The sequence below is a fragment of the Lactuca saligna genome, chromosome 1, assembly GCF_052625555.1.
Source record: "Lactuca saligna cultivar CGN05327 chromosome 1, ASM5262555v1, whole genome shotgun sequence".
Lineage (NCBI taxonomy): Eukaryota > Viridiplantae > Streptophyta > Magnoliopsida > Asterales > Asteraceae > Lactuca > Lactuca saligna.
This window is the reverse complement of record NC_136417.1, coordinates 72601581-72745759: the sequence shown is the minus strand read 5'-3', so window position 1 is coordinate 72745759 and position 144179 is coordinate 72601581. Positions and strand designations below refer to the sequence as shown.

Below are 144179 nucleotides of genomic sequence, written 5' to 3'. Positions count from 1 at the left end.
ACCGGCACGTTGATTAGGTAATAGTAGCACTGAGTGCACCATGTGATTCGTATGGTTATTCACATCTTATTTGTGATCCTCGGTATCTCAGTCACAAATATAAGGGCATAATCGAGATTTAAACATGCCATTGAAAAGTTCAATGAATCTCAAAAGATCTAGGAGTTTCAATTCATTTAAAACTTAAACTTTCTTTTCATTTTTCATGGTGGAAATTGGTAAGTCATCAATTACATACCTTCAAATATTCTGCAACTAGATTACGACATCCCTCTTCAAGGTTGTAGAATATTGTGTTGGATCCTAACCTTAATAACTCATTTGGGTGTTTTATTAAGGACGCAATCAACTTAACTTGAATTTTCTCCCGTTTTGTAGATGTCTGAATCTTAAAATGGTCTTCCAAAATCATTTGGAACAGGCTTTCCAAATGAATATGATGTTCCAAGATACAATCAAGGAAATGAGAGTCATGCTTCACTTCCTCCACCTCCTCCAATTGTTCTCCCTGACCCACAAGTTCAAAGGCTTGAAAAGTTTAAGCTCACTCAAGCCCTTTTGGCAAGTAACACGAAGATGGGAAACCAGTGTGTGCACACGTCTTAGAGATGAAGTCACACATTGATAGGTTAAGGATGTTGGGTGTCGATATCTCAGAGATGTTGGTTGTTGATTGGGTTCTTCAGTCACTTCCTGATTCGTATAGTGAGTTTGTAAGAGAGTAATATACGATGGTTCACGACGTGACCCTCATTGATTTGACCTATTTGCTTATTGCTATTGAATCAACAATGATTTGGCTCAATGGTCAAGCAAACTTGATTGGTCGATCAAAATCCTATACTGTTGGGTTTTGAGCATTCTAACACTCCTATGGTGTACATGCAACCCTATAAACCTTGGATCTATGTTTTCTCTATAATACATGCAAATAAGAACTTTCCAAGGCTTTAATCCTAACTAGCATATTATGAAGCACTTGTACTACAAAGTACTAGTTAGATGACATACCTTTTGATGTAGCTTGATATCTTCAAGCTTTAAGAGCTTAGCCCCAATAGTGTGGAAGCCTCAAGTGGAATCACAAATCACCAAAACACCTTGGAAGACTTTAGAGAATATGGATACTTGGTTCTCTCTAGTGAAATTGGCTAGCCCTTCATAGTGTACCCACACTAGTGCCAATTTCACCAACCAAGGACGTCTTTATATAATGTGGAGGATTAGGGTTAAACCCTAATACCCATGACCTTTCATTTCCTAGGATCCATGGGTTAAACACTCCATGGACTATCCATGAAAGCTTAGCCCAACCTAAATGAACTTGGCCCATTCCATATATATAAGAGTCCATATTTAAATAGTTCCTTTTGATCACTTAATTAATTATAAATTAATTCTTGATCAATACTAATTAAATAATATGATTCCATAATAATATATTAGAAATTATAATATATTAATATTAATCATAAACATACTATTCTCAAAAGATTATCCATATAAATTGTGTCGGTGAAGTGCAACCCAAATAGACCATGCCGGGTCGGGTCAAGTACATACCAAATATAGTTATGGACTTAGACATTAATCCAACAGTCTCTCACTTGGATAAGTCTAAAACTATTATTGCGTATGACTTCAAACCTAACTGGCAATCGTAGCTCTTAAAGCTGCTGTCGAACTCTGATCTTGTCAACGAACTTCTCCATTAGATAAGGGATCATATATTCCTCCATTCTAGATATCATATGGACTGAGACATGGATTATTATCATTCTCTCTGTCCATTTGTTGTTTCCCGATTTCCAATTTATGACGACTGACTAATTGAACAAATCAAATCAGTCCTGGCCCGGCCGAGCACTTTCATTTGTCATCATCAAATCATTGAGGGGCCCACAGATATCGCTTTCATCCCGAAGGTAAAAGGAATGGATAAACTTCGACTCATATGGCTTGTTCTACTACTTGTTGAATCATACACAAAGGCACGTTTTATAGCACCGAGTTACCAAATGCGTTTTCGTGCAATGAATGTACAAGCAACTCATAGTAACAACTCATATCTCTAGGTTTGAAAAAATATAAGATATTATCGTCTCATGATCACTCGTGATTAAAATCCATGAAGTGATTCCAATGAGCGCGGGTTGAATCCAATACTCAGAACTTATGAGCACTCATGAGTGTTGTAGCCCTTTGTCCAAGACCTTAAACCTCTACAAGCCAACCCATGACAGTTTTAATTCATATCTACTTCCAACATATGACCAACTGTGGATGGTTTGAATAACTTAGTCATTCTGGAAGAATAACCTAGTTTATTCGGGAAGTCAAAACATGCAAAGTGAAACACAAGAATAATTGAATCCAATATGGTATCAAAACCTATGAACATAAATAAAACACCTTTTATTTATCACCATATGATTACACATTATTCATTGTATACTGTTTCAGCTATCAACTTTATTCTTGAATTTAAAACAATAGTTGTCCCATGCTCCAAGCATGTACACTAATTTTTTTTTTCTAAACACTAGTCATGCCACACACCAAGTATGCATACTATGTTTGTCTATGATCTTTACTTTGTGAACTAGATCAATTGAACATAACTTCAAGGATTCTCTTTTCACACTCCCAAATCCTTACTGCAAATGAAATAATTCCAAATTCATGCCATTTACTGAAATCTGTTAGATTCTAAACTTATATGCATTGATCCTCTTGTAACGATTATGCACAAATTCACAAAGACTTGGCAACAATCATTACAGAGTATTCCAAAGGAGATCAACTCCTTGGAAACATGCTTCTTGCATTAAGTTTCCTTAATCTTACATAGATTGAAATTTCTGACTTTGAAACATTTCCAGATTCCATTTTGACTATCACTTCTGAACAAGAGTTGCCTCCTTACAGATTATGTCAATATGGTCCTTCCAGAATTATCACTATACTTCCAACTGTCCTTGAGCAACCAATCTTTGGTAAACCTTAGATTGTCCTCGACAATTGTTTAATCCTTTTAGTTATATCCAGTTCTAAACCTTTTCCCTTCTTAATGTCCCAGGCATTTGGAAAATATTTAGAAATGATGAATATAGCACATGTAATCGATCCTATATCCGAAGCATATGGGACACGATTCATGATGTCTCACATAAAGACTAAACCAGTCTTTTGCTATAACATTTCCATTTCTATTTGCCAAGTTCTCATAATTCAGATTATGAAAAGGGATGTCGTAATCATAATCGAATTTTAGAACGCAAATAATGGACCCATATACAGAATTTCCTTATGTTGAACCATTCCAACATGAAATTCATATATATCCTTGACTAAATGATTAAAACCTCACGATCTAAGCTTATAGATTTGAGATGAAGTATAATTTCCTCTCCCTTAATTATAGCAAAACAACTTTTTCCCAATTGAAACCTTTTGTTTTCTATAATTAACATTGCTAACTTGCAATCTTTATCATAATTATCATGCTCCCACTAACATGATGATTATTAGCATAAAACTTATGCTCCCACTAGCTTTGACATGTACTCAGAAATCAGCTGAACTTCTAGAAATCAATACTTTATTGACTTTCTTACCAAAGTTCAGATTTCTGATACTGGATTGTTTTGATAGAACTTTATCAAAATCATGCACCTTCCCTTAGATAGCACACTTGTGTGTCTAAACAATTATGAAGAGGGATGCCGTAATCATAATGGTTAGACCTTTTTGCCACTTCTCACAAGTCCAGGTTAGTGTGTCGGTAAACCACACACGCTCCACTAACGACTTTGAGAATGCAAATATCACAATTGCTATCTAACTAAAATCTACTTAGTGAAAGTGTTTCCTCACCATCATTTTCATGAATCGGAGAGAAACCTTATGACACTTAGATTTAATGGTGTATGTGTTCTTATCCATGTGAATTGTCAAAACCATAGTCACAAGACAAGGATAATGACAAATCCAAACACATATGGACTGAACTCAATCTTAACTTCTTGCCACCTGGCAGCTCAAGGGTCTGCCATTGCTTCCAAGTTGTTGTGCAACAAATTGAGAACTCTAAGAACTCATATGCAAAGCCAAATTTAATTGGAATGGCATAGAATATGTCAACACGATAGGTTATAAACCTCAAGTCGTGTGGTAGTGAAGAACTTCAGGTTTTATTCTTGATTAGTTCTTGTGACTTTCAAGACCTTTAAGACTCCCACTGTCCTCTTGACCTATAAGACTCCCTTGTCAAATATCCAAGAGATAGTGTGGATTCTAATCAAGACAAACACTTCACACAATTGGCCTAAGTTGGTCTTTGTTTTATCCAAAACATCACAACTTACAAATTTCAAATGTACAAGAGTAGAAAACTTTTACTCTTACATTTGACAAGTGTTTTAAACCTTCTTTGAGACATATCACTCAAGTTACAATCTTGGAGTATGACTCTAAGAATTGTATTAGAAAGAAGTATGACTCATCTTCTTGATTTAACCATTTCAACAATTCAAGATCCCTCTTCTTAGTCACAAGAATGCACTAAGATTTCCTTAGAGAACTAACTTTGATATGGTTTCTTAATCATTAAGATGATCACAAAAACTGATACTAAAGTACTCTCCCATCTTTTCAGATTTGAGAAACTTTTATCCTTCTGCCTAATTTGATTCTTCTTATTCGCTCTGTCATACATTGGAACCTTTTTTTTCCAATGTCTCAGAATTACACTTAAGCTTGTAAGTATAATCATATTTATTGAGCTTTAGTAAACTATGACGAATAGTTTTATCAAACTTTTGTGGTGGACTTAATCAGTGCACAAGAATGTGTACTCGATCCCTTAGTCCTTTACATGACTCACACATCCATGTGAACAACTAATCAGTCTTAATCTTCCAAAACTTGAAAGTTCTCATTCAGCATGCTATACAACTTGCATGATTCCAAGTTCCGGTCCAATTGAGACTTGGGTGATGAGAAACTTTCCTTATTTGGTAAGTTTAGACATTACCACAAATGAAAGAATCAATTTCATATTTCCACTCTTGCTCTTAATAGAATCATATAAGCAACAATTTTTCCTCAAATGCCATTGTAAGGATATTTTAAAATAAATAAAATCAAAAACTTTCTTTTATTTTAAAACTTTGCGGAAAAACTCATCCTTCCAATCCATATGAAAACTTGTTGTTATCTATTCCTAAGCAATATCTCATAACTCCTAAGAAGTAGCTCAAGAATCCGATCTTCAAACTACGCGATAGAAATCCATCTACGCGATCAGATTCAGCATATTCTTTCTTTAAGTTTCTTCACTTTTCTTTGATTCTTAAAACATCACCACGTGACCCAGTCACATCATGTATCAAGAATCTCAGAATAGAAACTTAACAGAGTTAGATAGTGGACTTTACCTGAAGTAGAGTCAAACTTATTGACTTTAACATCCTTAGGTAAGTTTGGCAGCTTCACAACCAATGCCCGTTCCTTTGGCAATATAAACATATGGACCCTTTGATAATGGTACACGAGACTATCACAGACTTAGCTTTTCTCTTTACCATTTGGTCAACCGAGTTGACTATGGCCGATCCCTTTCCACTGGGAAGAGAGAGCTTTCCTGGATATGCAATGTCATCATTGTCAATGTCCATAAAGTTTTAGGAAGTTGATCTTAGCAAATAGATAAGATCATTAAGGGTCTTGTCATAGTTTGTTTCATAGGTGTTCCAAAAGAACTCACTATGTGACTTAGAAAGTAGTTGAACCACCAACTTTCTCAAGACTTTGACACGCAACTCTCCCGACTTGTCAATATGTGACTACATCTCCAAGATGTGATCACACCTAGACCTTGCCTTGCCAATAGGGCTCGAGTGACCTTAAACTTTTCAAGAACTTGTGGGTTAGGGAGAATAATTGGAGGAGGAAAAAGAAGCATGATATCCATGGGACATCATCTTCATTAGGAAAACTTGTTTCAAGAGATTTGGGAAGATCATAAATGTCTAAACCAGACATGTTATGGGAGATATTCAAGATAGTTGATCTAAAGTCCTTAATATGACACCCAATATGAAATATTAAGGCTAGGACCCAACAAACTATTTTATAACTTAGAAGAGGTATGCCGTAATCCAAGCAATAAAATACTTGAAGGTAAGTGAATGAAGATTCCCCAATTTCCACCAAGATAAACGAAATGTATTATTAGGTTTTAATTGGATTAGAAACTCCTAGATCTTTGAGATTCATTGAACTGTTCAATGGCATGTTTCAATCTCGAGTGTGCCCTTCAGGTTTTGTGACTGGGATGCCGAGGATCACAAAACAAGGTGTGAAGTAACCATGCAAATTACTTGGTACCCTTAAGTGTTTACCCCTTAATCGATGTTCCAGTTAACCACACACGCTCCATCGATACTATGATAAATATTAAGTCACCCTTTACCTACCTTGTTAAGCCCAAGTTAGTGTGCCGGTTAACCACACACGCTCCACTAACGACTTAGACAAAGTGTAAAGTGTAATTTCATGGATTAGCACCTTATTCACATTTTCCTAAGTAACTAAGATTGGGAATTATTAAGAGTTTAGTTACTTAGTATTTATCATTAATACTTTTAATGAAGAGAATTATAGTCCTGTCAAACCCGTTCGGCTAACGACCCTCCACCGGTCAAGAAAGCGGTGGGTGAGAATGGACACCCATTAAGTTGCCATTTTATAGGCAACAACCTAATACCCACTGTATAGACCGGCTTAATGAATGAGGCGTACTAGCGGTAAGACTGAATTTTACTCTTATACATACATATATATATATATATATATATATATATATATATATATATATATATATATATATTATGAACTTATAATATTATAAAGTATAAGGGTTGAATTTTAACTTTTAAAATTCTAAGGGCTAACTTGGAATTAAAGTATTCATAAGTGGAAACTTTTCAAATTCCAAAACTTGAGGGCAAGTTTTGAAACTATTCAAAACTAATTAATTCCATAACTTATGTGTTTAAAGTAGTTTTAATCCAAAAACTCTTCAAGTTCCATAACTTGAGGACAAGTTATGGAAGACTTTAAACTAATAAAAGAATTAACTTATCTTTATTTTATAACTTATGGAATTAATTAAGGTTACACTTTTTTTTTATTTATTATTTAATGAAGAGACTCTTGGTCCTCCATAACTTGAGGACAAATTATGGAGTCATAACTCCAATTAATTAGAACTAGACTCTTCATTTTGTAACCTTTGCCAACTTTTATGAGTTTTATGAAACTTAAATGTGACTTTTCATATAACTTGAGGACAAGTTACAAAAACACATTTTAGAATCAACTCTTAGATTAATTTGGATTGAAAACAACTATTTCACTCAACTTTTCTATTAATCTAAGTAACTCATAAGAACAAGATAATTCAAATCAAACTTTTTCAAGTAATTAGTCTAACCCTTAAACTAATACAAAACATGAATCTATTGACAATTATCTTTGAAATTGGATTAGCATGAACATTACCACATCAAAAACAAGTTTATAAGTTCAAAAACATCTTAGGGTAATGTTCCTAGTCCATTTCTAGCCAAAAAGTCGAATATATGCTGTCTGGGGGTCCAACTCGTTGAGTGCACTAACCAACTCGGCGAGTTGGATGCTTTTTGCCTTGGACTCGTCGAGTCCCTTCATGGACTCTGCGAGTCTGCTGGGCAGACAGCATCAAAACTCGATTTTTCAGCTCCATTTGCAAGTATAACAAGAAAACAAGCCTAGTCTTTGATACCACTGTTGGGTTTTGAGCATTCTAACACTCCTATGGTGTACATGCAACCCTATAAACCTTAGATCTATGTTTTCTCTATAATACATGCAAATAAGAACTTTCCAAGGCTTTAATCCTAACTAGCATATTATGAAGCACTTGTACTACAAAGTACTAGTTAGATGACATACCTTTTGATGTAGCTTGATGTCTTCAAGCTTTAAGAGCTTAGCCCCAATAGTGTGGAAGCCTCAAGTGGAATCACAAATCACCAAAACACCTTGGAAGACTTTAGAGAATATGGATACTTGGTTCTCTCTAGTGAAATTGGCTAGCCCTTCATAGTGTACCCACACTAGTGCCAATTTCACCAACCAAGGACATCTTTATATAGTGTGGAGGATTAGGGTTAAACCCTAATACCCATGACCTTTCATTTCCTAGGATCCATGGGTTAAACACTCCATGGACTATCCATGAAAGCTTATTCCAACCTAAATGAACTTGGCTCATTCCATATATATATATATATATATATATATATATATATATATATATATATATATATATATATATATATATATATATAAGAGTCCATATTTAATTAGTTCCTTTTGATCAGTTAATTAATTATAAATTAATTCTTGATCAATACTAATTAAATAATATGATTCCATAATAATATATTAATATTAATCATAAACATACTATTCTCAAAAGATTATCCATATAAATTGTGTCGGTGAAGTGCAACCCAAATGGACCATGCCGGGTCGGGTCAAGTACATACCAAATATAGTTATGGACTTAGACATTAATCGACCATATACTTCATTGGACACCGGCAACATTGAAAGTCCAGAAAGGACTGAGCATGAGATTTTCCCATGTAATGTGCCAAGGGAGTCCATTTGCTTTTATTGCCAAGAGAAGGGGGGCATTAGACATGAATTTGCCATGTTTACCGTAGAGATATAAGAGATGGGAGAGTCAAGATGTATGGCTCTGCTTCAGGTAAAATTGTAACTCCCGCAAATCCGGGCTAGTCAATTTAGAGGCAATAGGGGTCGAAAACGACTTTTCGACAAAATATTATTTAGAATAAATAATCTTAACCAAATTGTAGAATATATCACAAGGATTCCGTACATATAAAGAACGCCAAAATCCGAGTTATAACGAAGAAGTTATGGCCCGTCGAAGTTTCGCGACGGAACCGGCACAACACCGGGAAGCGTAAATACTGAATTTACGATGGAGGACTTTTTAGCCTTAGTGACCTAAATGAAATTCGTATAATATATCAAACTAAGAGCGTCGATAAAAAGAACGCCCAAATCTGACTTTGTATGAGGAAGTTATGATTTTTCTAAGATTCGGCTTAGCAGTGTACAGCCCGAAACTCGAATTTTAGTTCGAGCGGTTTTTGGCTTACGCAACCTAAATGATAGTTGAATATCTCATTAATAGGAACTCAACGGTAAAAACACAGACAAAAACGGAGTCCGTATGAAGGAGTTATGAATTCTTCGCGGTCATTTAACTGTCTAAACGCCTCCTACAGTTAAATTTGAGATCGGTCGAGAATTAGCCAACAGAGTCTAAACGAAAGTTGTAGATCTTGATTTTACCTACGCGTGGATATAAAGAACGTTGAAAATGGAGCTCGTATGTGAAAGTTATGATTTTTCTAAGTTTGAAGGCTGATACGCGATAGGGGTGACGTGGCACCACCAAAGGAGGACACGGGAACCACCAGAAGGGTGCCACATGCACTAACTCGGCGAGTCATGACTCAGAATCGGCGAGTCCATCATATTTTTCCACTATAAATAGAGGTTTCGGGTTCCATTCATTCTCACACCTTCAAACCCTTCTTTCTCTCTCTAAACTCTCTCTCTAAGCCTCCCTAACCCCCCAAAGCCTAGGGTAACTCCCTAGCACGTGGCGGAAACCCTGGAGCACCCGACGGCTCCGAGAAAAGAGACTTTCGGCTCGGGAAACTCTGCTCCAGCGAAGCCCGGTTTTGCGAAAAACCCGCTGTAAGTGAGCTACGCCTACGCTAGTTTTAATATAGCTTCTAATTAATTATAGTAACATTATTAGGACCTTAAAATAATTATTTGGGCTATTATTATGAATTATATTGAGTGTTATTTAATGCTTATATAATAATAATAATAATAGTTAGACTATTAATTCGTCGCGGATATTGGTAGACTAAACCCTAGTGGTGTTGATAATAGGTTTTATCGAAGGAAAGTTGTTTTAAGAGTATCGAAGCGTTGTCCGAGTGCTGAGTCGCCACCTATCAAGTGAGTGCATAGTCCCTTTCATGAACGTGATTTTAATACAAGTATTGATTGAAATATTAATTATATGTTTATGTGCGAGTTAATTGATGTTGCTTGAAATTCGTGTTAAAGAACATACCTGATTATATTTGATAATTTAGGATAAAGAGTAGACCTAAATTAAATATGAGGAATATTGGGTAGTATATTCTTACGAGTACAAGTGAGTTAAACTCAGAGAATAGAAGTTAGTATATGTCTCTTATCCAGGAGTATGGATTAGACATAGTCATTGTCCCTAGTCCGAGAATATGGATTAGGCATAATCATTCGTCATTAATCCGAGAGTATGGATTAGTCATTGTCCCTAGTCCGAGAGTATGGATTAGGCATAATCATTCATCATTAATCCGAGAGTATGGATTAGTCATTCGTCCCTAGTCCGAGAGTATGGATTTGGTAAATTCGTTCATTTCTGATCCGGGAGTATGGAGTAGGTAAAACGACTAATCTTAGGTCCGAGAGTATGGATAGCCTCATTGCTAGGATCGACGGGTTGGGATAAGAGTTGTTTATATATATATGGTGAAATTGTATATTTTGTGAGTTTTAAACTATATATATGGTATAACATTATGGGATTGAAATCCCTATGTACTCACTAGGTTTCCCAACCTGACCCACTCAGTTTATTTACATCACAGGTATTGATACGAAGTCACACTGAGAGATTAAAGAGATGTAGACCACTAGTTTAAGTAAATGTAAGTTCTGTTTATGCTTATGTTTTTGTATTGACGATGACATCCCAAACATTTTAACATAAATAAAATACGTTTCTTCGAAAATGTTTTGATAACGTCTTTATCGTATTTTTCTGGGAACAAATTCCGCAACATTTTTATGAAAAGAAGTACTCTGATTTTTATAAAGCGTAAACAAAACCAGTCTTTTCTGGCCGTGATTTTGGGGATGTCACAGTTGGTATCTGAGCATTAGTTTAAGCGAACTAGGAATATGGATTTATTTCTAGACTTAAACTTAGAATGCTAAGCGATGATTGTGAGGTGTGAGCACTAGATTATTTTAGGGATTGTGCCTAAAATGCTTTTATGTGCTAAATGCTTTGTGCCTGACATGCTATTATTTGTTCGGATCTATGGTCTGTTGCCGACCAGATCTGGAAACCTTATGTGTTTAGGATTCTAAGCATTTAACTACGATATTAGAACTAGCATATAAACGTTTCGGAGTGATAAGGATGATTTAAACGTCAATCCTAAATAAAGATCTAGATTCACCTTATTCGGTGTATAGATCAAGATGGCAAGGACCCGTAGCGGAAACGTGAACGCAAATGGGAACAGAAACCAACCGCCAGTGATTGAGAAGATAGCGGTTGTGGTAGCCGTTGTTGAGCCAATAATGATGGCCGGAGTGCAAGCGATGATCCAGGTGATGTTGGATCTCCAAATGGAGGAAACAAGGCGTTTACTTCAACAAGCTCGAGAGGAACTTACGATGCCTATTGAGTAGCCCGACTTGAATGACGGGCAGTCTGAGGAAGGGAACGACAGAAGGACCGTTAGTCAAGTTGATCCACCGGTGATTAGAAGGAACAATCAAGATGACGAAGTCGAGAGGAATGGATGCAAGTACAAGGATTTTCAGACCTGCAAGCCATCGACTTTCACTGGAAAGGAAGATCCGATCGGGGTCATGGATTGGATCTCGGAGATGGAGTTAGCTTTCATGACGTGTGGTTGCAGAGGCAAACTACAAACAACATTTCCGGTACGCCAGTTCAGAGGAGGCGCGGTTCGTTGGTGGAATACTCTGGGGAAGACTCTAAGCCCCAATGATCCCCTGCAACTGACATGGGCAGAGTTTTTGGTGCAGTTCAAACGTAAGTACTGCTCAGCACAAAATTTGCTTGAGCTAGAAAACCAATTAATTACCTTGAAGAAAGGAAGCATGTCTATTGGTGAATACACCAACAACTTCACAGAGAAGATGGAGTTCGCCTTGCATCTTGTTCCGGATGAGCTGACGAAAATCGACAAGTACGCAAAAGGACTTCCATGGGAGTACGCGGTGCCAGTGCGTCAAGCACTTACTCTGGAGGTAGCTATCTGGGCTGCTAAGTCTATTGAGGATATGATCAAGAGAAGAGCCGCCAGCGAGATGGAGGTTGGCGAGAAGAGAAAGTTTGAAGGATCTTCAAGGTCCAGTGAGAAGATAAAATTCTCGAAGTCTGAAGAAGGAACGCAATGGTGTGACAAGTGCAGAAAGAAGCACATCGGGAAATGCTCTAAAGATACGACATGCTTTCAATGCGAGAAGACTGGTCATTACGCCAGCAAATGCACAACCAAGAGAGAAGTCTACTTTAAGTGTGGTGAAGAAGGACACTTCAAGCAAGACTACCCAAAGAGAGAAGGGGTTATAAAGCCAAATGTGCCGCCAAAGCCAAAAGGCGAGAGCATTTCAAATGATCCTTGATGAACCAGATGACAATGCAAGGATTCAGGAGTGAAGGCTTGACATCCAAGGATCGAGTTATGGAGTAATTGTGTAGATAGTACCTCATGATGTAGCCCGTTAGAGGCATAGTCTAGGGTTAACTTGAACACCTATGTAATAGTTTCAAGGAATAATAAAAACCTTCATTTTGATATTTGATGTGTTAAGCTGTTATGTAATTTTCTTGTATGGTGACTTGGAAAAACTACGGGAAAATACTTGGGACGAGTATGAGTAGGTGTGGATGGTAGTAGAGGCCTATACTACTGGAAGCTCACACTTGGATCATGGAAAGTCACAAGGTTACCAAGAATCCAGTAATTGATTTCGTTTTATTCAAGTATGTCGTTACCATTGTTCACATTAGAACATGAAGGAAGGCTTAGTCTGTCTTAGAATTTAACTCTAAGAGACCTGAGTCTAAACGTGCATCACATGATGATAGGTCATAATTTGGAGTCTAACCTAAGGTAGAGAGCAGGTGCACGATCAAGTATTGCTTATAGTCAATAAGTCTAAGAGATAGACTTGAAGGAATAAAGAAGTTATAATTATTACCTACGATGAAGAGATGACGTATGGAGTCATTATACGAGCCTTGTTTCGTTGATGATTCCGGGACGTAATCATCCTAAGGGGGAGATAATTGTAACGCCCGCAAATCCGGGCTAGTCAATTTAAAGGCAATAGGGGTCGAAAACGACTTTTCGACAAAATATTATTTAGAATAAATAATATTAACCAAGTTGTAGAATATATCACAAGGTTTCCGTACATATAAAGAACGCCAAAATCCGAGTTATAACGAAGAAGTTATGCCGCGTCAAAGTTTCGCGACAGAACCGGCACGACACCGGGAAGCGTAAATAGTGAATTTACGATGGAGGACTTTTTAGCCTTAGTGATCTAAATGAAATTCGTATAATATGTTAAACTAAGAGCGTCGATAAAAAGAACGCCCAAATCTGACATCGTATGAGGAAGTTATGATTTTTCTAAGATTCGGCTTAGCAGTGTACAGCCCGAAACTCGAATTTTAGTTCGAGTGGTTTTTGGCTTATGCGACCTAAGTGAGAGTTGAATATCTCATTAATAGGAACTCAACGGTAAAAAGACAGACGAAAACGGAGTCCGTATGAAGGAGTTATGAATTCTTCGCGGTCATTTAACAGTCTAAACGCCTCCTACAGTTAAATTTGAGATCGGTCGAGAATTAGCCGACGGAGTCTAAACGAAAGTTGTATATCTTGATTTTACCTACGTGTGGATATAAAGAATGTCGAAAACAGAGCTTTTATGCGAAAGTTATGATTTTTCTAAGTTTGAAGGCTGATACGCGATAGGGGGTGACGTGGCACCACCAGAAGGGTGCCACATGCACCAACTCGGCGAGTCCATCAGATTTTTCCACTATAAATAGAGGTGTCGGGTTCCATTCATTCTCACACCTTCAAACCCTTCTTTCTCTCTCTAAACTCTCTCTCTCTCTAAGCCTCCCTAACCCCCCAAAGCCTAGGGTAACTCCCTAGCACGAGGAGGAAGCCCCGGAGCGCCCGACGCCTCCGAGAAAAGAGCCTTTCGGCTCGGGAAACACTGCTCGAGCGAAGCCTGGTTTTACGAAAAACCCGATGTAAGTGAGCTACGCCTACGCTAGTTTTAATATAGCTTCTAATTAATTATAGTAACATTATTAGGACCTTAAAATAATTATTTGCTCTATTTTTATGAGTTATATTGAGTGTTATTTAACGCTTATATAATAATAATAATAGTCAGACTATTAATTTGTCGCGGATATCGGTAGACTAAACCCTAGTGGTGTTGATAATAGGTTTTATCGAAGGAAAGTTGTTTTGAGAGTATCGAAGCGTTGTCCGAGTGCTGAGTCACCACCTATAAGTGAGTGTATAGTCCCTTTCATGAACATGATTTTAATACAAGTATTGATTGAAGTATTAATTATATGTTTATGTGCAAGTTAATTGATGTTGCTTGAAATTCGTGTTAAAGAACATACCTGATTATATTTGATAATTTAGGATAAAGAGTAGACCTAAATTAAATATGAGGAATATTGGGTAGTATATTCTTACGAGTACGAGTGAGTTAAACTCAGAGAATAGAAGTTAGTATATGTCACTTATCCGGGAGTATGGATTAGACATAGTCATTGTCCCTAGTCCGAGAATATGGATTAGGCATAATCATTCGTCATTAATCCGAGAGTATGGATTAGTCATTGTCCCTAGTCCGAGAGTATGGATTAGGCATAATCATTCATCATTAATCCGAGAGTATGGATTAGTCATTCGTCCCTAGTCCGAGAGTATGGATTTGGTAAATTCGTTCATTTCTGATCCGGGAGTATGGAGTAGGTAAAACGACTAATCTTAGGTCTGAGAGTATGGATGGCCTCATTGCAAGGATCGACGGGGTAGGATAAGAGTTGTTTATATATATATGGTGAAATTGTATATTTTGTGACTTTTAAACTATATATATGGTATAACATTGTGGGATTGAAATCCCTATGTACTCACCAGGTTTCCCAACCTAACCCACTCAGTTTATTTACATCACAGGTATTGATATGAAGTCACACTGAGAGATTAAAGAGATGCAGACCACTAGTGTAAATAAATGTAAGTTTTGTTTATGCTTATGTTTTTGTATTGACGATGACATCCTAAACATTTTAACATAAATAAAATACGTTTCTTCGAAAGTGTTTTGATAACGTCTTTATCGTATTTTTCTGGGAACAAATTCCGCAACATTTTTATGAAAAGAAGTACTCTGATTTTTATAAAGCATAAACAAAACCGGTCTTTTCTGGCCGTGATTTTGGGGATGGCACAAAAATCCATTAACTAACTCTTTTAAGTTCCTATTCTAGATTCTTAATACATGATGTGATAAGATTGCATTTTGATGTTTTGTAGGATCGAAGAAAAAGAGAGGAAGCTTAAGGGATAAGTGAGTTGAATCTAATTGTGAAGAAATGGATTTCGGTCGCATTGCTTGAAGATTGGATTCTTGAGCTACTACTTGGAGTTAGAATAGATTGTTAAGAAATATGTAATAACATAGTTTTTCGGTTGAATTGCATTGTAAGGACAAATTTTTCCGCAATAAAATGAATTTTGATTTTATCTTATTTATTTATCCTTGCAATGGCATGTATGAAAAATTGATGTTTGAAGGTTTCTATTATTAGCAATAATGGAATTGATTCTTAATTATGTTATTTGTGGAAATGTCGAGAATTTACCAAATATGGAGAGGTTCTCATCTGCCAAGTTTTAATTGGACAGAAACTTGGAGTCATACAACTTGGTTGTGTGATGAATGAGAAACTTCATATTTGAAAATTAGACTAATTCTTTGACAATGTGTCAAGTGATGGACTAGGATATCAAGTACACTAGGTTGTGCGTTGATTTAGTCCACCACAAGAGTGATAAAGATATTCATCATGATTTACTAAATTTCAATAAATATGATTATACTTATAAGAATAAGTGTAATTCTGAGTTAATTGAAAGAGATTCAATGAATAGCAGAACGAATAAAGAAGAATCAAGTAGGCAGAAAGATAAAAATTTCTCTATTCTAAGAAGAAAGGAGAGTCCCTTTTATTGTGTTTTATGATAAGTCTTAATGATTAAGAACCATATCTCAATTGATCCTCTAAGTGAGTCTTATTGCATTTGTATGTCTAAGAAGAGGAAACATGAATTGTGGAAATGCTTAAATCAATAAGTCGATCATATTTCATTCCAATATCAAGTCTTGGAGTTATACTCCAAGATTGTGAATTGAGTGATAAAGTCTTAAGTAGGTTTGTAACACTTATCAAATGTAGAATAAGAAAGTTTCTTATTCTTGTACATTTGAAATTGGTATGTTATGATGTCTTGGATAAGACAAAGACCAACTAGGACCAATTATGTGAAGTGTTTTGTCTTGATAAGAACTACACTAACTCTTGAATATTTGTTTGTCTAGGAAAGTTTCCTAACAAGAGAATCATATATGTCAAGAGGACAGTGGGAGTTTTAATGATCTTGAAAAAGTTTCAAGAACAAATCAAGAATAAACCTTATCATCACTAGCACACGACTTGAGGTTTACAACATATCGTGTTGACATTATTTTCTTTCTGTACCATTCCAATTGAGTTAATTATACATGTGAGTTCTATGAGTTCTCATTTGAATGCATAAAGAAAAAGCACCTTGGTCGATGGAAAGTACATTGATATGTAAGGATAAGTTACTAAACTACTTGGAAGACATGGTGGGAACTCGTGTGACCATAAGGCAAGAAATCAAAATCAAGAAAGTTCAGACCATATGAGTTTGGATTTGTCACAAACTTGGTTTTGGCAAATTCACATGGATAGGAACTCATACACCATAAAATCTAAGTGTCATAAGATTCCATCCTTCATGAAAATGAACATGAGGAAATGCTTTCACTAAGAGAGATTTTAAGAAGATAGCAATTGTGAAAATTGTACTCTCAAGTTTGATTATGGTTATGACATCCCTTTCCATAGTGCGAATTGTGAAAATTGGCAATTAGTCTAACATTGGGACTTAATGATATAAGTTCTAAGTTATTTAGACACGCATATGAGCTATCTAAGGCAAAGGTGTATAAGTTTAAGAAGCTTAGATAAAAGCTTATCGAAGCATCTGGTATTAGAAATATGAATTTCAGAAATTCAATAGGCATTGTTTTCTGGAAGTTCAACTGTTTTCAGAATACATGTCAAAGCTAGTGGGAGCATAAATGTTATGCTTATATGATCATCATGATAGTGGGAGCATAAGGGTTATTCATGTATGATTATTATGGAAAGTATTGCAAGTTAGCAATATTAATTATAGAAAAACAAAGATTCAATTTGCAAAGTTGCATGGGTTGAAAAGTTGTTTTGCTATAATTAAGGGAGATAATATTATACTTCGTTTCAAAATCTAAAGCTTAGATTGAGAAATTTTAACAAATATAGTCAAAGGATACGTAGTGTGTTCTCAAATTTCGATTATGATCATGGCATCCCTCTTCATAGTTCGAATTGTGAGAACGCTACACATAAAATATTATGGAAAAAGATTGATAAAGTATCATATCTTTATGTAAGACATTATGCATCGTGTCCCATACGCTTCGGGTATAGGATTGATTGCAAATGCTATAATATTTGACCATTCTAAAATTTTCCAAATTTCTAGTGCATTTAGAGGGAAAAACGACTAGAATCGGTTTTGGCTAAAATAATTAAACAACTATCAAAGGACGATCCAAAGTTCACTGAGGATTGGTCGCTTGTGAGTAGTTGGAAGTATGGTATTGGATGGACCATATCAACATTATTATGAATAGATAAGATTCTATTAAGAATGAGTTGTCATATGGAAAATATGGAGATGTTTCCATATTGGGAGTTAGATATTGAGAGTCTATGTCTAGATTAGAAAATTTTATGCAAGAAGGAAGTTCAAACTAATGTGCTTTGAATGTGACACTTCACGTCTATGGAATTGTATTGTAACAATTTCCGATAGAGTACTTTGTAATTTCATTGCCAAGTCTTGGTGACTTTTGTGCTATGACTTTGCTAAATGATCGTTGCATAATATGTTAGAATCTAGCATATTCTAGTAGTGGCAAGAACCTTGTGTTCTAACACTAATGATAAGGATTGGAATTGTAAAATGAGCATCATTGGAAAAGTTTTTCAATTGATCTATTTCACAAAGTAAGGACCATAGGAAACATAGTGTGCATGCTTTGTGCATGGGACAACTATTGTTGTAAATTGAATAATAAGTTGATTTTCTGAAACAGTTAAACAATAAATAATGAGTAATCAATATGGTGGTTAAATAGAAGTGTTTTATTTACTCTCACAAGTTTGGGGCCATATAGGATTAAGTATTATTATTGTGTTTAAATTTTGCATGTTTTGACTTCCAGAATAACTGTGTTATTCAAACCTCCACAGTCGGTCATACTTTGGATGTATGTATGAAGCAAGACTGTCGTGAAGAGTCTGTAGATTGTCTAGAGTGTTTAGACATAGCACAAGTTTGTTGCAGAGTTCATTAGTGCTTTGATAAGATTAGAGTATTGGATTAAACTCACGCTCACGAGAATCACTTCATGGATTTTATCATGAGTGATTGTGAGACGATAACATTATATATTTTTGAAACCAAGACGTGTGAGTTGTTTTTGTTGGTCGGTTACACATTGATAATAAGTAAACGCACCAGTAACTTGGAGTTATAAAACTTATTTTTGTGCGTGATTCGATTAGTAAATGCAAGCGAGCATTTGAGTTGAGGTTTATCCATTCCTTTTACCCTAAGTGGGATAAAAGCGATATTTGTGGGCCCCTCGATGATTTACTGATGACACCTAAGCGCTTGGCCAAGCCGAGACTAAGTTGATGTGTTTAATAATAGTCTGTTGTCAGTCGTCATAAATCGGAAGTCGGAAAACAGTATAGAGAGAATGATTGAAATTCATGTCATCTGTCTATACGATATCTTGAAAATGGAGGAATATATAATCCCTTATCTAAAGGACACGCGTATCTGATAAGATCAGAGTTGACAGCGGCTTATGAAAGATACGATTGCTGCTCAAGTTTTTAAGTCATACGGAAAATAGTTATTAGACTTATCCAAGTGGGAGACTATTGGACTAGTGTCTAAGTCCATAACTATTTTGGTATGTACTTGACCCGATTATGAGCATGGTCCCTTTTTGGTTGCCTTCACCATAGCAATATGTAGGATGAATTAAGGAGAGAAAGGTTTAATTATGATTTATTAATATATTATAAGAATAATATATTAAAGGAGAAATCATAATGTTTAATTAATATTAGTCAATAATTAATTAAGAATTAATTTTGTGTAAAAGAGATTAATTAAGCTTAAGGTACTTATTGAGTAATTATAAGATAAATACATAGATGGGCTTATGGACTCCATAGAAGTGGAGTGGACGAATTCTATAAGGAACCCCATTAGAAATCGTCCAAGGCTTCTAAAGAAGGAGTCCATGGGCTGCTTAGGGCTTAAGCATTCAAATTAGGGTTTCCTAGCTTGATAACCCTAATTGCCTAAGTATATAAGGAGCCCTTAGGCACCAAAAACATGGTGAACACTTGGATTAGGGTTTCCAGCCGTTTTTGGTGCCTCCCCTCTCTTCCTTCTTCATTCTTGTTACTTAGTGGTGTTTGTGACTCCATTAGAGGTGCAGCACTTGAGGCACTAAGCTTTATGAGGCTAAGGATTGATTGTTATTGCTATATAACAATCTAAAGTCAGATCTAAACCCTATTTTATGTTAATATGATTAATTGTATGCTAGATCTAGGGTTGGATATTCAATTGCATGTTCATTAGACAAACTAGATCCAAAAGCTATTAGGGTTTTCATGTACACCATAAGATTGATGTATTGCTCAAAACCCATCATTACTGCCCCGGGTGTCTTTTCCTTCAGCATAAAGCAGGACTGCCTCAACCCAACCATAATATATTGACATATATAACAAATATAACATAAACACCTATTCAACAAATACATGTAATATAATAAATCTACTAATCTATCAAATAACTAGCATAACATCATCCAATATACCAGGATACATAAACTAGTGGGCCAACATTGGTGCTTTTGACCCACAAGTATAGTGAGGATAACTCACCTCTCAGTCGAAACACATAGCTAAATAGGTCTCTGCTCCAAATATCCACTCCGCCCGTCACCTATTTATCCAACAGTGACCAATCTCAAATACAACTCAAAATACCCAACATACCCTTAGGTCAAACTTGGTCAAAGTAAAAAAGTCAAACTTGGTCAACAGAGCTGAGTACGCCCAATGTACTCAACTGGTGCGCACGGTGTACACGAGGCTTGACCAAAATGGGTTGCTCATATGCCCAACGTACCTGGGTTACACCCAGCGTATGCGATGGGGTCTTTTTCTTATTATTAGGAGCTTAATCCTTAATCCTTTTTTCCCATATTCCCGATCAAGTCATAAAATAATGTCCTTAACCATAAATTTCCAACTTTATAGCCTTGCATGGCTATTAAGTTCCCAAATACAAAAACTCTAACTACTTAACCCACTAAGACAACCTAAATAATGCATGAAAGGAAACTAACAATCAAGACTATATTTTTATGCTTCCTAATATCTCCATAATGGATAAACTTTCCAACTTTATCCATTAGAATGGTCCAAATGACCACGATCTAGTCTTTTAGGTTTCAAAGTGACCAAAAGTGGATGCTTCTTACTTAATCCATTAAATCAAAGTTTCCAACCTTTAGATCTGAATCAAAATGATGTTTACATGGATAAAGTTTCCCAATTTATCCATAACAAGGTCACAAACTTTAAAGATCTAAACTTTATGCACTAAAATGACCAAAAGCTCAAAACATCCAAAACTAGCAAGATCTAACAAATGCATCATCATGATTCAAGTTTTATACCTCTAGAAGAAACATCTAGGTGAACAAAGTTTAGATCTACAAGCTCTAATGCAACCAAAACTTCTCCAATGAGCTCCTTTTTCTCCAAGATGTGCCAAGAATACTCCAAAGCACTCAACATCACCTTCTTTTGCTCACTAGGATCAAACTAGGGTTAGGGTTTGAAAGGATGGTGTTACAGAGGTGGAGGCTGAGAATAGAATGGGTTTGGGGAAGTAAAGGAGCTTAAATAGGACTCAAACCACAAAAATATTTTTGGGAACTAAACGCTTACGCCCAGCATACTCTTGATATGCCCAACGTACTCAGGGATGCTCTGGTATGCCCAACGTACTTCCCCATATGCCCAGCGTACGCGGCTTAACCCAAAACCATCTTAACTTCAAACGATTATAACTTTTTTGTTCCAACTCCGTTTTTGACGATCTTCATATCCACGAAAAGGTATTAAAGAGCCCCAAGATATTATCTAGATATCTTGGACTAAACACTTCCCGAACAAAAATCCATATTTCATGTAAGTAGTCTGAAACATCACTTTTCCCGTTTTGCCCCTTTGACTCCAACACAAACCAAGGGCTTCGGTCGCATAACTAATATTGTCCACATCTAATAGGGTCTAAACCCTATTCTCTTGAAGCCCAAGGAGTTTACTTGATCTATTTATTGTCCATAGTCCCGAAATAAGAAACTTCTCGAAACATGATGTTACAACTCTTCCCCACTTAAACTGGATTTCGTCCTTGAAATCCCTCTCGGTTACGATTTCTTTTAACAACAACAACATATTACATAAACTCCCTCTAATCATTTTAAAATCAAGACATCTTATAAATAAAACTTGAGAGACCTGTCGGAAACCCCCAACTACCAACAAGCAACCTAATAACTTGAAAATTCTCAATCACAACAATTTTCTTTCTCTCCCTAACTGTAGACCCAACTTCTATACAAAACCACACAAACCGGGAACTCTCAGAACTACAAACACAAACCAACTTCGTCACTATACTCCCCAAAACCAGAAAACCATCAGTTTATACTTTAGAAACCTTACCCTAAGACTGATGGTCATCCATTCGTCGAACCTACCCTAGTCCCTTACTAGGGAAACCACCAAAATGAGCTGCAAGGATAGTCAAAACATACCAATAGTGAATTCCGCCCAATCCTAAATCTAAAAATTGTGCCCAAAACCTTACTCAAAGTCTTCTCGACAAGTCATCAACAACCCACTGGTCCCACGGGCATCATGATGGTACATCCAAGAACTTCACATTGTATCCAATTCCCTTATCAGCTCACATGTACCTCCACTTGAAAAATCGTTGGACACATTCACAACAAAGTTCATGACTCTAGACTCCATAACCGATACTATACCTTGGTAACCAAATTCCTAATAAACAATTTGCAAGCAAACGGGGTTCATAATGCAAACACTTCACAACGGAATTCTGACACACAACTATTACTCCCAAAAACCCTTAATTGCCCACATGATCTAAATCAGTTGGTTAGTGAGTCTCCCAACTCCTAACAATTCACTAACACCTAAAGTACCACACATGGAAAAATAAACATTCATGATCACTGGGACTATAGCCTATATATGGAATACCCCTACAAGTTCCTCAGTATAAGTATGGATTACCACCATACACACTAAAAAGAAAACTCATAACCAACCCTGGATCTACTGCGTTCCTTTTTTCTCACAACCTTGCCCAAAGGTGGAGTACTAGTAAATCTAATAAAATGAAGACCCTCACTCATAAACAGAAACATCGTCATGAATGATTGAAACAGAACCCATCAATACGTAACTAACTCGATAAAACTTTTAAAGTTAACTAGAAATATTGCTAAAACCATGGTCGGATCTATCTAATTATCAACTCTACCAGACTGACATGTCAAAATTAGATTTACGCATATCTAATGTACCGCCTAGAAAGTTGAACAACATTGTCCCAAATTCTAGTCTCCCAATAACCAAGGACATCTTCCAAACTTGAGCCGAACTTGGCGATAGGCTGATGAATCCATTGAACTTCAACTGATACAGTTTAAAAATTCCAAAGAATCTTCGCTTTGATGATGAATGAAATGACCAATTATCGAGACAAAATTAACACCTAATCCAAAGAACCAATACACTACTGAACCAAAACCCACTCGGAGCTGAACATACCCATCTCTCAAACTGATTTACTAATCGACAACTGCCCAATATAGACTATAAATAGCAATCCATCCAACAAGTTGACAAATACCTTAACAACTGATTCTCAACCTGAGTAACCCTAGCGTCTTTTAATCTATTCATTGACATCTCGAAAGGTTCCAATGGCTGTAACGAATTCCTATACCACAACTTCCTGCCACAAGACGACTCACACATTTCCTGAATACATACATTGATAGCGACCTGCTCTACACCCCTGACTTGACCAACTCTTGCAACAAGGTCTCGCATACCCGAACCACAAATCCATATGTGCCATTCATCTGACACCATAGACTCGAATAGATTAATGATCCTTCAGGAAGAATACCCAGTTCTCCCCCACTTAGGGATCGAATTACCACCCACTGGTATTCCAACCAAACCATATCTAAAACCATCTAAACAAGGTACAAACTATCCCTAACTCTTGGAATGTATAACACACACATGATGATATTCCAGATAAGTACCAAGAAAACCCTAAGAGATTTTGAATCTCAAATGAAGACCTTAGAAATTTCCAATCATAACCGCTTCTAACATTGAGAACCCTGTGTAGATGCACAACCAGTAATTCTAACAATCCATTCATAAAACCAACTCCTTATCCAGAACAAACTTAATACCACACTCCTCGTCTGCAAACCCCAACCGCCAAATCATCGCAAGAATCATTCACAAATACAAAAGGCATTCTCCTCAAAGTCGGGATACATCAAAGACAATAAAAGTTATCGCTCTCGATTCGCCTAAAATCATCAGCTAGCACCTGACCTGCCTATATCCTAAGAAACAGACCCTTGGTCTTATCTCAAGGCATCCATACCACAAAATCCTCCTGTGCATTCCCTTACCATCGTTCTGCCGCTCACTCAGGCTCTAGTTGCAATCCTCGAGCTGATGAAAACAATCGCTTCTTTCTTGAGTCCTGCAACTCAACTGGCACTACCATCGAGCAAGGCCCTCAATACCTCAAATCAAATAAGTCACCTAGATCTACACCACTCTAACCCAAACTGGCATGGCTACTAAGGCCCAAAAAACCACAAGACCCATTTTCAGTCTAAACAACCATAACTAATAGATCAACAGATACAGAAACACTTTCCATGGATCATGGTATCAAACTATGCTATCTTCCCCAACTACCTCCTTAGAATCCCCAGAATTTCCTCTATTCAAGTACAATCATGTGCTTCCAGTAGTATCGGCCCAATACTACCTTCCACACTTATCCATACTTTCCTCCAGAATCATCCTGAGTCCTCTAAGTCATCTACTCATAATATTCTCAACAAAACCCGCTAAACAGTGCACCATGCATACTACAACACTTCTGAGGCTAACCTAGGATCCCCACCTCATCCTGCTATCAGCTGTTGAAAACCCCCTATTAATGTCAGCTAACCATTTCATGAATACAATTACATGAAACTAAATTAAATAATCTTCTAAAATACCCAACCCTACAATGATTAGACTCAGATAAGAGTTGCACAATAGGGCCAAAACAATCATTCTAAAATCGTTTAACCTTTGCAGCATGTAACTTAACATATTCATTTAATAGTTAACCCAGATCAATATGAGCGCTACAAAGCACAAATCAAGCAACATTTGAGCAGTGAAACCGAATGGAACTAAGACACCAAAAAGAAATTAGGCAGATCCTTACACAAAATTCTTGAATACTAGGCTCAAGCATCTAGGATACACATACATCCTGTATCTAATCTCTCAAGAGTGGCTAAGCACTCCTCAACTGGACCGCTACACCCATACTCACTCATGAAACTTCCATCAACCGTGCAGCCACCCATGCATGTTAATTATATATAACAATGGATCTTATAGACAGTCGAATACTTGACTCTACCCTAAGCCCTTAATCAGAAAAGAACAAGAAATAAGGCAAAATCAAACATTCTATGCCTATAAAATCTTGGTTATGTACAATTATGATGCACACACTAAGCAACTACAGTAATGATTTCAATTTCATTTAATATACAAGAAATCATCCTATGCTATCAGTTATCATACATCAAGAAATTCTAGCATGCAATTCCTGAAGATCCCTAGACTACTACTAGCACGCAGTTATATCATAATCATCATAAGCTAATAACAATGTGGGTATCTTGGGGTACACTTTCTTGCTCCAGTTGATCATACACATCTCATCCTTCTTTGGTTACCTTCATAAACAATTTGGAAATCAATTTGAAAATAATTTTGAAAACCCTTACAGATCCTTAGCTTGAGACTGGATTCACATGAATGCTTATCCAATTCACTCAAACCAGGGCTCTTGTAACATCCCAAAAATCATGACCAAAAATTTCTTTTAAAAACATTACTAATCCATAGCATTAAGTCATTCAAACATACAAAAAGGGGTTATATGACAAATCAGAGCGTCTTTTCCAAAACACTTATTCATTTTATCAGAGTAAACATCGCAGGCTAAACATCTTGGTGTGTGCCATGCGATCATTTCGAGCTATTCATTCCGCTATCGGAAATACCTAAAACCAAAATTGAAAACCGTAAGCACGAAGCTTAGTGAGTTCCCCAATCTACCACATACCATACATATCTACTAAGCCATACATGCCATACATAATTCTGAGCACATAACCACATACTGGGCCCCTATCGAACCCCATCCGTCATCAGGCCCCGCTTGGCATCAGGTCCTACCTGGCATTGAGCCGCACCCGGTATACATATCTATTTCCTTTAGGCCCCGCCTGACTCTAGGCCTCGCCCGCCATACACATACATACAATTAAATAACATACTAAAACATACATAAATATTCCCTAACCATACCCTACTCTAAGGCCTTGCCTAACTTGGGCCCCGTACCTGATCTGCTACTGAATTAGTGAAGCCCCGTCCACACTCCTACTAGTAGTGAGATACGGGCCCTCGCCCACACTCACATCCTTCCTATCACGGGCCTTGCCCCTGCTCTGCTAATATCGAGATATGGAACCCCATCCATACTCAGTTGGTAATGAGATACGGGACCTTGCCGACACTCACCTCCTTACCAGGCACATACAAGTATCACTAAGACAACAAGTATAATCTAACGCACTACATAAGAATCTTCCTCGGGAATACCCCGATATCATACCCCCGGCCCGAAAGAATACTATCATCTAACGTACTTCGGGCTTACCCCAACATCGAACCCTCGATCCGGATCCTATCATACTAACACATGCAAGAATCAAAGAAGACCTCTAGCATCCTAACATTCCTCGGGCATCGCCCGACATCAGGTCGTAACCCGAAACATATATTAATAAGTGCCTAGGGCTAACCCCCGGGTCTTACTTCTATACATAAGCATTAACATGAACATGAACATAATGGGCCGGCATTGTGGCCATAGACCCATGCACACAGTGAAGAGACTCACCTTGAACTAGTGAAAATGTTGATAACCCTCTGGCTGCTATCCAACAACTCTCCGAACTGATGCTCCTCTAGCTCCCCGAGCTACCAATACCAAAAAATAGCAACACTTAGCCTAACTGTCCACAAGAAGCCAACTAAGTCAGCTTTGATCAAAATCCTGGTCAAAGTTAACCTTCGAGTTGATTCGACTCGTCGAGTTGTTCTGTCAACATGCCGAGTCCATGCTCATCAAGTCCTAAAACAACCCCGACACCACTCGTCGAGTCTAGCGAGAACTCGACGAGTTCTCCTTCATCTAACACTTCGGGACTATCTTTAACCAACTCGCCGAGTTCATCCTTGAACTCGTCGACTTCATCTTCATAACTAAGAAGATTGCCTTGGACACGCCGAGTTCCTCTTCGAACTCATCGAGTACTATAATCTTCAGGTCCATTACGGACCCAAACTAGTTGAATCCTTTACTAAATCCACTGACTAATCCGAATCACAAACAGAAGGGTTTGGGTTTTCGACCCAACTTGCCGAGTCCATGAACTGACTCACCGAGTCCACCTTGTGACATCTCTATTATGTCGATTACAGTCCATTCCAACACCTTCAACACATAGATCTGGACTTGTAATGCTTGCATTGCACGTAAAGTTGCTAACTTTACATGTATGCAAGGTGTTATGGAGTTAAAACACTTAATCCAAGCTAAAATGAAGGTCTAGGACATGAAATGGAGCCATAGTTGGATAGAGCTACCCACTCAGAGCTCCTCAAGCTCAGAAATGCCCAAATCTGAAGTCATTTTCATCCTCAAAGGCTCAATACTCCAATTGGCCTTGGAAATGGCCCAAAAGGGGGAAAATACAAGGTAGAAAGGGAATCTAGATGATTAAAAGCCAAGGTATAAGCTTTATACCTTCAAATGATCTGCAATGCTACCCCAACTCTGGATCTATAGCTTCTTCTTGCACCACCAAGGTCCTTCTTCCTTCTCGAAGCTTAAATTCACTCTCAAGGCAAGAACTAGCTCAACAATGGAGTTGGGTGGCTAGGGTTTGGAGTTCTAGACTAAAGAGGTTGCAAATGAAACCCTAGGGAGGAGAATAGGATGCTTAAATAGGGCACCAAGTCTCAGAATTAGGGTTTCCAAACCCAGACCAAACTTGCAGAGTCCACTTGCCGACTCGCCGAGTCGGTCACTTAATCTGCGACAAGGAACCGACTTCGACTCGTCGAGTTCCTCCTTAGACTCGACGAGTTGACCCCTTTGACTTAGGGTTTTTCTTTCCTTCCCGGGTCTTCTAGATTATAGGTGTTACAGCTCTGATACCAACTTGTAACATCCCAAAAATTAGTTAAATCTAAAAGTTTCAAAAACAACCCATTAGTCATAAACGGTTTACAAAAACCATTGTTTCAAAAGTATAGATCATATTTAGAGTATCCCAATTCCAATATCATATAAACCAGAAGATGTGCATGATCACACCTTAGCTTTCCCATGATCCTCTAAAGTACTTGAAACAATAAACTAAAGTCGTAAGCTAAAGCTTAGTGAATTCCCCCAAAGTACCACACATAACATAACAAACAACAACATATAAACATGAGCCTTCAGCCTGACTGGACTACCTCGTAGGGTCTACAACCTATCTGGACCACTCTATGGGCCTTCAGCCTGATTAGACCACCTCGTAAGACCTACAGCCTATTTATACCACCACGAGTGTCTTGGCCTTCAGCACAAAGCAGGACCGCCTCAACTCAACCACAATATGCCGATATATGTAACAGATAAACATAAACACCTATCCAGCAAATATAGGTAATCATACAGATCTACTAATCTATCCTCTAACTAGCATAATGTCATCCTATATACTGGGATACATAACCTAGTGGGCTAACATTGGTGCCTTCGACCCACAAGTACAGTGAGGAAAATTCACCTCTCAATCTGAACAAATAGCTTAATAGGTCTCTGCTCTGAATATTTATCAAATAGTTACCAATCTCAAATGAAACTAAAAATACCCAAAATACCCTTAGGTCAATCTTGGTCAAATTCTAGTCAATGTCAAAAAGTCAAACTTGGTCAACAGAGCTTAGTACACCCAACGTACTCAGCTGGTCCACACATCGTACACGAGCCTTGACTAAAATGGGCTAGGTTGACCTCGTACGCCCAGCGTAGCTGGATTACGTCTATCATACATAATGGGGGCCTTTTCTTCTTATTAAGAGCTTAATCCTTAAGCTCTTTTTCCCATATTCCAGATCTAGTCTTAAAATAACGTCCTTAACCATAAAGTTTCCAACTTTATGGCCTTGCATGGATATTAAGTTCCCAAACACAAAAACTCTAACTACTTACACCATTAAGACAACCTAGATCATGCATGGAAGGAAACTAACAATCAAGGCAACATTTTTATGCTTCCTAATAACTCCATAATGGATAAAGTTTCCAACTTTATCCATTAGAATGGTCCTAACTGATGGGTTTAAGCCAAAAGAACATCCTATGTGCTCATGAAAACTCTAATGCTTGGATCTAGGTTTCTCTAATTGTACATGCATTCATCCAAGACTTTCAAACCCTAGATCTAATGAGTATAATTCGAAATTAATATGACAAATCAGATCTAGATGATTACCTCTTTTTTCTTGCTTGAATCTTCTTGTATTTGAAACTTAGAGTCACAAGTATCACTCCTCTAATGGCTTGCAAAACACCAATACCAAACGAATGATCTTGGAGAGAGGCTGCAAGAGGCATAATTTCATCAATGATTTTTCAAGGGTTTCAAGTGGCCGAAAATTGTAAGCCATAGGGTCCTATTTATAATGCAGCAACTAGGGTTTCAGTCTAAACCCTAATGGACAGCTTAGGCCTTAAGCAATCCAAGGAAGCTTCTGTAATAGGGCCTTAGGGCCGAATTTATAGATGGACACATCCTAATTTCATCCATGCCTAGTCCAAGAGGCTCCTCAGCCCAATACCCAACTATCACACATTTCACAGTTTAAGTCCCTATTATCAAATTAATGTCTTTTAGCCACAGAATTAATTTCTTAATTAATTATTGTCTTATATTAATTTAATTATATGATTTTTCAATTAATATATTATTCATACAATATATTAATAAATCATAATAACCTCTTTCTTAATAAATCATTTTATTATGTTGCTTTAGTGAAGGAAACCCAAAAGGACCATGCACAACTGGGTCAAGTACCTGCCAAATATAGTTACGGGCTTAGACACTAATCCAACACTAACGACCAAGATCTACTCTTTTAAGCTTCAAAGGGACCAAAAGTGTGTCCTTCTTACTTAATCCATTAAGTCTAAATTTTCCAACCTTTAGATCTGAATCAAAATGATGTTTAGATGGATAAAGTTTCTAACTTTATCATAACAAGGTAACAAACTTTCAAGATCTAAACTTTATGCACTAAAGTGACCAAAAGCTCAAAACATCCAAAACTAGCTATATCTAAAAAATGCATCATCAAGATTAAAGCTTTATACCTCTAGAAGAAACATCAAGGTGAACAAAGTATGGATCTACAATCTCCAATCCAACAAACACTTCTCTAATGAGCTCCTTTTTCTCCAAGATGCACCAAGAACACTCTAAATCACTTAAGAACACCTTCTTTTGTTCATAATGCTCAAATTAGGGTTAGGGTTTCAACGGAGGGTGTTGGAGAGGTGGAGGATGAGAATGGAATGGATTTGAGGAAGTTAAGGAGCTTAAATAAGGCTCAAACCACAAAAATAGGGTTTGGGAAATAATCACGTACACCCAGCGCACACCTGGTTTGACCAGTGTACTTAGGGATGCCCTAGTATGCCTAACGTACTTCCCTGTACACACAGCATACATGAATTAACCCAAAACCGTCCTAACTTCAAACGGTTATAACTTCTTCGTTCCAACTCCATTTTCAACGATGTTTATATCCATGGAAAGGTATTGAAGAGCCCCACAATATTATCTACATATCTTGGACTAAAACAAACAAAAATCCATATTTCATGTAATGAGTCTGAAACATCACTTTTCCTACTTTGCCTCTTTGACTCCACCACAAACCAAGGGCTTGGATCGCATAACTAATATTATCAACATCCAGTAGGGTCTAAACCCTATTACCTTGAAGCCCAATGCCTTTACTTCATCCATTTATTGTCTAGAATCTTGAAATAAGAAACTTCTCAAAACATGATGTTACACTCATAGATCAAATATTTGGATATTTGTTTCCAATCTTAAGAGCTTATAAAGAACTAACATTCTTATCAAATTGGTACATTGTTGGTTTCTAAAAGGTTTAACCATATTCATCAAAACTCAAGCCTCCCAAGAGGACTCAAGGGCCAACAAAGGTTGTTATCATCTTCTTTCTTCTATTGTTGTGTTTTTATCTTTTCATTACTTGCAAGATTATCTTTGGTGGTTTGTAACATGTTTATTAAGTTTGAAATGTTAAGACTATTGTTTGTCATTTTCATGAGTTTTTTGAAACTGATTTTGAATTAAAACTCAACAATTGATATCAAGATCCACCTTGCAAGTTTGGTTAGATTTTATGATTTTTGGAAATCTTAGTTTTTGGAGAATATGGATAACTTGGTTTTGTATAAAAACATGTTCATACATATTTTCTTTGAAAACTTCTTAATTGTTAGTTTTATGTGACAAAAACTTACATGGATTTTTTGTCACTTAAAGTTGTCTTAGAAAAACAAAGGTTGTTTTATGTTTATATGTATTTTAAAGTGCATAAACAAGCCTTAGATCATTTGTGTTGTTTGTATGATTTGGTTAAAAATGGTTTATGATATTCTTTTATTCATAAAATATGTAATAAAAGTAGCTAGTTTTCATTCTTGTTATTTTTATGTAATAGATTAGTTTAGACTAGATTTATTTTATGAAATATATACCAAGATGAAGATGATGGCCATTTTTGAAGATATCAAGAGGAGGGCATGGTTTTGTAAATATTTTATATAAGTTGATAACTTTTATAAAGTTTTTATAAAATTGCAACAAACTTGGTTGTCATTGCAAGTGGGAGCTTGAAGATCACATGAAGAACAAGTTGTAATATTTTGTCCCTTTGTCCCTTAGGAAGGACTTAACACTTTTGTGTTGGCTCATGAAAGTGTTATCTAGATTAAAGCTTGTTTATACCAAATGCATGCTTATGTTGTTTATTTTTATGCAAATATTTTGTATGGCTGACAAATTATATTTTCACAAACTCAAACTATTTTTTGGACAAAATAAACATCACATGGAGTTTGTTTTTCAATTTGGAAAATGAGAACGTAAGATGATACAAGTTATAACTTTAAAATAAAAGTCGGTTTTATTAAATCGTTAATAAAGGCAAATTTTAAAATTGTAAAATTATAAGTCTAAAATGGTGATTTTATAACTTATTCAAACTCCAAAATATTAATAATAAAAGCAAGGTTTATTAAGTAATATAATAAGGTTCTACATGGATCAAACACAAACTTAATATTGGATATTATCGGTAAAATTGAACTGTGTCAAAATATAAAAACCGTATTTGAACCTTAAAAGTGATTTTTTGGAAAATTGATACCATGATTAATTGAAAGACCCTCACTTTCGTATTTCACAATTGTTACTCCAAAACATGCTACATGCATATTCATAAAAACAATATTTTATATTGATAAAGTGATTACAAACTACTGGATACAAACCGACTATTTCAAAGTGTTATATATTACATAACTTCCTAGGATTCTATACTTTTTAAACATATGGGAGTACAAAATACAATAGTTTCAACCTATTCAAAAATCTTCTATCAATACAATAGTTTCAAACTATTCAAAAATCTTCTACCGGTAAATAACTATATTGGATGCTTATCTCATGCAATTTGTTAAACATTGAGAGGGTAAGTGGTGACGCTTAGTGAGTTTAATAATAGATACAATATAACGTTATATGTCATATATATACTTCAATATGGCAGAAACAAATAGGAACAACGAACAATGAGACATAACGATCATTAATTTGATTCAAAGATATACAATCAGTGAGACATAACAATTTCCATACTTGATATACATCAATAAAGCTTTGGCCCAAATGGCACAGAAGACATACAACTTCGGACTAACATTTTGGTAGATTTCAGGCTTATAGCCCTATCTAACCTTCTGCCAATACCATAGAATAGAAATCATTCTCTTACAGAGAAATGTTCTACATGGCCAAAGGCTACATACCAGTACCAATGTGAATCTAAGTCCTTTCACTAATCACATGGTCAAAAGTATTTCTTTGCTATTAAAATAGTGAATAAAATAACATGGGAAAATAACCTGGAATAATAACACTGAAAAAGCACATATCACATATAACACATAACATACAATTGTTCCTATATATTAAACTCACCGTGAAATAACCGAGGGATAAAATAGTAAATTGGGCAGCACTTCGACTCTAAATATAACTTCCTTCGTTGAAAACCGGAAGATTTATTGAAAACCAGGCTTTGAGAAGGTAGAACTTCAAAACCAAAAAGATAAATTTTTTAGGTTTCTCGGGAACTTTGGGGCGTGTTTCAGGTGTTGGAAATGATTTCAGGGCTTCGGGGGATGTCAAAGTAGTGAAAATATTGAAAAAGGGGGAAAAAGTAGCAATTTTCCAAAATTACTCAGGAAGGCTCACAGCCTTCTATTTATAGGGGCGAAGTCCGAAGATCAGCGGCTGAGAGGACTCCACACGTCAGCAGATGCGAGGCTCAGATCCGGAGTGCAGGCAGCTGGCTCGGATGCGAAGTGGCACGCGTCGGATGCGAGGGCTCGCCACCAAAGCCCCACGCGTCATCGCCTTATTGGACCGCAGCTCGGACTCGGAAGGAACGCGACACGCATCGAACACAAGGCAGGTGACTCACCGAGATCAGATGATGTGGCCTATTCCGGATCTTATCCATGCGAAAATTCTCGGAAATTGAGCCCAAACTTCTAAATTCCATAACTTCTGCATACGGGCTCCGTTCTTGATGTTCTTTATATGCACGCGTAGGCGGGAATATACTCTAGAACTTTCGTTTAGACTCCGTCATCTAATTTTGACTTTTTTTAATATTATTATTTTTAACAGACCATGACAGGAAAATCCGTTAAAAATTCATAACTTCTTCATCCGACATCCGTTTTCGTCAGACTTTTTACAGTACTACTATTGACGAGATCTTCAATTCTCGTTTAGGTTGTTTCGGCTAAAAATCACTCGATCTAAAATTCGAGTTTTTAGCTGTTTACTGCTAAGCTGAAACTTAGAAAAATCATAACTTCCTCATACGAAGTCAGATTTTGGCGTTCTTTTTATGAAAATTCTCGGTTTAACAACTACTACGACTTTCATTTAGATCACTAATGCTAAAAAGTAGTTTATCAAAAACACACTTTTTACGCCATCCGGCGTCGTGCCGTTTTTGTCGCGGATCTTCGATTGGTCATAACTTCTTCGTTATAACTCGGATTTCGATGAGGTTTTCAACTAAATGTTTCTAACGAGATTATCTACAAATTTCAATAATAAAATTTTAATTACTTCATATTTTATATTTTCATTAAATTTCACCATTTGACATTTGATTGGAATCTCATAAGACTTCCAATAATTTCTAAATGATTCTAAGCATAGTTTTACTTCATTTCTAGTAAAAATCATCTGTTATAACTCAACATTCAAATTCACATAATATTTCGTAATATTATTCACTTTTATAATTTACAATACACGATAACTGAACGTGTATATTACATTAATTTAATGCATGCAATTATCATGATATCACATGATTTAAAATATAATAATAAAACATACAAATCCCATTTCAAAAGGCAAGTCTTTGTCATCTAAATTTAGAAACATTTGCACGCCATTTGTATAATGTTTGTGGGATTAAGGATACCTAACTATTTGTGTTATCTTTTGGTGGCCAAAGTATTTTGCAATTTCTATAACCAAGTTATAGGCCAATTATAAAAGTTTCTCTACTTGGATGAGTTGATTGGAAACCTCTTGTGATAAAGGTTACCTAAGCAAGAGTGTTCCAAGGCATGGATGAGACCAAACATGTCAAATTAACAAATGGATTATTAAGGGTCTCATATATCTAGGAATTACAAGTGGTGTAATTAATAAAAGTTGTTTACCTTGTTAAAATTGAGTAAGTGGGATAAAGGTCATCTAACCATTTATTTAAGTTGTAACTTTGATCATAGACTTTAAATAAATAATGTTTTTGGAAACAAAAGGGTATTATTTTTAAAGAATTATATACTAAATAGGACTTTGTTAAAATTTTATAGATGGCTCCACCAACTACTGTAACACACCACCACCCATTGAACAATCGGTCAATGCTTGACAAAGAACTAGGCCACTCCAACTTTTTGGATTAGCACATAAATTTAAGAATTGTTTTAAAGCAAGAAAAGAAAGAATATGTCCTTGAATCACAAGTCCCAAAAGAACCACCTTCTGTCCAAAATGCTACACATGATGCTTGCCTTAAGCATGTGGATGATTCACTTGATGTTTCATACCTTATGCTTGCCATAATGATTCCTGATCTTCAGCAGGATCTGGAACTCTCCACTACCTTTGACATGATTGAATATCTCAAGAAGATGTTTGGTCAGCAAGCTAGGACTGAAATATTTGAAACTGTTCGAGCCTTTCATGCCTGTAAGATCGAAGAAACCGTGACTTTGAGGACTCATGTTTTCAAGATAAAAAGCTATATGGATCAATTGGAGAGACTAGGCTCTACATATCCATTGGACTTGACCACAAACATAATTTTGAATTAATTACCCAAGTGTTATGATACTTTCATCATAAGCTACAACATGAATGTGTGGGTTAAACATGTCTCTGAGTTGCATGGGATGCTCAAAACTGCAGAGAAAAACATCCCAAGGAAAACCCCCCAAGTGCTCGTGATCTGGGAGAGACAAGACAAAAAGAAGAAATAAGGCAAGGACTCTAAAGGGAAGCCACAGGCTAGCAATGGCAAGGGGAAGAAATCTCCCCAAAACAAACCGTCCAAGAAGAAGGGAAAAGGTTGCTAAAGATGGCACATGCTTTGAGTGTGGTGTTGTGGGGCATTGGAAAATGAATTGTCCTAAGTACATTTCTAATTTAAAAACAAGAAGTTCAGGGAGGGTACTTTAGGTATATCTATTTGCATGATTGAAATGAGATTATTTACTTTTTCATCAAATACTTAGGTATTTGATACTTGTTATGGAAATCATATGTGTAATTTGTTGCAGGGGTTTTGAAAGAGTAAGGAGCTGAAGACAAATGAGATGGTTTTGCATGTTGGCAATGGAGAACGTGTTGTACTCTAAGAATTAGGATATTTTGATTTATGCTTACCAACTGGTCTGTACTTAACATTAAACTATGTGTGTTTGATTACTTTTATCACTAGAAACATTATTTCAGTTTCACCTTTAAGGAAATCTAGTTATGACTTCAAATTTGTGGATGATAATATTCATTCATTCTTGAATGGAATATTCTATTTTGAGGCTAGACCAGTAAATGGAATTTATGAATTGAACCTAGATGACACTTCAAACGATAAGTCCATTTATCACCAAAAGGATCAAACAAGGTTTGAACCAAACATATCTATGGCATTGTCATCTTGGACACATAATCTAGAAGTGTATAAGATGAAAAAGTCCCCTTTCTTTGGAACTAGTGAAAGGGCAAGTGTTTTATTAGTCATCATACACACCGATGTATGTAGTCCTTTCAAAACAATGTCAAGATATGGTAAAAGATATTATATCACCTTCACTGACGACTTTAGTCGACTTGGTTATGTGTATCTGATGAAACATAAAAATGAAGCATTTGAAAAGTTTAAATTGTTTCAAAGTGAATTTGAGAATCAACTCGATAAAACAATCAAAATCCTTCATTCCGATAGAGGTAGCGAGTACTTGAGCTAAGAGTTCCAAGATCATATTTGGAGTTGTGGGAATATCTCACAACTTACTCCACCCAGAACACCACAACATAATGGTGTGTCTAAGAGGAAAAATCGGACTTTACTTGATATAATATGATCCATGAGTAGCAGGAGTACTCTCCCTTTATCCTTTTGGAATTATGCCTTAGTCACCGCATACCGTATCTTGAATATGGAACCAACTAAGAAGGTAGACAAGATACCTTATGAGATGTGGTATAGAAAACCTCCATCCCTATCTTATATGAAAGTTTGGGGTTGTAAAGCCTATGTTAGAAAAGAGGATTCCAACAAACTCGATCCTAGGTCTACTAAGTGCATCTTTGTATGATATCCTAAAGATTGTTTAGGATATTTCTTTTACATCCCTGGTGAGAATAAGATTTTTATTTCACAAAAAGTTGAATTCATGGAAAGCAACTTGATAATGGATGAAGAAAATGAGAGGCACGTGGAACTTGAAGAAGATCAAGAACCACAACCCGATGCAACTCAAGTTGGCACTAGTACTAAACAAGAGGTTGTTGATGATGAAGAGATCATTACTCTTCAACCTATTGAAACACAAGGAGTTCGCACATCAGATAGAATTCATCAAGAACCCGAGAGATATGGATTTCTTATTGGCGAATGCTTCATGATGATGAATGCTGATGAGCCTGTCACCTACCGAAATGCAATGGCAGATCCTGAATTTGAAAAATGGATTGAAGCCATGAACGCAGAGATGCAATCCATGCGAGAAAACCATGTTTGGGATTTGGTTGAACTTCCTCCCCAATGTAAGATTGTAGGTAGTAAGTGGGTCTTCAAGAAGAATATTGAAATGGACATAAATTTACACACATTCAAAGCAAGAATTGTTGCTAAATGATTCACTTAAACCCAAAGAGTTGATTATGATGAAACCATTTAACCAGTTGCGATGATCAAATCTATTAGGATACTACTTGCCGTAGCTGCATATCATGACTATGAGATATGGCAAATGGATGTCAAAACTCTTTTCTAAATGGACACTTGGAAGAAGATGTATATATGTGTAACATCCCCCTCTGGCACGTATCACAATATTGTCCTCTTTGGTCCACTCGGAACGAGGACTTCCCAAGGGGTCACCTATCCCGGTATTACTTCCGCCCGAGAACGCTTAACTGCAGAGTTCTTATGGGATTTGTTGCCCTCACGGCTTTAAAAGATGTTGTGACAGGGAAAGTATCCACACCCCTTATAAGGAAATGTTACGTTCTCCTTCCCAGCCGATGTGAGATCAAGTGCAGCTAACCTGCCTGCCTTCACCCCCCCCCATTATAGGTTTCGATGTCCCCATCGAACACATCGACTGGTGCCCTGGCTCTAATGCCATTTGCAACATCCCCCTCTGACACGTATCAAAATATTGTCCGCTTTGGGCATTATGATATGTGCCAGAGGGGGATGTTGCAATATGGTTCAACTTGAAGGTTTTCTCAACCAAAAGCATCCTAATAAGGTGTGTCAACTCAAGATATGCATTTACAAGTTTAAGAAAGCACCTTGAAATTGAAATTGGTGACCTTCTTGGTCCTATATGCGGATGACATACTTATCATGGGAAATCACATTCCGTCTTTATGAGGTGTAAAAGCTTGGCTTGGAAAGTGCTTCTCAATAAAGGATCTTAGTGAGGCTCAATATATTCTTATAATAAAAATGTATAGAAATAGATCAAAATGATTAATAGGTTTAAGCCAAAGTACATATATTGATAAAGTCTTGAAACGGTTCAATATAGAAAACTCTAAGAGGGGATTTGTACCTATGGTGCATTGCACAATGCTAAGTTTATCCCAATGTCCTAGCACAAAGATTGAGCTGGACAAGATGAAAGATGTTCCATATGCTTTAGCAGTTGGATCCATCATGTATGCCATGAATTACACTAGACCTAATATTGCTTATGTTATGAGCATGACAAGAAATTACCAATAAAATTCAAGGGAGAGTCATTGGATAGTTGTAAAGAACATCATCAAGTACTTGCGTAGAACTAAGGATATGTTCCTCATCTATGGAGGCATGGAAGAGAGCATAAGTGTAAAGTGATACACTGATGCTTCCTTCACAACATATCGATATGATTGCAATTCGCAATCAGGATATGTTTTCATTATCAATGGGGGTGCAGTGTCTTGGAAAGCTCTAAGTAGAGTGTTGTGGCATAAACCACTACATTGTCAAAATACATCGTTACTTCAGAAGCTGTGCAAGAGGCTACTTGGATGAAGAAATTCATTGGAGATTTAGGTGTGTTTCCTTCATTTCAGGATCCCCTAGAAGTCTTATATGACAATAAGGGAGCTATTGATTTGGCAGAAGAACCCAGATCACACAAGAAGACCAAGCATATTAGCCGGATATTCAACTTTATTTGATATAAAGTTAAAGATGGTGAAATCAGTATTCAGAAATTTCATGCTAATCAAAATTTGGTGAACCCTTTCACGAAGCCCCTTCCTCAAGAAAATTTTAAAGTACATGCTCCAGGAAGTGAACTTTGTTGTTGTAGTGATTGGCTTTGATCTATGTACTAGTATTGAGTATTAGAACATTTTGTCGCATCATCTATTGTAATGACTATGATAAATATGGCATATGATATCTTCATTGAATATTTGTTGAGTTCTTTATTAACATGTTTAATCCTGGAGTAAATTTTATTCACTCTAAAATCCATAGTCGATTATTATTGTGGGAACAATTATGAAATAAGACTAATATGAATTGGAATGGTTGACAAAGTGGTGTAACCAGTTTCATAGGTACTTGATAGAGAACAAGTATTGGATTGACCCATTCAATATCACTTCATCGATCACTATCATAAATGATACTTGATAAAATGTAACATCTATATATCCTTAACACCTGGGATACATATATGGGTCTTAAGTGTGGGGAGTATTGTGCTTTGATATAATTAAATGATGTTCTTTTATCAGGCATTTATAAAATCTATTATTAGGTATGATATGAACCATGCAAGAGGCTTATGTAGTCAAGATAGGATTTGTTCTATTATTCATTGACAGTTGGGCATCCAAGGCATGATGTAAAGGTGAACACTTATATGAGATTGGATGTGATCCATATCTCAAGTTCAACATGACATCTGTAGCAAATGGATAACTAATAAACTGGCCTTATACACCAACTGTAGCCTCGGGCTTCTAGGAATCGATCATTGATAGAATGATACAAAGTCGTATGTTGATGGGGCAGTGAAATGTTCCTAGACGTTCACCACTGTCTATATCAATCTAATATGAGTCTTGCGTAACTGGGAGATTGAAAAATCTAATATGCTCAAGAGTCTTATTAGAATGATATTGCTAATTAACATATGATTCTAAGGGTCGCACTAACAAAAACTTGATACAGTTGATTATTTATTAGAAATTGATTTTAATAAATATTAATAAACTCTTATAAAAATTTGGAAAAATATTTATTTAATGGATATGTTTATTTTACAATAACAAGTAACATATTATTTCATAGGTTGTGAATTAATAAGTCATGCACAACCTTTTGGAGTTGTTGAATCCATTTGACTTTTACATAAATACAAAGTTTATTTTTTATAAACTTGGAGTTTATAAAAAATAAACAATTCTTGTCTTTTTCTTCTCTATGGATGAAGAATGCCTAAGGCATGTATGGATTGTCTTTTACATTGTTTAATCAAAAGAAATGGGCATGGGTTGTAAGCATGGGGGACAATATAGATAGTATAGTCATGGGGATTAATGGTTAAAGACTTGTGTGTAGTTTGTATGCTTTAAGGGATGAGAAAAAGGCGTTTATTTTGATTCATTCTCACTAGAAAAAGCTGTGAGCACCTCTTTCTTCTCTCCGTCTCTTATCTTGTTTTGAACAGTTGAATAATTTTTACTTGGTTTACACTCTCTTGAATCAAATACTTGGCTATTTGTTTCCAAGCTTAACACCCTATCAATAACTAGCATTCTCATCAAGTTGGTGCATTGTTGGTGTCTCAAAGGTTCAACCATCTTTACGAAAACTCAAACCTCCCAAGAGGACTAAAGGGACAACAAAGGTTTTTATCATCTTCTTTCTTCTATGGTTATGTTTTTATCTTTCCATTACTTGTAATATGATCCTTGGTGAGTTATAACATGCTTATTAAGTTTGAAATTTTAAGACTTTCGTTTGCCATTTTCATGAGTTTTGAAACTAATTTTGAAATAAAACCCAACACCGATTGCAAAGCAGGTTACGGTCAAATGTGCACTTGTTGTGGCCACTAAAAGACAATGAGAAGTGCATCAGTTGGATGTCAACAATGCATTCCTACATGGTGATCTACACAAAGAATTTTACGTGAATCTTCTCAAGGATTTATGAAAACTAAAAAAAAAAGATCACATTTACAAATTACAGAAGTTTATATATGGTTTAAAACAAGATTCTAGAAATTGGTATGAAAAAATCACTAAAGCTCTTATAGATGCGGATTTCAAACAATCAAAGGTAGCTCATTCTTTGTCCGTGCTCAAAACTAAGACCACATATGTGGTTGCCCTTATATATGTTGATGGTGTTTTGCTTATAGGATATGATACCAACAAAATACGAGAGGTCAAGAGTAACCTCCAAAAATATTTTAGCATCAAAGATTTGGGCCCACTCAAATATTTCATAGGAATTGAAGTAGCTAGGTGTTTGGAAGGTTTTGTAATTAGTCAAAGAAAATACACGTTAGATATCCTTGAAGATTGTCGACTTCAAGACTCTTGCCCTAGTGCATTCCCCATGGAACAAAATCTTCGTCTTGCGAAAGAGGAATCTACTCCTGAAGTTGATGATTTGAAGTATAGATGTCTTGTTGGACATCTTATCTATCTTACTATCACTAGGCATGACATATCTTTCAGTGTTAATCCGCTTAGCCAATCTCTCACTTGTCCACGTCATTCTCATATGGATGTAGGTTTCTATGTACTTCGCTATTTAAAAAGTACTCCAGGACAAGGTTTATTTTTTCCGGCTAAAGGTAACCTAAACCGGGGTATTTATTGTGATGCTAGTTGCTTAAGCTATCATTTCACTCCATGTTCATGTATGGGATATTTCATTAGCCTCGGAGGTTCTCCAATTTCTTGGAGAACAAATAAACAAAGTGTGGTCTCCAGGTCTTCCACGGAAGTGGAATATTGAGCCATGGCTAGTACTATTTGTGAAGTAATATGGCTTCGATGATTACTTCAAGATTTAGGTGTTGGTCAACAAGGTCCTACGACATTGATGTGTGATAACGAAGTTGCTCATCATATTGTTGTTAATCTTGTTTATTATGAACATATGAAACATATCAAAATGGATTGTTATTTCGTACGAGAAAGGGTTATGAGTGGTGAAATTCAAACTTTTTCAATTAAAATAGAACAACATCCTGTAAACTTATTTACTAAAGTGTTCGATGTAGAACAGTTCTAGTTTTTACGCAGCAAGTTGGGTGTTTATGATCTTCACAGTCCAATTGAGAGGGAGTATTAAGAAGCTTACATTACCTTTTTTTCTATTTTCATTGTGCTACAAGTATACCTTATTTATTAGTATTTAATTTTAATTAGGATTCATTATTTATTTCCTTTTTCTAGTCTACCTTTCTACTACATATATAGCCTTTTGTAGTTATTAGATTTTGAGAATAAGAAAAGTGAATTGTTTTAGTTTCTGTACTTCTAAATTTTACACAACTTAACACATAAAATCATAATTTAATAAAGTACATTCACGAGTTAAAACTTACATCTGGTGGTGTTTGGAGGTTGTATTAGATAACAGTTCGGACACTCTTCAGAATTCACATCTTAAAAAACCTAAATTCGCATTATTTAATGAAACACTAACATAATAACATACATTCAAAATATAATTCACATCATAACAACCATAAAACATAAACTAAGAATAGCATTTTTAAATTCTCATTAAAAGTTATAAAAAAACATGCATTTAATGCTTAAAACTTATAATAATTCATGCATTCATATCTTAAAACTTATAAAAAAATCATGCATTCAGAACTTAATACTTATAAAAATTCATGCATCCACAAATTAAAACTTATGTTTTCTCATTAAAGCAGCCAAATATTTATAAAATTTGTGTATTGATAACTTAGTAATTAAAAAAAACACTCATTCCTAGCTTAACATACTAATCCAGACATCCATTCACAGCTTAATAGACTAGTTCAGACACTCATCCATGTTATTCACAACTTAAAAACATACCTTATTTTCATTGAGACATTTCATAAAACACATTCAATGCATATTGTTTCCAGATTTGATATTGTTCCCTAACTTGAAACCCATGAGCACCGGTGGTAGGGCAGCAACAATGATGGTGTGGTGGAGTGACATCAGCGGTGGTAGCAGTGGTGTGACAGTGGCGGTGAACATTATGAAAGCATAGATCTAAATGACATCAGATGAAGAAAGAAGCAGATATGGAGGAGACTAAACATCTAGAGGAGAAAAGAGCTTCATGCTTCATTGTATATGTTGTTCTGGCAAAGAAAAATGGACAATTTGTCTCTTACTTCATCAAATCTGGAGATGAAGCAGATGTGGACTTCAGAGTAGATTGCGGCATTTTTTGGTGTTTCGATGAAGCACGATAGCTAATGGTAGGCGGTTACAAGATTGAAGATGGTGACAGGAGGCGACAACTCAACGGTGATGGCAGATCCGAAGGATGATGTTCTAGATCTAAATGTGGCGATGCCAAATATGAAGGTTAGTTGTCAGTGATGGTGATATCAACATTGGTAGTGGTGTGAGATTGGCGATAAACACTATCAAATCATAGATCTAAATGAGATTGGTTGAAGAGGAAGTAGATGTGGAGTGGTCGAACATCTAAAGGGGAAAAGAGCTTCATGATACGTAATATCCGTTGATTCGGCAAATCAAATTCAAGAAGTTGTCTCATACTCTATCAAATCTAGACATTGGAGATCTGGAGATGAAGTAGATGTGGACTTCCGAGTAGAGTGTGGCATGTTTTGGTGTTCCGAAAAAGCATAATACTTGATGGTAGGCGGTAATTAGTGGTGATGAGATCAAAAATGGTAATAGGAGGCGGTAAATCGATAGTGATGGCAGGTCTAAAGGGTGAGGTTCTAGATTTGAAGGTGGCGACTCCAGATCTAGAGATTGGCGACTAGTGATGGTAAGATCAACATCGGTGGCAAGAGGTAGCAGTGAGGGCGATGAGGGACATACCTACGGTCGTAATAAGTTTAGTTGGTAATAGGAGGTAGCGACATGGTAGATACGATAGGTAGTAGTGGTAGATAGTCATCAGAGTTAGGTGGTGGTGATGTTGTATAGTCGTCAGAGGTAGGTGGTGGTGGTTGTTGTAGAATAACGAAGTGTTTGAAAGTTGGGAGGATTTGAAAGCTCAGGAGAGAGACTAAGTGTATGAGGTTTAGTAAGAATGTTCAGATATGATGATGCATATATGTTGATCTTAAACCAGATGTTAAATGATAAGAAAAATGTAGGTTAACCAAAATATCCTTATTGAAAGTGGTTCATAAATGGTTCATAAACTTTAATGGTTATCATATATATATATATATATATATATATATATATATATATATATATATATATATATATATATATATATATATATATATATATTAAGAACCATAAAAGGTAAAAAAAAAAAAAAAAAAAAAAAAAAAAAAAAAAAAAAAACCCTTAGGAACCACTCATTTTTAACTTATCATTATGGTTTTTTTTTTGTATTTTATAATATTTTGATTTATTTTTAAGTTTTTATGAATGGTAAAAAACAATTAGGGCATAATGGACTTTTTTTTTTAAAAAAAAAACTTATTTTATATGTTAGATCTAATGATTTTCATTCTCTCATATTTGTCTAAGAACAAAAAATATCTTATACATTTAGAAATCAACTTCTCAAACTCTCCCAACCTCTCCCATCAAACTTGAAGAACACACAAATCTTACCACTAGTTGCCACCAACCACTACCTCCATACCGTCGCCGCATCCTACCGTCGGCGAACTACCACCATCAGGTCCACAAGCTCTCCTTAGTTCCATATCCATGATTTCAGCCTCATACCTATGATTTTTGACTGTAGATCTATGATTTTATCCTCCAGATTTATGACGAGCTGCAATAATTTACCATCATCTTCGGTAGATGTCACCGTGATTCCCCTCTCCCCTGTCTCTACCCTACCACCAACGAAAACACACATCTCACAAGATCTAGTGGTTTTTTCTCATCTTTTTACCATGTTTCTAGTCCAAATCGTGTCAGATCTAGAACCTTCACCTTCATATCTGCCATCATCGTCGCCTATGCCTTCAGATCTCCTAGTTTTCTTCTCTGTAACACTAGAAAACCCCACACTATGCTTCGCAGATGATACATCTATGATCTCCAACCAAATCTACAATATTCTCTTCTAGATTTACGAGCTTCGAAGAGATTGACGAGCCAGATCTGAAAGGGCCATCAACCACCACCACTGCAACTACCTCACCTCTCCGATGGAACATTGCCAACTCGAATTCATCTCTCTCTTTGATCTCCAGTGAAACACCACCAGATCTATGCATCGGGTATGTTGATTTTTGTTTTGATTGCATTCCTTCTATTAAGATGTGAATTTAATGTTTTAATCTCTTTTTTATTGTTTACTTTTATTAATATTAGTTTTAACTATTATTAAGTTGTGAATCCACTTATATTAATTTGTGAATCCACTACTGTTTATTTATGCATCCAGGTTTGTTTTCTTATTTGTTAATATTTGCATAATATTAAGTTGTGAATCCACTGTTATTAAGTTATAAATTTAAGTTTGTTTTCTTATTGTTATAATATTTGCATAAAATTGTTATTTATAGATTCTGTTTTAAGGTTTTTATGCTGTGAATTGAGTTTAGATTGTGTGTTATTATGTTAGAGTTTTCTCGAATAAAATGAATTTATATTTGTAAGTTGTAAATTGTGATGTTTTAATGTTTCAATTATTGTTTAGTTGTGGTTATCTATGTGTTAACTATTATTAATATGAATATAAGTTTTAAGTTGTAAATGCGTAAAATTTTATAAGTTTTAAGTTGTGTATGCATGATTTTATAAAAGAGATCTGACTATTATTTTGTAGGCACAAAGTTTTTGATGGTTAGTTATGTTCTTTTATGATTCATGTATATATTTTGCTTTCGATGTTTACTTTTGAAATATGAGAGGAAGGAAGCATGGTAATGGCACATATATGATTTATCTAATTTTGAATAAAGTATATAAATTTAAACTGTGAATATTGTGTAAATAAACTTTCAAAGAAGCACTAGCCTCCAGATCCGAATGTATAAATATAAGTTTTAAGATGAGAATATGACGGTAAATGTATAACTTTTGTGTATTAAACTGTGAATTTATTATATGTAACATCCGAAAAGTATTGATATGAATTTCATCTTTCAATCATAGAAAAATACAACCAATTTTTTCCAAATCAACCATAGTATAAATAATCTCAACATCATAGTGAAATCAAATAACATGCGGAATAAAATTGAGGGGATGTTGTGTGATCATACCGAGCCCTTCCCCTTGGACCTGGAAATACTTGAAAATGTTAAACCACAAAACCTTCAGCATAAAGCTTATTGAGTTCTCCAAAATACCGCATACCATACATATAAATGGGCTCATCCTTTACATTGGGCCCAACCCATAATATTGAGCCCAACCCTTCATACCACAAGCCCATCCCCACATATCAATGGGTCCAGGCCAACATACAAATAGGTCTACCCCAACATAAATATAGGCCCAACCCAACATGCATACAAACGGGTCCAGCCCAACACATAATGCAAGAGTCACATATACAACTAGCATCCTGGCACAATATAGTGAAAAGACCCACCTCAATTCGAAGACAGACAATTCTCACACTCGAGCGGCCGATACCGGAACTTCCCACACTAATCAATAAACAATAAGATCCTAGTTAGAAATTAAGGTAATTATTCCCACTCAAAATCCTTAGCTCATAATATCCTTCTCTCTTTGGGGTAAAATGAAACACCATGAATTCAGAAGGCCGGAAAAGAGAAGAAAACCTCAAATGAGGAAGTGATTCGTCGAGTAGATGGGTGAATCGACGAGTAAGAGCGTGATTTGGTCTTGGGTTTAGTGACCTACTCAACGAGTCAAAAGACTGAATCAGCGAGTTGGCCAGGTTTGGGGAAAAACCCTAAATGAGGGCCTTGCACCCTATTTAAGTAACATTATAGCCTTCATCAGCCCCTTGATACTCTATCAAGTCCAGAACAAAAACCCTAGAGTCTTCCTTGAGTTGTGAGTCATTTTGGGAGTTTTGGAGCATTCTTGAAGCTTGGAGGAACAAGAAGAAGGTTGGTGGTTCAAGGAGGAAGGAGTAGATCCAAAAGATTCACTCCACTTGCTGCTCATTTTGGTAATCAAGTTCCTTCCTTGACTTCTATCTTGTTAGATCTCTTTATGTCTCTTTTTATGAAGTTTATGGACCAAGGATGATCTCTTGTGGGATTTGGATGTCCCCAATCCAGATCCTTTCAGATCTAGGAGTGTCTTGAGTAGTAAAAGCATAAAGGTGGAAGCTTTATGCCATTAGAACTCCCCATGCAAAGTTAAACTGGTTATTATGGCCTTTTGAGCAAAAAGGGCCATGCAAGGGTGCAAAGGTAGCAGCTTTGTGTGATATCCCGACCCTAGGAGGCCAGATCTGGGTCTTGGATGCCTTGAGCATGACTAAAACCGTCGGAATAGTGTTGGACATAGAGAGACTCGGCGAGTTAGTGGTGGGACTCGGCGATTCAGGCCAGTTCTTGCCCCAAAACCCTTCTGTTAAGGGTATGAGTTGAGATTGGAAAGGGGCTCAGCCAGTCTGAGTCCATAATGGTCATGAAGTTCATCGTACTCGACGAGTTCAAGGAAGAACTCGGCGGGTCTAAGGTAATCTCATTAGTTATAAGGATGGACTCGACAAGTTGTTCATACAACTCGGCGAGTCACAGGCTAGAAACATTCATATGTGGATGATGAACTCGATGAGTTCAAGGATGAACTCGGCAAGTCAAATGAAGTTGGTCCCGATTGAGTGGTTGAAGGAGAACCCATCAAGTTATTGCTAGACTCGACGAGTGGATTCGGGGTTGTATGGGGTTGGAGGAGTATGGACTCGACGAGTTGGTAGACCAACTCAGCGATTCAGGTCAACGGGATGTTGACTTTGACCAAGTTTGATCAGGGTTGACTTTTGAATTATTGATCTAAATGTTATTTTGGGTATGGATAGTTCGGGAAGTCGAAGGGTCAACGGTTCAGAAGTTTCCGGTTAGCAGTCAGAGGTGTTCAGCGAGTTTTCGGTAGTGCGACGTGAGTATCCTCGCTGTTTGTATGGGTCTACGGCCACAATGCCGACCCATTTAGTTTATGTATGATAGGAAGACCCGGGGGTTAGCCCTAGGCATTACGCATGAAAGGCTAGGTGACGGCTCCTGGCACACAATATGTTATTACGTATGGTAGGAAGACCCAGGGGTTAGCCCTAGGCAACATGTATGAAAGACCAAGAGGTGGCTCCTAGCGCACTGTATGCTATTATGTACAAAAGACCAAGAGGTGGCACCTAGCGCAATGTATAATATTATGTACGAAAGACCAGGAGGTGGCTCCTGGCGCACTGTATGTTATTATGTATGAAAAACCGAGAGGTGGCTCCTGTCACACTATATGCTGAGTTGCCTAGTAGAGTAGTATGTATAGTTGTCTTGGTGATGCTTGCATGGAAGACCAGGGGGTGGCCCTTGGCACTTGTCTGTAAGACTGAGGGAGTGGCCCCAGGCTTGACCAGGAAGACCACGTGCGGCCCTTGGAATAACCACAAGACTATGTTTGGCACATAGCACCTTAGCAAGACTATGTTTGGCACATAGCACCTTACTTGATTATGGATATGTTGGTTATGTATGGCTCTTGGTTATGTATGGCATGTATGGACCAATTGGTATGTATGGTATGTGGTATTTGGGGAACTCACTAAGCTTCGTGCTTACAGTTTTCAGTTTTGGTTTCAGGTACCTTGTTTTCTAGGAAAGGAGTCGGCTCGATCGCAGCGCATCACACTATGTTTTCTGCACATGAGATCTTTGGGATTACACTCTGATATGGTTTTGTGATAATATGTTTTGATTATTGACACTTTGGTTTGACATGAGATATTAATATGAATGTTTTTATATTGTTGGTTTTATATAATAACTTAATTAAAATGAAATTTTTGGTCTTGAATTTTGGGATGTTACATAAAAGATAATTTTACCCTACCAAGTCCAGAACCCACTCCACTTAACCCTTAATCCAAATTGTCCAAATTTCCTATTTTTGGTTCAGTGCCATGCGTACCTATGCTCTACGCCCTACATATATCCTTATAAGGAAAAATGGGGCAATATCATGCTACGCCCCGCATAGCCAGGATTACAACCTTCGTAATACCCTATTATGCCAACTTTTTATTAAGCTCTTAATGCAGAAATACCAACCATCCAATTCTCAGATTTGGACCTAATAAACATCATAAGTGATAAAGTCTTCAACTTTATGCCTTTGCATGGATTAAAAGAGAACAATACTAAACCCTAAGTCCAAAACACACCACAATGCCCAAATACTCATGCATGGAAGGATGGGAGTGACCAAGCTCCCATTTTTATATTCTCCAAGCTCGGAAATGATAGAAAATGAAACTCATGAGGTCTAGAGTAGCCCATGCTCATAAAACACGTAACTAGCTAGATCTATCAAATGAATTATCAAGGTTCAAGCTTTATACCTTGTAGAGAATGTTGAAGAAGAGTAAAGTCTGGATCTACAAGCTTGCACTCCTAACCACACCTTCAATGACTTCCTTATTCAAAAAACACACAAGGAATCACACAAATGCTTTAAAATCCTCACAAAATAGCTAGGGTTTCGAGGTTACTGCAAATGAGGGTAGAGGTTGAGCACAGGAAGGCTCCCAAGGGATTAGAGCCTTTAAATAGGGCTCACGTCCCCTCAATTACGGTTTTGATCAGTATCGGCTATGTCATACATAGCTAAATCTACGTATGCATTGATCATTAAGAACGTGTTCCTCCATCAACCACTACACCATGCGTAGCTACAATACACCTTGTGTGGGGAAAAACTTCCCTCTTCCTACTCAACTTCAAACAACCATAACTTATTCGTTTCAACTCCAATTTCGCCGTTCTTTATATACATGAAAATGTATTCACAAACCCCACAATCCTATCTAGTTACCTTTAGCTTAACCCATGCCAATCTAAAACCATAATCCATGCAAGAAGCCTGACCTGTAACTTTTATTTTCTACCCTACGGTTCAAACACGCAAATCAAGGGCTTAGATTTCACAACCAATATTATCAACTTTCAATAAGGTCCAAACTTTAACTTCTCAAATCCCAAAGTCTCTACATGATCGAATTACGGCCTACAAACCCTAAATTAAGAACTGAAACAGGGTGTTACATTATATTTAGTTGTGAGTTTTTTGTACAAAATTGTGAATTGAATATATTAAGCTATGAAATGACCATATTAAGTTGTAAATTTTTTTTAATGAATTTTGAGTTAAAATATAAATGATTTATATATGAATTTTTGTAATAATTTTCTTGTGAATATATTTAGATTGTGTGTTGTATAAATATGTAAGAATGTATTAGTTTTTTGTTTTTTTTTTTTTTGTATTAAGCTAGGAACTAGTGAATTAATTGGTTTATTAAACTGTGGATATAGTATTTAAGTTGTCAATCAATGATTTTACATATAGATTTGATTTGGAAAGAACGATGATTGTCACAGGGTTATGGGTGCTAGTTGGTGGTGATAGAGTTGTGTTGGACTTCCTTGAATGTGTGAATTAGTGTATAATGTATTTTATTAACTTGTAAATTTACGTATTAAATTGAAAATGTATTGTATTACATTATGTATTTTATATAAATTTCTTAAAATATGAATGAATATATGCATAAAAATAGTAGAATGTGAATTAGTGAATCAATATGTTTATTAAACTGTGAATATGATATTTGGAACTGTGAATATATCTTATAAAGCATACATTCTTTTTAAAAAAGATATATAATTTAGAAAAGAAAACTGAATTTGTCAATGCATAATTCTATTATGTTTAATTAAATTTTGTATATTTAGCTGCAAAAATGAAAATGTATATGTTCAAAAGTGTTGCCAGACAAATGGAAGCTATAAAATTTGTTCTATTAAGCTATGAATACAAGAAAAAAATGTCACTAAGTTTGTTTTTAATTTGACGATGGTCTAACGACAAGTGTCAACTGTAAACTAGAAAAATAAAAAGTTTGTTTCATATAATATTAACTAGTTGTGAGACTTATGTACTACATAAGTTTATTAAAAAAATCAAAATAAATAAGATCTAAAAATTTAGAAAGTCTGAATTTATAAGCAAAGAAAGAAAAATATTTAAGTGCTAAAATTAAAGTGTTCATTTTTGTTTTGAATTTAAACAAATAATTTTAATAAATAAAAAATTAAAATAATTGGATTTAATTTAGAAATTTAAAAATTATAAGGAGAGTTGCATTAATAAACTTGATATACATTTATTATTATATTTATTACATCTAAATATTATATGGATTTTAATAAAATAGAAAAAACCACAAAATAACATTTGGATATAATTTAATCTAAAATTACCACAAAATATATATAACATCATGCATGAGAGAATAACAGGTTATATAAATGATTTTTATTTATTAGAATAAATGTTTGATTTGTCCAAAATGATTTTAATGAAAATAAAAATTAAAAATTGTTTGTAGAGTTATTAACTTTTTTTGTTTTCATTTAAACCATTTGATATATATATATATATATATATATATATATATATATATATATATATATATATATATATATATATATATATCATCCTATTTATTATATTTTTCTTTTCAAAAATTAAATAAATAAATTAAAATTATATATATATATATATATATATATATATATATATATATATATATATATATATATATAAAGAAAAAATTATATATATATATATATATATATATATATATATATATATATATATATATATATATATAATTTTAATTTATTTATTTAATTTTTGAAAAGAAAAATATAATAAATAGGATGAAAAGGGAAGATGGAAAGTAGGGTAGAGAAGTACCTACCAAATCCAGCACTAACTTCAATCACAACCACTCTTTCTCTCTCTCCCACCAACTCCTTATTTATTTCCCCACTCAATTCCCCATCATCAATCTCTCTTCTTTGTTCCTTCTTCTTCTTCTTCTTCTTCTTCCTCTTCTTTCCTCCTGCAATGGTGCGATCGCCTTGCTGTGAAAAGGATCACACCAACAAAGGCGCATGGACCAAAGAAGAAGACGAACGTCTCGTCTCCTACATCAACGCTCATGGCGAAGGCTCCTGGAGATCTCTCCCTAAATCCGCCGGTTTGAATCGCTGCGGCAAAAGTTGCAGGCTCCGATGGATTAATTACCTCCGACCTGATCTTAAACGCGGCAATTTCACCCCACAAGAAGATCAACTCATCGTTAGCCTTCATGCAGTTCTCGGCAATAAGTACGTCTTCTTCTTCTTCATTCTATTAATATTCTATTCTTTATTAGGGTCAAAAAAGAGGAATCTCGCTTCATTATCCTCGTTCGAAACCATGATACAAATGAACCCATTGATATTCTTCATTAAATACGTCTAATTACATTTACATATTTACGTTCTGTTACAGATGGTCAATGATTGCGTCAAGATTACCCGGAAGAACAGATAATGAAATCAAGAACTACTGGAACACCCACATCAAGAGGAAACTAGTTGTCAACAACCATCAAACCACCACCAATGTCGTAAAAACCATCGAGGAAGCACCTCCGACGCCACCGGAATATCCTACAAAGATTATCGATACATCAACTAGCGGCGGCGGCGGTGGTGGTGGTGGTGTGAGTAGTAGTAGTACAACTAGCGGGTTATCCAGTGAAGAATCCATACCAGTGACGAATATCACACCTCCTGAAATCAACCTTGAGCTCTCCATTGGTCTACCAATGGTTTCTGATCGGAAACCAGTGGTGGTGGTGCAACCACCGGTTTCTGCGTTTTCTTTGTATAAAGAAAGGATTGGTGATGGATGTGGAGGAACTGTGAGAAATAGTGATGAACAGTTGTATGTCAAAGAGCATAGTATTGGTTTTAGTTGGTTTTGGTAGGTTTCATTTTTTTTTTTCAGCAGATGTAGATGATAATCATATTAATTACTGTATGTAGCTAATTAGCTATAAACTTTTTTGCCGATTTTTTTTGGGCATAAACAATTTTGATCTAAAACCATATCGGAACATATCCGATATCACACAACAAACATATGCTACATAGTTATCCAATATTAGATGACTACTGTAACACATGTAACATATGGTATAGTAATTCGATTTTTCGAAATAATATTATTGTTATCCAATAGCATTAATAATGAACGGATTAACTTGTTAGGTGGTCCTGGTTAACTCGCAAGGTTGACACGTGGGCAGACCATGCATAAAGATTGGATTAAATGCGTGTGTACCATATTAAATTTGTTAGGTTCGACCTTGAGACCAATTAAAAGTCGACAAAACGTGTTAGGTTGGAATTTAAGAGCAACCGAAAGATTGATATAATAAAACTTGTTAGGCTAAAAAATTTAAAGACAAATTAAATGTGATTCTGATTGATTCATTGATGGGTGAACCTGACATACGTTTTGATCAGGGAAATCACTATTTTTACTTTTTACCTTTAAAAACATAATAAGAAGTTGGTATACACCAACCAATAATTAAATGACGTTACTTATTACTCGCAAAAAAAGTACCGAATTAAATTATATTGAACATAATCTTTTTAACGAAAGGAGGCCCAGAAAATTGTTGATTTTTCAAGAAATGATTACATTGCTTCAATGCTATGTTTTCCTATTTCGAATTTGCATCACATGAACATTGATTTATATGACTATGAAAGAACAGCCATGACATCAGAAGCACGAAGAGCAATATACTCAGAGCCATCTGTTCCTTTGAAGTCGTTCCCTGCGTATTTTGAGTAAAGAACAGTGTTTCCTGGAGACAATGGAAGCTCTTTTCTTTTTCCTTCTTCATCTAAAGGACCAGGTCCTACTGCAATCACCTGTAATCAAGTCCACGTTAAGCATCTTAAGACACAAAAGAAAAAAAAAATTAAGACGCAACGTGACAGGTGTCACTTACAGTGCCAATAGAGGGTTTTTCTTTGCTTGCTTGTGTAAGCAATAAGCCGCCAGCTGTCGTTTCCTCAGCTTCCTCAACCTTTTATACAAACATTAGACTTGATGAGAATGTAAAGCAAAAGTAGATTGCTATGTATAAATTACAAATTTGGTCCCTATGCTATGTCATTGTTTACAGTTTAGGTCCAGACAGGAAACTTTTCTCGCTTCTGGTCCTAATTGCAAGGTTTCATAATGATTTTGATCCATGAATTGCTATAATCCAACTATTCAACTGTTGAGTTTTTTATAATGACCATTTTGCCCTTGGCACAAACCCGAGAAACTATATACCAAATGGACCAAATTTGTAATTTGCTCCATTGAAAAAGATTCCTTTTTGGAAGCTTAATAAGGACCAAATTTGTAATTTACTCGAACTATTTGAAAACCATTTATCCCTACAATACTTTATCCAGAGACACGTGATTAGCCAGTTCTCATTCAACATATGGAAGTAGAAGATCAAATTAAGAGGATGATATATTAACATGGTCATATTTATGGATGCCTACCCAAAATACCCTTAAGAGTTTTATAACTAACCTTGATAAGAACTCTGTCATTAAGAGGTTTCAAATCCTTAACATCTTCTGTTTCAAGAATACCAACAATGTCATCTTCCTTCAGTATGAGATGGTTTGATCCATTAAACTCAACTTCAGTCCCTGCATACTTGGAGTATACAACTGGGGTACCAGTCTTCAAGATAATTATACAAATAGTTAGTTTAAATTATTTCAACACATACATTTAAATCTTAAGTGCTTTTAGCATTAAGAAAATAATTACTACCTTGACACCAATTTCCACCTTGTTTTGGCCAATTGTTCTGCCTTCTCCAACTGCAACAACTTCACCACCTTGAGGTTTTGTTTGTGCAGTTGATGGGAGTAATATACCACCTGCACTTTTCTGCTCAGCAGCCTTGATTTTTACCAATACTCTGTCACCCAATGGCTTCAATGAAGTGTACTGAGGATGAAATGAAAGATCACGTTTATCAGAAAGTGTTTTTGGAATGAATGGAATCTTAACACGAGAATTGCAAAACGAATTTTGATTCTGATTTTAACCACTTTCAAAACAAACATCCGAACACTACCTAATGGTGATAGCAAGTTTGCATTTGTAGACGCCAAGAAAAAGACTCACGAAACCAAGTTTGTTAATCAAACTCCATCAAAGAGAAACTAATAAGTCATTAAGGTGGTTTATCATTATCAAACTTACTACAATTCGAATATCAACTTCAACAAAAAGGAAAACTAAGGTATACTCGTAGTGAAAGTGATTGGTTGCCAAATGCCAATTAAGAGCAAGTATTTCATTTCCTTGAGCCTTTTGTAGGAATCAATACTAGTGGCTATTATACAAAGCAAAAAAGCAGATACTGTATAAAGAGTAGGTAGCAGAACTAAAAATTGGTGCAAGAATCGACCTTGGGAGCAACTGTAGTAGCAGATTTGACGACCAGACTACGGTTTGATCTGAGTGTCGAGCTTCTAAACGGAGAAGACACCACAATCGATGAAACTTTGGATGTTGAAGACTTCAGACCTTCAAACGACGGAAGAAAGCAGGTCGATGTCAACTGAGCAGCTGCCATTTCCTAAACCTAAAACAATCCACAATAAAATAAAACCAATTCACTAAACCATAGGCACAGATTCGTTTCGATTATGCAATTCGCAAGTTAATATTCAACGTTAAAACCGATATAAATTCAAGGCTACTGTTGATTTTGAAACTAAACAGCAATTAATTTACACCAATCAATTACAACAAATACAAGTTGTTAGAGAGACAATTCATACCTTGGGGAGAGATTAGGTGGTTGCTGTGATATTCCTAGTAGTGACTGAAAACGGAGAGGATAACAAAACCCTAGAGACGAAATGATGGGTTTTATATTTCCAAGAGACGTTTCCAGAAGGTTTGTTTATCTTCGTTTTGTTTCTTGGAACTACTCCAAACGACGTCGTTTCAGTGGTTTAGTTAATCTGTTAAACCAGAACCATCTAACAACATTGTTTTATGCCCATATTTTTCTAAGTTAAACACATTCACAAAATGACAAATTTTGTTTGCTTCTGTTACATTTTGTTACATGATTGGATAAATTTTTCAGGTTTATTTTGTAAGATTAAAATGATAAGAGCACTAACGTATTTTACACAAAGATGCAAGCCTCTTTCCTATCTTTTTTGGTGAGATAAGAAATCATTAATTTTGTTTCACTAACATCAGTCTCAATGAAAAAAATAAAACGCGATTGTTTTAAAACACAAGTTTAGTTACATTACCTTCAAAATTATTTTACAAAAACAAAGAAAATAGATGCTAACAATTTCAAATTGCTACTAATTTCCAATACTACCCCTCGTGGGACGACAAACATGATTCCTTTTACGAGCATGATCTTCACTATGATGTTGTGTTCGACAAGTGTAACCATACCAACAATCCTCCCTTTGCACCGCATCGGCGGGTAGAAGCTACAAAAACAAATTCCAATGTCAGGATTTCACTCAGACTGCATTTGTTACACAGGACATGACATAACATGACAAACTTTCTAGAGATTTCCTAATCATGAATACAAAAAGTCAATCACCCGTAATCACAAAATGATGTCTCCAAAAATTTGACTTTTGAAGTCATAAAATTTCTCCAATTAAGAAAAAAAAAGGTAGTTTGACTTTTGTGGTCAAAGATAATTTACAAGTGATTGAAATGTGGATATTCTTACATGTTTTGGTATGCTGACTCGATACCAGTACAAGAGGAATGAAACCAGCTTATCAAAGCAATCACTGCACGAAAAAAGAAATCAATCAATTTCAAAAATTATAATCATAACTTAAGTCAAAGATGTTAAGAAATATTTTAATCCAGGGATAAATGCAAGAAATAGCAATAAATTTTCATTTATTTGTATAGTATAGCATAATAGCATCCTACTTCTATTTCATTCTATTACAACAATTTATTTGTATATTGTAATAAAAGTATGTTGCTATTTCTTGCATTTAACCAATAAATCAATTATGCAAACTCATAAAACATACTTGCAAACATGTGTTCCAGCTGTAATCATCTCTGTGTGATTCAATGGCATCCTTGTACGATCTGCAGTGTTCATAAATTAAGATCTTAATAACCACATTTGACTTTTGTTTGTCAAACGTTTGACTTTTGATTGTCAAACGTGTTACTTTTATGGTCTTAGAATGACACTTGGTTGCACATTTATATTTGAAAAACCATTTTGTTGCATAGAAATGTGCAAAGTTGTTGCATTATTTTTTTGCATTTAACATTTTAACCATTTTCTAACTTTAATCATCATAAAGCAATAGCTTTACCTATTTCTCGATTATTCAACTTTGTAATCCATTCTGAGACAACATTCTGTAGAGTTTTCCCCATCTGTCTTATACATCTTTCAGTTATCTGAAAAATATGCTAATAAGTATCAATTATCAAATTCCATTAATGTTTATAAACATAGAATGTATCTCATTAAGGTTCTGTTTTACATGACTTAATCTGATAAACTATATATGAATATTTTTTATGTAGAACAAAAGAAAGTAGCTTCTTACATCTTGTTCATGTCTGTTCCTTTCATGTGCCAAAAAAGGAATTCTTGTTATAATCCTTTCTGCAATCTGTAGAATGTTTTTACAGGTTGAATCACAACAATTTTTTAATCTAAAACAAAAATATTATATAGAGAACTTTTAATCATGCTTTCAAAAAATATACACCATGAAAGCAACATTGATAAATAAAGAGAAACATAGGAATCTGGATAATAGAATAAGCAAAGGTAATGGAATGAGTCATTACATTCCATGGTTCATCTGTAGGAATGGAATGAAGTTTCATATGAAAATTTTGTATTATATGTAAATATATATTGTATATAGTTTTACTTTTAACTCTACTTTATACATTAGTTGATTATAACTAATGAAGTTTATATTTGCAAAAATAAAATATTAAAGATAACTAAAGCTCATTAGAAACAAACGATTATATCATTATAATAACAAAATATATTCTAGCTATTTTTTAAAAACATAACTTCGAATTAGTTAAAATACAATCTATGGTATTGACTTTACTACATTATACGTTATTTTATTATAGTTAATGAACTTTTTTATTTAAGAAGAAAATATTAAACATAATAAAAGCTCATTAAAAACACATACAAGATTATAAAAAATATATATATTTGAGCTATAGAATTGAAATTCAACTAAAATCATATCAAGTCTCAATCCCATTTGATTCCATCACACAAAGCAAACATCTTTTGTTTCATTCCAATGGAATTAACGATTCCATTCCATTCCTTCCCCAATTCCATCATTCCAAACACAACCAAAGTTTCATCTTCCAAAAAACCAAAAGAGAAAAATGAGAAAATATCAATAACTTACTGGTTTAAAAGTATCAAAAGCACACATATGAAACGAATCACTTCTTGTAACTTGTTGAGAATTCCAATAAGCACCACAAAATGCTCGATCACACCCTATGCCTTCAAACATAAGGAAAACATTAATCATTTTAACAACATAAACAATCATATGATTTAAATAATAAAGTAATAAACTCCAAGATGAAACTAAATCGAATTATTTTACAACACTCACAGTGTTGTGGTATATTAATATCTGTTCTTGAAGGCATCATTCCTCCACATGCATGACATTGAAGATGCACTGTGTTTTGATTACACCGAAATCCTGCATATTCTGTGCCTGAATAATATGTAAAAGAATCAGTTATGTATAAATGTAGAAGAAAGATTAGTGATTTGTGATTATTAGCACATGAAATTCAATAAAAAGAGATCCAATTTCAACTTCCAAGAATCGAATTGATAAGTTTTTAACTTCAGAACTTTTGTGGAAAGAAAGATCTTGACAGATTCTATAATCTATATTAATTTTGTTGTTTAAAAACTACTAAGGCCATGTTTCTTTTTTTACACCAGATAAACGACATTTTATATATTTACCACATTGAGCACATGCAAGATTTGTGACACTACTACTACTATCTTCTTCAGACACTGAATGTGACCTCTTTCTTCGAGGCTTCTTTCCATTGTTAATCACCTAATGATCATAAAGTTCAAGCATTATCATCAGAAGTAATAAAGATTCTTTACATAATTACAAAATCTCATGAAAACAAACATATGAAATACAACTATACGAGTGATTTGACTTACAAGAGGTGATTTTATTAGTGAATAGGTGTTTAAAACCGCAAGTTCTTCATCACTTCGCCTTAAAGAAGAATCACTATTGAGTATTTCCTACAAATAAGAAATGTATATGTGTAATATGAATAATTTTATTCATAGAATGATATTTAAATCTCAAATGATACCTCTTCAATGTTGTGGAGGAAGTGGTTTCTTCCTACAAATTGTACAACTGCTCTACAATGGGGACAAAGAACACTTGCATGTTTTGCTTGTGACCTTTTTAACCACTCTGAGAAGCATCCATTGCTTTAAATAACAAAACTAAAGAATTAACTGAAAGTTTATTTCTTTAAGAAAATGAAATTGTCAAAAAATTTACCAAAAGTTGTGGAGACAAGGGGCAACTGTGACAACATCATGCCAAATATTTAAACATATGCTGCATTTTGCATGGTCTGAATCTAAAGAAATCTAGCATAAACAAAACACATGTTTATCACTATATGATAATTGAACACTAAGTGTTGTATGAAGAAAGTGTTGTTTAAAAAATATTTGAGAACATAATGGGACACTGAATCAAATAAAATCTGAATCAAATCAGATTTTATACCTTTAACACCTTCTTGGAAGGATCATCCTTTGGCATTACTTTGAATCTGTAACTCAAATAGCCTTTCAACATCAAAAGAAATCAAAAGATTACAATTGGCACTTATCTTTTTTAAAAAAAATAAGTAAAAGGTTTCTCTTATTAGCATGATGTTATATAATATACCTTCTGAAACATGTCCAGGAATTATCTCACTTCCACAACGAATCGTAATTGTATCTTCAGTTGAAACATCAGTCCCATCAACATAAATCACATTTAAACTGCATAATTATATAGCATTTAATTTCAATATCATAGGACTTTGTTTTTGTTTATTCTTATACTGTGAAAAAATTTGGTTCAATGGTTAATGTTGCTTGTGAACATATAAAATGTAGTGATTAAGTACCTCTTATTTTGTAATGTTGCAGAAGAGAGATCTGAATTTCTTGTAATCTTACACCATTGTTGTTTTTCGAATGAAGAGATTTTAACCTCTGAATTTATCTCCACCTCATCTAACCTCAATTCAATATCTGAAAATTTGTTGTTTGATGGAACTGGGACATGATTGTAACAGTTTATCAGGACTTATATATTGCAGGTTACTCTTTGAAATAGTAGAAATTATGAATCAAGAACATTTTAACTTTTTACCATCATTTAAAAGATCCAATTTTGCAATAAGTTTTGTATAGTTGCTACACGAATATTTGGCAACAATCAGACTGAATAAATGTCAAGTTATGAGTTTTAAGAAAGCTAATAACTTGATTTGGTACTTATTAGTGTAAGTGAAAATTGTGATTTCTTGAGTTTTTCAAACCACAATATGGCTAAAAGCTAATATCATTCCATAAGGTTGTCTCCTTAATCATTAATGAGTAAAAGTTTGATTTCAAGAGACTCCACATCAGGTCATGTACAATTCACACTTTGTTCATCTGTTATTAAAAATTCCTTTTTACCAATATTTAGCATTTCATGTTTAAGTTACAAAGTAGTTAGGCAAAGTATTAATGAAATAACCCTAAATCAATCAAATATCAAAATTGCAGTGAAAACAAGAGATTGAGACAAGAAAACTGATTCTGGTAAATGTAAGATTACTTATCTATCATTGACTATTATTGATTATGCAATAATTTGATTATTGAACTCACGATAATCGCTTTAATCCTACACATTTAAACACCCCCTATATTAATCAATAAAGATAGGAATACCCATAAGGGTAAATTTGAAATGTTTATTCGACTGTCAGCAAGAAACCGCAGAAAGGTTCAAGATTTTAATAAAGGAGCCATGGAATCCTCAGTGGCAATCACATACGCAAATCGATAATGTGGTTTACGGATGATTCCTTTGAGAAATAATTTCTATGTGCAACTGTAAACGGGGCATGTAGCGATTGAGAAAAAGGAGAAATTTTGAATGTTAATTGAAGAGCAGAAAAAGAGGGAATACCAAGTTTGGACCAAATTTCATCGGATGGCTTTGAACCAGAACCCTCGCCTTGTTCCATTTCTCGCTTTTCTTTGCCTGCTTGCCGTTGCCTTCGCTCTCCAGGGTTTTAATTTCACAAGGCGTCTTCCTACGTGGTTGCTTCTAAAAGGAGAATAGAGAAGAGTGCTAAACACGAAGGATTTTAACGATTATTTTTATGACAAATTTGGATAAAAAATTGATGTTTTAGGCTTTTATCTATTTACGTAATAAAATATATTTTTTCCATTGCTCTACTTAGTAGTTCGTTTTGGGTTTTCGGAATGATTTATTGAATTATTTGTTTTTGTCACAAAAAATTAATCCAAAATATGGTAATGGGTTTTTACCCTTTTCGCTACAAACAAGCAACTGTCCACCCTAATTAGGGTTGTGTATTGGTCGGTTTGGTTCGATTTTGAATCCAAACTCAACCCAACCCATAAATGGTCGGTTTTTGGATTTCATAACCCAATCGATTTCTCGGGTTCTGAGTTCTATTTGGACGGTTTTTCGGTTTTTTGGATTCAATTTATACACTCACGGGTTTTGGGTTTAAACTCATGGGTTTTGGATTTTAACACATTTTCTACAAATAAAGCAACAAATCCAATACTTCAAAAAACATCAAATTTAAGTTAAATACATCAAAAAACATAAATCTTACAACAAATAATATATTACAAGTTACAACCAAAGCCTGGAATAGTTTAATTACAACCAAAACACAATCAAGTACAGGTGGTTTCTCGGGTTGGATGGGTCGGTTTCTTGGGGCGGTTTGTCGATTTTAAGTATGGATCGGTTTTACGAGTTCAATGGGTCAGTTTCTGGGTAAAAACCGAAACCGAACCTGACTTTTTGGTTTTTAAAAAAATCAAACCCTAACCGTCGGTTTTGCTTCGGTTTCGGTTTCTCGGTTTTTTGGTTTGGGTTTGCACATTTTGATGTTTTAGACTTTTATCTATTTACATAATAAAATATATTTTTTCCATTGCTTTACTTAGTAGTCTTTTCGTTTTGGGTTTCGGAATAATTTATTGACTTATTGGTTTTGGTCACCAGAAAAGTTAATCCAAAATTTTGTCACGGGTTTGTTTACCCGTTTTGCTACAAAAAAGCGGCATGTCCACCCTAATAATAGTTTATAAGAAAGAAAAAAAAAACATATTTTTTTTATGTTTTCCAGATTAAACCAAAAGTTTATTTTACCAATTAAAATCATTTTTTTTTCATTCTGCTCGATTAACAGGTTTGCAGGTTATTTTAATATAGTACTAGGTGTGAGCCCCATATATTACATGGGTGTATTTAAAACAATTAAATATGTATAAACATTTGGGAAAGTTAAATTTATAAGAAAATATTGAATTACTAAAAACTAAAGTGTTTTTTTTTTCTCTTTCAAATTTAAACAAATCATTTAGATAAAATAATCAAAGCAAATTAATGAGATTTTATTTTAAAATTTTGAAATTATAAGGAAAGTCAATTAATGAAATTGATATGCATTTATTATTAAATTTAAATACCATATGGAATTTAATAAAATAGGAAAACCACAAAATTACATATGGAATAAAAATTAATTCAAAATAACCACAAAATGACATGTGGCAAAATGAATGAAAGTGTGACAAGTGGTAAAAAAAACCTTCATTTATTAGAGAAAGATGCAAAAAAAATCAAAAAAATATACACGTTAGGATATAAGGTTATTCAAGATTAACAGGTGAATATCATGCTTTAGTATCAAAATGTCTCTCATTATATCATGAATATGGTGTTATAATGATATTGTTTTTGCTTTATAAAAAGAAAGTTACATGCAAATGTTGAGGTTAATTGGTGGATCCATGAGAAGACATGGTTTTTGTACTTTTAGATGCTTCCAAGAGGTTTGCTAATTGCTTAACCTTTTTTTCGTAGGATTTCTATTATAGATAACTAATTTATTCATGTGGTGTTTGATTGCATGATATCCAACCATAAACTTTAAAAATACCATAAAATTTCGAATGTAACCAGGATGTAGTATTATTGCATATATGATTGACTTTTTATTTCATATAAACAATGCACTGCATTACTATCAATTATGTTCAAGGAAGGTCAGGAAAATCCTTCACAATAATGCAAGGAAGCTTGAGTTTTTGGGATTGAGTTAAATTGTTAGATATGGAGTTATTGATAACCAGGGGTAAAACTTGATATTTGATTAAGTGTTGAGTTGCAGGAATCACACAAAGTGTAATTATTAATTTACGTGACACATAAAACCAAGTTAAGGCATCTTTTGATGTAAAACGTTAATGTAAATTGCTATATCAAGAATTAATTATAAAAAGATGTGTAATAGAATAATAATGTCATGTGTCCGATAGTATGATGATAATATAGGAAAACAATGTAATGTGTCAAGAACAAAGTCGGTTAATGAGTAAATGAGGATAAGGAGTATAATCATCATATACTTTCTTCAATCTTTGATACACACACTATAAAAGTAATCAGGGGTGATTTGGGAGATTCTTGAAAAAACTTGGAGCTTGAGGATCAAGGGAATCAGGGGCCATTTCTACCTGAATCAAAGGTACCATCTTGTTCTTGAAGCTCATTTGAGCTCTAATGATAAACATGATTGAGGTGATGAAACCTTAATGCTTGAATTAAAAGAAAGTCATTGTAGTAATGATGTAGTAGGCTCATTGATCATATTCCAATCACTTTATATTAAAGTTATATCTTAATTCACATATATTAAAAGGGGTGATTATGAACCCTAATTTGGTGAATTGTTAGATTAGTGAAATGTTATGATATCTTAGTAGATTAAGTTAAATGAATGAATTACACATGAAGCATAATTAATTTTGATGTGGGAAAGTTAACCATGAGATTAAGTCATATATATGACATATACATGCAGCTTTAATGCTCGAGTTGAATTAAAAAAAAAAAGGTGGAAATAAACCTATGTCTTAAAGAATTAAGACATATAGATGAACTTGAACATCGATAAGAATCAAGACATATAGATGAACTTGAACATCGATACTTGAGGTGATGAAATGATGATTTTAGTAGGACTTAATCTATGTATTAATGAATTAATACACATAGACAACTAAGTTCATGGATTATAATTAGTTGTACATAAGAGGGTGTATAAACTTGATGAAAACATTGAGTCAAGAGTGATAGACAAATGAGTTATATCTTGAGTTGTAGTACTTACGAATTATGTGTTTATTTGATAGTGTTTGGGGTTGTGAAACTGGAGACAGAGATTGGGCTTTAAAAGTTGAAGACTAGTACATGTAAATTATTACATAGTGAGTAATTATACATTTGTCCATCTTGATAGTTAGTAGTTAACCATCTATTCATGTGAATATGAATGTGGTGTGGGGAGAACATCAACAATTGGGGGGAGGGGGTGGATAATACCTAGTAGCCTTTATGGTTGTAACTCTATGGTCTAGGGACATGTTAATTTTAGGGATAACCTTTGTAGCTTTAATATCACGAGGAAGCATTATTTAGGTATGGTAGTAGCCTTTATGTTTATAATACTATCGTTGAAGAAAACTAACAGGTCATTGGTAGCCTTCGTGGTCATAATACCATATGAACTTAGAAGCATGTGTATATGTGTTATTTGAAAGGTACAATGTGAATAATTGTTATTAATGCTTTCATTATTACAAGGTTATAAAAAGCGTTCGACATTAGCTAGACGGGGATTAAACAGGGACCGTAAATTACTAATTTTTTGATTTTTAAAAAATTAAATATGACTAATATTATAGCAAAGTTTGTAAATACCACTAATATCATAACAAAATATGTTAATATAATTAATACGATACTAATCATTTCTCAAATATTTATATTGAGATGAAACTTATTCAAAGTGTTAAAATTTCATCGTTTGCTACTGTTTCGCTCATTTTGTACGCAGTGAATAATTGTTAGGCGTCTTCTAGTAAGTAGCGCATAGAGACTAATCAAAGATCAATTGAGATTTTTACAACATTGTTATTATGATTGTTATTGTGATATCATGATTTAAGGATAATGTTGCTCAATAAACTTTAGTGGTTTATCTGTTATTAATTAATGTGCATTTGAGGATCTACCGATCCCGACTGAGTTAAGGCCACAATAAAGAGAAAACTAACGTGGAGTAGTTTTATAGCTTTGCATTTTGGTTGTATAATATTTTAATACCGACTCGGTCTTTGGATGTTTTGTATTGTAAGTAATATTGTGATAACTAATTGTATTTTGCAAATTTCAATATGAATGTACACCTTGTTATTTTGTAAAAAGTGAAAAAGAAATGAGTGTACTTTGTGTTAAATTATCGCGGGTTACTTTAATTTAAGAGAAGTGATCTCCAATGCATATCAGTTATAAAATACCCTACACTATACAATATGAACAAATAAATGCATAACATTTAACACACCCACACTCGGAGCATAGGGTTTCCAAATGCTTAAAGTATCTCTAAAGTTCATATATAATTGTTGTAGGTAATCATTTTGTGAATATATCTACAAACTGATGTGAGGACAGACGTTTATCATATGAACTTGACCAGATAACATGTTAACATGTTTCCTGACAAAATTAAATCGATTTTCCACATGTTTAGTAGTGTTGTAGTAGGTTAGATGTTAAATACATGACACTTACATACAAGAAAAAAACAACAATATTGTTGGATAAGATATAACCTAACTCGAGGAGCTTTTGAAGCCAAGCAGCTTTGGCTACAACATTATCTACCCCGATACTCAACTTTGGTGCTAGACCGAGAAACAACATGTTGAAGTTTAGGTGAGCACGAGATGAGTTTGTCACCAAGCTAGAAACAACATCCAAACACAAACCTACGTATCCGAGGACAACCATCCCAATAAGAGACAAACGATCAGTATGAGATAGACGAATCAAAAGGTCATGCGTAATAGTTCCCTAAAGTAGCGGGGATACATCTGAGGGAAATGAAATACAATTCTCGTGGATCATGCATGTAGAGGAAAATTTGTTGAACCACATAAGCAATAATCAGGACAAGTGAAAGTGAGATATTATAGTGTGCCAACGAGACTCTGATAACGCGTCGGGTCTAAAATGGGGTTGCATTCATAAGGGAGCTTTGGATTAGAGTTTGTAGGTATCCTGCATGGGATGTACGTTTCCATGTTAGTACGAGCAAGAATCAAGCAAAGGAGGATTGGGAGAGGAACAAAGCAGATGGGGGCATGGTAGTAGCATTACAAAGAGAGAGATATCACAAGTCAGACATGATGAAAAAAACCCTTATGGTTAGGAAAGGAGGATCTAATCACAAACTTGGGAACATTTCACAATTCTGGAACTTCATATACTTTGTTTGAACATATATCCAAAATCACATAAGACGATTATTATTTTTCTACTTTTTTAAATGTCTAATCATGTTCTCATTCTTTCTTCTTGCATGTAGGTTTCTGGAGAAAATGAAAACAAGTGGTGATCTTAATATTGTTGGTGAATCTGGTGCTAAGATTCTATTATGTATATCTTGTTGCCGATTATATGGATGTCATCAACAAACACAACAATGACAAAAAAATAAATCTTCATTGTTCTATGCCATTATAACTATATTTCTAGAGTCTTTTACTATTTTACTAATTAGATTTCGTGAACATGTAACCTTTTAGATATGTTTAGGAGTTGAAGGCCTGTGGTTTTAAACTTTTTACATTCATGTAATGATACAACGTGAGGAAATGCGTTTTTTTAACCCTTAGGTCATTTGGGAAACCTTTAGGGAATGTAGGGTTTTTTTAGGGAAACATATTAACGAAAGGTAACCAGCAAATCTGAGCAAATGAAAAAAATAGTTGGTTTAATTGGTAAAAATAACTTTTGGTTTAGAACGAAAAAAAAAAAAAAAAGTATAAGTTTTAGGTCTTTTTAAAATTAACCATATCAATCAACATAGAACATGAATTTATCAAGCGTATGAAAATGTCGAGAATGCTATAGCATTTGGCTTATGAAATACTAGTTATTCCATGCACAAAAATTAAACAGGATGCACGAACAAATCCAACACCTAATCTCTCTCATCAAATGATGTATGTAGAATGAATTTGCACACAAAAAAAAATCTAATTGAAAACGAAAGACCGTCTTGTTAGAAATAGGGGATGAACAGATTGATTGGATTCTCAGAAAGTCACGATTCACTATCAAATTAAAGTATTTCGATGGTATAGATCGAACACTCAATTGGATAAAATTCAGAGATACGAAGTCAAAGAATGTATGTGAAATGTTCTTTTAAGAAAATGTACCATAAAATGACCAAAAAAAATGGCTATATGATTCCTGTATGAAAACTGTCACAGGATAGCTAAAAATTGTCATCAAAACTACTAAACCTGTCATAAAACGGATCTCTAGGAAAAGGGTCATTTTTCTAAAAAAATCGGATTTTCCCCGTTTGTTTAGGGGCTTTGCCCCTAATTAACAATGTACTTTGAATAATGAAAACTTGGATAAGTGTGCACTCCTACACCATCCTGCCTTGTTTAATATTCAACAAGATCACTTTTGTTTAACAAACTTAATCCTATTACACTTAAATAATATTGATGATATTAAATCACCAACACATCTTTAGAAAATGTGCTAAGAAATGATAAATGCGGGTGAAGTTTAAACTACATTGAAACATGGCAATCGAGATGTTTGATTGGTTTGGTACCCAATCTTTATTAAGAAGAAACAAAACACGCGATAATTTGACAACAAACCACAAACGATTGAGACACAAACTAGTAAAACAAAAGAAATGTTTATAAATAGTCCAACATAATTACCAGAACTTGCTTATTTGTAGCACATATAGGTGTGTTGAGTTTGTGTTTCTTGTGGTGGCATATGCGGACAAGATTAACTTAGTAGAAGTTGCTTCATTAAGTATGAATTCAGCGATGGTGGATGGAGGGGCAGCGGCACCACCGCCGCACTCGATGCTTCTTCTGGATCCGCATTCGTGTGCGGCGTAGGAGAATCTTCCAGTGGAAGCGGTGGAGCAAAGGCTGCCTCCGGACCAGCTGTGAGGGGCGGCAATGAGATTTGACTGACGGAAGCCGGTGGTGGATGGTGATGGAGTGGCGGCACTCGGAAGAAGTTTCACCTTGTATTGATCCTTGCTGATGTGCAGATTTAAACAAAGATGGAGGTAAGTGAGAATAGTGATTAGAGGTCAATATGTTGTTTATTTACTTTTAATAAGACTTGATAACTAGGGAATTTCCAAACATCCATTAATTGCAAGGTTATAGCTTCTTTTATTTTATTACATCCCCTTTTATTCATATGACGAAAGAAAAGTTTTGGTGTGAAAAAATATACCTCATGTGAGTCGCCAAGTATGTCGGACTTCCTTCTGGAAAAAGCTCTAAACCACACTTCGTCTTAAGATGGAAACAAATAAAAAGCAATACAATAATTATCATTCACATACATACATCCACTTGGACATGAACATTGTGTTATAGAAGTTCAGTTAAAAAAACACAGTAGCTGTTTGTAGATAGATAAGTCCGTCAATGAGTTGGGTCAAGATCTCAGCTTATGTATGTATATGATCCAACATATCTAGAAACTTGATCAATTCATAGCTGGATCCATCCATTAAAGAAATTAAAAACACAACTTAACTTATATATACTATATAAAAATAAACTCTAATTATTTGAATGACTCCTCATGACGCCATAATCAACATACTAGAAACACCTTTTTATAGGCCAATACATTCTCTATCTTTGAGGTGTATACAGGAACATCATAAACTTGAATTGAACTTTTTTTTTAAATGGCATCAAAATAGTGAGAATGCCCCCCCTATATGATTATGAGGAATCGTCTTTCAACCATGAAGTGATGAATTCAATGGAATCACCCATCCCAAATAGTTGTGGTAGATCAGTTATCATCTTATGTAATCTACGGTAGATGTCCTTAACAAACTCTGTCTCTTTCCTGAAATTTAGTTTTAATAAGTACAAAACAAAATATATAATACTAACAAACAGGATTTGGAGATTTAATTTATCCAAAGATCCCCGGTTGAAATTAAATTATCTTAGGTTAGTAATTTTCATTAAGTTTTTCACATCAAAACAATGTCATGTTAGCAACTTGTGTAAATCATAATCTTCATTTCTAATAAGAACATAGCTACTGTAATACAAAATTTCACCAAGAGGCCATCAAATTTCATTATATATATACAAGAGAAATTATTTTTCATTACAAAAGAGGCTATTATTTAAAGGTCAAATGGTATAACTAATACTAGGTTAAAAATTCAGCTTTTAGTAGTAAGCATGTGAAAGTTATTATACTGGTTAATCAGATAACATTAGATTATGTTAAAATAATATATGCATAGCAAGTTGTTCAAAATTTGATTCTAACCACAACTGTATCTAAATTATTTAAATGCATCAAAACTATGTGTCTTTGATGATATTAAAATGCATAGGGTGAACAAAATAAATGATTTCAAGCATTAATCAAACAAAATTGGAGTAGGGAAATATGGGTAAGAAAGTGGCTACCTGCCCTTTGCATACATCCCTTTTAAATTAGCAACTTGTGTAAGGGCATTAGTCCACGATAACAGAAGCCCTAGATGTTTTAATTGCACTCTCCAATTCCGGTTTTAGCTCTCCTCCAGTTTCAATCTCTTTATCATCCAAAAAGGTGGAAATATTTGCATCCAAGAGCGCCTTATGGAGATGATCTGTGAAACCATAACGAGTATCAACACCTCGGAAACTTAAAAATACATCATATTTATGATTATTAGTAGATGAAGAAGATGATCCTTCAACAAATTTTGAGAGAACAGCCATAACTAATTACAGACTAGATCTACAATCACATTAAGAAAAGGTAGTGGCTTTTAAAGGAAGTCTAAGTCAACAACTACTTTTCATGAAAGTCATACCTTATGGAATTTTCTTTGAAGTTTATTAGGTTGAATTCTTCTTCATACCCATTGATCTCAACCAAGTATTCTAATAATAACTAATTTACAAAAATCGTCCTTGTCCTTGTTTTTATATCTTTTATCACCTTTTGTGGACATGATGCATGAATTTTTACTTTTTGTTTCTCTTTTCTTCCCTGATAGTCTGAAACGATGTTTGATCACATTTTTAGTGACTAGATAGTTTAACTTATTAATATTTCAAAATGACCATATAATCATTGTCTCCATCCATCTCTTACTCGAGAACCCTAAAATTGAGAAACAATGGATAAAAAACCATGTACATCATTGATATCCTTTCTCTTTTACTGAATAACTCATCAATAATTAAAACAGACAGAAACCAGAATTGTTTAACAGCATGAAAAGAAGTAAAGAACTCTCACAGAATATATTAATTACCCAAAATGTTATAAAAAGTGAAACCCAGGTTAGGAGGCTATGAGAATGAGATCCCCATAAACAGAATCGAAAAGAATTCTTAAAAATTCAATCGTAAAACCTGTATACGATCATATATAAAGAAAAAAGATAATCATCAGAACTGTAAACACTTTCATATCTTCAAAAAAAAAAAAAAAAAAAAAACCAAAACCAAAACCAAAACCAAAACTAATTTTTTTTTGGTATCTTAGAAGTGACTGCAACCTGCACGACTGCACTCACCCATGGCCGCTCCTTACATACTCAAAATTACTAAGAAAACATTCTGAATGGAATTGAAGAAGAACGAAGAAACGAACAGAAAGAGGACGTGCAAATGAGCAACGCCGTGACCAAAAAGAGGACGTCCCCGGGGTTAGTTTTTTAAATAAAATATCCAAGGGTTAGTTTTCCCCGTGAAGATTATGGTCATAAGATATCCAACGGTTAGTTTTTTTTATTAAACAACCACTACTTTGTGTATGACAGTTAATTTGAGATTAAAAAAAATAAAGATCTTGAGATTTAACCCAGCTATATATTTTTCATTTGCCACTCTAACGCTTCAGCATACCCAGGTACGCCTAATCATAAATGATTATATAACAGAGTGGTATAATCTTCTATGATTATACATATTTATACGTATATGTCTAATCATAAATGATGATACATATATGTTTGTTCACAGATTGAGTAATCACATATGATTATCATGGCTGGTGGCAAAAGAGATGGTGGTGGCAGATGTGGTGGTGGTATATATGACGGAGGTGACAGTGGTAGGGTCGGCTGGTATCAGAAGTGATCGTAGTGGTGGTGGCGGTGGCAGTTGTTGTGGCGAGATGGTGGCGAAGGAGAAAGGAACGCGTGGCTTGTACATTTAGTCAACTTTATCAATGCTAAGCTTGTTTTATTGACTTCTTGCACTGTTTAGAGTTTGTTTGAGCGTTCTAAGCTTAGTACATCAAGGGACCAAGTGTTAGAATGGGTCAACTAAAGTTCCAAACCATCAATCAAGCCATAAACCCTCAAGTGAGGAGTTTACAGCCAGGATCCATGAGTTTGCGGCCATAAACTCATGGTGGCCGTAAACCCATGCTGGCCGTAAACTCCACCTATAAATAGGATGTTTGGTCCATTTTCTGCATTCTTTCCTTTCTAAGGTTTGGAACTCGAAAACTCTCTCAAGAAATCATAGGATTTGCTTCAAAAACTCTCATAATGTAAGTAAATCCTTCCATCTAAGTGTTAATACTCCTCTTCTCCATGAATCATCATTGATTTCATCCATGGATTTCATCTTTGAGTCTAGATCTTCGAAGATTCTCAAGAACATCAAGAACACTTAGGTGTTTTGGGCTGAAAACACCTTTTCTTGCCTTTAAATCGTAAGTATGACTTCCTTATACATGATATCTAGTATGAAGCCATGATTAGCACCTTGAATTCATCCAAGAATACCGATCAAAGTGAGTTTACGACCAAGAGCATCTCCCTTGGCCGTAAACCCTTATTAGAGGTGCAAATGGGGTCGTAACTCTTCATAAGACTTGTACTTAAGGCTGGAACACTTCCTTGTGGACTGTAAGACCATAAAAACACCCTTTCGAGCACAAATCATCATGAGTTTACGGCCGTAAACTCTTGTGGCTGTGAACTTGTGGCCGTAAACCCTAGTGGTCGTGAATACCTAGTCGTAAACACAATAGGGTGGCCTTAAACTCCTTAGATGCAATCCTTTGTGGTTATAACACTTCTATATGAGTGTTCCCTAGCCCCTAAGGTGTTTCACTCACTTGATTAGTTGTTAAAACACTAATTATATTCATTTGTGTCCTTGTATGCTTATTAGGATTTGTGTGTGTGTGTTCAAGTTTCCACTTGGCATCTAGCATCCTATACCACTCTTTCATCCAAACTACTCACTGCAGGTGAGTTCATACCCATACATTTTACGTGTTTTTAATGTTTTTAAGATGGTGGGGGGGGGGGGGGGGAATACAAGCCAAACTCAAAGTATTTTATTAAGTTTTAAACTTATTAATACAACTCAACGATTTCCATGTTTAATAACTTACTCATATATTTTATCTCTTTTGTAACATGTTGAGCATAAGGGAAATTGTTATTTTGGAAATCTTACTACATATCTTTCAGAAAGGTTTTACAAAACATCTCCCATAACAACTCTAGTAAACTATAATGGGTATAGTTTGGGATAACCCTCTAGGTAGTTTCTACAAAATTAGATTTCCTGGTTGAATATATATATATATATATATATATATATATATATATATATATATATATATATATATATATATATATATATATATATATATAAACTATGGTCGATTTAGTTTATGTTGTATGTTTTCTCAGAAGTATAAAGTACATTTATTCAAGAATAACTATTGTTTTATACTGTTTCTCACCAGTAAACTAGATTATACAGAATTGCGAGGCTCTACTTCAATATTGTACCCTTTAATGTACAGAACTAAATCCTATCATAGTATAACCATAGTCTTCTGGAAGGAGAGCGTGAGATTTGTGAATAAATCTATCCGGTACTGACAATCCCACACCCGAACTGCTAGCTACAGTTAGGCGGGCACGCATGGGGTGAACAAATGTCATTTAACTTAACGCCTGAAGAACGTTATAAAGGTCTCTAGGTTATATCAAGTATAGTTATACGACTCGCAAATAAGTATAAACTAACTTTGATTTACGGACTCTACTCTTCATTGTTTTATTTTGAGTAATAAAACTACTTATATATATACTGATAGTAATCAGGGGTTTCTAAACTGACATCTCTACCTCTAGAATGGATAACTTGTTTTTAGGGAAAATATAGGATTTTCCTAGGATAACACTGGCATTTCTAAAACTGATGGTTTACTTTCTACCAACAGATACTCTTTCAAAACTGCTTTTCATAAGAAAATATAGGATTTTCTTGAGGAACACTTTTCAAAAAGGATCAAAAAAACATTTTCTACAAAACCTAAATGCTTATGAACTCACCAGCTTTATGTTGATATTCTTTCAAAACTGCTTGTATTCTCGGGAAATCAGTAGACAGGTACCTACTGGAATTTGAGAAGCTGGAGCAATAAGAGTCTTATTACTTTACATACTTTTGATGTACCTAAAACAAGAATTCAAACTGATGTAAACATTTTACTTATATATGTATCCAATGTATTGGTTGTGTTGCTATGTTTCCTACTATTCATAGGTTGTGATGCTAAACATGACGTCTTACGCCCCCGAATGTTTCCGCCGTTCCGGTTTGGGGGTGTGATAGTTCATGGATTATAATTAGTTATACATAGGAGGGTGTATAAACTTGATGAAAACATTGAGTCAAGAGTGATAGACAAATAAGTTATATCTTGAGTTGTAATACTCAAGAGTTATGTGTTTATTTGATAATGTTTGGGGTTGTGAAACGGGAGACAGGGGCTGGGCTTTAAAAGTTGAAGGCTAGTGCATGTAAATTATTATAAAGTGAGTAATTATACATCCTTCCACCTTGATAGTTAGTAGTTAACTATCTATTCATGTGAATATGAACGTGGTATTTGGAGAACATCAACAATGTGGGGGGGGGGGGGGGGGGGGGGGGGATAATACCTAGTAGCCTTTGTGGCTCTAATATTATGGTTTGAGAAAATGTTAATTTTGGGGATAGCCTTTGTAGCTTTAATATCACGATGAAGCATTATATGGGTATGGTAGTAGCCTTTGTGTCTATAATACTATCGTTGAGGAAAACTAACAAGTCATTGGTAACCTTTGTGGTCGTAACACCATATGAACTTACAAGCATGTGTATGTGTGTTTTTTGAAAGGCACAATGTGAATAATTGTTATATATGTGTTATTTGAAAGACACAATGTGAATAATTGTTATTAATGTTTTCATTATTATGAGGTTATAAAAAACGCTAGACGTTAGCTAGACGGGGATTAAGTAGGGACCCTAAATTACTAATTTGTTGAATTTAAAAATATATATATATATGACTAATATCATAAAAAAGTTTATAAATACCACTAATATCAGGAAAAAATATGTTAATATAATTAATACGACACTAATAACTCCTCAAATATTTATATTGAGATAGAACTTCTTCAAAGTGTTCAAATTGCATCGTTTGGTACTGTTTTGTTCATTTTGTAGGTAGGGATTAATTGTTAGGCGTCTTCTAGTCAGTTAGGTAACACATAGGGACTAATCAAAGATTAATTGAGATTTTTACAATATTATTATTATGATTGTTATTGTGATATTATTATTTAAGGCTAATGTTGCTCACTAAGCTTTAGTAGTTTATTTGTTGTTTATTGATGTGCATTTGAGAATCTACCGATCCCGACCGAGTTAAGGCTATAGCAAAGAGAGATAACTAATGTGGTTGTAATTATATAGTTTTGCATTTTGTTTGTATAATATTTTAATACCCGACTCGGTCTTTATCTGTTATTTATTGATGTTTTGTATTGTAAGTAATATTGTGATAACTACTTATATTTTGCAAATTTTAATATGACTGTAAACCTTGTTATTTTGTAGAAAGTGAAAAAAAATGAGTGTACTTTGTGTTAAATTATCTGGGATTGCATTATTTTTAAAAAATTGATCTCTAATACATCCTGTGTAAGTTCGTATCTTCAATTGTCAATTTTCAGTAGCTTGATTTTACATGTATCAGCTATATTTATCTTCCTTCGTTTTAATCGTTATTTTATAATTTTGAAATCTAACAAAACTTGAAGATCAAGTTGAACAAAGAAAACAAAATTCTTTATATTCTCTATAGAGGCGTGGGTATTGTTTGATAATATGGAAAATCCTGATAATATCACTAGTATTATGATTCCATTTAAAGCAGAATCATCAACAATGATATGCCTGGCGTGAAATATTTCTGAGGCGTTGTGCGAAAACCAAAGTGAGACCCTATAATTATTTTTTGTAAAACATTAGTAAATAATTTTTTTCCACTAAATTCAAAACTGTAATTAGTTAACAAACAACTGGTAAATTCACTATCACAACATCATGTCTCCACTCATTGGTTCACTATCACAACATCATGTCTTCATTCATTGGTAATAAGTTGTAACTGCTACAAGCAACTATATATATATATATATATATATATATATATATATATATATATATATATATATATATATATATATATATATATATATATATATAGTGGATTATTATTTTCTAGACATTGATCTTTTAGCATTTTTAGAAGCAAATTCATCTGTCACACTTTCATAATTAATATTATCAAGTAATTCGTTCTCAATTGAAATTAAAGCCAAATAATTTAATCTCTTTTACGGTCTAGCGCAAATAAGATTTTAAAAGCTTCATTTTTGAACAACTTTTTTTTGTTGATGCAACTGTAACGAGAATAGTCAACAATATTGTGTAGCCTAGACAAGAAATTGAATAAGTGTTATCATTTTTAAGAAATTTAGTATTCCATTAGCTGTATTATTTTTAACTGATAAATATTTTTGTAACAACTTCAGTTTGTTGGATAAATCATCAGCTTTGATGTCTAAGATATGACCATTTTGCAACTTCTTTTCAAGATTTTTGCAACTTGTCTTTAACTCACTAGTATTTAACGACATCAACTTTTTTGTTGTGAATAAAAAGCCAAAAATTTCTTCATATTGTTTGTATTATTCAAACCTCCACTCCAATGAACCAGTAACTTATTTACGTATACAAAATACTAAATCATGAATGACGCTTGAGGTGAAAGTTCTTGTACCGTTTCTAATGACCCGACATTAATATCATCAAAATATCTTTTTTTTTTAATTCTTCTTAGATCATTATTGTTTTCACACTTTCATTCATACTTTCCCACCTTGGAGCTGACAAAAATTTTACAGCAAGACTTTGTTTGGGTAAAGTGTATTTTAGAATTTATGATTAGATTTTGATTTTTTATATTAACTTTTTATAGGTAAAGTGTATTTTATAAAATATGAAATCATTTGCTAGAATTTATATTATAAACATATTTATATTTTTCTTTGGATATAGACATTTTCCTTAAGTTGGTGACAATTTCTAAAATTTATGATTAGATTTTGATAATTTTATTTTCTTTGATTTTTTTATAATTAAAATGACTTCAAGATTGCAAACAATGTTACATTATGTATAAGTAACTGACACGACTAATTTTTTTAATGATAACACACACAAATATCTTGTACAAAATAACAACACCATAATCGGAGGCATTATGCGACCACACTGCCCGCACACCCTTAGGGTTGCCATTACACAATGAGTTTGAAAATGCCAATAGGGTAGATGTTAACCCCATGTTCCATTTTAGGGGGGATAATAGGAACCTAAAGAGCATGAAGACAAACTTAGGATTGGTATTGCATTAGCTTTGTACAAATAGATACATATGTTAAATAAAATACCATACACTATACAATATGAACAAATAAATACATAACATTTAACACACCCTCAGTTGGAGAATAGGGTTTCCAAATGCTTAAAGTCCATATATAATTGTGTAGGTAATCGTTTTGTGAATATATCTACTAATTGATGTGCGGAAAAACGTGTATCATACAAACTTGACTAGATAACATGTTTCCTAACAAAATTAAATCGATATTCCATGTGTTTGGTAGTGTTGTAGTAGGTTAGAGGTAAAATACATGGCACTTACATACAAACAAAAAACAATACTACTGGATAAGATACAACCTAACTCGATGAGATTTTGAAGCCAAGAAACTTTGGCCACAACATTATCTACCTGGTACTCAACTTTGGTACTAGACCGAGAAACAACATGTTGACGTTTAGGTGAGCACGAGATGAGGTTTTCACCAAGATAAAAACAAAACCCAAACACGGACCGACATGTCCGAGGACAACCATCCCAATAAGAGACAAACGATCGGTATGAGATAGACAAATTAAAAGGCCATGCGTAATAGTTCCTTGAAGTAGTCGGGATACATTTGAGGGAAATGAAATACAATTCTCGTGGATCATTACCCCGATACTCAACTTTGGTGCTAGACCGAGAAACAACATGTTGACGTTAGGTGAGCACGAGATGAGGTTGTCACCAAGATAAAAACAAAACCCAAACATGGACCACCGTGTCCGAGGACAACCATCCCAATAAGAGACAAACAAACGGTATGAGATAGACGAATCGAAAGGTGATGCGTAATAGTTCCTTGAAGTAGTCAAGATACATTTGAGGGAAATGAAATACAATTCTCGTGGATCATGCATGTAGAGGAAAATTTGTTGAACCGCATAAGCAATAATCAGGACAAGTGAAAGTGAGATATTGTAGTGTGCCAGCGAGACTTTGATAAAGGATCTGGTCCGAAACAGGGGCGGATCCAAGGGGATCCCGGGGTAGCCCGGGATACCCCTCAAATTTTTTCAGTAGTGTAATTTTTGTTTATGCTTCCCTCAAAAAAAAATTGGTATAATGTATATATATGCATCCCTCCACTTAAAAGCACAAACAAACAATTGGTCTGTTGGTTAAGGCGTTGGCTTATTCAAGCAAAGGTCTTGAGTTCTATTCTTGTTTCTTACATATTCTTTGTTTATTTTTGTTTTATTTTCCCAGCTATTTTATCCCACATCGCTAAACACATGTAAACTCAGCCATTTTTTTCTATTATATAAACATGTTATGCTCATGCTTTATTTGATATCTACTTTGAGTCCCACATCGATTCAAGTATCAAAATATACTTCAACTTCATGTTTATATAACAAGACTTGAGGTTAACTAAGGATTCAATTAGGATTTGGCTTTAAAACCGAAACCGAACCCGGAAAACCCAAGTCCCTGGAAAAAAATTAGGTTACCCTAAAAAAAATTGGGATACCCCTTTATTATGGTCCTGACTCCGCCACTGGTCCGAAATGGGCTTGCCTTCAGAAGGGAGCTTTGGATTAGAGTCGGTAGGTATCCTGCATGGGTTGCATGTTTTCATGTTAACACGAGCAAGAATCAAGCAAAGGAGGACTAGGAAAGGAATAAAGAGAGAGATATCCCAAGTTAGACATGATCAAAAAACCCATTATGGTTGGGAAAGGAGAATCTAATCACAAACTTGGGAGCAATTCAAAATTCTCGAACTTCAGATACTTTGTTTGAACATATATCCAAAATCACATAAGACAATTAATTTTTTTTCTTTTTTAAATGTCTAATCATGTTTTAATTCTTTCTTCTTGTATGTAGCTTTCGTGGAGAAAACAGGGCCGGTCCTAGATATTTTGGGGCCCGATGCAAAATAAAAAATTGAGGCCCCTATATATCTTTTTTTGTAAAGGAGGCCCGCCCCAGAAACCATACAACCAAGTCTTTGTGTAACACCCGTAGATCTGGGCTAGTCAATTTAGAGACGATGAGCGTCAAAAATGACTTTTTGATGGAAGATTATTTAGAAGGAGTAATTTTAACTAAGTTGTAGTATATGTTACAAGGTTTTCGAATATATAAAGAATGCCGAAATCCGAGTTATAACGAAGAAGTTATGATTTGTCAAAGTTTCGCGACAGAACCGGCACGATGCCGAATGACGTAAAATACGAATTTAAGATAGAGAGATATCTAGCCTTAGTAATCTAAAAGAAAGTTGAGAGCGTGAATAAAAAGAACGCCCAAATCTGACTTCGTATGAGGAAGTTATGATTTTTTTGAAGTTTCGACTTAGCAGTATGCAGCCCGAATACTCGATTTGAGATCGAGCAGTTTTTAGCCAAAACAATCTAAACGAGAATCTAAGATCTCGTTATTAGTAGTGAAACGATAAAAAGATAGGCGAAAACGGACGTCGGATGAAGAAGTTATGAATTTATAACGGAGTTTTCATATCCCGGCCTACTAAAAATAATATATAAGTAATATATTTATAATATATTACAAATAAAGTCAAAATTATCCAACGGAGTCTAAACGAGAGTTGTAGATCATAATCTCACCTACGCGTAGATATAAAGAGCGTCGATATAAAGAACTTCGAAAACGGAGTTCGTATGCGAAAGTTACAAATTTCTGAAGTTCAGGGCGCGAAACCCCAAAACTATTAGATACCACGACGTGGCAAGTCTTCTGACACCTTCTGGAGTCCACCAAACGCAACTTGCAATGACGCATGCAGTGACGACCAAGCCCACAACGTGGAAAAAGGTGTCACGACGTGGCAAGGACAAATTTTGCCCTATAAATAGGTTAGAAGGGCCAGCCGTTTAGGGTTGCTATTTTCTCTCCTCTCTCTCCCGTTTTACCTTGATTTATGTGCAAGAAATATCCCAAAGCCCCGGTATCATCCCGAGTCCCGAAGCCCGAAGATCCCAAGAAGAAAAGAGTTTCTGAGCCGAAGCTCTGCCCTCGAGGAGCCCGGTTTGTGTGAAGATCTTCCGGATCTACCGAAGAATACTACTTCTACAAGCCGTAGTGTTGTCCGATCATCTTCTGATCAAGTGAGTGTGTGGTTACTTTCTTCTAACACATAAATATTAAGTATTTGCTATGAAATACGTATTATGTGTTTATATATATTGTTGTTTATATGTGTGAGTGTATAGTCCCTTTCATAAACACAATTTTACTACAAGTATTGTCTGAATGTATTAAGTATGTGTTTTGGGTGAGTGTGTAGTCACTCTCTTTTAACACATAAATATGAAGTATTTGCTATGAAATACATGCTATGTGTTTATATATTGTTGTTTATTTTAGATAAGTGTGGAATGAATGTTTTATATGGTTTTTAAATGAGTTAAAATGTATATGTATTTTATATCTACAAATATGTTGGGTAGAATATGGGTAGATGAGATAGTTGGTATGTGATAAAATGATGAGGTATGTAAGATGATTTAAGAATGATATTGGCAGATGCACCAATTAGAGAATGTCATAATACTAGCAGATACACTTAAGAATAATATTAGTAGATGCACCAATTAGAGAATGTCATAATACTAGCAGATGCGCTTAAGAATAATATTGGTAGATGCACCAAATGGAGAATATCATAATACTAGCAGATGTGCTTATGGGATAATCCTGGAAGATGCGCTTATAGGAAAATGTCAGCAGATACGCCTAAAAGAGAATGTCATAAACCTGGCAGTCGCGCCTCATAGTGTATGACGTAATCCTGGCAGAGGCGCTTAAAGGGTGATGTTGGTAGATACGCCTTATGTAGCAATAGATTTTGTGTCAATTCCTTAGGTCAATCCTTAGGAATGAATGGATGACGGGTAGTTGAATTCTTAGGGTAAAATCCTAAGAAATAAAGAAGATAATGGGGATGGGTAATTGAGTTGATTGTTTGATGGTTGAATATAATAATTATATTATTGTGGGTTGAAAACCTTATATGCTCACCAAGCTCCCAAGCCTGACCCACCCAGTTTTCTTTTTATCACAGGTATCAATACGAAGACATATTTCACTGAGAGATTAAAAGAGATGTAAATCATTAGTGTAAATAAATGTAAGTTCTGTTTATGCTTATGTGTCTGTATCGGAACATGACATCCCGAGATTTTGTTATATAATGAAAATACATTTCTTTAAAGGAATGCTTTGATAAATTGTTATCATATTTTGATTTGGGAACAAATTTCGCAACTATTTTCTTTAAAAGATTACTCTGATTTTAAAAACAAAGCATAAACAAATTGGTCTTTTCTGACCGTGAAATTGGGGATGTCACACTTTGGGACTCCCACCTATTGAAAAATAAGCTTCGGGACAGCCTCATAAACCTTACAACCAAGCAAATATTAATAAAAAACAACAAAATAAAAACGCTTAAACATGCTCTGAATCCTAATACATAAACATAGCGAAGAAAAACTAAAAAAAAAAATATACATTTACAAGCTTTTTTCAGATGCAAGGTTATCAATTATAGAATCAAGTTTAATATTATTTATCAAATCTTTTTCAATTCATAACAATCAAGAAAACATATCAACAATCAATCTCACACATTAAAAAAACAAATTAACAAAATAAAGTGAGAAGAGACTAGCTGCAGGCTGCAGTCAGTCAGCTCTTTTTTGGTTGGTTATATCCTCAGTCCTTTGAGCTGAAAACATAAATGAAAATTTGAAGATTAGAAAAAAAAAAAAAAGATATCAAATTAAAACAAAATCATATTTACAATTTAGAAATTTTGAATTCATCAAAATCTCAAAAAACAAATTAACATAAAGAAAATTAAAAAGAGAGTACCTGTGAAACAGAGAAATCGATTTTGCAAAGATATATTTTATTGAGCAGCCCAATTGAAATGAGAAGTCGGAAGTTTAGAAAATAGTTAAAGAAAGAAATAGAATTAAGCAATGATTCATACAAACTCGAAATCAGAAAAGTCTCTTTCAATCATGAACAATGATTCATAACAGAATAAATTTTGAAAATTCTTAAATCTTAATGAAAAAATGAAATCAGAAGGATTGAAAGAATTTAACAAAATCGATTCACATTCCACTGATTAAAAATTAGAGACTGCAAAGATGCAAAAGTTAAAGACTTCGGACGAAAACGATAAGAAAGATTGAAACAAATCCAATTAGTGTTGTAGTAATATCGAGTCTCAAGTCTCAAGTCTCAACTATCAAAAGAAATCTAATTTCCACTAATCTCGATTGTTGCCACTGCTATTTCAGTTAAATGAAATCAGAATTTAGAAAATAAAGAATGAGTATTGTCAACTGTGTATTGTGCAACGAATTCAGAAAATCAGAAAAGATGAGAAGAACTGATTAACTTGAACTAGAGATAGAAGAATGAGAACTAACCGTTCGGGGGTAGTAGAGATGGACAGTGGTGTCGTTTGGATTTTCCATGGAAGCGATTCAAGTGAAACAGAAGAATGAAGAGATTAAGAGGGTGTTTGGGAGTGCTTTTTTAACTAGAAAAGTGTTTTTAGATAAAAGTGTTTATTTGCTTATAGTGGTGGTAAAAAGAGTTTTTTAAAAAGTGTGTGGATAAGCTTTTATAGTAAAAAAGCCAATAAGTCAATAAGTTAAAAAGTGTTTAGCTTAAAAAGTGTTTTTTAAAGTTATTTTGGCTGAAAAGTCATAAACAGTTTCAAAAAGCCATGTTTTACATGCTTATTAAAAAGTGCTTATTGAAGCTTATGGAAAAGCTATTTTGAAAAGTGCTTTTGAGTTTGCCAAACACTTTTTTTTGGCTTATTAGCTTTTCAAAAAGCCAATAAGAAAATAAGCACTTTTCAAACACAATCCGAAACACCCCCTAAATTGGCCTTGGAAGTCGGAAACGCAGTAGGTCAGTAGGGACGCCGCGCGCCTCTTCAATTTGGATTTGGATCGACACCTCATAAGTGATAATAGTGGGCTAAAACTAGTCAATAAGGATTAAAAAAAATATGGGTTGGCACTAATATAACCCAATAACATGTATAAATATGGGCCATTTGGCATTTGGGGGCCAGGGCGATCGCCCAGCTTGCCTAGGCCCATGGGTCGGCCCTGGGAGAAAATGAAAACAAGTGGTGATCTTAATATTGTTGGTGAATTTGGTGTTGGTATTCTAATATGTATATCGTGTTGTTGATTATATGGATGTCATCAGCAAACACAAAAATGACAAACAATGTCTTCATTGTTCTATGCATGTCATTATAATTGTATTTCTAGAGTCTTACTTTTTTACTAATTAGATTTCATGAACGTGTAACCTTTTAGTTATGTTTGGGAGTCAAAGGCTTGTGGTTTTAAACTGTTTACAGTCACATAATGATACAATGTGAGGAAAAATGGTTTTTTTAACCCTTAGGTCATTTGGGAAAACTTTAGGGAATGTAGTTGTTTATTTATTTATTTTTTCTGAGAGAAACATATTAACGAAAGGTAACCTGCAAACCTGAGCAAATGAAAAAATAGTTGGCTTAAGTTACAACGAAAAAAATAAAAGTTTTAGGTCTTTTTTAAAATTAACCATATCAACAAACATAGAAAATGAATTTTATCATATGTATGATAATGTCGAGAATACTATAGCATTTGACTTACGAAATACCAGTTATTTCGTGAACAAAAATTAAACAGGAAGCACGAACAAATCCAACACCTAATCTCTCTCATCAAATGATGTTTGTATAATGAATTTGCACAAAAAAAAAAAATCAACTTGAAAACGAGAGACCATCTTTAGAACATGTGCCAAGAAATGGTAGAAGCAGGTGAAGTTTAAACTACATTGAAACATGGCAATTGAGATGCTTGATTGGTTTGGTACACAATCTTTATTAAGAAACGAAACACATGATAATTTGACAGCAAACCACAAACAATTGAGACAGAAGCTGGGTAGTTTGACTAAAACAAAAGAAATGTTTATAAATAGTCCAACATAATTACCATAACTTGCTTCTTTGTAGCACACATAGGTGTTGAGTTTGTGTTTCTCATGGTGGCATACATGGACAAGATTGACTTAGTAGAAGTTGCTTCATCAAGTATGAATTCGGCGATGGTGGCTGGAGGGGCGGCGGCACCGCCGTTGCACTGGACGCTTCTTCTGGATCTGCATTCGTGTGCGATATAGGTGAATCTGCCAGTGAAAGCGGTGGAGCAAAGGCTGCCTCCAGACCAGCCGAGAGGGGCAGCGGCGATGGGATTTGACTGAGGGAAGCCGGTGGTGGGTGGTGGTGGAGTGGCAGCATTTGGAAGAAGACCCATCTTGCATTGATCCTCGCTGATGTGCGGATTTAAACAAGGATGGAAGTAAGAGTGAGAATAGCGATTAGATAAGTCAATATGTTACATCGGGGGTTGTGTCATGTGTGTGCCTTTAGGTAACAATTTATACATGGACAAGATTGGATTGGACAAGACAAAACTGGACTGGACTGGACTAAACATAACTAAGTAACTTGTTTGGGATGTGTTTGGTACGACAATGATAAGACAGAACAAGAGAGAGAGAGAGAGAGAGAGAGAGAGAGAGAGAGAGAGTAAGATTACCGCATCGTCCCTATACCACATGATGATATGATTATATATATATAGTGAGAGAGAGAACTAGGTTCAAATGTGGATTGGCATCTATTGTGTGGACCTGTGGACAGTACTATTCTGTAAGAATGACAAAGAAAATATGTTGTTTGATAATGTGAATGTGTTCAATCTTACATAACTATTGTCATTATTACGCATTCACACTAATTAAACCGTCTATAAGGTTATTATAGACTTTTTATTATTATTCTTATTTCAGAATATTTATTGAGTCGTATTCTGTAAGAATGAAAATGAGTGAAAAATGTGATAACAAAAATGAATAAGAATTAGTTAGAGTGCATGAAAATGACAATAGTTGTGTGAGGTTGAACGTATTCGTGTTACTAAACAATCTATTCTCTTAGTGATTCTCATAGAATATCACTGTCCACACGTCCGCACAATAGTTGTCCATCCACATTATAACCTAACCCTATATATATATATATATATATATATATATATATATATATATATATGTGTGTGTGTGTGTGTGTGTGTGTGTGTGTGAAGTTGAATGAGAGATTGTGAGATTCAATTAATTAAGTATAACAAAGAATGCAAATTTGTAAGATTGAAAGATAGAAGTTGAATGGTATTTGCAGATAGTGAGTTTTGTGAAACGTGTTTGCAGACAAAAGTTTTGACGGTGATTATATACACCTGGATTCAATATACATCAATTTTACGAATGTTTTATGATAATTGTTTAAGAAATAAAAAACAAAATTTCTTTATTTTTGTGGAAGTCGTGCAAGTGGGTATTTGAGTCTTAATTCTCTTGTCCATGTTTGCTCCATCATTTTTAGTGGGACTAAAATTTAGGAGTTTAGTCTCATTTGACTTGGTCCTTGTTCCATTCAATTTTAGCTTCATGGGCTGAATAGAAAAGTTTTGGTGCCAAAAATATACCTCATGCGAGTACGGACTTCCTTTGGAAAAAGCTCTAAACCACACTTCGTCTTAAGATGAAAACAAATAAAAGGTAATACATTAATTATCATTTACATACATCCTCATGGACATGAACATTGCCTTACACAAGTTCGGTTAAAACAACAGTAACTGTTTGTACTTTGTAGATAGAATGATAGATAGGTCTGTCAATGAGTTGGGTCAAGATCTCAGCCTATGTCATATGATCCAACTTATCTAGAAACTTGATCAATTCATAGTTGGATCCATCCGTTAAAGAAATTGAAAATAGAACTTTCATCTTTTATATTCTATAAAAATGATCTCTTATCTTAAAGGACAATATAGCCAATAATAAAAGGGTTGATTAAGGTCATGATCCTTTTATTAAAGATAGATCAGGTTATGATCTATCTATTTGAAAAAGTTGGGTCATGATAGTTAATTAGGTCAAAATATTTGTGGAACCCATGGATAACCCCACTTTTTGAAAAGCTTATGGATCCATACTTGTTATTGGCACAAAAAGTAACAAACAAGACATGCCAAAAGATATATAATTAATAAGAATGACATCTAACCTTTAAAACTGGCGCCATCTCCAACAAGTGGAAGATGATATAGATTCACTTCAGTGCCATGCACCAAAAATCGTTCATTGTGTAGGATGTATTCTCCTGTTGTTAACTCAAATCCAGTGAGATCTCCACCAATGATGTGATTCCATGATTTGTATGAACCCAAAACATCTTCTTCTTCATCCCTTTTTCCATCTCCATACACAAAACTCACCCCACACTCCTTTGTAACTTTATCTAGTCCCTCTGTAAGAGAAATAGTAACTTTGTCACCACCTTCCATTTCCTTCATCCCAAACTTTCAATGGCTCAACAATATTGCACACCCTCCACTTACACTCACATTATGAATGTAATGTTCGTATATCCATGTTTGTTTCTTTGTTCTATTACTAATTATTATCAGGGGTAAAGTAAGGAAATCATCATTAATCCTAAATGGAGACTTCTGCACAAAGCAGAAATTCAATCCCCTGAGATTGTTAGGAGATGATGGGACGGTAAATGATATTGATGACCCCTTGCTTCTACTACTAATCCAATTTGGCATCCTCCCCCCCCCCCCCCCCCCCCCCCCATAAATTGTGTTGAATATTCCAAATTCGTAGTACATCTGCAAAACATAAGTTTAATTAATCACACACACACACACACACACATATATATATATACACTTGTCATTGATTGAATTTTGACCATGCCTTCAATTTCAAACGATGAAGGTGCTAATGAGTTCCCACCCCCCAATAATAACTCGAGAGGGGACATTTCTGGAACAAATGAAACTTTTTGTAGCAAAGGCTTATGTTCTGAGTTAGAATAGATGTCTAAAAATGCTTGTGTATATGGAGGATCAATAGACATCAGTAATTTACAGTTTTTCATACTGAGTATCACAAGTCTACGAAGGTTTCTCGCACAATTGGGCAAGGATACGATCGGATTTTCATCCAGATATAATTCCTTTAACATGGAGAGGCAACTAAAGTCCATGGGAAAGGATTCGTTGGATAAATTAGCATTTTCAAATGACAAGCTTACTAAAGACCTCAGTAAAGAAATCATAAAGAACTTTTGATCATTTGGTATAGCCTCCAAAATGACGGAATCCATATCACTAATCTTGGTTTGAGATTCACCAAGATTACAACAACCTAGCAAAAGTGTTTTAACCTTCTTTAACATCCGTATGGTTCTTGGAAGTTTTTTAAGTGTTTTGCAGTAGCTCAGATCAAGTAAACAAAGTTCAGCACATTGCTCAATTGATTCGCAAACCTCAAGAAAATGAATGGAATTTGTTAGTATTACCCTCTCAAGTGCATGAAGTCCATCAAAGCCACCCACACTACGAAGTTGTTCACAGAAACTTAAATCAAGAATCTTCAATGATCCAAGCAACTTTTTCTCTTTGGAGCACGATCCATCTAACTGCATGAATGGCGAATAGAATAGTAGTTAATTTTATCAACCCAAGAAGGAAAAATAATAAGTAGAGATAAAGTACCTTTTGCTTCTTCTTCGGTTGTGATGGATTAGTATAACAAACGTCAAATGATTCAATTTTGCTATAAGACAGGTCGGGAGCAACTAGACTATCCATCCGCAACTCTACAGGTATAGACTTTAAAGGGAACCCATGCATACACAACCATCTTAATTGTGTTGGGAAATTCTCATAAGACCCATTCATATCCACTCCACAGGTATAGACTTTGGATCGTATTTTGGATCGTTTCAATATATCAAATGGATTGATGATTAGTTATGTTTACGTAAATGGTTGATCCCATAAAATTGATGGTTTGTTTTTCTTTACTCTAGGGGTTGCTCCATTCATATCCACTCCACTTCTTAAGATAAAATTGCTTAGCTTAGGTTCCAATCCACTCCACTCTACTCCAGGTGATAACAAAACCATCATTTGTTTTTGCAAATGACAGTTTTACCCTTGTGTTTAAGGTTAAACAAATGACAAAATAACCACATTCTTTATTGATATTTTTCTTATCAAGATAATTTTTACATTGGAAAATCGACCACATTATAGCATTGTACTTTATCTTTTATACTTACTAGGATATTGTACTTTAAAAATAGTTCCATTTTGAGGTTTAGAATTTTGGAAAAGAAAACATCATTTGTCTCAATTTGTTACTAGTTGTTAAATGATAATTTTACCCTTATGTTTTAATCTTTTTTTCTTATCAACCCATTGTACTTGGAATAATCTAACCTAACTATAGCATTATACTTTCAGTTTTGTATTTAGATCAAATTGCTACAATTAGGTAAAATTTTAAAGTAAAAAGTAGGTAGCTTAAAATAATGTCGATAACGAGCGTGCCGAGACAAATGTTGAGATTAAAAATTGAAGAAGTTAGTTGAGACGCAACAAAACAATATGAGGATGTTCAACAAAAATATGAGGATGCTCGACAAAATAATGTGGAGTTTCAATAGAAAAATGTGGATGTCCAAGCAAATTTTGAACAACTTGCACAAACAATGAATGTGATAGAATATTATGTATCGAATATCGTTTTATGTTAAATTTGTAGCGACTTTTGATTTTGAAATATGTATCATTTGATTTATTAGATATTTCTTTTAGTTTCTACAGAGATACTCTGTTAATTTTGGTTTTATATTAATTGTTTTTTATAAATTAATATAAATAATCGAATTGAATAACTGAATTATATCAAATAATGGTACGGAATAATTGCTACGAAATTTGCTATAGAAAAATTGTAACGTCCGAAAAACACAACCAATTTAAAATTTTCAAAACAACCCGATTTTCATTAAAATGTTTACAAAAAGGTTTTCAATACAATTCATTTAAGTATTCCCAGAATCATGTCGTTACGAAATCATAAGGAGCGGTACGATCGCGCCTTCGCCTTGCCACAGTCTCCTGAAGAACCTGAAAAAAACATTAAACCACAACTGTAAGCCCGAGAGCTTAGTGAGATACCCCCAAGATACCAACCACGCATACGCCCTTCCAGGCTACGACCTTCCGGCCCAAAACATATAAATCATACATAACATAACAGAACATAGAACAGCCATGCATATCGGGTCTAACGTGACTGGTCCGCCGTATCGGGCCTTCAGTCCTTCGGATCCATCCTCCGGGTCTAGTCATGTCCTTCGAGTCTACAGTGGGGTTGGTCCGCCCGCATCAGGCCTTCAACCCACCTGGTCCACTCTCTGAGTCTACAGTGTGACTGGTCCGCCCGCATCGGGCCTACAGTCGGTCTGGTCCACTCCCCGAGCCTCGGCACGTCTGGTCCGCCCTCATGGGGCCTACAGCCTATCCGGACCGCTCGCTGGCCTTCGGAACAACCGGTCCGCCCTGGGTATCTTGGCCTACAGCACAAAGCAGGACCCGCCTCAACCCATCTCCAGTCCAAACAACCATGTGCACAAAACATACATTCATATAACAGTCATAATCAACAAACCGAGTAAACATATCACATAGCATATCATTACTCTAACCGGGCTACCGACCTACCCGTTCACTAGCATAGCATTACTCTGCATATCGAGGACTGACCTTTACAAGGTCCCCTAGCATGTACCATCCTAACTACCAGGATGCAGACACAACCAGCAATAACATGATAAACGTAACTGAATCTCAATACAATAAAGGGCCGGCCTTGGTGCCTTAGACCCTGTTGATATAGTGAGGATAACTCACCTCGAAACTGACGGCTGAAAAGAGAAGATCCCGCTGCTTCGAACTCTGACACAACTCCTCCACTGAACATCAACAACAACCCAATAAATACCCATAATTACCGAAATACCCCTGGAAGACAACTGATCAACCCTGGACAAGTCAAAGTCAACCCCTGACAGACCCTACTCGCCGAGTCAACCCGATGACTCGCCGAGTCCTTATGCTCAGACTTCCCTCACTTAGTGACCCAACTCGCCGAGTCACCCCAAGACTCGTCGAGTGCAACAACTCTGAGTCCACTCGCACCCAGCTCACCGAGTCATCCCTCGACTCACCGATTCGTCGACTCAACCAGGAATATTGGGACTTCCTCGACATGACTCGCCGAGTCCAAGGCAATCTTCAACCTACTCGCCGAGTTGTTCTTCCAACTCGTCGAGTTCAAGGCCATCTTCAAGCAACTCGTCGAGTCCACCCATGTGACTCGCCGAGTTCCACCGGTCTGAATCCATACAGAAGCATCTCAGGCCATGCAATTGATCCAAAACATAGATCCAGCCTCCTACAATCCATCCATCACGTAAAGTGGCAATCCTCGAAGCCTTCGGCATCTCATCTTCAATTTACTTCCCACTATGCGCCACTTGACCTTGACCGAACCAGCCCCTCAAAGTACAACCATAGAACCAGAAGCTCACTTTCTCCTTCCATACGGTGTTCCCACCACCTACTCAAACCGGCACCCACTGTACCCTCCGATAACCACACTCAACAACCGAGAATTACCCATAATGCCTTATTGCTCCAATTCTCATCTTTCACTTGACTCGCATGGCTATAGAGCTACGAACCCTCGGATTCCCGATCCAAATTCCACTCTACCCTTACCATGACGACCGAAAGACTCATTCTTCCATTTCGGAGCAACTCCCCCGAGTTCTCCTATTGCAATCACACATACATGCCGATCTAGCTCTAGCAGCCTCAGGTGCGGATAACCTGATATACAGACGATATCCTCAACATCCTTCCAGAATAAACCACTGGCACATACCCAGAACCCTGATCATGATCCCACTGAGAGTCCAAGACTCCTGCTCTGTATCCCTTCCGAACTCCTCTCCCTGACTCCACGTCGCGATTTTCCCTCTGCGCCCAAAGCAACATATCGAGTCGAATAAGCTTATTTTCTGCCGCCGCAACACACTACTCAAAGACCATCGACAGACCACAGTGATCGCAACTCCACACTGTCGCTTTCACTTCCGTGAATTCGCTCTCCCTTTCCGGAGTTTCATTCCTCCCTCTTTCCTTGCCAAGGAAACCACTCGTCTGCTCGCTCATCATGACAGGCACCCTGGTGCTCAACCTACGCCACATTACCTCCTTACAGCGTACTCAACATCCATGCATTACCGCTACTCTGCCTCTCATCACAAGGACTCTCAAGCCCGTGCACTACCTTTACCGCTAAAGATCGCTCGCCGGGCCAGACCTCCCAATGTATTCCCACTGCAACATACGCAACCCATAACCTCCAACCGATCTAACATTACCCGCAGAGTCTTCAGCATGACTGGACCGCCTCCCCGGGCCTTCAGCCAATCTGGACCACTCTCAGAACCTTCAGCCAATCTGACTGGACCGTCCTCCGAGCCTTCGGCCTGACTGGTACGCCTACGGCCTTCAGTCTATCCGGACCGCTCAACAAGCACTCATTATTCCGAACTATCTCTTCAGGAAATCTTCCCGTGCATACCGTTCTAACCCTCTAGGGGTTCCGAACTCTATCTCCATCCTACATGCTCGATCCCGACCTGCTCCCATGCCTTCCTCAATCAACTGCTCTAGGTCTGTATTCCGCCCCGCACGCCTGTTACTCACTCATACGAGCCTGCTCTCAACTAATAGAAATACCGCTGAATTTCCAAGCAGCTAAACAACCTCTCAGGCCCAACGATCATCCGGAGAATTTCCAATTCTCCCCCACTTAAGACACTGACAGATAGTCACCGGTTTCCATCATCGATCTCCCCAAGCAACCTTGCAGGAATCAACACATGCACTCAAAATGTTTTTCACCAGCACCAACAACTTTCATACCATCATGCTCCCATGCTGCACAACCTGCTCGAAAGGAACCCAATCTTCAACTATCAATTCCTCAGACTACCGAATCTAACTGCCCTTCAAACCAACGCCGCATCCGCCACCAATCCTCACAAAGATAATCAACGATAGCTCGAAGTACAAACCCATAACCATAACGATCCCCCAGGGAACACAAGATACTAAAACGAAATCTCGATCACAACTCGCCAAACCCTCAAGGAACAATGAATACCACACGAAACCCGAAACGCAATTCCATAACCAACCAATGAAACCAGCAGATATCAATACTCTACAACAATCATAAATAATCAAAACAGCAGAAAGAACATACCCGAAGCAGCAAGCTGAAAAAAAACCACGGCCCTAAGCCCTTGGGGGATCTGCTCCACCCTGACCTCCACCTGTGATCCTCAACGTAGCCGGTGCTGGAGCCTGCATCGATCCCACAGCAAGCTGTGGACAGTTGACCTTCAAATGTCCAACCTGATGACAATGATAGCATATCCTTAAATCCCGAACCGGCACTGACTGCCGACAATCCCTCGCATAGTGTCCCTCCTTCCCGCACTTGCGGCATGCTCCACCGGACCGACAAACCCCGGCATGACCCCTTCCACACTTTCCACAGACGTGGCCACCCTGATCCCCCATCCTGGAATCAACGGTCTTAGACCGTTTCGTCGCCGGCTGCGACTGAACCGGAGCTTGCCTCAGCTCACGCATTTGCAACTCAATCTCTAACTCACGCCGCCTGGCGGTCTCCTGCAACTCCAGCAAAGTCTCGCACCTCTGCGTAGACACAAACTGCCTGATGTCTCTTTTTAGCATACTCAGATATCGGGACATCTGGGCCTGCTCCGAAGCGAACTCAGGGCAAAACATCGCCCTCTCAGTAAACATCCTGGTGATTTCCGTCACCGACTCCGAATCCTGTTTCAACTCCAAGAACTCCTGAGCCAACCTCTCCCTCTCGACCTGCGGAACATAACGAGTGCTGAACATCTCTCTGAACCGATCCCATGAAATTGCAGCCCTCTGCGCATCCGAGTACGACCCCGTGGTCAATCTCCACCAATCCTTTGCTCCGAGCCTCAACAGGTTCAAAGCACATCCCACCCTCTTATCAGCAGGGCATGAACACGTGAAGAAGCATCCTTCCACATCTGATAACCATCTCATAGCAACGATCGGATCCTGAACTCCATCAAAAGTGGGAGGCTTCGTATTGTCGAAGTCCCGATACTGAAAACCTCTACTGGCTCCTCCCCCTGCCGCTGCTACTGCTGCGGTAGCCGCCGCGACAGCCGTCTCCGTGAGAGCTGCATAGCGCTCATCAAAATACTCCACCATGGCGGTCTTGATCGACCCAAACAACTCTGGCAGCTCAGCCCAAAACAATGCGGCAACCTCATCATGCAAGATCTCACGAATCCTCACATCCAACTCATGCGTACTCATCTGGCTGACAACCTCGGGTTGTACAGACCCACCCGGAACTCCCTCTCCGGCTCCTGATCCTGACCCGGATCCACTCCCAGCGTGCCCTGAAATCTCCATACTGAAAATAAAACACCAAATCTCAGACATATTCCACTAACCCGGGAACCGGCTCACATCCCAACCCTAGAGGTCATGGTTTCCCTGATACGCGTATGAGTCCGTGCTTCCAGTAGTACGGGCCCATACTACCTTCCACACCAACCCATATTTGCATGAAGTACTCCCACAACACCCTAGCGGCGCACATAACAACGCTCTATCCTCACAACTAGAGGAGCACTAGAAATCTCTCACAAGGAACCCTAGGCTAGCAGGCATCATAAATCAGGCAACTTATCAATAAATCCTGAAGATCCCTAGCCTAACTCTAGCATGCTGTTTTATCAAAGCTCAATAAAACAATTGCCATGTATGGTATTTTGGGGTTACTTACTGGCTCCGGCTGATCGTACCTCCGCGTCCTCCTTTACTTATTTGAAAACCATTTTAATTTCTCTTTTTGAAAACTCTCCTCGATTTGAGACTGGAGTCACACAAGTGTTCCTCCAATTCACTCAAACCAAGGCTCTGATACCAACTTGTAACGTCCGAAAAACACAACCAATTTAAAATTTTCAAAACAACCAGATTTTCATTAAAATGTTTACAAAAAGGTTTTCAATACAATTCATTTAAGTATTCCCAGAATCATGTCGTTACGAAATCATAAGGAGCGGTACGATCGCGCCTTCGCCTTGCCACAGTCTCCTGAAGAACCTGAAAAAAACATTAAACCACAACTGTAAGCCCGAGAGCTTAGTGAGATACCCCCAAGATACCAACCACGCATACGCCCTTCCAGGCTACGACCTTCCGGCCCAAAACATATAAATCATACATAACATAACAGAACATAGAACAGCCATGCATATCGGGTCTAACGTGACTGGTCCGCCGTATCGGGCCTTCAGTCCTTCGGATCCATCCTCCGGGTCTAGTCATGTCCTTCGAGTCTACAGTGGGGTTGGTCCGCCCGCATCAGGCCTTCAACCCACCTGGTCCACTCTCTGAGTCTACAGTGTGACTGGTCCGCCCGCATCGGGCCTACAGTCGGTCTGGTCCACTCCCCGAGCCTCGGCACGTCTGGTCCGCCCTCATGGGGCCTACAGCCTATCCGGACCGCTCGCTGGCCTTCGGAACAACCGGTCCGCCCTGGGTATCTTGGCCTACAGCACAAAGCAGGACCCGCCTCAACCCATCTCCAGTCCAAACAACCATGTGCACAAAACATACATTCATATAACAGTCATAATCAACAAACCGAGTAAACATATCACATAGCATATCATTACTCTAACCGGGCTACCGACCTACCCGTTCACTAGCATAGCATTACTCTGCATATCGAGGACTGACCTTTACAAGGTCCCCTAGCATGTACCATCCTAACTACCAGGATGCAGACACAACCAGCAATAACATGATAAACGTAACAGAATCTCAATACAATAAAGGGCCGGCCTTGGTGCCTTAGACCCTGTTGATATAGTGAGGATAACTCACCTCGAAACTGACGGCTGAAAAGAGAAGATCCCGCTGCTTCGAACTCTGACACAACTCCTCCACTGAACATCAACAACAACCCAATAAATACCCATAATTACCGAAATACCCCTGGAAGACAACTGATCAACCCTGGACAAGTCAAAGTCAACCCCTGACAGACCCTACTCGCCGAGTCAACCCGATGACTCGCCGAGTCCTTATGCTCAGACTTCCCTCACTTAGTGACCCAACTCGCCGAGTCACCCCAAGACTCGTCGAGTGCAACAACTCTGAGTCCACTCGCACCCAGCTCACCGAGTCATCCCTCGACTCACCGATTCGTCGACTCAACCAGGAATATTGGGACTTCCTCGACATGACTCGCCGAGTCCAGCTGGACTCGCCGAGTCCAAGGCAATCTTCAACCTACTCGCCGAGTTGTTCTTCCAACTCGTCGAGTTCAAGGCCATCTTCAAGCAACTCGTCGAGTCCACCCATGTGACTCGCCGAGTTCCACCGGTCTGAATCCATACAGAAGCATCTCAGGCCATACAATTGATCCAAAACATAGATCCAGCCTCCTACAATCCATCCATCACGTAAAGTGGCAAACTTTACGTGAATCAAACGAGATCTAGGCCATTTTCACCTTAAAACCAAGGTTTGGGGCATGATAGCTTCACTCATAGCACAAAGGTTGGGACTTTAATGCACTCAAAGACTTCTCCACTCCAGATCTGAGGTAGCAACCTCAGATCCATCCTCCAACACCAAAATGTCACACAACCAAGCATCCCACACAACCCCAAATGAAGAAACTAGGAATGCACAGCTTAAGGACGAAGATATTACCTCCAGAAGATGCCTCAATAACAGCTAAACACGAATCCAAGCAAAGCCCTTTGATCCAAACCACTTCTCCTTCAAGATTTCTCCAAGCAACACCTCTCCAAGCTCCAATTTGCTCCACCAATGCTCTTCTCCACGAGATTAGGGTTTCTGGAACTCAAGGGGGGAATAAGAGAGGCTGTGGAGGGGTATAATGTTCTTTATATAGGGCTCAACCCCGGAAACTAGGGTTTTCTCCATACAGCACCTACTCGCCGAGTAGGCCACTCGGCTCGCGACCATGACCGCGACCTGACTCGCCGAGTCTATCCATGGACTCGCCGAGTCATCCTCTAAAACTTACACTTTTAGCCCTTCAACTCTACTCTTGCGATTCCGGGATGTTACAAAAATCACTACGGAATTTGCTATGGTAGCATTGCTACAAAATTTGCTACGGAAAAATTGCTACGGAATCTGCTATGGAAAAATCACTATAGAATTTGCTACGGAAAATCGCTATGCAATTTGTTAAGGAAACATTGCTACGGAATTTGCTATGGAAAATTGCTATGGAAACATTGCTATGGAATTTGCTATGGAGACATTGCTACAGAATTTGCTACGGAGATATTGCTACGGAATTTGCTACAAAAATGCTATGGAACTTAAATTGCTACGAAATAGTTGTTGTAGAAACCGCTATAGTAAAATTGCTACGGAATTATAATTTCGTAGCTAGAAATTTTGCTACAAGAAATATAGCTACAGAGTCTAATTGGAAATTTACGTAGCAAATTCCGTAGTTATTTAGCTTTAGCTACGGAATGTTAGTTTTTTACTATGAAATTTTTCAGTAGCTAAATTCATATTTTCTTGTAGTGAAATGCATGAAAACATAGAAGTTTTGCTGATTCATTCTCATATAATCCTTTGAGCTCATACTATGCATGCTCGGGTGTAGCTTTCGTTTTGAATAGTGCCTAATTCTCTATCAACCTTGCATCCTTCGTTGTAATTATGATTTTGCTATCTGGGTGAAAGTCTTTGCTTCCAAGTAACGCATTTAACTGGTCGGCCCTATCAATATCATCAAGAACTAGAAACACCTTTTTATGGGCTATTGCATTCTCTATCATTGAGGTGTAAACACCATGAACTTGAATTGAGCTCGGTTTTGAAATGCCATCATAGAGTTGTTTTTGTAGATCAAGCAACCCATTAACATTTTCACATCTCGTACTGATATCTCCATTGAAGATGCTTGTGTTGAATTCAAATGCATGTAACATGTAGACATATCTGGCTAAAGATGTCTTCCCTATCCTACCCATACCCAAAATAGTGAGTATGTCTCCCCTATGCGAGGAATCACCTTTCAGCCATAAAGTAACAAATTTAATGGGATCATCCATCCCAATAAGCAGGACCGGTCCTGAAAAATGAAATATTCTTAAAGGCCCAGGACAAACAACAAAAAATGGTACTTATCTTTATTATAATTTTGTATTTTTTAATAAAAATATATAATGAAAAAAATTGAGCCCTGTGCAGCTGCCGACTTTGCCCTCCCCCCCCCCCCCCCCCCCCTTCTTCTAAGCCCCCCATGCCAATAAGTAGTGGCAGAGCACCCCTTAAGGGTAATTGTAATCTACAGTAGATGTCCTTAACAATCTTTTTGATAAACTCCGTCTCTGGCCTTGTAATCTACGGTAGATATCCTTAACAATCTTTTTGATAAACTCCGTCTCTGACCTGAAACTTAATTTTAATAAGTACAAAACTAACAAACTTGAATTGGAGATTTAATTTATCCAAAAATCCCCAATTGAAATATATATATATATATATATATATATATATATATATATATATATATATATATATATATATATCCGGTAAGAAATATTTTTTAGTAGGAAGGTAAAAAAAAAATTTCGGCTTATTTTTTTGGCGAACAAAATAAATGAATTATTAGATGAATCAATAATAACATGATTCACAAAAAAAATCCCGAAAAAACATTTCGATGATTCATTTTTACGATGATTTTGTTAATATTCACTAAAATTGTTATAAAATGATTTTTTTTTCTTGATTTACCTAAAAATGAATAATAAAGGTGTTTTTTCTGGATTTTTTTCTTGTGAATCATCTTACTTTTAAATCATCTAATAATTCATATCATTTTTTCCTAAGAAAATATGTATATAAAAATTTTCTTACCTTCCTACCAAAAATTTCCTTCTTATTTGATCTTGACTCTCTCTCTCTCTCTCTCTCTCTCTCTCTCTCTCTCTCTCTCTCTCTCTCTATATATATATATATATATATATATATATATATATATATATATATATATATATATATATATATATATATATATATATATATATATATATATATATATATATATATATATATATGCTACTATTTTTAACTAAGTTTTTCGCATCAAAACAATTCCATATTTACACTTCTAACCTATAAGTATCTAATGTGCAAGGTCATAAATCATAATCTTTATTTTAAAAAGAGCAGAGTCACTGTAATACAAATTTCACTAAGGGGCAAACAAATTGCATTATGTTTCTACAATAACAACAAATCCAGTATTGGATCTGATTTTGCATGAAGCAGAACATGGCATAGGCCATAGGATAGTTATAGGTTATCCTTTACTGCTTACAAGTAAGACAACTTATTTTGTATAGCAAACTAAGAGTTCAAAATTCAGTTTAGCATTTACAGGCTCTTAAAATAGTTTATCTAACTTTTTTTTTATTCATGTGTCTTTAATGATACCGAAGAAACTTATTGAAATGCATAGGGTGGACAAAATATAAAGATTTCAAGCGTTACTCAAACAAAACTGGAGTATGGAAATATGGGTAAGAAGTAGTTACCTGCCATCTAGATCCATCCCTTTCAAACCAGCAACTTCAGTAAGCGCTTGAATCCATCCTTCAATCCTTTGAGCCATTTCTCTTCTTTTATTTGCATCTGTCTCTGCCGCCATCTTTTGTATGTGCTTAGCCATTGCATCGTTGAAGCTACCTATTTGCTTCCTGACATGGGTGGGCTCAACATCATAAAAGATGGGGATAACAATTTGGTTGGATGTCATACGTTGATCTAGGATCAGAACCAGTTCATCGAGACACCATGATGAAGTAGCATAATTTTTGGAGGGCACGATAATGGAAGCTCTAGAATCTCTAATCGCATTCATCAGTTCCGGTTTCAGTTCTTCTCCGGTTTCAATCTCTTCTTCATCCAAAAAGGTAGAGATATTGGCACTGATGAGGGCACTATAGAGATGATCTATGAAATTATTACGAATATCACGACCTCTAAAACTTAAAAATACGTCATATTTATACTCGGAGGTAGATGAAAAAGATGATCCATCTGAAAGTTCAGAAGAACTATTATGATCAGTTTCTGGTTGATGACCATGAGTTGAAGAAGATGAAGATCCTTCTGAAAGTTCAGAGATAACAGCCATATGATTACTAATTTGAGACTGGATCTACAATCAAATTGATAGTGGTTTTTACAACGAAAGTCCAGTTCAATAACTAATTCTGATAAAACTCATACTTTATGGAATTTTCTTGGAAACTTACAAGGTTGAATCTTTTGTCATGTTCACTGATCTCAATCAACTATTGTAATAATAACTAAATTACAAAAAACGTCCTTTTCCTTTATCACCGTCTGTGGATATAATGCAATATTTATTTTTATTTTTTGGCGATAGAAACATGGGTTTTAGAGATGGACGTATCTGTCGCTATTCCGTCGCTAAATGTTGTTTGAGATGGATTAGCAACAGACTTACTCCATAGCTAAATACAGTGTGGCTAATTACCAAGCGAGGGTTTTAGCGATGGATCAGTTTATCCTTGCGATGAATTTAGCGACGGAGTATCCGTCGCAAAATGGTCCCTTAATACAATTATTTAGGACATTCGCGACAAATTTGATAACAATATTCCATCGATGTTCTGTCGCAATCTTCATATCCTTTTTTTTAACCCGTCGCTATTCCCTAGCAGATCTCATATATTATTTTTTATTTTTCCATAGCTAATGCCTAGCAAACTTTGTAAATGATTTTTTTTATTTTCCGTAGCAGATCCCTAGCAAACTCTAGATATGATTTTTTTTCCGTTGCTGTTCCCTCACAAATATATAGAATCAAATTTTATTATTATTATTATTTTTATTATTATTATTATGAATATAAAAAAAGATATAAAAAACATCAACTAATAATACAATCCCAAAGCAAACATTTAACATTTAAAGAACACTAATAATAGAAAAAATATATATATATATTATAATACCCAAAACTAAACATTAACATTACAATGCTAAAAACTATCAAATCATCCAAAAACATAGATATCGATGTTTACCAAATCATCCAAAAACATCAAATATTAAAATTTACCAAAGCATCCAAAAAGATCATATGTCCATCTACCCACACATCTCTTCTCGTATACGTTCATACACAGCCTGCTGTTAAAACATGGATGTAAGATGTTATAATCTGGTATTTTGGTAAGTATAATGCTATGATAGGAAAATTTACAACATGGTAGAATTTGTAAGTACAATGTCATCATAGAAATTTTTTATAAAATACAATGTTATTGTACTAGGCTACTAGCTATTCCTTTCAAAAAGCTCACTGGATCAGACACAAATGCAGATCATAATATTCTTCCTTTGTTGAAAAGCAATGTACTTTTTAGACAATATATATATATATATATATATATATATATATATATATATATATATATATATATATATATATATATATATGACAAAATTGCAAAAATGGTCCCTGTGGTTGGCAAAATTATGTGACTTTGGTCCAAAAAAGTTTGATGGTGCGTCAGTGGTCCAATTTTGGATCTTTTTATTGTTTTTGGTCCTTATACACTTAAAAAGACAATTATGCCCTTACAATTTATATTTTTCATTTTCTTTAATTCTGGAAATGCATAAATTAATTTAATTTATATTTTTCATTTATATTTCATTTGTCTCATCTCTCTCAACAAAAGAAACACACACACACTCACACTCAAGAAACATATCGCCCCTAATGGATGCCACCATTACCACCGACTGCAACCACCAACAACTACCACCGTCCGCCACCATCACCATTGGCTGCCACCACCATCCACTACAAACAACTAATCCCATCCTCGCCCATCTTTCTTTCCTCAGACCTGGATGAAATTTCCCCACCAGAACCACCCTTCTGATTGGTGTTGTCCCTACCAAAATACCACCACTTCCATTTTTCAATGATTAGGGGTTTCAGCCACCACCACCACCACCACCATAGAAGATGACAACATCCTCATTCACCACCATTGTCTTTCTCAACCACTATTCGCCACCAACCACCATCATCTCCCCCACCCTCACCTCCTCTCCGTTAACCAGATGACCTTCACTGTTGACCACCAAACCACCGTTCATCGATTTTTTTTCCAAATACCTCTCAATCCTATAAGACTTGAAACATCAGAAAATCAGGGGATGATTGATTCGAAAGGGGTTGAAAAGAACCTCAAATATTTCATCAAAAGTACAGAGAAATGAAAAATCTTCTACCTAGCTAGATAGAGCAAAAATCGAACCTCATATAAAATCTTTAAAGACATGTCAACTACGAGAGTCTTAGAGAGAAAAACACTAACTTGTTTCTATCAAATTCTCAGTTTTGGCGATATACAGGTCCGATTTCATAGTTTTATTTACATATCTGAATTCTAGAATTTATGCTCCTTGATGATGGTCAGATGCTTTTGTATTGCCCAGATGTATTTGAATTTACCCCTCTTGGTGCAAATCGAAAACCCAGAAGATGATCCTATCTGATTTGCGTTTTTTTATTCTTTGGTTTGGTTTGTTTTAAGGTATTGGATGTGTGTAACAGTCTAGTTTGTAGATCTGGAAATGAACATTTTGAGCTATCGGAGAAGACGAAGGGGCAGTGGTAGATGGGTCGCGTCATTGGAATTTTCATCTGGGTCACAAGCTACCGTCACCGGAGTTTGCTAGGGGTGGGCGGTGTTGCACAAGTAAGGGGTTGCAATGGTGGTGTAGGCGGTGGTTTTCGATCATCTGTAGAATACAGGGAGAGGGTAGACCAAGTACCGATTTTGGTGTTATTAAGAGAGAGAGAGAGAGAGAGAGAGGTGGGGTATAGTGGGTGATAATTTAATTTTCTTTTTATTTTAAATAATATAATAGGAAATTTAATAAAATAAATTAAAAATGAAATATTTCAGGGCATATTGGTCATTTTATGTTGGGTGTGGACCAAAACCACACAAAAATGACAATATAGGGACCAAAACCGTAGAAGGTATCCAAAATTGGACCACTGGTACACCGTCAAACTTTTTTGGACCAAAGTTACATAATTTTGCCAATCACAGGGATCTTTTTTGCAATTTTGTCTATATATATATATATATATATATATATATATATATATATATATATATATATATATATATATATATATATATAAAGAATAACATTATAGGATGACACCCACATTAGAGTTTGTACTTTCAAATATAAGATATTGTACTTTCTATTCAATTATCATGCATATAAAATTTTAATAATTTAGTTTCTACATATAATATAAAAAATTCCAATATACTAACTGATTAAATTAAAGAATGAATTATTTTCTGACATATATTAGCAGTGGTTCACATAAAAAAAATAGAAAGATGAATGAATATAAAAATTAAACTAGGACAATGAAGTATCCAAAACTTTAGCTGCCTATAGCTTAATGTACTCTTAATGTAATTTCATACATTTTTCTTATTAACACAACTGTACTTTCAAAATGCAATTCAAAAAATGCAAATGAAGCAGAGCCAAAAACAAAAAAATAAATAAATAAATAAATAAAACTAACCATTATTGGAGCAGCAACATGAGAATTTGGCTGTAACAAAAGGATGCTGCAAGAAATAATGCAAAAAATATTGGAACAACATAAGTTGAGACTTGAGAGAAATTAAAAAAGATTCAAATTTAGAATCACCTGCAACAAATTAGAAACAGATGGCCTCATCTCAGGTTCCCTGAAATATAACCAACAAAGTGAAAAAACAAAGTGAAAAAACAAAGACCAAAATACCCCCATTAAACAGATGGCCTCATCTCAGTTTAACTGGAAACAAGGTGAAAAAACAAAGACCAAAATACCCCCATTATACGGATTGGAATATATATATATATATATATATATATATATATATATATATATATATATATATATATATATATATATATAGGCATGCTTCCTTTGTGCATTCTAGCAATGGTGTGTTCGTGTTAAGTTCTATGAATTTCAACATTCCTAGAGGCCGGTGAAAGGAATTTGATTCTATTCTTTCTTTTTTTATTTAAAGACAAAAATGCCCCCAATTATATGGATTGAAATAAATGAAAAAGTAAAATGATTAGATGTATCATGTATGTACTTGTGTAAGCATTTGAGAAGTAAATCTTGTGCCTCGAAAGAATAATTGTAAGGAATAGGTGGATGAGACTTTGTAGTGCCAATATAAAACAGAGCTGTAACCTGAAATGAAGATAAAATAATATCAAATGATGTGGAGCAATGATCAAAGTTTAAAACATAAGTATTGAAATCAAAAACACATTCTAAAGAAAAAAGTAGTTTGAAATTGAATAGTACCTATTGTTGATATTGTTGGCTCCTGGGAGGCTTTCCTGTAGCCATCTCAATTATCGTACACCCAAGACTCCATATGTCAGCATAGCTAAAAAATGATAAAAAGAAAATAAGAAAATAAGAAAATAAGAAAATAAGAAAACTAGTATCCAAATAATTCGTTTCTCAACACCCTTTTGGATGAATAGAAGATATATGAGTTGTAGCATAGTATTTACTTACATTAACTGTTGTAACTCAATACAAACAAGAAATATATGGAAAGTGTTGCAAGATATGAACTTTTTGAGTTAACAAATGTATCAAGATTCAATAGTAGAAATCCATTGTTTAAGTTTAGGTGTATATTGTGACTTTCAATGAAAACTCAAGAAATCAGGTGTAAAAATGATTGATATAAATGTACTTACAAGTTATGACCAGTTTGAAACTTTAGGAGCCATCCAATATGGTGTTCCCTTGATTGACTTCGAACCTGTCGTAGAAAGAAGAAAACAGAGGAGAACAAATGAATTTTCCATGGCCATTTCCATTTTCCAATAATGAGGGTATTTACGTCTTTTTGACAATCTTGTAGATGATATGCTACCTGACATTATTTTGTGTAAGCTCATTTAGTACGGACTTCAATAGCGAAAGTGGAAGGTAAAGATGATCTTTTGAAGGGTATAACTGCAATGTTGTTCATAATGACTATTCAAATAAGTAAAAAACAAAATAATTTCATATATAATTTAACTTGACACAAAATATTTGTTAACTTTCTAAGACAAAAAAAATACAATTGGACAAATTACCTGCATATTTGATGAAGTTTTCACCATATAATCAATTGGAGGAATATTGTCCTAATAACGGAAAGACATCTAACATATCATATATCAAAATAACATCATTAGAAAATTAAAAAAAAAATGTGAACATGATATGATAATATTTGTTGGTGTTCTCTGATACTTCATCAAAGATCCACTTGCAAACACCAACTTGTTGCCAGAGTTAAATTTATTTGAAAAGGAGCCGAACTATATAATTTATGTTCAACATTTGTTGGTGTTTTCATGAAACACAGACTAGAAACACTGACCATGGCCATGTAATTCTCGGTTTGTGACAATGTTTATAGGAACAATTTCCTCAATAACCTGGAGAATAAATACAACACGACAATATTTATCTCAAAATCATAAATAATTCCTTAACCACTCATGATATAAATGATAGACAAAGAATCCTTTTAAGAATTTAGACCTGAAAATGTTTAGAGGTGCGTGGCTGACCAGGAAACTGGGATGGATGTTGTCGATATTTTTTTATCTTTGAATTTGTCAGTACCATGCTTTCAATTTTATCTAAGCTTCCTGGAGAAAATAATATTGAATATACAATCGGTTAATGAAATTATTTCATTAAGGCTACAAAAAATTACATATGCATACTTTACAACAAGTAATTTTCTTTGTAGAATGGAAGGAGTTCGTCTCTTGTATATACCCCTCTTGACTTTGGATTTACCACTACAATGGCTCAAAATGCATACTAATCAGCCACACTTCAAATTTTTCAGCCACTATGTTCAATAAATAGTAAATTGCTTCTTGTTTTCAGCTAGGTACATGCTATTTACTCATCAATCGGCAAGAACATCAATTCACACCTAATCCTATCATCTACCACAATACAGTAACCTAAAATTATGCATATATCCACAAAGTTCAAAATTACCTCAAGGTTAATCAAATTTGTACGAACAAGTGTTTGAATGGGATGACCACCACAGTGTTCCAGCCACTGCCAACAGAATTAGGATGTGATTTCGGATTAGGTTTTCCTTTGAGAGGCTTCGAAGATGGCGATGCAGGTTGACTGTGGTGGAGGTGATTTCAAGGGCGAAGGAGAGATTTGACTATCATTTAGGGCTTTGAGAGGAAATTGTTGGCTTTTGGAAGAAATAGGAGGGAACGAAAATAAAACGAGGTAAAGAAAAAAAAGCAGGAAAAGTTTTTTCTACGAGGGTTTGGCGAGGGCCAGGAAAAAAAAAGTCTCTACTTTTTGCAATCCATCGTTGTTCCCTCATTAAGAGGTTTTACTTTCTGAGGGTTTAGTGAGGGACAATTTTTGTCGATAAAATCTTACCAATCCGTCGTAAATCCTTCGTTAATGCCTCTCTAAAACTCTATAATTATTTTGATTGAAATTTTTGTGCTTTCCGTTGCTGATCCCTCACTAAACTGTCGTTGATTAGCTACGGATAGAATCTGTAGCTAATTCCCTTGCTGTAGGTGGTGTTTCTAGTAGTGATATATTCTTCCATTAAAAGTCTAAATCATTTTAACTCCCTAGATAGTTTAACTTTTAAATATTTTAAAATATGACCATTTTGTCACTGTCTTCATCCATCCGAGAACCTTAAGATTTAAAAATTCAATTGATAAAGAATCATGTCCTTAATTGATTAATATCTTTGGTCTTTTTCTGAACAATATATAGAAATTAAAACACAAACAAGCGAGAATTTTAAACAACATAAAAAGAACTCTCACATAAATCTTTTAGTTAACCAAAATGATATGAAAATTAAAAGCCGGTTTGCGAAGCGATGAGATTCCCCATAAACAGAATCGGCAAGAATTCTTAAAATTTCAATAACAAAACCTGTATACGATCATATATCACGAAAAAAGATAAGCAGATTAAGCCATGAACCTGTAAAGATAAAAGACTTTCATATCCTCAAAATAACCATTACAAATATTTATGGTATTATCATACCAGTGACTGCAACCTCCACGACTGCACCCACCCACGCCGCCCTCCTTGATCATTACGCACTCAAAAATACTGAAAAGCAGAATGGGATTGTGAAATTGGATTGAATAACCAAGAAACAAAAAGAAAGAAAATGCGCAAGTGAACAACGCCGTAAAAATGATGGTCATAAAATATCCAACAGCCTCAATTGAAAATCAGCCACCCTGTTGGCCGGAGTAGGATCCCGGAGAAATGACGGAGACGATGGTGTAGATAAAGTTTTGAAAACAAGAATGCAAAACAAAATAACCAAAATAACTCTTTGATTAATTGGAAAATCACTCAAAACCAATGTTTTTACAATCTGTTCTCATAATCATAAACTCGATTATGGACACGTATATATAGCCTAACATACCAACTTGTATTAGACTAGAAAACTTATGACCAACTTGCCATAAACTAATCTTTTCATAAATTAGATTGCTTAAACCCAAGACTTAGGATTCTAACAGTAGAGCCATCCAATTCTGGTATGATCACCTCTATCTCTCTATCTCTCTGTCTCTATGTATGATCACCTTTATCTCTCTCTCGCAAACAACCAACACGTGTTTGACTAAGCTTATTTATGGCTTATTTTTCGAGATTATTTTTTATAAGCTCATTTTTTCTGATTTATTTTTCAATTTCTGAGCTTATTATAACTTACTCTAAGAAAATAAACCGAACTCATCAAAAATAAGTCAGAAAAAATAAACTTACAAAAAAAAAGCCATAATTAAGTTTAGCCAAACAACCCCCAAATCTATCGTCTCTTCCACGACTTGTCGACCCTTTTTTGTCAACCGTATACACCACCACCGCTACCATTGCAACATCCCAAAAACACAGTCTGAAAATTTCGTTTAATTTAATGATAAAACCATGGTCAATAAACCTCATATAGAAATCATAAGCAATGTATCTCAAAATATTATAACAACTGTCAAATATATCAGAGTATAAACATCCCAGGCTAAACAAATGGTGTGTGCACTGCAATCTTCCCGAGCTCCTCTTTTGAAAACTGAGTACCTGAAACCAAAACTGAAACTGTAAGCACGAAGCTTAGTCAGCTCCCCCAAACTACCACATACCATACAATAACATATAAACACATATTGGGCCTTGCCCACTGCATCGGGACGAAGCCCGGAAACTGCATCGGACCGAAGTCCGGAACTGACTGGGACCTTGTCCCCTGCATCGGACCGAAGTCCGAAACTAACCGCATCGGACCAAAGTCCGGAACTGACTGGGACCTTGTCCCCTGCATCGGACCAAAGTCCGGGACTAACTGCATCGGACCGAAGTCCGGAACTAACTGCATCGGATCGAAGTCCGGAACTGACTGGGCATAGCATAGCATAGCAAAACACATATCAAATAGCATAACACACATGATCATAAACTCATATACTGCATACTACGTCAGGCCGTAGCCCATAACACTTAACACATAAATCCTGTCTGAGCCACGAAGGCATCAAACAAACTAACAACTGCATCGGACCCAAGTCCGGAAACTACTGCTACTAAACGGGCCGGTATTGTGGCCTTAGACCCATTCCTACCGGAAGGAAACTCACCTCACACTGCTGAAGTCCCGTTGACACAATCCCACACTGCTGAAGTCCCGTTGACACAATCCCACACTGCTGAAGTCCCGCAGACTCCACCCCAGCTGCTGGCTGACAGATTCCCGAACTGTCAACACCAAATAACACCCAATTAATAATTGGGTTCTAACACACAACTAAAAATACATGCTTTGGATAATTACTACATTACCCCTAGCTTGGCTTACCCAAGCCCAAGGCCCAATCCATAGGCCCAAAGTCAACTAGGGATCAAAGTCCAACATATGGCCCAATTGATCAGTCCAGTCCAACATGTATCATTCTAGGGCCCAATATCATACAACCATCTAGGCCCCAACTATGGCCCATCTATGGCCCAATTTTCCAAATTGGGCCCAATCCTTCATATGGGCCTTACCCTAAAGCCCAACTAATTACTCTAGTCCATTTGATTATTCTCGGATGGCCCAATACAAAGCCCAAGTGAAATTAGGGTTTCACATCAAATGATAACTATGGTTAAGTGTTTCTTACTTAACCCACTAGGGACTTAATCCGTTAAGGACTTAATCCATTAAGTCCATTATTGCTTAGATTAATTTTTACCAATGATTATTATTTAATATTTCACTTATTAGATAATTCTCGTGTGCCCTGATAAATTCCCAAATATTAATATTTTCTCAATTAACTCATTAAGGACTTAGTCCATTAAGTTCTTTACTCTACTTGACAAATGACATGAAATAGTTTGGGCTTAATTCACAATCTAATCCCAATGGCCCAAAAGTAGGTCCAATAAAAGTCTAAGGCCCAATTACTCACAATTAGGGTTTTCCACTCAAACATGGCGCAATAGGCCCAAAATAAATCTTTAAGCCCATTAAGGTTTTGGCTAGGTCCATTAGGGTTTTGCTTGAGGGGCACCACCCACTACCACTTCGGGTAGTGGTGGTCTATGGCGGCTTACGGTGGTGGTTATTATTATTTTCATTAATAATCCAAGCTAATTACAATTACAAGTTTTACTCCAAAACTAACACACACTAACTAACTAAGCTAACTACACACACAACCACACCATGGTGGCCGGCGGCGATGCTTGGCGGCAGCCACCACCTCACGGTGGTGGCGGTGGCTATTCCTGGCTTTCCGATCAACCAATCTTAATCATACATCACTGAAATAACACACACACCCACCCTTATGCTTGGAAAAGTAGCACAACCACCACCTGGTGGGGCTTGGCGATGGCAGAACTCCGGAAAGGCGGCAGCAGCGTCGTACATCGGTTGCTCGGAGTGGCGGCGGCCACTCGTCTGTTGGGAAAATGATGGCGAAGGGTGGTCAGAACGACGTCGGACAGTCGAGTCGGACCCTGAACATCGACAGCAAAAGAAGAAGGAGCAGGATGGCGGAAAGATGACGACTCACACACACCCGGAAGCCACGCTGTCGACTGCCATCGCTCGGAGATAAAAGCTATTACGCTCAGCGGCTCGGCTGGTCGGAAAAACGCGAGCAAAAAGCAACTGCGACTGGGGTGCTCACGTATGGCGGCTGAGGTACTCACCGGAGGTGGGTTTCGCTTCTTCTAACCACGATATCGGGAAGTCACAGTGGTGTTCCATTGGCACGGTGGTCGCTGGCGGCCTCAACTGATCGGAAAATGGACGCGAAGGAGAGAGATGGCAGCCCCACCGTGGTCTTGTTTCTATGGCTTCACAGACGAGGAAGGCGGCGATGTACGTCGGAGAAGGGTGAGATCGGCGGCTGGAGAATCCCGACGATGGCGGCTGCAACATAAGAGGCTTGGGGCTAGGGCATGACTGGTAACGAAGCTATATACCCCGTACCCCACCAAATCTTTGCCATAACGACCACTTTGGCCCCTCCTCCATGAAATTCCTTCAAAAGAAGTCTATAAGTTACCATTTAAACCCTGCCCTTTCAATTCCTTTACAAATTAGTCAGGGAATTATATCTATTAATTTATTTAAATAAACGGGGCGTTACAACTCTCCCCCACTTAAATTAGATTTCGTCCTCGAAATCGATCTTTGTCATACCTTACACGCTAACCACTCAGGTAACATGATCACCATCCTAGGCGCACCCTAACCTTCTCAAGGTAGCTGTAACCAATCATCACAAAGCCCTAACATTTGCAGGCGAACTAATCCCTCGCAACAAGCTCTCATGTACTCTGTCTGACGTTTGCTATCTCTAGATGATCTGAATCCCTAACAGACCACTCATATTGAATCATTATAGCTAAACCCCGCGGGGGAGGGGGTGACTAAGAATTACTCAGCAATCTCTTACGCTTATCATACATGAGATCCTCCAATACCATCACTGATGGAGACCCAAAACTGTCTGAATCCCTGATCTGCCTGAAAACACCAAACTGCCTGAAACACATGACTGTCTGAAACACTGAACTGCCTGAACATTGAACTGCATGAACACTGAACTGCCTAAAACACTCAACTGCCTGAACACTGAACTGTCTGAAACTATATGCTGCCACATGGCTGCTTCCCAACATCTACCGAGACCTACCGGGTCTCAATTTTCCGCCACTCATCTGAAATATCGAGTTCCAGCCCGGCTGCGGAGCCAAATAACTCCCACTTAGTCGCCTCACACGACTTCTGAACAAGTTCCTTCTCTAGAACTAGCTGCCACTAGTTACCATGCCACTGAGGCTCTAATAACTTTCTGATCTAACTGATCGAGTCCATACGTCAAATCCTGACGTCACCAAACCCAAGGCTAAAAATGATTGCTACATGACTATTGGTAGCCTCGTGTCATAAATGACCTTAAGCAGTCCACCGCTTCCTTGCTCTCATCTCTATAGTGGCGCTTCTATAATCTTATCACTGGCTTAACTAGGTCTCATCCGTCTGGGAAATTCCGAAACCCAATCCGTGGATTTCCATTTCCTCACTGCTATACCCAAACTGGTGGGTACTACTGATCTTTCTGCGTCCTAACAACGCACTCACGCTATCTACCAACCTAGTGAAGGCTGCGGCTACACCCACAGACCCACATCACTCTAGTACTATCTGCTAATCTTGTGAATGCTACGGCTACACCCGCAGTCTTACAACACTCTAATACTATCTGACTGCTAGTGAATGCTACGGCTACACCCGTAGACTTACAACACTCTGATGCTGGATCGAACACGCGCTTGCCCAGCACTCAGCTGAACTCGTGTCCAAACTGGAATCCTTAACCTGATTCCATAAGGCTTGCTAGTAACATCACGGGAACGCGATCTCTTTATTGGCACACTTTTCCGAACTTCCATCTCACACTATCTTCAAACCATACAACCGCTTGGGCTATCTTCCTTCCCAATAAAGATGTGAAACTTATCCTAGTCTCAAAACTGCTCCCGCTTCTGAATCCTTGGGCGATTCTCCCCCACTTTGATTCAGCTAATGCCCTACAACACACAAAATTGGAAGAATTCCCAATCCTTCTCACCACCCATGACCAATCCGCTATAAACCACACTTACCATTGCTAGTGTTTCAACACTAGTCAGTCCAAAGGATCACACCACCTCCAAGAACCCGAATAAATCTCCGGTGATAACCCGCTAGACCCAGGAAGCTCCGAATCTCAATTGGAGACCTTGGAATCTCCCACTGCATCACAACCTCTATCTTGGCCGGATCGAATAGAATATCCTTCTGATTAACAAGGTGCCCAAGAAATTGCACCCCGTGCAATCAGAACTCATAATTGGAGAACCTTGCGAAAATTCTCTCCCTCCTTAAAGTCTCTAGTACCTCCCTCAGGTGCTTCTCGTGCTGCTCCTCAGTCTTGGAATAAACCAAGATGACGTCGTACTTCCCAATCCCGTAATCTGCAAAATTGGTCTATTACTACTCGCTAATGCTTCTCAGTATGCAATTGGCATATGACATCTCTTTTTAAAAATATAGTTCAGACATAAATTGAGGTTAACTTAGGGTTACACTTACTCAGCCGATGGAACGAAAGGCTCCCTTGTGCAGTTTCTTGCAAGTGCTGCACCGAATCGGGTCCTGTTGGTCTCTCGAAAGCTAATCTGAAATCTACGATCTCCTCCCGAGAACCCTCACTATAAGCAACTGATTTGGTTCCCTCTTACCAATGTGCTCCAAGTCCATATCCCGATCTCAAGCTCTAGATTCATATCATTCAGGGTCTTGCACCCCAAGATACTCACAATCTCCTTGCTATCATTCTACAATATGTTCTGATAACTTACCTTCTTCATTTCCTCATTTGTTGCATACCGTGGTACCACATAAGCTCTTTCCTGAGGCTTGACAGTGATCTCTGCCACAGTCTCAGTCTTCTGGTGGAGATCTAACAACTCTTGTGCCAACTACTGCGTCCCAATCACCCGGGCACACTCCGCCCAGAATCTGGTCTGGAAGTCATCCCATGACATAGCATCAACCACATCATCCCTCAACTGACTACTAACCTCTTCCTATCAATCTCGTGCTCTATCCCTCAGGAGACAGGAAGTAAGTCAGGTCTTGTCTCCTTTCGAGACAACGTCAGGTATTAAAAGTGTTGGCAACATCTGCCAACCATTTACTGCTAACAATAGGGTCCCTAACCCCCGTGACAATCTGAAGCCTCACAAACTCTGAAATCCTGAAACATCAACGTACGGGTCTCTATCATGACTGTTATCTTAGTGCAGAATGCACTCGGCCTCTCATCACAAATCTCTATAATGCCCTCCTTGATCGCACTGAGGATCACATGAGTCTGGTCAATGATATTGCGCAAAATTCTCAGATGAAATGAACTCTCTCATCTGATCATCAATCTGCCCGGCTCCAGAGTCCGAGCCTGATCCATTATCGACACCAGAACTACCATCTTGTCTACCACGTAGCGTCACTATACTTGACAACATGTCATCACTAACATCACAATACTCATCCAAACTCGAGGGATCTCACACACTATAAGTTCCCTGGATTCATCTCAGCCTGCCTTGATTCGAGTACGGATCCTCTGCTTTCAGTAGTACGGGCCCATACTACCTTCCACATCTATCTGTACTTTCCTCAAGAACTGCCTCGACTCCACCAAGTCACTCTACTGCTACTAATCTCTGCTACTACCTTCCTAGGCTTGCCCTAGGGAAATCTCTGACTCCATCCAATCTAGTCCTCAGCTGCTGAAGGTCTCCCTGTAATGCTAATTAGCCATCACCTGAATACCATCACATGTGACGAGGCTCAGATAATCTTTCGAGTAAAAGACTCGTCCCTACAACGGTTAGACTCAAACAAGAGTTGCGCAATAGGGCCAAATCCAACACTCTGAGATTATTCAACCCTGGTCACATGTGACGTGACGTATTCACCTAACGGCTAGCTCCCATCACTCAAAGTCCTACAAAGCACAAAGCAAGCAGCATTCGGACACAGGAAACTACTCAAGCAAATCTATTCTCATAACGAGAAACTGTAATAGCATACAATGCTAGGCTCATACTATCAGGCATAACCTAAACAGGCTATCCTACTACTGTCTACTCAATAGTAGCATGCAATTCCCATAAAGCTAAAACACATATAGCAGGCACATAAGGCATCCTCCTAGATCCTAAGTCCTATTCTAGCATGTTGTTCTACTAAAACTGAAACTGACAATCATAACATAAACTTGTATGGGTAATTTGGGAGTACTTACTTGAGCTCGGTTGATTGCATGCACCACACCCTTTTCTCTTTTCAAAACTCTTTTCGCTTTTTCTAAAACTATTTTCTTTATACTTTTCTAAAATTGTTTTCTTTTCTCAAAATTCTTTTGTAACCATGGTTTTTCTCTTGAAAACTATATACCACTTCCTTAGTTTGAGTTCAGACACACTCGGGAGTGCGCCCGAATCCCTCAAACCAAGGCTCTGATACCAACTTGTAACGTCCCAAAAACACAGTCTGAAAATTTCGTTTAATTTAATGATAAAACCATGGTCAATAAACCTCATATAGAAATCATAAGCAATGTATCTCAAAATATTATAACAACTGTCAAATATATCAGAGTATAAACATCCCAGGCTAAACAAATGGTGTGTGCACTGCAATCTTCCCGAGCTCCTCTTTTGAAAACTGAGTACCTGAAACCAAAACTGAAACTGTAAGCACGAAGCTTAGTCAGCTCCCCCAAACTACCACATACCATACAATAACATATAAACACATATTGGGCCTTGCCCACTGCATCGGGACGAAGCCCGGAAACTGCATCGGACCGAAGTCCGGAACTGACTGGGACCTTGTCCCCTGCATCGGACCGAAGTCCGAAACTAACCGCATCGGACCAAAGTCCGGAACTGACTGGGACCTTGTCCCCTGCATCGGACCAAAGTCCGGGACTAACTGCATCGGACCGAAGTCCGGAACTAACTGCATCGGATCGAAGTCCGGAACTGACTGGGCATAGCATAGCATAGCAAAACACATATCAAATAGCATAACACACATGATCATAAACTCATATACTGCATACTACGTCAGGCCGTAGCCCATAACACTTAACACATAAATCCTGTCTGAGCCACGAAGGCATCAAACAAACTAACAACTGCATCGGACCCAAGTCCGGAAACTACTGCTACTAAACGGGCCGGTATTGTGGCCTTAGACCCATTCCTACCGGAAGGAAACTCACCTCACACTGCTGAAGTCCCGTTGACACAATCCCACACTGCTGAAGTCCCGTTGACACAATCCCACACTGCTGAAGTCCCGCAGACTCCACCCCAGCTGCTGGCTGACAGATTCCCGAACTGTCAACACCAAATAACACCCAATTAATAATTGGGTTCTAACACACAACTAAAAATACATGCTTTGGATAATTACTACATTACCCCTAGCTTGGCTTACCCAAGCCCAAGGCCCAATCCATAGGCCCAAAGTCAACTAGGGATCAAAGTCCAACATATGGCCCAATTGATCAGTCCAGTCCAACATGTATCATTCTAGGGCCCAATATCATACAACCATCTAGGCCCCAACTATGGCCCATCTATGGCCCAATTTTCCAAATTGGGCCCAATCCTTCATATGGGCCTTACCCTAAAGCCCAACTAATTACTCTAGTCCATTTGATTATTCTCGGATGGCCCAATACAAAGCCCAAGTGAAATTAGGGTTTCACATCAAATGATAACTATGGTTAAGTGTTTCTTACTTAACCCACTAGGGACTTAATCCGTTAAGGACTTAATCCATTAAGTCCATTATTGCTTAGATTAATTTTTACCAATGATTATTATTTAATATTTCACTTATTAGATAATTCTCGTGTGCCCTGATAAATTCCCAAATATTAATATTTTCTCAATTAACTCATTAAGGACTTAGTCCATTAAGTTCTTTACTCTACTTGACAAATGACATGAAATAGTTTGGGCTTAATTCACAATCTAATCCCAATGGCCCAAAAGTAGGTCCAATAAAAGTCTAAGGCCCAATTACTCACAATTAGGGTTTTCCACTCAAACATGGCGCAATAGGCCCAAAATAAATCTTTAAGCCCATTAAGGTTTTGGCTAGGTCCATTAGGGTTTTGCTTGAGGGGCACCACCCACTACCACTTCGGGTAGTGGTGGTCTATGGCGGCTTACGGTGGTGGTTATTATTATTTTCATTAATAATCCAAGCTAATTACAATTACAAGTTTTACTCCAAAACTAACACACACTAACTAACTAAGCTAACTACACACACAACCACACCATGGTGGCCGGCGGCGATGCTTGGCGGCAGCCACCACCTCACGGTGGTGGCGGTGGCTATTCCTGGCTTTCCGATCAACCAATCTTAATCATACATCACTGAAATAACACACACACCCACCCTTATGCTTGGAAAAGTAGCACAACCACCACCTGGTGGGGCTTGGCGATGGCAGAACTCCGGAAAGGCGGCAGCAGCGTCGTACATCGGTTGCTCGGAGTGGCGGCGGCCACTCCTCTGTTGGGAAAATGATGGCGAAGGGTGGTCAGAACGACGTCGGACAGTCGAGTCGGACCCTGAACATCGACAGCAAAAGAAGAAGAAGCAGGATGGCGGAAAGATGACGACTCACACACACCCGGAAGCCACGCTGTCGACTGCCATCGCTCGGAGATAAAAGCTATTACGCTCAGCGGCTCGGCTGGTCGGAAAAACGCGAGCAAAAAGCAACTGCGACTGGGGTGCTCACGTATGGCGGCTGAGGTACTCACCGGAGGTGGGTTTCGCTTCTTCTAACCACGATATCGGGAAGTCACAGTGGCGTTCCATTGGCACGGTGGTCGCTGGCGGCCTCAACTGATCGGAAAATGGACGCGAAGGAGAGAGATGGCAGCCCCACCGTGGTCTTGTTTCTATGGCTTCACAGACGAGGAAGGCGGCGATGTACGTCGGAGAAGGGTGAGATCGGCGGCTGGAGAATCCCGACGATGGTGGCTGCAACATAAGAGGCTTGGGGCTAGGGCATGACTGGTAACGAAGCTATATACCCCGTACCCCACCAAATCTTTGCCATAACGACCACTTTGGCCCCTCCTCCATGAAATTCCTTCAAAAGAAGTCTATAAGTTACCATTTAAACCCTGCCCTTTCAATTCCTTTACAAATTAGTCAGGGAATTATATCTATTAATTTATTTAAATAAACGGGGCGTTACAACTCTCCCCCACTTAAATTAGATTTTGTCCTCGAAATCGATCTTTGTCATACCTTACACGCTAACCACTCAGGTAACATGATCACCATCCTAGGCGCACCCTAACCTTCTCAAGGTAGCTGTAACCAATCATCACAAAGCCCTAACATTTGCAGGCGAACTAATCCCTCGCAACAAGCTCTCATGTACTCTGTCTGACGTTTGCTATCTCTAGATGATCTGAATCCCTAACAGACCACTCATATTGAATCATTATAGCTAAACCCCGCGGGGGAGGGGGTGACTAAGAATTACTCAGCAATCTCTTACGCTTATCATACATGAGATCCTCCAATACCATCACTGATGGAGACCCAAAACTGTCTGAATCCCTGATCTGCCTGAAAACACCAAACTGCCTGAAACACATGACTGTCTGAAACACTGAACTGCCTGAACATTGAACTGCATGAACACTGAACTGCCTAAAACACTCAACTGCCTGAACACTGAACTGTCTGAAACTATATGCTGCCACATGGCTGCTTCCCAACATCTACCGAGACCTACCGGGTCTCAATTTTCCGCCACTCATCTGAAATATCGAGTTCCAGCCCGGCTGCGGATCCAAATAACTCCCACTTAGTCGCCTCACACGACTTCTGAACAAGTTCCTTCTCTAGAACTAGCTGCCACTAGTTACCATGCCACTGAGGCTCTAATAAATTTCTGATCTAACTGATCGAGTCCATACGTCAAATCCTGACGTCACCAAACCCAAGGCTAAAAATGATTGCTACATGACTATTGGTAGCCTCGTGTCATAAATGACCTTAAGCAGTCCACCGCTTCCTTGCTCTCATCTCTATAGTGGCGCTTCTATAATCTTATCACTGGCTTAACTAGGTCTCATCCGTCTGGGAAATTCCGAAACCCAATCCGTGGATTTCCATTTCCTCACTGCTATACCCAAACTGGTGGGTACTACTGATCTTTCTGCGTCCTAACAACGCACTCACGCTATCTACCAACCTAGTGAAGGCTGCGGCTACACCCACAGACCCACATCACTCTAGTACTATCTGCTAATCTTGTGAATGCTACGGCTACACCCGCAGTCTTACAACACTCTAATACTATCTGACTGCTAGTGAATGCTACGGCTACACCCGTAGACTTACAACACTCTGATGCTGGATCGAACACGCGCTTGCCCAGCACTCAGCTGAACTCGTGTCCAAACTGGAATCCTTAACCTGATTCCATAAGGCTTGCTAGTAACATCACGGGAACGCGATCTCTTTATTGGCACACTTTTCCGAACTTCCATCTCACACTATCTTCAAACCATACAACCGCTTGGGCTATCTTCCTTCCCAATAAAGATGTGAAACTTATCCTAGTCTCAAAACTGCTCCCGCTTCTGAATCCTTGGGCGATTCTCCCCCACTTTGATTCAGCTAATGCCCTACAACACACAAAATTGGAAGAATTCCCAATCCTTCTCACCACCCATGACCAATCCGCTATAAACCACACTTACCATTGCTAGTGTTTCAACACTAGTCAGTCCAAAGGATCACACCACCTCCAAGAACCCGAATAAATCTCCGGTGATAACCCGCTAGACCCAGGAAGCTCCGAATCTCAATTGGAGACCTTGGAATCTCCCACTGCATCACAACCTCTATCTTGGCCGGATCGAATAGAATATCCTTCTGATTAACAAGGTGCCCAAGAAATTGCACCCCGTGCAATCAGAACTCATAATTGGAGAACCTTGCGAAAATTCTCTCCCTCCTTAAAGTCTCTAGCACCTCCCTCAGGTGCTTCTCGTGCTGCTCCTCAGTCTTGGAATAAACCAAGATGACGTCGTACTTCCCAATCCCGTAATCTGCAAAATTGGTCTATTACTACTCGCTAATGCTTCTCAGTATGCAATTGGCATATGACATCTCTTTTTAAAAATATAGTTCAGACATAAATTGAGGTTAACTTAGGGTTACACTTACTCAGCCGATGGAACGAAAGGCTCCCTTGTGCAGTTTCTTGCAAGTGCTGCACCGAATCGGGTCCTGTTGGTCTCTCGAAAGCTAATCTGAAATCTACGATCTCCTCCCGAGAACCCTCACTATAAGCAACTGATTTGGTTCCCTCTTACCAATGTGCTCCAAGTCCATATCCCGATCTCAAGCTCTAGATTCATATCATTCAGGGTCTTGCACCCCAAGATACTCACAATCTCCTTGCTATCATTCTACAATATGTTCTGATAACTTACCTTCTTCATTTCCTCATTTGTTGCATACCGTGGTACCACATAAGCTCTTTCCTGAGGCTTGACAGTGATCTCTGCCACAGTCTCAGTCTTCTGGTGGAGATCTAACAACTCTTGTGCCAACTACTGCGTCCCAATCACCCGGGCACACTCCGCCCAGAATCTGGTCTGGAAGTCATCCCATGACATAGCATCAACCACATCATCCCTCAACTGACTACTAACCTCTTCCTATCAATCTCGTGCTCTATCCCTCAGGAGACAGGAAGTAAGTCAGGTCTTGTCTCCTTTCGAGACAACGTCAGGTATTAAAAGTGTTGGCAACATCTGCCAACCATTTACTGCTAACAATAGGGTCCCTAACCCCCGTGACAATCTGAAGCCTCACAAACTCTGAAATCCTGAAACATCAACGTACGGGTCTCTATCATGACTGTTATCTTAGTGCAGAATGCACTCGGCCTCTCATCACAAATCTCTATAATGCCCTCCTTGATCGCACTGAGGATCACATGAGTCTGGTCAATGATATTGCGCAAAATTCTCAGATGAAATGAACTCTCTCATCTGATCATCAATCTGCCCGGCTCCAGAGTCCGAGCCTGATCCATTATCGACACCAGAACTACCATCTTGTCTACCACGTAGCGTCACTATACTTGACAACATGTCATCACTAACATCACAATACTCATCCAAACTCGAGGGATCTCACACACTATAAGTTCCCTGGATTCATCTCAGCCTGCCTTGATTCGAGTACGGATCCTCTGCTTTCAGTAGTACGGGCCCATACTACCTTCCACATCTATCTGTACTTTCCTCAAGAACTGCCTCGACTCCACCAAGTCACTCTACTGCTACTAATCTCTGCTACTACCTTCCTAGGCTTGCCCTAGGGAAATCTCTGACTCCATCCAATCTAGTCCTCAGCTGCTGAAGGCCTCCCTGTAATGCTAATTAGCCATCACCTGAATACCATCACATGTGACGAGGCTCAGATAATCTTTCGAGTAAAAGACTCGTCCCTACAACGGTTAGACTCAAACAAGAGTTGCGCAATAGGGCCAAATCCAACACTCTGAGATTATTCAACCCTGGTCACATGTGACGTGACGTATTCACCTAACGGCTAGCTCCCATCACTCAAAGTCCTACAAAGCACAAAGCAAGCAGCATTCGGACACAGGAAACTACTCAAGCAAATCTATTCTCATAACGAGAAACTGTAATAGCATACAATGCTAGGCTCATACTATCAGGCATAACCTAAACAGGCTATCCTACTACTGTCTACTCAATAGTAGCATGCAATTCCCATAAAGCTAAAACACATATAGCAGGCACATAAGGCATCCTCCTAGATCCTTAGTCCTATTCTAGCATGTTGTTCTACTAAAACTGAAACTGACAATCATAACATAAACTTGTATGGGTAATTTGGGAGTACTTACTTGAGCTCGGTTGATTGCATGCACCACACCCTTTTCTCTTTTCAAAACTCTTTTCGCTTTTTCTAAAACTATTTTCTTTATACTTTTCTAAAATTGTTTTCTTTTCTCAAAATTCTTTTGTAACCATGGTTTTTCTCTTGAAAACTATATACCACTTCCTTAGTTTGAGTTCAGACACACTCGGGAGTGCGCCCGAATCCCTCAAACCAAGGCTGTGATACCAACTTGTAACGTCCCAAAAACACAGTCTGAAAATTTCGTTTAATTTAATGATAAAACCATGGTCAATAAACCTCATATAGAAATCATAAGCAATGTATCTCAAAATATTATAACAACTGTCAAATATATCAGAGTATAAACATCCCAGGCTAAACAAATGGTGTGTGCACTGCAATCTTCCCGAGCTCCTCTTTTGAAAACTGAGTACCTGAAACCAAAACTGAAACTGTAAGCACGAAGCTTAGTCAGCTCCCCCAAACTACCACATACCATACAATAACATATAAACACATATTGGGCCTTGCCCACTGCATCGGGACGAAGCCCGGAAACTGCATCGGACCGAAGTCCGGAACTGACTGGGACCTTGTCCCCTGCATCGGACCGAAGTCCGGAACTAACCGCATCGGACCAAAGTCCGGAACTGATTGGGACCTTGTCCCCTGCATCGGACCAAAGTCCGGGACTAACTGCATCGGACCGAAGTCCGGAACTAACTGCATCGGATCGAAGTCCAGAACTGACTGGGCATAGCATAGCATAGCAAAACACATATCAAATAGCATAACACACATGATCATAAACTCATATACTGCATACTACGTCAGGCCGTAGCCCATAACACTTAACACATAAATCCTGTCTGAGCCACGAAGGCATCAAACAAACTAACAACTGCATCGGACCCAAGTCCGGAAACTACTGCTACTAAACGGGCCGGTATTGTGGCCTTAGACCCATTCCTACCGGAAGGAAACTCACCTCACACTGCTGAAGTCCCGTTGACACAATCCCACACTGCTGAAGTCCCGTTGACACAATCCCACACTGCTGAAGTCCCGCAGACTCCACCCCAGCTGCTGGCTGACAGATTCCCGAACTGTCAACACCAAATAACACCCAATTAATAATTGGGTTCTAACACACAACTAAAAATACATGCTTTGGATAATTACTACATTACCCTTAGCTTGGCTTACCCAAGCCCAAGGCCCAATCCATAGGCCCAAAGTCAACTAGGGATCAAAGTCCAACATATGGCCCAATTGATCAGTCCAGTCCAACATGTATCATTCTAGGGCCCAATATCATACAACCATCTAGGCCCCAACTATGGCCCATCTATGGCCCAATTTTCCAAATTGGGCCCAATCCTTCATATGGGCCTTACCCTAAAGCCCAACTAATTACTCTAGTCCATTTGATTATTCTCGGATGGCCCAATACAAAGCCCAAGTGAAATTAGGGTTTCACATCAAATGATAACTATGGTTAAGTGTTTCTTACTTAACCCACTAGGGACTTAATCCGTTAAGGACTTAATCCATTAAGTCCATTATTGCTTAGATTAATTTTTGCCAATGATTATTATTTAATATTTCACTTATTAGATAATTCTCGTGTGCCCTGATAAACTCCCAAATATTAATATTTCACTTATTAGACAGCGCTTCGCTTCTTAAAAAGAATTTTTCTTCGACGAAACCTAGTATTATTACCACTAGAGTTTAGTTTATTATTCGTCGAGACTAATTAATAGTCTAGCTATTATTATTATTATTATTATTATATAAGCATCAAAAAATACTTATATAACCCATAATAATAGCCCAAGTATTTATTATAAGTTCCTAATAACGTTACTATAATTAAATAAAAGTTATATTAAAAATAGCGTAGGCGTAGCTCACTTACAGCGGGTTTTATAAAAAACCGGGCTTTGCTTGGAGCAGCGTTCCCGAGCCGAAAAGCTCTTCTTCTCAAAGCCTTCGAGCACTCCAGGGCTTCCGCCTCGTGCTAGGGAGATTCCCTAGGCTTTTCGGGGGATTTCGGGGCTAGAGAGAGGTTCTAGAGAGAGAGAGAGAGAGTAAAGAGAAGAAAGAATGGGAAAGGTGTGAAGAAAATGAGGGTGGGAGAGGTGGTATTTATAGGGTGAAATGTGGCTGAACTTGGTGCCACATGTCACCATCTGGTGGCAAGCCTTGGGGAGAAAGCAATGGTCAAGATTGTGCCACATCACCCATTTTCGCACAGCACACTTCCGACTTCTAAAATCCGTAACTTTCACATACGACCTCCGTTTTTGACGTTCTTTATATCCACGCGTAGGTAATAATAAGATCTACAACTTTCATTTTGACACCGTCAGCTAATTCTCGACCGATCTTAAATTTAACAGTACAAGGAGATTATACTGTTAAACGTCTGCGTAAAATTAATAACTTCTACATACGGACTCTGTTTTTGTCTGTCTTTTTACCGTTGATTTCCTATTAATGAGATCTTCAACTCTCATTTACGTTGCATAAGCCAAAAACCGCTCGAACTAAAATTCGAGTTTCAGGCCGTGCACTGCTAAGCCGAATCTTAAAAAAATCATAACTTCTTCATACGAAGTCAGATTTGGGCGTTCTTTTTATCGATGTTCTTAGTTTAACATATTCTACGACTTTTGTTTAGATTGCTAAGGCTAAAAAGTCTTCTATCGTAAATTCACTATTTACGTCTCCCGGTGTCGTGCCGGTTTTGCCGTAAAACTTCGGCGGGCCATAACTTCTTCGTTATAGCTCGGATTTCGGCATTCTTTATATGTACGGAAACCTTGAGACATATTCTAAAACTTTATGTAGAGATATCGGGATTATCTCACACTTTAATTTTGACACTCATTTTTATTCTTTATTAATTATACATTTATAATTAAATAATAAACACATAAACACACATAATTCACATAATTCACATAATACTCAAATATTTCATATTTATTACTTCAAAAAGAGTTACAATAGTTGACCTAGACTATTACATTGATAAAAATGCTTAGCCCTGAAAACCCGGGCGTTACACATAAGATATATTTTTGGGATAATGACTTAAAAAAATAATAAATTTTTCGATTTGTACATATTTGGTCACTGAGTTTTTTTTCGTCTATATTTACCCTTTCAACTTATTAAACTGTACACATTCAGTCCTTATAACTGGCTACTCCAAGTTAACTGGTAAAAATGACTTAATATGATAATATATTTCTCACTTTGTACACATTTAATCTTTAATATTTTTGTACATATTTAGTCTTTAATATTTTTTTTTTTACAAAATAAGTTATTTTTGTTTTTGTACTCATTCAGTACTTATTAATGATTTCTTTAGGTTTTTCTCAAGACATCTTACGTGAAACAATCATTAATGAGGTGTTTAGGCTTTTGATGCTTATGTCCATCGCGATCTTGACTATTTAGTTACTTAGGTCATGTGTTCTGAACGTCATAACTTCTTCATATGATCTCGGATTTCAACGATCTTTATATCCATGCATTCGTATTTATAGTCTACTACAACTTTCGTTTAGATTACTCGCGTTCAAAAGTAATATAGTTTACTTACGATCTTTATATCCATACGTTTTTTATAAATGTGTGTATGGATGCTTTTTTTATAAAATCGTAAGTAAAAATATATTACATTTTAACGGGAGTAACCTTAACAAAAGGTGTAGTAGACTCAAAAAGCGAACATGTGGATATAAAAATCATTAAAATCTGATATCTATGAAGAAGTTACGACGTTCAGAACACAATACCTAAGTCAAACCACAAGACCTACGCAACCAAGGAGTCGAGATCGCAATGAACGTAAACATCAACAGCCCCAAACACCTCATCAATATTTGTAACACGTAAGATGTTGTGAGAAAAAACTAAAGAAATCATTCATAAGTATTGAATTAGTACAAAAATAAAAATGACTTATTTTGAAACAAAAAAAATATTAATGACTAAATGTGTACAAAAATATTAATAACTAAATGTGTACAAAATCAGAAATATGTTACCATTTTAAATCATTTTTCCTGGCTAAAATGGAGTAACCGGTTATAAGGACTGAATGTGTACAATGTAACAAGTTGAAGGGGTAAATGTAGATGAAAAAAACTAAGTGACCAGATGTGTACAAATCAAAAAATATATTACCCTATTAAGTCATTATCCTTATATTTTTACCGTTAAAATATAAATATCTTTAAATACGTTTAAATAAATATAAATATGTTATATATATATATATATATATATATATATATATATATATATATATATATATATATATATATATATATATATAAGTATATTTTTTATACGTTTAAATGTAAAAAATGTTTTTTGTATATTGTTGGATGTTTTTACATATTACAAATATATATATATATATATATATATATATATATATATATATATATATATATATATATAGGATATATTTTAATTGCAAAGGAAAAAATCCAAACAACCTAGTTAGTCTAGTGGTAAGGTGCCACCCTTTGGAAGTAGAGGTTCGTCATGGCCGGGTTGGACTCCAGGCATACCCAGTCAAAGCCACATACACTTAGTGTGACCTATTGTGAAAGGTAAAACATCGATCCTAGCCAGAGCCACATCAAGCATGACTCTGTGACCAATCTCCACCAAAAAACTGGGGTATGACATCTTCGACCATATAGAAGCTCGAAAGGCGGTGCACTATTGCTGGAGTGATAACTGTAGTTATAGGAAAACTTTGCAAGAGGTAGGTAGGAATCCCAAATTCTACCAAAATCTATGACACAAGCCCATAACATATCCTTAAGTGTCTGGATGGTCAGCTCAATATGGTCGTCAGTCTGTGGATGATAAGTAGTGTTGAAATGCAGCCTCGTACCCAGTTCCTCGTGGAACTTCTACCAGAATCGTAAAGTGAACTGAACATCTCGATCTGATATAATGGCAACCAGAACCCCATAACGAGCAACAATTTCACAAACATACACATGGCCAATTTCTCGACCGAGGAGCTTTACCGGATGGCCAAAAAGTAGGCACTTTTGGTCAATCGATCCACGATGACTCAGATACCATCAAAACTCTTGGCAGTCCTCGGTATCTTGGTGATAAAATCCATGGTGATATGTTCCCACTTTCTCATGGGAACTTCCAAATGTTGCAGCTTTCCATGCGGCCACTGGTGCTTGACCTTGACCATCCTATAAGTCAAGCACCTATCAACGTACCAAGATATCTTCCTTTTCATACATGGCCATCAGTAACTTAGTCTCAAATCCCGATACATCTTGGTAGCTCTCGGGTGTATCGAAAAGCGAGACTTATGTGCCTCTGCCAAAACTGTCTATCTGGCCCTGCCAAAAACCGGAACAGATACCCGATCACACCTCCCAGGTGTATCGAAAAGCGAGACTTATGTGCCTCCGCCAAAACTGTCTATCTGACCCCGCCAAAAACTAGAACCCATACCTGACCACACCTGGTCAACAACCCCCGACTATCAGTGACAAATCTGTCAATCTCATCCCCAATCCTCTCATGTTTCCGGTTCTCCTTCTTGACTCCTTCTTCCTATGCCCCTCTGATCAAATCCAAAAGTGGAGAATCAATGGATATCTTCATACACATACTCGCATCTGAAGATTAAGCCAACTTGTGGCTCCAAGCATGCACCACCACATTCGCTTTACCCGAATGGTAAAGGATCTCGTAATCATAATCTTTGACCATGTAAATCCACCTATGTTGCCTCATGTTTAGGTTTGGTTAGTCCATTAGATACCTTAAACTCTTGTGATTTATGTAGACGGTACACTAGACCCCATACAGGTAATGTCTCCAAATCTTGAGGGCAAACACTATTTCCCCTAACTTCATATCATGAGTAGGATATTGCCCATCATGCGGCTTCAGTTATCAAGAAGCATATGCAATCACTCGCCCCCTCTACATAAGAACCGCCCCCAAGCCTGTGATGGATGCATCACAAAATGCAAATAAATGCTCGACACCCTCTGGAAGGGTCAACATTGGGGCCTCATATAATCTCTCTCGCTATGTCATAAACGTTGTCTTCTGCTTAGGGCCCCAATGGAAATCCACGCCCTTATTCGTCAGACGAGTGAGGGTTACAACAATCTTGGAGAAATCCTGAACAAATCTTTGATGATATCCTGCTAGACCTAAGAAAATTTTGATCTCTGAGGGGTTCTTCGAAACCTCCCACTACATCACAACCTCAATCTTGGCTAGACGACCAAAATCGCATTTTGGTTAACGAGATGCCCCAGGAACTAGACCTCTCGCAACCAAAACTCACACTTAAAGAACTTGACATAGAGTCGTTCCCGCCTCAATACACCCAAAATCTCTCGAATGTGCTCCCCGTGCTGCTCTCTGGACTTGGTAATACACTAAGATTTGATCAATAAAAACAATAACTAATCGATCAAGCATCGGTTTGCATACCCAATTCATCAAGTCCATAAACACCGTAGGCGCATTGGTGAGCCCAAATGGCATCACCACAAACTCGTAATGACTATTACAAGTCTGAAACGAGGTCTTCTCCAAGTCCTCCTCATTAACCCGCACCTGATGATATCCCGACCTCAGATCGATCTTAGAGAACCAAGATGCACCTTGCAATTGATCAAAGAGGTTGTCAATCCGTAGATTGGGATAACGGCTCTTCTCCGTCAACTTGTTGAACTCTTAGTAATCAATGCGCATCTGGTGCGAACCATCATTCTTCTTGAAGAACAATATCGGTGCTCCCCACGACGAACCGTTCGGTTTGATGAATTGCTTGCCTACCAGCTCCTGAAGCTGAGAGGATAACTCCTGCATCTCAGGTAGTGTCATCGGTGTGACACATTGGCAATCGGAGCCGCACCTAGCAATAGGTCAATTCTGAACTCAACCAGCCTTTCAGGAGGCACATCGGGTAACTCCTCCGAAAACACATAAGCAAATTCCCTAACAACTAGCACATCTGAAACCGATGCCTTCTCCCCACTCTATGTATCAACCACATAGGTAAGATAACCCATACAACCATGCTAAATATACTGTTAAGCCCTGGTCGTCGAACAAAACCCTAACCCAATCCTATTACCCTCTCTATAAATGACTAGTATCCCCCACTTAGGGTACGAACTACCACTTGCTAACCCTCGCAGTCTATCATAGCACCAAAACCGCTCAACCAATCCATCCCTACTATCATGTATATACCCCCATAGGGATAACAATCAAATAAATCGGATAAGGTACTCTGAAGATCTCCAAGACACAACCCCGATACACTCTGGATGCCGAAATCCCATGTTCATTGGCGTTAGAAACCCGCAACGGACAATCTAGCTCGCCAAGGGTCATATCGAAATCCCTACCAAAAGACTAAGATACAAAGGACTGACTTGCGCTTAAGTCGAATAACACAAGAGCAGACAAAGAAATCACAAACAATATACCTATCAGAAACATAAACATAAGCGTACCATAAAATAATTGACAGAGTGATAAATGGAAATATGCCAGAGTGATAAATGGAAACATACTAAAAACATAAACATAAGTGTACTATAAAATAATCCATCACAGTTTCTTACTCAAACGTCACTCCCCTCTGAGACTCCACGCCTTTACAGAGGTCAATTGAGCGGGTGACAAAGAGACGTGGTGTAGCACCACTGGCTATATTGTATATCTTGGTTGTAACCCTATTTCTTGGAGCTCAAAACATCAATCTACGTCCGCTAGATCATTAACCGAAGCTGAATTTAGAGTTGTTGCATCAGCAACCATAGAAATCCAGTGGCTCGCTTCATTACTCACTGAATTCAGGTCTAACGTTATACCAATTATTTATTGTGACAATTTGAGTTCTACATACTATTATGCAAATCCGGTTTTTCATTCAAGGATGAAACACTTGGCATTGGACTTTCACTTTGTTCGCGAGAAGGTTCAGGAAGGGTCATTGTGGGTAACACACATAAAAGTGGATGATCAACTAGCTGATATTCCTACTAAGCCTCTGCTCCGACCCAGATTCCATATTCTAATCTCCAAGATTGGACTTACTCAACGACCGTCCAACTTGCGGGGGATATCAAAACTAACGATAATAGCTAATATTTTGTAATAACTCATGTCAAAATAAAAATATAAAATATATAATCATATTATATTAATATAAAATAATGATTAGTTTAAAGTTAATGAGTCAATTAAAGGCAAATTATGAAGATTAATGTAAAAAAACCATGACCTTCATTAGGGCATTAAATTCGAGCAAATGAGAGGTCTCCATCGGTTATAATCTTAGGAATTATAAGTAGCACGTAAAATCGAGTGGAAACCCCACAGAAATCTCTGAGAACAGTTGAGAATCAAAAGAGAAGTAGAGCTCGGGAGTTCTTAAAAGTTTTGGAGTTAGTTCTTACAAAATAAGGCATGTCTCTCTGATTTATGCTTGAATTGGTTGTTTGAGTAAGTTTATAATCCGGTTTTACATATTTTAGTTCTTCCTAATGTCTTAGTTCGGGCCAATCATGATCTAATAGATGGAATTTTAAAATGATAAAATTTTCGCTACACAAAGCTCTAATATGTTTTGATTTGGGTTGTTTCTTTTTTTGACAAAAAATTATGGTTATATTTCAGTAGGAGGTGGAAAAAGTTAATGATGATTTTATATAATTATACAGAATTACTTTGGATAATATGTAAAGTTCCAGCAACTTAGTAATGGCAGAAAAATAAAAGATATCAGGTTAGGAAGACAACATCCCGGGTGTTTTTGTTTAACGGGTAAAAGCCAACCTATGTTAAAGTTTGGGAAATGCAAATATAATAATAAAACATTTGGTGGTTTATTGGTTAGCACGTTACTCGTTCGTTTTGGATGGGCAAATCCTACTAGTAGGCATAATCCGTATATATTCTTTAAAAGGGAAAATAAATATTCAGTTCTTGTAGTCTAATAACATTTTAATTCTTGAAGTGAAACTATATGCACATTTTTTTCGGTGTATTTCCTTTGAATTGAAACTTAAAGTTATTGGTTTAGTCTTATGCCACTTATTATTATTATTATTATTATTATTATTATGTATTTGGTGTCATAACAAGAATATAATCTGTTTTCAAAGGGTTAATAAATTTATAAAATGTTTTTATATATTTATGGTATGGTTACATGAAGTATTAATTTAAAGTATGGGACTTTCTGAATTTGATAACGATGAAGTATCTGGTTCAAAGTTTATACAAATCTCTTGTATGATACAACTGCCTTAGAAAATTTGTTTGTGGAATGTAGGGTGCAGATTAGCAATAAAGCTTCGGTTAGGACTTATCGGTTGCAAGGTGAGTTTTTTCGTGTTCTGTGGTTGCTCGCACATAAATGTTTGTCATGCGTTTATTATGTGGTTTTTTATTTATTTATTCGTAGTATATTTTATGATAAATATGGTTGTGTCAAAATGTTATTTTGGATTTGTTTATCTATTGTGTGTGTGTGTTTTTGGATGATATGTTTAGTCGGAACGGGTGAGTGTTTAATCGTCGTGAACATGACGGATGAGTGTGATCGGCGGGGATGAGATTTGAGAATCATACTCATTTCATTGGATATTTAAAATACTTGAGTACAATGGATGATTAGTTGTCTCAAGGAAAAGGGAAATGAACATTTTGTTCTTTCTCTGGATAAAGATGATTTGTTTGTCGTATGATTTATTGAACATATATGATAAAACTATTTGTTTATTTTAAGTGATGGATATGTATGTGCAACACGAACTCACTAGGCCCTAGGCTTACCCATTTAGAAACTTTAAATGTGCGCAATTCAGGAAACTATTTAGCTAGTGGCAGGGAAAGGGCAAGGATGAGGATTAATCAAGAAGGTAACAAAGAAATTCCGCAAAGACGTAACACCCGAAGCTCTTCGGTTGAAAACTTTATATATATATATATATATATATATATATATATATATATATATATATATATTTATTTATTTTGCTTCCGCTATAGTTTAGTCTATAAGCAAGTTCACATTTGATCTTTGGAGATGTTGGAACGATTATTTGTTATATAATCTATATATGAAAATTGGGGTGTTACATATTTAGTTAGTTCAAATTATTTATTCATTTTCTGTTGTATTCTCTCATTTTGTAGTATATTTTGTTTTCCTACTGTAGTTTATATAGTAACTTTATGTGTTCAATAATTCACACAAAGTTAATATCCTTAATATCTTTTAAACAATGATTTTATAAAATTTTGCAAGTTCAAAAAAAAAATTACAAGTCCAATAAATACCATAACATGAAAAATTATGAAATTTTTAAATAAATATAATTAAAGATGAATGATTTATCTTGAATAATATTGATTATAATATTGTAAATATTACCATATTACCTATGTAATTAAAAAAAGCTAATATAATTTCATCATTCATGAATCTAGTTACTTTGTTGGTTCTATCGACGTTATCATTAAACATAAAGTTGTTATTTTTCAAAGTATTTATATAATCTAAATGATATAAAATTAGACGGTCAACAATGTTCAACAGGGACAAAACAAACCAATAGGCAAGAATATATTCCTTTGGTATTCATCTTTTCCATTGCCATGACAAAAGTCCAAAATAATTAATTATATGTTAGTAAATCACACTTAAAAGTCATATTCTTAATTGTTTTTTTTTAATTTAAGAAAACTATATTTAAAAAAAAAATCATGTTATAAGTTTATGATCAACGAAGACTTGAATTATCTAAAATATATTTGATTTATTACTTAATTTGTATTTAATTATGAATTTATATCCTATAATTTTAAAAATATATTTATAATAAGAGTCGATTATAGATATAATTTACACATGATTTTTTTTTTTTTTTTTTCATGTTTACTCAAACTATTCAACAACAAAATATTTGTGTTTGAATTCTACTTTCAAGTTTCAACTTATTGTTTAAGAATCCTATGGAAAAAAAAGGGTTACTAAGCAAAAGCATTTTTTAATTTTGTTCTAGAAGTTTAGGGGTTTTAAGCCCAACTAGATATTTTATTTTAATTCAACCTCTTTTATTTCAATATATGTTTTTAACAAAATTGTTTGATTATTGAACGCTTTGGTTACAATGGCATCAAGTCCTTTTTTTGCATTATATAAACTAGGAAATACTTCAAAATTCAAAGTCATAAGAATGTAACATAACATAATTATTAAATAGCTATCATCTTAAAGATAATTTTAATTAACATATAGTTAACTCAAAAGGATACCAACTACAATATTTGTTTTTCTTTGTAAAACATAAAGTAAATACGTAAATAGTAACTTAAAATCTAAATTGAATTTACAAAAAAATAGCAAACTTTACGCCACTGCCACACCTAAAAATCCATAACTCATCCAACAATCAAAGCATCAAACTCACAATAAATGAAAAAAAATACAATTTTACACTATATTATTTGAGAAAAAAAGAACACTCTTTAATCTTTACACACCTCGGAAATTGTGATTGAAATTACTTTTAATGTTTGCCATTGAAATGGGGTCTCTTGGGGAATCAAGTGAGCTTATAAAGAAAGATTTAAAGATAGGCAAAGAACAAAAGCAGACAAGAAACAAGAAACCTACAAAAAAACACCAAACAACCACCAACCACATCTGGATTCTACAAATTTTTACAAAAAAAAAAAAAACACCATTTTTATATATTTCTTCATTTATAAAAAAAAAAAAAACAATCCAAAACCTAGGTGGGTGTGGGTGGAGCTAAGAGTGGGAAGCACCATCAACATCATCTCCATCATTGTAAGTTGTTGCCTTGGTGTTTTTCTTTCCCTTTCGTTTTTCTTTATTGGCATGTTGTTTCTTTTTCCCTCATTCTTTCTACCATTTTCTATCATAATCACACATCTCTGTCACTCTATCTGTCTTTGTAATTAGGGGTACATTCTTTGTGCTACATTGGGCTTCATGGTGAGTTATTGCATCTAGTTTTAGCTTCTGGAATATGCTAAATAGCGTCTCCACAACAAAACCCATTCTGGGGTTTGCGAATCTTGAAGCTTTTTCGCATTTTCAGACACGAATATGCAAATAGGTGAGCTCATATCAAGTTTCTTTCTTCTTTCCCCCTTTGTTTGTGTTTATATGTGTGTGTGTGTTCTTGGGTACTTACGCTCATCGTTTGGGTTCATAATATCTTTCGCAAAATGTAGTCTCATGAATGTGTATAGATTGTTTCCCCTTTCATTACTTTGTGCTGAAATTAGACATTTTGACATCTATAATCTGTTTGCGATTTGAAAATAACTTGATTTTTAGCTTATTAGATTTTCTTATATGTAATGCTTGTGGATTGCTTATGCTAGGTTATATGTGCACTTTTTCCCCATTGGCATAAGGGGGTGTTTGGTAGAAAGTGATTACGATGCTTTTTTTTTTTAATATTTATGGTCTGTGTGGAGATGTAAGAATATAAAATTACGTAATTATCCAACTTTAAGCATGTGATTGTATGATTATGATTCTTCAAGTAGCAATAATCACTTTGAGAATGCACTTCAAAGATCCCCTAATTTGTAAAAGAAAAGGGCATATGAAAGAGAATTATACGCATATTATTTTGAATTACACCATGTATGTAAATTAATGTCTTATACATATTTAACCCTTAATATATACAGCCTTTTGATTTCTTTACTTGATGTACTATTTTGTACTTCTTATAAGGTTCGCATCAATATGATTCCGGCTCATTTGGTGGGCAAAGTTTGGACGGAAGTTTCAGAAAGACATCATCAGGTTTGCAGAATTAATCCATCTGAATTCATTATTCTATTCAAATCCTGACTTTCGATAACTCATAATTCATAAATGCATCTATCTACACACAGTTATCTCCTCACGAAGTGCATCGAGCATATCCACTTCAAAACGAGCATTAAAAGCAGCTAAAGAATGTGCAAAAAACCTTACGGATATTGACTTATTCAGTCAACACCTCGAAGAATGGGTCAACGAGAATTCACATGGCTTCACATCACCCTTTCAACTCGAAGACTTACAAACCCTAGATTTCGCTTTAGAATCCGTATTATTTCAACAATTACACCGAATGCCAATTTCCCATAACTCAAAAGAACTTGAGTTTTTAGCCCTAGAAGATTTCTTACATGCTATTTCTGATTCCTTATGGCATACATTTTGGGATGAAAACGGGTCATCCCCATATTCCATTTTGTGTCCCCGATATTCCGGGTCGAAATTTTATACCGTAGAAAAAGCGATATCGAGAAGACGGCTCGATTCGCTCTGTGGGTCGGCCTTGGTTTTAAGAAACGAGGCCGACCCACATGTCAGGTGGGACCAGGTGGTCCAATTTGCGTTATTCCGACCCGGAACCGGAATCGGAATCGGAAACGAATCCGATTCGACACTCTCGTGTTCTTCTATTTCCGAAGCTTTATTTTACGGGGCACGGATATTGCTTTCGAGAATGTTAAGCAAGTATGGAACCGGTAGTAGTGATTCCGTTTATGTTTTAGTTCTTGATTCCGATTCCGGAGGTGTGGTTAAACTCGAGGGCGACCTCGGGAAACTTGATTTAACGTCCGGGAATCCTAATCCGTACTTTTCGATGGTGAATTGGATAACAAACCACGCGGAAGTTAACGTTTCTCGGGTTGATCGGATATGGAACAAGTTAGGGAATGCAAATTGGAGAGATTTAGGATGTTTGCAAATACTTTTAGCAACTTACTATTCAATTGGTCAATGGAGCGGAGACGCGAAAAGGACGATAACGTCCCTCGCGTCCGATCACAACCTCCGTCTCCATCAACGGCGAGTCGAGCGGCGCCTTGTCGAGGGCGAAAAGTCGATAATACCCTTTCATAACGAACCCGAAATTGTAAAATTTGACGAGAAATGCGATCAAGATAACCGGTTGAAGCTCGAGCAAGGTGAAGTCTTGGAATTGGAAGATCTCCGGAATCAGGACGATCGGAATCATAGAAGTTTTCAAGTGAATGGATTGATTAACGGGTGGAATGGATGTTGCTATACGGCTTTTTCTGTTGATTTCCCTACGGAACCATTGATGTTATATGTGGGGGCCCACCCGACCCGATTAGAACCCTCATGGGAAGACATGAGCTTATGGTATCAAGTCCAAAGGCAAACAAAGGTGTTGAACATTTTCCGGGATCATGGAATTTGTAGTAAAAATCTTCCACAAATCGTGGATTCGGGTCGGATTCTACATTCGGGTACTTGTACCCGCCCGAACCCGAAAGGCCGGTGCGATCACCCGTCATGCGGTACACCGATTCTTATCGTACACCCCACCGGTGACCCGTTGTCAACCAAAACCATCCCGTTTACTTCCCATGATGCGATCCGATGTTGTCGCGATTGTCTTTCCGCTCTAAAAAGCGCCAAGTCAGCAAACGTCCAGCATGGCGACATCTGTCCGGAGAACATTATAAAAACAAACGATTTATATATTTTAGTTTCGTGGGGTCGGGCGGTTTTGGATGATAAGGACACGTGTCCAGCTGTTAACCTACAATTCTCATCATCTCATGCGTTACAACATGGGAAGCTTTGTCCTTCTTCTGATTGTGAGAGTCTTGTGTATCTTGTTTACTATCTTTGTGGTGGAAAAATGGCGAGTCAACAGGAGGCGGATTCGATTGAGTCAGCGCTGAGGTGGCGACAAAGATTGTGGGCCAAGAGGGTGATTCAGCAGTATTTAGGTGAGGTGTCGGCTTTGTTGAAGGCGTTTGCTGATTATGTTGATGGGCTTGTTGGAACACCGTATGTGGTTGATTATGATGTTTGGGTTGACCGGTTTAATAAGGTGGTGGATGGAGTTGGGAATAGGGGGAAAGTGGTTGAAGAAGTGGTGAGAGTTGAAGATGTTGGTGAGTCTTCTGGGATTAGTGAAAATGGTTGATTGATGTGTTGTTTTTATGGGAATATGTGATTAGACATGATTCTTTTGGATTGGTGTTAAAAGTTCTTGAAAATTGTTATCTTTTTAGATATATGAAATTGTTTAGGTTTTGGAATGTTGGCGTTTTTTGACCATTGTTGTTGTTCTACGTGATTCAAGAATTGCAATAGAAAGATTTTGAGGCACCTTGGAAGATGAATACAATTGGCTAAGTTGACTTTGTTATTTGTAAATGGAAATGTATGGCTATGTTTATATTTTTACAATTTTATATTAAACTTCGGACTATTTTTGATAATTAGGTTAGAGAGAGTGGTATTATTTTAGTAATATCCTTTTTGCTAGCACCATGTAGGATTTGTCCTACATCTTTAAAACTTTGTCATTTAAAAAGTGATAGGTTTGCCATTTTTGTCATGTTTTTTTATTTTTTTAACAAAAGTTAATTTATATAAAAACAATCAATTTAAACAAATTAATTTTTATAAAAACTAAATTTCATTAACCTGAAGGGAAAATTACAAGACACTTAAAAACATATCCATATTAAAAATACGCAACATTAGATATTAAAATTGCCAAATATAGATAAACCTATATATATATATATCAATCTTTGGCTTTAACGCCGATTCTATTTTGCGTCCGATAGGGTTATTAGTATCTTTCGTCATGTAACGAAAAATTTCTTTCTTTTTTGCAAAACCCAAATATTGTTCCAAAGTAGTCTTCAAGTTGTCTATTTTTCTTGTCATTACCTTAATGTTACTTGAACTACTTACACCCTTTACCCTTTCCTTTTAGCTTGGTCTCTTCCCATAGGACGATTAACTCTCGGAACCTCAATAGGCTTATATTCATTGATGTCAATTTCGACATGTGCATCTGACGATTGAGTGTAAGTGGTTTCGGATGTTTTGGTTCTTTTAGAAGAATCACCCGTGAATGATTTCGAAGTTTAGATATTTTGCCACTTTTTCAACACCTTTACCGTATTCCAATGTAGCATTCCAAAAATACGGTCTAAAAATTTCATTTTAAATTATTTAAGAAAAACTATATTTCATCATACATCATAATAACAAAACCATAAGTATCAAAACGTCATAAATCATGTATCTCAAAAATCTCATATCATCTATCAATGTATCAAAATCATATGTCAAAATATCATAGTGAATCCTCCCTGAAAACTGTGGTGTGTGTCATGCAGTCATCCTGAACTCTTTCCCTTACTAACGGAAGTACCTGAAACCAAAACTAAAAACTGTAAGCATGAAGCTTAGTGAGTCTCCCCAAATTACCACATACCATGCACATATATGCAACTAAGAGATACGGGCTCCGCCCACTCTCATGGAGATTCGGTACCCGTCACACTCCGTTGTCTAGGAGATTCAGGCTCCGCCCACACTCCGTTGTCTAACATGCATACAAGTATCACATAGAAAACAAGTATATCTATTTCTATCAAACAGTCACATAACTATACTCAAATAATACTACGAGATTCCGGCCCCACCCACACTTGCCTACTAACATATCAGATATATGGGTCGGCCTTAGTGCCTTAGACCCGTTCCTACCGAAGGAAACTTACCTCTTAAAATGGGTGTTGAACTCTCACGTGAGGAATCTCTGATGGCTGCTCCCATGACTCCCTGACTATATATTCACAATGAACACTTAGTCAAAAACTGAGAATCCTTCTAAGGGTAAAATGACCATTTTACCCCTGGTCAAAGTCAACATTCTGGTCAAAGTCAATGTTCTAGGTTAACCCGACTTGCCGACTTGTCGATACAAAGTTACATGACACTGAGAGATTAAAGAATGTAAGTTTTGTTTATGCTTATGGATCTGTATTCATGATGACATCCCAAATGTTTTAAAATGAATAAAAATACATTTCTTCGGAAATGTTTTGATAACGTATTTATCATGTTTTACTAGGAACAAATTCCGCAACATTTTCACTAAAAGATGTACTCTGATATTTATAAAGCATAAACAAAATCGGTCTTTTCTGGCTGGGAAAACGGGGATGTCATAAAGCCCTATTCCTAAGTTTGTAATTTTGATGCTGGAAGAGTACGCTAAGCGTACTAAGGCGTACCCTAGTATGCTGGGAGTACACATGTGTACGCTGGGCATACTTATGTCCGAGTGAAACCCTAAATTGTAGGGTTTGTGGGGTATTTAAGCACTAACCCCTACCTTTCCAGCCTCCAAGCCCTTTAGTCATTTTTGGCAAACACTAACCCCATAAGAGTGTGTTTTGAGCTAAAAGTGTGTCCTTTGTGTGCTTAAGGAAGAAGGAATTTCATCAAGGAGCTTAGAAGTTGAAGCAAGCTTGTGGATCTGGGATCATCACCTTCTTGGGAAGCTCTAGAAGGTAAAAAGTCTTCACCTTGATGTTTTGTTTTCTTAGATCTCATTTTGGTAGCTTTTTGTGGTTCTTCTTATCTCAAAAGTCCCATTTTTATGCATGATTGGTTTTAGACATTTGGGTTGTCCTTTCAGACCCAAGGAAAGGTTCTAATCCATAAAAATGAGTTCCCTTTAGCTAGTTTGGCTACATGCACCATGTAAAAGGTCTTAATGGATTGAAACCTTGTGTTAAGGACTTTATGGACGTGTAGAGTCATAAAGTTGGAAACTTTATGACTCTAGTATACCTCTGGACCTTAAATATGAAGTGGGATGTAACGACCCAATTTTCATGTCCAAAAATTTTCATTTTAAAATATTACTTTTAGTAAGCATTAATAAATAAAAGCATTGTTTAATCACGCCATAACACACTGCAAACCATGTTTTAATATTCAAACCATACAATCCATCAAATATCAGAGTACAATCCCAGTGAATCTCGTAAATGCGGAAACCGAAGAGTGTGTGTGTGACATGCTGCTACCGTGCCGGCTCCTTTCCCCTAGCTGAGGAGGTACCTGAAACCAAAACTGAAACCGTAAGCACGAAGCTTAGTGAGCTCCCCCGTAATACCCCATACCATACAACATATAACAAATAACATGCAATTAGGAGATACGGGCCCCGCCCACACTCGTGAGGATACGGGCCCCGCCCACACCTCACTTTCTGAGAGATACGGGCCCCGCCCACACTCGTGAAGATACGGGCCCCACCCACACTTCGCTACCTGGGAGATACGGGCCTAGCCCACACTCCATTCTCGGAGGGATACGGGCCTCGCCCACACCCAACCGTCCACACAGATCATACAAGTATCACGCAGACAACAAGTATAAACAGTTCTATCATACTGGTATATATATCACAATCAACTCGACTAATAGATATGGGCTCGGCCCACAATATAATACTAACGTCCCATCTATACGGGACGGCCTTAGTGCCTTAGACCCGTTACTATTGAAGGGAAACTCACCTCGAAATAGCTGCTGGTCTGTGTGGGAACTAATCACCTACTACTGCTGCTGCTGCTCCGGAAACTCCCCGGCTGTAATTCCCACAATATACTTAGTCATACACTGCTAATTGTCCTTTGGGTAAAAAGACCATTTTACCCCCGGTCTAGCTCTAGGCCAATGCTAGAGTCAACTTTCAGTTGACCCGACTCGCCGAGTGGATCTCCACTCGCCGAGTCCCTAGCAAACTATTGTCCTGGGTCCCTGGTTCTACTCGTCGAGTTGGGCTATGACTCGACGAGTTCATCTTCTAACTGTCATTCAACTCCTTCATCCTACTCGCCGAGTTGTATGAACAACTCGTCGAGTTCATCTTCATCCGAAGAACACTTTGTGCTAAGACTCGCCGAGTTGTATGAACAACTCGCCGAGTCTGTTCTTGATCTATGAAGATTGCCTTGGACTCGCCGAGTCAGGGCATTGACTCGCCGAGTCCTAACATGGATGAGTTCAGCTCCCAACTCACCGAGTCACCCCCTGTGACTCACGGCTCAACTCGATACATCATGAAGGGACCAAATCGGTGACTCGCGACCAGACTCGCCGAGTCGCCAATACGACTCGCCGAGTCGCCGACATGCATCCACCAAATACACCGATTTACTCGATTTCAGTCCATGTCATTCATAGATCTGGACTTCTAGGACATAAATCACACGTAAAGTTTCCAACTTTACGTGTGGATATTCACTAATGTGGGTTTTAGGGTGCAAAATGCCTCAAAAGGGTAGATCTAGGATGAACAAGCCACATGGGGCCATAAAGCTAACAGATCTGAGCTCCTGGAGCTCAATCTTGCCTAGATCTAAAGGTCAATCCACTTATTACGAAACATTAAGCACAAACAAGCTTGGGGAATTGCTCAAGAGTGTCTCAAATGAAATCTTAAGCATAGAAATAGGGGAAAAACGAGATATACCTCAAGGAAAATGTTGAAATGACACAACGATGGTTGATCTCCTTCTCCTCTTCTTGATCTACTCCTCTTTCTCCTCAAAACCTTCAAGAACACACCAAGAACACTTCAATCTCTCAAGGAAATAAGGGAAAACGATGTTGGGGGAGTTCTGGGGGTGAATGGGGACGAGTTGGGGCGGAATGAGGGTTTAAATAGGGTGCAAACCCTTGAAACTTAGGGTTTCATTCAGCAGCGGTGACTCGCCGAGTCCAGGATATGGACTCGCCGAGTCGCCCACTTAAACGTGTCCTGAGTCTCGTTCCTACTCGGCGAGTCGGACCTTATGACTCGCCGAGTCCAAGGCTAAAATAGGGCAATGCTCAAATAAAATTCACATACCGGAAACCAGGTGCTACAAATCTCCCCCACTTATTTTAGACTTCGTCCTCGAAGTCTGCTGCCCGGTCCTGAAACAACTCGGGGTAATGCTCCATCATCTCGTCCATCGGTTCCCAAGTCCATTCCGAACCCTTGCGATGCTGCCATTGCACCTTTACTAGTTCTACCCTCTTGTTTCTCAACGTCTTGGTCTTTCTGTCCAGTATTGCGACTGGGCGCTCAATGTAATTCAAGCTGTCATCAACCTGAATATCCTCCAACGGTACTACTGCTGAATCGTCCACCAGGCACTTCCGCAGCTGCGAAACATGGAAGGTGCTGTGGATCTGACTGAGCTCGGCTGGCAGATCCAGCCTATACGCCACCTTGCCCACCCGGGCTGCAACCCTGAACGGCCCGATGAACCTTGGGCCCAACTTGCCCCGCTTCCTGAATCGAATGACACCTTTCCAAGGCGACACTTTCAGGAGGACCATATCCCCGACTTGAAACTCCAAATCGGATCGACGTCTATCGGCGTAGCTTTTCTGCCGACTCTGTGCAGTCTGAAGTCTGCTCCGAACCTGCTGGATCCTCTCGGTCGTCTCTAGCACCACCTCGGTGCTTCCCATGACTCTCTGGCCAACCTCCCCCCAACATATCGGGGTTCTGCACTTCCGCCCATACAACATCTCGAACGGTGGTCGGTCAATACTCGCGTGATAGCTGTTGTTGTAGGAGAACTCAGCCAAAGGAAGATAGGTATCCCAGCTACCACCGAAATCCAGCACACACGCCCGCAACATGTCCTCCAAAGTCTGGATGGTCCGCTCACTCTGACCATCTGTCTGCGGGTGAAAGGCGGTGCTGAAATGTAGACGAGTGCCCAACTCGTCATGAAATTTCTTCCAGAATCTGGAAGTAAAACGCACATCCCTGTCCGAGATTACCGATATTGGCACCCCATGCCGTGCCACAATCTCCCTGATATAGATGTCGGCCAATTTTTCGGCCGATATGCTCTCCTGAATTGGAATAAAGTGAGCACTCTTGGTCAATCTATCCACGATGACCCAAATCGAATCCACTCCACGTGCGGTCCTGGGAAGCTTTGTGATAAAATCCATCGTGATATCTTCCCATTTCCACAGTGGAATGTCCAACGGCTGCATCTTGCCATGCGGTCTCTAATGTTCGGCCTTGACCTTCCTGCAGGTCAAACACCGCTCGACGTACCATGCTACATCCCGCTTCATGCAAGGCCACCAATAATCCGGACGAAGATCCCTATACATCTTCGTCGCCCCGGGATGAATAGAAAATCGGGACTTGTGCGCCTCCTCCATCAAAATCTGACGCACGCCACCGTGATACGGCACCCACACCCTACGGTGTAATGTCAAAAGTCCTCTGCCATCATAATCAAAGGAGGAACCCTGACCCACCACACGCTCGCTCTTCCGATGTTCCTCCTTGATAGCCTCCTGTTGAGCCTCCTGAATCTGCTCCAACAGGGGAGTCACCACAGTCATCCTCAAACAAACGTCCCTGATCGGCACCGTCTTGCGGCTAAGCGTATCGGCCACCACATTGGCCTTCCCCGGGTGGTAAAGGATCTCGCAATCATAATCCTTCACCACATCCAACCACCGCCGCTGCCTCATGTTCAGATTCGGCTGGTCCATGAGGTACCTCAAACTCTTGTGGTCCGTGTAGATGGTACACCGAACCCCGTAGAGGTAATGCCGCCAAATCTTGAGGGCAAAGACCACCGCCCCCAACTCCAAATCGTGCGTCGGGTAATTTGCCTCGTGAGGCTTGAGCTGCCGCGAAGCGTAGGCAATGACATGCCCCCTCTGCATCAGAACTGCGCCCAACCCTGAAATGGACGCATCGCAGTAAACCACAAAATCCTCTACGCCCTCAGGCAGGGCTAGGATCGGTGCCTCACACAATTTCTGTCTCAGCATCTCAAACGCAGCCTGCTGCTCGGGTCCCCACCGAAAGACCACGGCTTTCTTCGTCAGTCGTGTCAGGGGTACGGCTATCTTGGAGAGATCTTGGATAAATCTCCGATAGTAGCCCGCCAATCCCAGGAAGCTTCGAATCTCAGATGGAGACTTCGGGACCTCCCATCTCATCACGGCCTCGACTGTAACACCGTGATTTTCAAGACAAAATTTTTCATTTAAATAATCAATTTAATATTAAAAACACTTGTTTAAAATCTTATTCACATTCGAATTACAAAACATAGTTTCATTTTCATTATAATAGAAGACCAGGATCCTCCAAAATATAACTCTTTCTTCGGTGTGTACAATCGAACCGTTGCCATCCCGCGTTACTGTAAGAACCTGAAACAACATAACATAAACAACGTAAGCACGAAGCTTAGTGAGTTCCCCAATATACACCTTACGCACGTACGCCTTTCCGGGCCCTGACCTTCCGGTCCACTGCACAATGCCTTCCGGCCCATGAGATAATCGCCTTCCGGCCCATAAGATATTTGCCTTCCGGCCCATAAGATAATTGCCTTCCGGCCCATAAGATAATTGCCTTCCGGCCCATACACATATATAACACATAATACAATTACTCTAACACATAAAGCACATATATCATATATCAACCTGCCTTCCGGCCCGAAACATACTCTAACACATAAAGCACATATATCACATATCATACCTGACCTTTCTGTCACATAATACTTTGCCTTCCGGCCCATATAACATGCATATCACGCGTAGCTACTAACTTCCATTTACAGTATGGATACATAACGCATAACATGTTCGACCTTTCGGTTACACAATCAAACCCTTCCGGGTACAGTATAGTGAGAAGACTCACCTCGCGGACACTGGAAGATAGCAACTCCTGAAATCCCTTGCACTTGATCCTCCGAGCTACAAGCTCCCTGTAACATCATATATCTCTTATTAATACTTCTACCTTCCACGTTAACTGACCCTAAGAAATCACACCGGTCAACTCTGGTCAACAGTCCACTGTCAACTCGACGGGACTCGGCGAGTTCCCTGGCGACTCGGCGAGTCTGGTCGTTCTTCAATCCTCTAAAATTCCCCTTCTACTCGTCGAGTATCCCCTTTGACTCGACGAGTTACTCCTGGAAGAATCGCGGGGCCACCCCGACTCCACTCGCCGAGTCTGAAGAACAACTCGGCGAGTCCCAATGAATCTTCAAGCTACTCGCCGAGTCTGATCATCCGACTCGGCAAGTCCACGCCATGCAGTTGATCGAACTGCTTCCTGAGATACATATTTTCCCGAACATACAACCATGGAATCTTCTGGACCTCTAAGGGTCCTAATACAAGG

At 37.0% G+C, this 144179-nt stretch overlaps 5 protein-coding genes and 3 long non-coding RNA genes across 9 annotated transcripts; 2 read left to right on the top strand and 6 right to left on the bottom strand.

The window, feature by feature from the left end:
- Nucleotides 1-52282: 52282 nt before the first annotated feature.
- LOC145039890 (uncharacterized) lies at nt 52283-53431 on the top strand. The gene is made up of 2 exons (XM_078987894.1): nt 52283-52679; nt 52846-53431. The coding sequence occupies exons 1-2, from the start codon at nt 52417-52419 to the stop codon at nt 53324-53326; spliced, it is 744 nt and encodes a 247-aa protein (XP_078844020.1). The 5' UTR covers nt 52283-52416; the 3' UTR covers nt 53327-53431.
- Nucleotides 53432-53965: 534 nt separating this feature from the next.
- LOC145039880 (20 kDa chaperonin, chloroplastic-like) lies at nt 53966-56369 on the bottom strand. The gene is made up of 6 exons (XM_078987885.1): nt 56220-56369; nt 55844-56020; nt 55198-55377; nt 54949-55104; nt 54365-54442; nt 53966-54284 (listed from the first exon to the last, which is right to left on the bottom strand). The coding sequence occupies exons 2-6, from the start codon at nt 56009-56011 to the stop codon at nt 54111-54113; spliced, it is 756 nt and encodes a 251-aa protein (XP_078844011.1). The 5' UTR covers nt 56012-56020; nt 56220-56369; the 3' UTR covers nt 53966-54110.
- Nucleotides 56370-56658: 289 nt separating this feature from the next.
- On the bottom strand, nt 56659-61866 carry LOC145039872 (RING/U-box superfamily protein). Its single transcript, XM_078987878.1, has 15 exons — nt 61698-61866; nt 60640-60790; nt 60414-60511; nt 60249-60310; nt 60015-60106; nt 59818-59941; nt 59657-59743; nt 59441-59540; nt 59073-59180; nt 58857-58957; nt 58011-58076; nt 57771-57858; nt 57474-57534; nt 57155-57218; nt 56659-56900 (listed from the first exon to the last, which is right to left on the bottom strand). The coding sequence occupies exons 1-15, from the start codon at nt 61753-61755 to the stop codon at nt 56766-56768; spliced, it is 1395 nt and encodes a 464-aa protein (XP_078844004.1). The 5' UTR covers nt 61756-61866; the 3' UTR covers nt 56659-56765.
- Nucleotides 61867-68523: 6657 nt separating this feature from the next.
- LOC144999553 (uncharacterized) lies at nt 68524-70659 on the bottom strand. The gene is made up of 3 exons (XR_013660910.1): nt 70355-70659; nt 69141-69773; nt 68524-68938 (listed from the first exon to the last, which is right to left on the bottom strand). It is a non-coding gene; the product is annotated as an uncharacterized LOC144999553 (long non-coding RNA).
- Nucleotides 70660-94743: 24084 nt separating this feature from the next.
- LOC144999527 (toll/interleukin-1 receptor-like protein) lies at nt 94744-100075 on the bottom strand. Of its 2 annotated transcripts, none has more exons than XM_078958714.1 (2): nt 99391-100075; nt 94744-94888 (listed from the first exon to the last, which is right to left on the bottom strand). In XM_078958714.1, the coding sequence occupies exons 1-2, from the start codon at nt 99990-99992 to the stop codon at nt 94828-94830; spliced, it is 663 nt and encodes a 220-aa protein (XP_078814840.1). In that variant the 5' UTR covers nt 99993-100075; the 3' UTR covers nt 94744-94827. The 2 variants fall into 2 exon arrangements, with proteins under 2 accessions (XP_078814840.1, XP_078814839.1); XM_078958713.1 differs by lacking the exon at nt 94744-94888 and adding an exon at nt 98092-98239.
- Nucleotides 100076-103592: 3517 nt separating this feature from the next.
- On the bottom strand, nt 103593-104337 carry LOC144999516 (uncharacterized). Its single transcript, XR_013660909.1, has 3 exons — nt 104253-104337; nt 104035-104135; nt 103593-103632 (listed from the first exon to the last, which is right to left on the bottom strand). It is a non-coding gene; the product is annotated as an uncharacterized LOC144999516 (long non-coding RNA).
- Nucleotides 104338-104677: 340 nt separating this feature from the next.
- On the bottom strand, nt 104678-106052 carry LOC144999505 (uncharacterized). The gene is made up of 6 exons (XR_013660908.1): nt 105975-106052; nt 105501-105610; nt 105337-105394; nt 105047-105115; nt 104839-104921; nt 104678-104724 (listed from the first exon to the last, which is right to left on the bottom strand). It is a non-coding gene; the product is annotated as an uncharacterized LOC144999505 (long non-coding RNA).
- A 26782-nt stretch (nt 106053-132834) lies between these two features.
- Nucleotides 132835-136336, top strand: LOC145039862 (uncharacterized). The gene is made up of 4 exons (XM_078987871.1): nt 132835-132952; nt 133088-133244; nt 133877-133948; nt 134041-136336. Exons 2-4 carry the CDS (start codon nt 133235-133237, stop codon nt 136101-136103), a joined length of 2145 nt encoding a protein of 714 aa, XP_078843997.1. The 5' UTR covers nt 132835-132952; nt 133088-133234; the 3' UTR covers nt 136104-136336.
- The last annotated feature ends 7843 nt before the right edge of the window (nt 136337-144179 follow it).

Bases quoted from the DNA above. Each gene is read 5' to 3' on its own strand.
- LOC145039872 (XM_078987878.1), bottom strand. From the start codon at position 61,755: ATGGAACAAGGCGAGGGTTCTGGTTCAAAGCCATCCGATGAAATTTGG. The intron at 59,942-60,014 runs GTAAATTTTTTG...TGTTATTTAAAG, and splicing joins CCTTGTCTCCACAACTTTTG to CAATGGATGCTTCTCAGAGT. The intron at 59,744-59,817 runs GTATCATTTGAG...TCTTATTTGTAG, and splicing joins TCCTCCACAACATTGAAGAG to GAAATACTCAATAGTGATTC.
- LOC144999527 (XM_078958713.1), bottom strand. From the start codon at position 99,992: ATGGCTGTTATCTCTGAACTTTCAGAAGGATCTTCATCTTCTTCAACT. The intron at 98,240-99,390 runs GTAACTACTTCT...ATTAAGTTTCAG, and splicing joins GGGATGGATCTAGATGGCAG to GTCAGAGACGGAGTTTATCA.
- LOC145039880 (XM_078987885.1), bottom strand. From the start codon at position 56,011: ATGGCAGCTGCTCAGTTGACATCGACCTGCTTTCTTCCGTCGTTTGAA. The intron at 55,378-55,843 runs GTCGATTCTTGC...TTTCATCCTCAG, and splicing joins CTACTACAGTTGCTCCCAAG to TACACTTCATTGAAGCCATT. The intron at 54,285-54,364 runs GTAAGTGACACC...ACTTGATTACAG, and splicing joins AAAAACCCTCTATTGGCACT to GTGATTGCAGTAGGACCTGG.
- LOC145039890 (XM_078987894.1), top strand. From the start codon at position 52,417: ATGGTGCGATCGCCTTGCTGTGAAAAGGATCACACCAACAAAGGCGCA. The intron at 52,680-52,845 runs GTACGTCTTCTT...GTTCTGTTACAG, and splicing joins CATGCAGTTCTCGGCAATAA to ATGGTCAATGATTGCGTCAA.
- LOC145039862 (XM_078987871.1), top strand. The intron at 133,949-134,040 runs GTTTGCAGAATT...ATCTACACACAG, and splicing joins TTTCAGAAAGACATCATCAG to TTATCTCCTCACGAAGTGCA.